This window comes from Bombina bombina, chromosome 9, assembly GCF_027579735.1.
Source record: "Bombina bombina isolate aBomBom1 chromosome 9, aBomBom1.pri, whole genome shotgun sequence".
Taxonomy (NCBI): domain Eukaryota; kingdom Metazoa; phylum Chordata; class Amphibia; order Anura; family Bombinatoridae; genus Bombina; species Bombina bombina.
The window spans coordinates 132,491,523-132,635,701 of NC_069507.1; the positions used below are offsets into that span (position 1 = coordinate 132,491,523).

A 144,179-nucleotide genomic window follows, 5' to 3' on the forward strand; every position below is an offset into this window, starting at 1 on the left:
TTGTAACTTTTTTAATTTAGAATAGGGTAGGGAATTTTTTATTTTGGGGGGCTTTGTTATTTTATTAGGGGGCTTAGAGTAGGTGTAATTAGTTTAAAATTGTTGTAATATTTTTATTATGTTTGTAAATATTTTTTTATTTTCTGTAACTTAGTTCTTTTTTATTTTTTGTACTTTAGCTAGTTTATTTAATTGTATTTATTTGTAGCAATTGTGTTTAATTAATTTATTGATAGTGTAGTGTTAGGTTAATTGTAGGTAATTGTAGGTAGTTTATTTAATTATTTTATTGATAGGGTAGTGTTAGGTTTAATTATATCTTAGGGTAGGATTTATTTTACAGGTAAATTTGTTATTATTTTAACTAGGTAACTATTAAATAGTTCTTAACTATTTAATAGCTATTGTACCTGGTTAAAATAATTACAAAGTTGCCTGTAAAATAAATATTAATCCTAAAATAGCTATAATATAATTATAATTTATATTGTAGCTATATTAGGATTTATTTTACAGGTAAGTATTTAGCTTTAAATAGGAATAAGTTATTTAATAAGAGTTAATTTATTTCGTTAGATAAAAATTATATTTAACTTAGGGGGGTGTTAGTGTTAGGGTTAGACTTAGCTTTAGGGGTTAATCCATTTATTAGAATAGCGGTGAGCTCCGATCGGAAGTTTAGGGGTTAATAATTGAAGTTAGGTGTCGGCGATGTTAGGGAGGGCAGATTAGGGGTTAATACTATTTATGATAGGGTTAGTGAGGCGGATTAGGGGTTAATAACTTTATTATAGTAGCGCTCAGGTCCGCTCAGCAGATTAGGGGTTAATAAGTGTAGGTAGGTGTCGGCGACGTTGTGGGGGGCAGATTAGGGGTTAATAAATATAACATAGGGGTCGGCGATGTTAGGGCAGCAGATTAGGGGTACATAGGGATAATGTAAGTTGCGGCGGTTTACGGAGCGGAAGATTAGGGGTTAATAATAATATGCAGGGGTCAGCGATAGCGGGGGCGGCAGATTAGGGGTTAATATGTGTAAGGGTAGGGGTGTTTAGACTCGGGGTACATGTTAGAGTGTTAGGTGCAGACGTAGGAAGTGTTTCCCCATAGGAATCAATGGGGCTGCGTTAGGAGCTGAACGCTGCTTTTTTGCAGGTGTTAGGTTTTTTTTCAGCTCAAACAGACCCATTGTTTCCTATGGGAGAATCGTGCACGAGCACGTTTTTGAGGCCGGCCGCGTCCGTAAGCAACTCTGGTATCGAGAGTTGCATTTGCGGTAAAAATGCTCTACGCTCCTTTTTTGGAGCCTAACGCAGCATTTGTTTTAACTCTCGATACCAGAGTTAAATTTATGGTGCGGCCAGAAAAAAGCCAGCGGAGCGTTAACAGCCCTTTTACCGCCGAACTCCAAATCTAGGCCTCAGTGTTTCTAAAATCAATGCCTTTCCTGTAATCTATAATTTAAAAAGATTGACATATCTCCTCTTTCATGCTGTTGTTTCGGTTGAGGCTCCGGGACCCTCGTATTAAAAAGGCCTGAGCATAAATAAGTGTCACGGGTGTGTAATCAATTTTTTTTTCTAATTTCACGGTTGCAAATAATGATCTGTGGGTTTCTAAAATCAATGCCTTTACTGTAATCTTTTATTCAAAAGGATGACATATCTCCTCTTTCATGCTGTTGTTTCGGTTGAGGCTCCGGGACCCTCGTATTAAAAAGGCCTGAGCTTAAATAAGTGTCACGGGTGTCTAATCAATGATTTTTTCTAATTTAACGGTTGCAAATCATGATCTGTGGGTTTCTAAAATCAATGCCTTTACTGTAATCTTTTATTCAAAAGGATGACATATCTCCTCTTTCATGCTGTTGTTTCGGTTGAGGCTCCGGGACCCTCGTATTAAAAAGGCCTGAGCATAAATAAGTGTCACAGGTGTGTAATCAATGTTTTTTTCTATTTCACGGTTGCAAATAATGATCTGTGGGTTTCTAAAATCAATGCCTTTACTGTAATCTTTTATTCAAAAGGATGACATATCTCCTCTTTCATGCTGTTGTTTCGGTTCAGGCTCCGGGACCCTCATATTAAAAAGGCCTGAGCATAACTAAGTGTCACGGGTGTGTAATCAATGTTTTTTTCTAATTTCACGGTAGCAAATAATGATCTGTGGGTTTCTAAAATCAATGCCTTTACTGTAATATTTTATTCAAAAGGATGACATATCTCCTCTTTCATGCTGTTGTTTCGGTTAAGGCTCCGGGACCCTCGTATTAAAAAGGCCTGAGCATAAATAAGTGTCACGGGTGTGTAATCAATGTTTTTTTCTAATTTCACGGTTGCAAATAATGATCTGTGGGTTTCCAAAATCAATGCCTTTACTGTAATCTTTTATTCAAAAGGATGACATATCTCCTCTTTCATGCTGTTGTTTCGGTTGAGGCTCCGGGACCCTCGTATTAAAAAGGCCTGAGCATAAATAAGTGTCACGGGTGTGTAATCAATGTTTTTTTCTAATTTCACGGTTGCAAATAATGATCTGTGGGTTTCTAAAACCAATGCCTTTACTGTAATCTTTTATTCAAAAGGACGACATATCTCCTCTTTCATGCTGTTGTTTCGGTTGAGGCTCCGGGACCCTCGTATTAAAAAGGCCTGAGCATAAATAAGTGTCATGGGTGTCTAATCAATGTTTTTTTCTAATTTCACGGTTGCAAATAATGATCTGTGGGTTTCTAAAATCAATGCCTTTCCTGTAATCTTTTATTCAAAAGGATGACATATCTCCTCTTTCATGCTGTTGTTTCGTTTGAGGCTCTGAGACCCTCGTATTAAAAAGGCCTGAGGATAAATAATTGTGTAACGGGTATCTAATGAATTTTTTTTTTATTTCACGGGTCATATAAATGATCTCTGGGATTCTAAAATCAATGCCTTTCCTGTAATCTATTATTCAAAAGGATGACAGTACTACCAAAATACAGCCAATGAAGGGCCTTAGGAAGACTGAGCCATGGTTGGATTGTAGTATTTGGTTAGGCTAATCATGATAGCCATGTAGACCACCACCACCGAGAGTCCTGGAAGTAACAGGGATGATGAGATGAAAGAGCTAAGAATAGTAGAACTTGAAACAACAGAGTTAGCCATGGGTGTTAGTGCAAAACCGCTTGGCTTTTTTTTGGCTTTGGGTGCGTCTATTCATGCAGGCCATATAGAGCTGACAACATTTGGTGTCGTATCAGCTATTAAACTAATAAGAACAGTACTACCAAAATACAGTCAATGAAGGGCCTTAGGAAGACTGAGCCAAGGTTGGATTGTAGTATTTGGTTAGGCTAATAATGATGGCCATGTAGACCACCACCACCGAGAGTCCTGGAAGTAACAGGGATGATGAGATGAAAGAGCTAAGAATAGTAGAACTTGAAACAACAGAGTTAGCCATGGGTGTTAGTGCAAAACCGCTTGGCTTTTTTTTGGCTTTGGGTGCGGCTATTCATGCAGGCCATATAGAGCTGACAACATTCGGTGTCGTATCAGCTATTAAACTAATAAGAACAGTACTACCAAAATACAGCCAATGAAGGGCCTTAGGAAGACTGAGCCAAGGTTGGATTGTAGTATTTGGTTAGGCTAATCATGATGGCCATGTAGACCACCACCACCGAGAGTCCTGGAAGTAACAGGGATGATGAGATGAAAGTGCTAAGAATAGTACTACTTGAAACAACAGAGTTAGCTATGGGTGTTAATCCAAGACAGCTTGGATTTATTTTTGTATTGGGTGCGGCTAATCATGCAGGCCATATAGAGCTGCCACCATTCGGTGTTGTATCAGCTATAAAAATAATAAGAACTGTACTATCAAAATACAGACAATGAAGGGCCTATGAAGACTGAGCAAAGGTTGGATTATAGTATTTTGTTCTGCTAATCATGATGGCCATGTATCCGGCCCGTAACAGGGATGAAAGTGCTAAGAATAGTACTAATTGAAACAACAGAGTTAGCCATGGGTGTTAGTCTAAGACCACTCGGCTTTTTTTGGGGTTTGGGTGCAGCTAATCATGAATGCCAGATAGACCTGCCACCATTTGGTGTTGTAACAGGTATGAAAATGCAAAGAACAGCATTACTTAACACAACCTACTTACCATGGGTCCCAGAGCATATGTTTGGTTGTTATATTTTGTAAGGGTAATCATGCAGGCCATATAGACCTCCACCGATAGGGTGAGTATGAGTAACAGCTATTAAAATGTGAAGGACATTACTAATTAACACAACATAGTTACCATGGGTCGAAGACCAAGAGCAGATGTCTTATTATTATATTTTGTATGGGTAATCATCCAGGCCGTATAGACCTCACCAAATAGGGGGAGTTACAGAGATTAAAGTGCTAAGAATGGTAGTACTTAAAACACAACCTCGTTAAAATAGGTAGCAGACCACATGTCTTATTATTATAATTTTTCAGGGTAATCTGGCAGGCCATATAGAACTCCCCCGATAGGGGGGGGGGACAGGGATTAAAGTGCTAAGAAAAGTACTAATTGACACAAGCTAGTTGGGTCCAAGAAAGCATGTTTGATTATTAGAATTTATTAGGGTAATTATATATCTAACAAATCTATCTATTTCTTTTTGGGCGGAGCCAACTGCAGAGCTAACAAGACGTGTCTTGGTGCAGCTCCCGGGCCCAAGATCCTAATTTAGGGGTCTATTCACATTCTACAGCAACCTTTTTGTACCCAAAATACATGTGGATGGACCTAAGACCTGATATTGACTTTTCATGAACCTTTGGGGACCCGGAGAGTCTGCACCAGTCCGTCGTCACTGCTTTATGCTGCAGAGGTGGGAGATTGAGCCGCCATCTTGGAGACGCACCATTCTGTTTGCAGGCCTCTAGCCGTCTATCTAACTGAGGGACCGCTGCAAGCCTACTTCTCCTCAGGGATTCTAATCCGGCCAGCAATATGGAGTTTTCGCTACTCTTCCTAGAGGAGATGAGGCGCCTATTAGAAAATCACCATACTAGTTTGGCTGACAAACTGTATGCAGCTCCTAGCAGACAGAGTGCCTGTCAGCCCCGACGACAACCCGACCTCGCTGAGCCTATCATATATGGGGTTCATCAGCACACACATACAGATACGGTCGACCCATCTCAAGAAGCCGCAACAAATCAGAACTCCCCCGGCACAGTTCTAAGACCAGTGAAGACACTGGCTTTGCGGCGGCGACCTGTGAAAGGTAAATGCCGGGAGCCTCAGGGGAATTTTTTACCGTTCCACAGCAGTATACTACTGATCGTTAACCTCAGTAACACAAAAACATGGGTGCATTTGCTCAGGACTTTCCCGTATTTATGTACAGCCAAACCTTTCGACTCTCAGCTTCAGTGCTCTCACTTCTCCAGCAGTCCTCCAGCTCCCACTACTAATCGGAAGGGAATCGACTAAATGTTTTCAATCCAGGGGACTCCTTCTATACACCCTGATGGGCACAAATTGAATCATATATTTCATTGTATTTTCAGAGACGTTAAACCCTATGAGGGTCATTATCATTACCTCCAAAGACAATCTGTCATTAGTGAGGAAACAGAAGTCCGGTTGTAAGAGTTTGTTTCTGGGATATTTATTGCTCTTTGGGACATTTTATGGTGGCAGTTTCGCCTAGGGGTAATGTTTATATACAGGCACAAAAGTAAAAGTAAAACTGCTGCACAATTTGCAATACTACTGATACTATGGGATCTCAGCATAATATCTAGAGCTGGTATGTTGATAACTTATGTGCATCTTGTTTCTTGGACTGACTTAAATTAACGCCGCAATTGCTGCTTGTATTATCTTACATTTATACTGTGTTTTTACAATCTCAGTTAAATATTGAAGTTGCTGTTTCCCTCTAACCTACCAAGAAAAGTCTCAGATCAATATCTATGATGTGCTTAGAAATCTATGTTAGCTTCAAGCTTTTTTGTTATATATTTGTGTTTTGATCATAACTTGAAAATGAGGTAATTTCTTATGTGCAGCGGGTACACAGAAACTACATCACCTAAGATAAGAGAGCAAGGATAGTACTCTCAATGTAGTTAATATCACACTCAGACCTAACATTAATACCCTTGTACTATTTCCCATAGGTATAAATCATTGCTTTCTTATATTTCAATTATTAAGGTATTTTATTGAAACATTGAATTCTGTTCTAATGCATATTAGCTAAAGGGGCCTGTTTCATAACTGGATAACTTCCCTGAGATAACGTAGACCAGGTACTAGCACCCTTTTACTATCTACCGTAGTTATAAACCATTGCTATTTTGTATTTTAAATATTTTGGCATTTTGTTGAAACACTGAATTAAGCTCTACTACACATTAGTCTAAGGATGCCTGTCACATAATTAGACAACCTTTTATGGGATAACGATGCATGTGAACTCTAGTGATGGATAAAAACATGGTTACCTCTGTACCTCTGGGTCAATCTATCTTGTCTACATGGTTCAGTTTTGTGTTATAATTGCTTGCTGTTTTGTTTGCGCCTATTGGGATGTTAAAGGAATCCAAACTTAACACTGTTTATATATGCTCCTACAATCTGTTAAGTGGACTTAGATTACTCCCTCTTTAACTATTTGTTTTTTTATATATATTCTTAGAGTCCTGACATAGCCTCTAGTTAGGATACATCACTGCCAGTGGCCGGGGCAGTATGATGTCTACATTATGCAAATATAGGACTCTGTGGAAAGATTTTAGATCTAGCTTTACTCTGCAATGGAAATTAATCTCTTTAAGCAATGTTTTTATATTAAACTAAAGTTTTGGGCATGTTGTGAATACCTTTTGTATGGCTGTTGGGCTGTCATGACAAGTTCATATGTCTCTCATATTAACATTCTCCATGTCCAATTAGATGACATCTAGTGAGCTCCCATCTCCATAAAAAATTAACATTTGTACCTCTTATAGAACTTAGGAAGCCATTTATTCATGGAGTCTAGTCTTATATTTGACATCTATAATGCCTCAATCTTAACACAAAAGGGAAAAATAGATGAATAAATACAATGTTCTCCCATTTCCCCATGTAACTTGAGAATTTAATTTACCACCTCCTCCCCCGCCACATAATGAACCTCCTAGAAGAGGAGGGCTACCTATGCGGCTTTTCTTGCCTATGCCACAACCTTAAATACCCCCCTAGCATGTACTTTAACATATCGCCACAGTTTTGACTCTAACCACTACTTTCTATTCAGCAGGGCTGACTCACATCATTTTTTAGAAGAGTCTCTGATTGTTCCATCATGTTATTCCCATTTGGGAATTGTACTTTCAGTGTGGTCATTACTCCACATGTTCTTTGCCAATCTAATCTAAGCTTCTAGGTCTAAAAGTATCCGTTCAATCTACTCAATTTGCTCCCTCAGAGTTGGTTGCATGTATTAAGAGGCACAAGAGTTGCCTTCAATGTCAAGTGAGGAAACACCTTCTATTTAGACCATGTTAAAAAGAAAAAGAGGTTCCAGACTGTTGCATTGTATCATCTATATTGTGAATTATTCTTAGTTTTGTTTTATGCTATGTTATTTCATATAAATTGTATGATTCCGCAAAACCTCAATAAAAATTATAATAAAAAAAAAAAAAAAAAATCTATCTATTTCTCTTCTATCGATTCTATCTAACTATCAATCTATGTATATCTATCTATCCTATCTATCACTATCAATCTATCTTCTGTCCGGGATGTTTTGAGACAGCCACTTTGGGAATGTTAGTTGATTTAGACCCATTATGGCTTAAAAGCAGACTCTGCATAAACTATGTAATTTTCCATGGGAGTTTTGCCAGGGATCCCCCTCCAGCATGCAACAGTCCAGGTGTTAGTACCCTTGAAACAACTTTTCCATCACTATTGTGGCCAGAAAGAGTCCTTGTAGTTTTTAAAGTTCGCCTGCCTATTGAATTCAATGGCGGTTCACGCGGTTCGCGCGGTTCACGCGTTCGCGAACAATACCGGAAGTTCGAGTCCGCGGTTCGCGAACAGAAAATTTTAGGTTCGCGACATCACTAATCTCATATGACATAGTAAATTGTATTGGGCACTCAACTATTCATTTGTGGATTCACAAGTCGCTGATTCAGTTTTTTTTTTTTTATCCACTTAATTTTGAACACATTTGGATAGCCTTATAACTGAAATCAATACAAATATATAAATATATATACATGTGAGTACTTTGTGTATTTTTTTCCACTATCTTTGGATATGTTGTTGCATATGGGATCTCTTGGATAACAATAAGTTCTACTGTTTAAATCTAATGCACTTTGCGGTTATATAGCTATGATCATCTTAATGTTTTTTGCACATTCAATAAATGCCGACAGCATACGCTATCTGCATTTATCAATGCACTGCACACTGCTTGTGCAATGCCACCCCCTGCAGATTTGCGGCCAATCTGCCGCTAGCAGGGGGTGTCAATCGGTCTGATCGTATAGGATCGGGCGGATTGATGTCCACAGCCACAGAGCAGGCAGACAAGTTATGGAGCAGCAGTCTTTAGACCGCTGCTTCATAACTACTGTTTCCAGCGACCCTGAAGGAGCTTGAATGAGCCATTCAGAGCTTGATAATTCGGCCCCCAAGTGTGTGTTATATAGGTACATATGTATATATATATATATATATATGCGCGTATGTGTGTATATATATATATATATATATATATATATACACACATCATTTTTGTACTATGTTATGACATAATTTATGCCTTATAATTAAATTGACTCATTTCTAGACATGCGCATTCAGAGTTTTAGGATGCCTCCAAATGCGGAAGAAGGTGGCTGGCGCTTACGGCATTCAGCTCTGATGAATTTTTATTAATTTTGATTAATTATTTATAGTTGTAGTTTTAGAAATATGTATATATCAAAGTAATTAGAGAAATTTGTTTGATATTGATTTTAATTATTTAATTCTTTTTTGTTTCTATTACATTGTGAAATGTAACAATTTTTAGCATGTTATGAAATTTTAATATGAATGTTAATTATTTGTGATTTTCGTGTATGTTTGTAATTGCAATATTGTCCATGTAATACGCAGTGAATGGGTTAACTGTTTAAATATATTCAATGTATAAATAGCACTGCCTTATTACGGCAGTAATCAGCTGTTCACTTGCTTAAATCCCTTGATAAAGGCCTATACTAGGGCCGAAACACGTCGACTGAGTATTGGGACTCCCTGTCTACTGTTGATGCTTCCTGTCTTGTCTTTTCTAAGATAAGGATCCAATCAGGAGGAGAGATACGATATTTAAATCCAGACTGAACAGCACACAAGCATCTTGATAAAGGCCCCAGGCTGAAACGCGTAGAGATTGCTGACAGTTACCGGATATACAAGAACCAGAACCCAGCAGGTTGAGAGGCTTCTTCTGAGTTCGAACTGGCTAGGGCAGGTACATTGAGCCATATCCCACGTCTCAGGGACAGACTCTATATGTTTAATCCCTGCCCCAGGACCCAGTAGTCGTTCCAGCCCCAATCACCTTGCTAAGGGCTACATAGACAAGAAGAGAATTGCAACAACATTTCTGGAAAACTTTAAGGACCCGGATCTAAAACCCTGAGAAAAACAGCAAAGGAGAATACAAGGAACCACTTCACAAACAAAAGACCGACCGGTCACCACTTTAATGAAGAACCCAGAATATGGACACTAAATCAAGGTTTTTATAATAAGAAACACTTTTTTAAAATAAGAGACACTCTTCTTTTTCACAACTATTTGCAACTGTGATAACCACCGTAGACCTGGAACATCTATGTTATGAGCACAAATATACACCAAGCAAATATATTGCTAACCTGTATCCGTAACGATATACAAAGGATACCGATAGAAAGATACAATTAAGATCTTATGATACATGTGTACTAGATAAAGTAACCATAAGATTTGTATACAAGCACAAGTCGCTTCTTAGAAATTGTAATTGTTGCCAGAGAATAGCAGCAATTTTTTTATATATATAGGAATTTAATTTATTTTTAATGCTACTGTAATTTTAGCGATGTTTTAAGAAATAGAATCAGATGCCGGCATCCAAATGTTAGATTTTATTGTTTCTCTATTTACGTTAGGACTCTCATCTGTATTAGAATAAAACTTTTTTGTAAATACAATACTCCTCTCTTTGGTTTTTTTATAAAAACACAATACTATAAATATAGTTTACCACATATGTATGATATAAAATCGTAAGATATAAGGTTAGTTTACATTTTTTGAGATATAGGCACTATCTGAGATATAAGAACTATCTGCATAAACTCTGGTCACATGACAACAAAACCACAAAAAACAGATACTCCCATTTAATATACCTAGGCAGCTAGCCTCACAATCGAGAATAAAAATCAGGGATACCCTCATTTCTGTAGTCACTGACTAATCTAAGATCACATACTTTCACTTATTTCACAAGACTCAAGCTGTTTAAGCGCTATCCCAACCCCCCTTCTCTTTCTTCTATATTACATTTAGGTGTCAGTGTTTAGAGGTTACACCACCTTCGGGATCAGCAAGGAGTCTGAGTGTAGAATCTTTGTATCACTTCCCCCTTTCTTCCTAAAATCCCTTGAGAAAGTCTGGCCGGGTTCCAGATGAAACGCGTAGGGTAATAGACTGTAGGAATCCTGAGAGCGAGTTACCTAACATGGACTGTGTAGCTGCTGTCAGCTGGAGGACGCTCGAGTTTCCCTCAGTCAGTGACGTCAGACGCCGAACCGGTAGTCGGCTTTAACATCAGTAACAACTTGCTTCACTGAAGAGAGGAGGTAGAACACAGCCCGTGGTGGAATACAGCGTTGCTAGCTGTTCATATTGGACATTTTAAATTTCACATGTAAGTGCTTATGTGTCACTTTATTTATATTTTGTGATTAAAAGTGTTAACACGCTTTGCGCCTCTCCTCTATGTTTTTTTTAACTAGCCCTGTTTGTGTTGTGGTGATCTGGAAATACCGCTGAAGGAGGCTGCATCAGCTGTTTAACAGACATTACTATCAATCTACGGATTGTGCTGCTATATCCTTACCTCTTGGACTGTATATGGGGTAATGATTACATACATGTTTACATAATTCATCAGTTATTTGTGTGTTATGTTATTTATTAATTAATTTTTTTGGTACCATATGTGTTAATACATGTTATTAGTTATTTTATAATTAGGGTCTTGGCTATTTTAGGAATATTATTGAAATTTAAACAGTGATGTTTTAAAGATATAATAGCGCCAATTTACTTGTTTTGTGTATGCTTCTTTTGTTTTCCTGAATATTGGCTGCTTATATCTTGTAGGTTTTTTATTTTACATATTGAACCTTTATACTCTTGAAACTATTGGGTTATAATACTATTTGTTTTTTATTGTATTCATTCTGAATATGTCTGAAAATAATGAGACTTATTTTGGTACTAATCCTATAAGGGAAAATAGACAAAGAGATTTTAACCTCTTAACAATTGAGGTAGATAATATAACAGCATCTATTGATCCAGATGAATTATTTAAGAAATTAGAGAAACTGCTACAACAAGATACAAGAGATTGGCAGGATCTAATATTATTAGATAATTATATTCTGCATAATGTAGTCCCGAGGGGATTACGTTTATTTAAATATCCCTCATTTGATTTAGAAGAGGTAGAGTATACATCAGAGTGGGAGAGTGCCCTTCATGATTGTTCCATTAAACTTATTAAAATTTTAGCAAAATATCGTGAGTATAAGCTAGGAAAAGTAAAAACTGAAATAGATGAAGTTTTAGCTAAAATCCAACCATTTAAAACAGAAGAAAAGTGGATAACAAGAAATAATAGCATACAATCAAGAATCATGACTTTAAGTGAGGAACTACAACAGAAAAAATATTCAAACTAAATAGAGACTTGACTGATTATAAAGAGGATAAGGTATATACCTTTAAAGATAAAGAAAATAAATTTAATAATAAAAAAAAGTTGCAAACAGAGGCCTAGATTTAGAGTTCGGCGGTAAAAGGGCTGTTAACGCTCCGCGGGTTTTTTTCTGGCCGCACCATAAATTTAACTCTGGTATCGAGAGTTCAAACAAATGCTGCGTTAGGCTCCAAAAAAGGAGCGTAGAGCATTTTTACCGCAAATGCAACTCTCGATACCAGAGTTGCTTACGGACGCGGCCGGCATCAAAAACGTGCTCGTGCACGATTCTCCCATAGGAAACAATGGGGCTGTTTGAGCTGAAAAAAAAACTAACACCTGCAAAAAAGCAGCGTTCAGCTCCTAACGCAGCCCCATTGTTTCCTATGGGGAAACACCTCCTAAGTCTGCACCTAACACCCTAACATGTACCCCGAGTCTAAACACCCCTAACCTTACACTTATTAACTCCTAATCTGCCGCCCCCGCTATCGCTGACCCCTGCATTACACTTTTAACCCCTAATCTGCCGCTCCGTAAACCGCCGCCACCTACGTTATCCCTATGTACCCCTAATCTGCTGCCCTAACATCGCCGACCCCTATGTTATATTTATTAACCCCTAATCTGCCCCCCACAACGTCGCCGACACCTACCTACACTTATTAACCCCTAATCTGCCGAGCGGACCTGAGCGCTACTATAATAAAGTTATTAACCCCTAATCCGCCTCACTAACCCTATCATAAATAGTATTAACCCCTAATCTGCCCTCCCTAACATCGCCGACACCTACCTTCAATTATTAACCCCTAATCTGCCGACCGGAGCTCACCGCTATTCTAATAAATGTATTAACCCCTAAAGCTAAGTCTAACCCTAACACTAACACCCCCCTAAGTTAAATATAATTTTTATCTAACGAAATAAATTAACTCTTATTAAATAAATAATTCCTATTTAAAGCTAAATACTTACCTGTAAAATACATCCTAATATAGCTACAATATAAATTATAATTATATTATAGCTATTTTAGGATTAATATTTATTTTACAGGCAACTTTGTAATTATTTTAACCAGGTACAATAGCTATTAAATAGTTAAGAACTATTTAATAGTTACCTAGTTAAAATAATTACAAATTTACCTGTAAAATAAATCCTAACCTAAGATATAATTAAACCTAACACTACCCTATCAATAAACTAATTAAATAAACTACCTACAATTACCTACAATTAACCTAACACTACACTATCAATAAATTAATTAAACACAATTGCTACAAATAAATAAAATTAAATAAACTATCTAAAGTACAAAAAATAAAAAAGAACTAAGTTACAGAAAATAATAAAATATTTACAAACATAAGAAAAATATTACAACAATTTTAAACTAATTACACCTACTCTAAGCCCCCTAATAAAATAACAAAGCCCCCCAAAATAAAAAATTCCCTACCCTATTCTAAAATACAAATATTACAAGCTCTTTTACCTTACCAGCCCTGAACAGGGCCCTTTGCGGGGCATGCCCCAAGAATTTCAGCTCTTTTGCCTGTAAAAAAAAACATACAATACCCCCCCCCCAACATTACAACCCACCACCCACATACCCCTAATCTAACCCAAACCCCCCTTAAATAAACCTAACACTACCCCCCTGATGATCTTCCTACCTTGTCTTCACCATGCCAGGTTCACCGATCCGTCCTGGCTCCAAGATCTTCATCCAACCCAAGCGGGGGCTAGACATCCACTGAAGAAGTCCAGAAGAGGGTCCAAAGTCTTCCTCCTATCCGGCAAGAAGAGGACATCCGGACCGGCAAACATCTTCTCCAAGCGGCATCTTCTATCTTCTTCCATCCGATGACGACCGGCTCCATCTTGAAGACCTCCAGCGCGGATCCATCCTCTTCTTCCGACGACTAGACGACGAATGACGGTTCCTTTAAGGGACGTCATCCAAGATGGCGTCCCTCGAATTCCGATTGGCTGATAGGATTCTATCAGCCAATCGGAATTAAGGTAGGAATTTTCTGATTGGCTGATGGAATCAGCCAATCAGAATATAGTTCAATCCGATTGGCTGATCCAATCAGCCAATCAGATTGAGCTCGCATTCTATTGGCTGATCGGAACAGCCAATAGAATGCGAGCTCAATCTGATTGGCTGATTGGATCAGCCAATCGGATTGAACTATATTCTGATTGGCTGATTCCATCAGCCAATCAGAAAATTCCTACCTTAATTCCGATTGGCTGATAGAATCCTATCAGCCAATCGGAATTCGAGGGACGCCATCTTGGATGACGTCCCTTAAAGGAACCGTCATTCGTCGTCTAGTCGTCGGAAGAAGAGGATGGATCCGCGCTGGAGGTCTTCAAGATGGAGCCGGTCGTCATCGGATGGAAGAAGATAGAAGATGCCGCTTGGAGAAGATGTTTGCCGGTCCGGATGTCCTCTTCTTGCCGGATAGGAGGAAGACTTTGGACCCTCTTCTGGACTTCTTCAGTGGATGTCTAGCCCCCGCTTGGGTTGGATGAAGATCTTGGAGCCAGGACGGATCGGTGAACCTGGCATGGTGAAGACAAGGTAGGAAGATCATCAGGGGGGTAGTGTTAGGTTTATTTAAGGGGGGTTTGGGTTAGATTAGGGGTATGTGGGTGGTGGGTTGTAATGTTGGGGGGGGGTATTGTATGTTTTTTTTTACAGGCAAAAGAGCTGAAATTCTTGGGGCATGCCCCGCAAAGGGCCCTGTTCAGGGCTGGTAAGGTAAAAGAGCTTGTAATATTTGTATTTTAGAATAGGGTAGGGAATTTTTTATTTTGGGGGGCTTTGTTATTTTATTAGGGGGCTTAGAGTAGGTGTAATTAGTTTAAAATTGTTGTAATATTTTTCTTATGTTTGTAAATATTTTATTATTTTCTGTAACTTAGTTCTTTTTTATTTTTTGTACTTTAGATAGTTTATTTAATTTTATTTATTTGTAGCAATTGTGTTTAATTAATTTATTGATAGTGTAGTGTTAGGTTAATTGTAGGTAATTGTAGGTAGTTTATTTAATTAGTTTATTGATAGGGTAGTGTTAGGTTTAATTATATCTTAGGTTAGGATTTATTTTACAGGTAAATTTGTAATTATTTTAACTAGGTAACTATTAAATAGTTCTTAACTATTTAATAGCTATTGTACCTGGTTAAAATAATTACAAAGTTGCCTGTAAAATAAATATTAATCCTAAAATAGCTATAATATAATTATAATTTATATTGTAGCTATATTAGGATGTATTTTACAGGTAAGTATTTAGCTTTAAATAGGAATTATTTATTTAATAAGAGTTAATTTATTTCGTTAGATAAAAATTATATTTAACTTAGGGGGGTGTTAGTGTTAGGGTTAGACTTAGCTTTAGGGGTTAATACATTTATTAGAATAGCGGTGAGCTCCGGTCGGCAGATTAGGGGTTAATAATTGAAGGTAGGTGTCGCGATGTTAGGGAGGGCAGATTAGGGGTTAATACTATTTATGATAGGGTTAGTGAGGCGGATTAGGGGTTAATAACTTTATTATAGTAGCGCTCAGGTCCGCTCGGCAGATTAGGGGTTAATAAGTGTAGGTAGGTGTCGGCGACGTTGTGGGGGGCAGATTAGGGGTTAATAAATATAACATAGGGGTCGGCGATGTTAGGGCAGCAGATTAGGGGTACATAGGGATAACGTAGGTGGCGGCGATTTGCGGTCGGAAGATTAGGGGTTAATTATTTTAAGTAGCTTGCGGCGACGTTGTGGGGGGCAAGTTAGGGGTTAATAGATATAATACAGGGGTCGGCGGTGTTAGGGGCAGCAGATTAGGGGTACATAAGTATAACGTAGGTGGCGGTCGGCAGATTAGGGGTTAAAAATTTTAATCGAGTGGCGGCGATGTGGGGGGACCTCAGTTTAGGGGTACATAGGTAGTTTATGGGTGTTAGTGTACTTTAGGGTACAGTAGTTAAGAGCTTTATAAACCGGCGTTAGCCAGAAAGCTCTTAACTCCTGCTATTTTCAGGCGGCTGGAATCTTGTCGTTAGAGCTCTAACGCTCACTGCAGAAACGACTCTAAATACCGGCGTTAGGAAGATCCCATTGAAAAGATAGGCTACGCAAATGGCGTAGGGGGATCTGCGGTATGGAAAAGTCGCGGCTGTAAAGTGAGCGTTAGACCCTTTAATCACTGACTCCAAATACCAGCGGGCGCCCAAAACCAGCGTTAGGAGCCTCTAACGCTGGTTTTGACGGCTACCGCCGAACTCTAAATCTAGGCCAGAGAGTATTGAGAATAATTCTCAAAATAGAAATTTAAGCCATCATAATGCTGTTTTTAGTAAAGAAAAATCCTTGGGAAATCATACAAAGGAACAGGTTCCACAGAGAATAACTGATAATGGGTATAAACCAAATGTGCAAAATAATGATACAAGAGGTTATGTAAAGAATGGATATTATCAACAAATGAATAAATCCCAATATTCTTCAGATGTGAGAAAAACTAAGGAAGATAAGGGCCAGAATATGCACTATAGGGATAATAATCCTCATAATAGAGATAATAGATCTAATAGAGGAATAGAATATAATAACCATGATCATCAAAATAGAGTAAATCACAGGCCAGAACAAATAAATAAACAAATAAATTCATGATAAAGAATGGGAGCCCTATGGAGCAAGACCAAAAAGTCATTATGTCAATAGAGATGATTATACTATTAGAGGTGATTTTTTAGGACTGGAAGCCCCCAACGGGCCGTTACAGCCGAAAATTCACCTAGAGCATCAAGATACAATGAAAATAGGAAGGAGCCAGACGTGGGGGAGGAATGTGGAACCCCAAAGACATCAAGACATATGGAGGGATCAGTTACCAGAAAGACCCCGCAAGAGATCCCTAGAACAAGATTTAGAAGAAGAAAAAGAGGAGGACGGAGAGTGCAGGCAGGCAGACAGAAGGCCCAGATTTTAGATCAAACTAAATCAGCTGTTTTTAATCTGTCAGATATGCCTCTGGAGGATAATGATATTAGATTACTAAGTAAAGGGTTAAATGTTGCCCCCAAAAAGGCTCAGAATAAATTTTAGGTCTTCATTGATGTCCAAAAGTTTGTTCTCAAACTTACCCTTAAAAGGTATTATATGAAAAATCCCTGTGATAGGAATAGATATAACCCAGAGTATCTGGAGTTTAATGATCTAGATACACTTAAAACACTATGTAGTTTGGAGAATTCAACTAATGCTCTGGAGGTTAGAACGTTAGCACCTATTGAAATGGAGGAACTTATGAATTTATCAATTTATGAGGAAGAACAACAGATTATTCACTCCAATTTTAAGAAAAAAATCGAGTTTTTATCCGTTAGGAGCACAGGGTGATCAAATACCTGTCTTTTCAAAACTGGTATTAAGGGATGTGGAAAAGGCATTTTCCAAACCTAAGAATATAATTAATAAATATGTGGACAATCTGAATACCCTGGAGAGGAAATCACTTAAGAAATTAATTGATAATAAAGAAATAGTTTCTAGGGGGGCAGATAAAGGTGGTGGGATCGTTATCCAGAATAGGAGGGATTATCTACAAGAGGCATTTCGTTTGTTAAACGATTCTTCTACTTACCTTGTCCTGGAAACCGATCCCACTATGGGTTATGTTAGAGATCTTAAATGTCTTTTACTGAAGGCAAAGGATAGGTTAATAATATCAGATGATGAATACCATTTTCTTTTTAAAAATAATCCAAGACTTTCAGTATTTTATCATTTACCGAAAGTCCATAAGGACCCTCTTGTGCCCCCAGGTAGGCCCATAGTCTCTGGTGTCGATTCTTTATGTGATCACTTATCACAATATGTTGATTTGTACCTACAACCAGTTGTTAAGAAAACTAGGGCCTATCTGGGGGACAGTTCACACGTGATCACCAATTTTGAGGGCACTGAATGGGACCCCGAATTTTGGTGGATCACGTGTGATGTTATGTCTTTATACACTTGTATTCCTCATGATAGAGGTAGTGAAGCAGTAAGGAGTGAATTATTAAGATGGAACATACCGACTATCCATGTTGATTTTATTGTTGAATCAATATTGTTTATATTACAGCATAATTATTTTTTGTTTGAAAAGAAATTTTATAGACAAATAAATGGAACGGCGATGGGGACAACATTTGCCCCATCGTACGCAAATTTATATGTTAATGACTTCGAACTGAAATATATCTGGTTTAATAATCCTTTCCATGATAACATTTTGAGGTTTCATCGATATATAAATGATATAGTTATACTATAGAGAGGCAATGAGGAAAGTATTAATTTATTCATGAATTACATTAATAATAATAATTATAATTTAAAGTTCACTCATACTTGCTCAAAAACTAAGATTGAATTTTTAGATTTAACACTCTATGTAGATGATGATAATAAGGTGGCAGTGACAAACTATAGGAAAAATACAGAAAGAAACAGCTATTTAGAGGCAACCAGTGGACATAAACGCAGCTGGATAGATAATATACCTTATGGCCAATATCTCCGTATGAGGCGTAATTGTACTCATATATCCAAATTTCATGAAGAATCTGCCATTCTAGATTTAAAATTCAAAGAAAAAGGATATAATAGTGATCTGTTAACTAAAGCCAAGGATAGAGCATGTAATGTAAACAGAGAAAGTATTTTAAATAATACTAAGACAGAGTTCCTGAACAATAATTTCAGAAGTGAAAAAGATAATCTAAGGTTTATAATGAAATGAGGGTGCATCTACTATCAAAAAAATTCTGAACAGACATTGGAATGTACTTAAAACAAATCCAATATTGGGATCTAAATTAACAGAAAAACATTTAGTTACTTTTAAAAAAGGGAAAAACCTTAAGAATATGTTAGCTCCTAGCAAACTTAGAAGCCATAAAACCCTGAATATGGGTTCAAATTGGCTGACTATGTCTAAAGGGACTTATGCTTGCAAAAGTAAGAGATGTAATATGTGTGAACATGTGGATAAACATCCTAAATTTAAGAATTATGATGGTACCTTGGAGTTTGAAATTAAATGTAGAGCGACGTGTGACTCTACGTTTGTAGTTTACCTCCTTACCTGTGGGTGTGGCCTATTCTATGTGGGACGCACAAAAAGAAAAATCAAAACAAGAGTTAATGAACATGTATATAATATTAAAATGGCAAAGGAAAAAGTTATTAAACATAGTGTTCCAAATCATTTCAAAGAAGCACATAATTGTGATCCAACCTCTCTGAAAGTTAAAGTAATAGATTGGGTAGCGCCTTCTACACATAATAGATTGCTAGCCCTTAGACAACAAGACACATATTGGATCTACAAAATAGGGAGTTTAGAGCCATAGGGGTTAAATGTAGATTTAGATTTAGCAGCATATATGTAGTTATTAAACCTATTTTATCTAAGAGTTTTCTATAAATTATAGATTTTTTTTATATCTGATGAATTTTTATTAATTTTGATTAATTATTTATAGTTGTAGTTTTAGAAATATGTATATATCAAAGTAATTAGAGAAATTTGTTTGATATTGATTTTAATTATTCAATTCATTTTTGTTTCTATTACATTGTGAAATGTAACAATTTTTAGCATGTTATCAAATTTTAATAAGAATGTTAATTATTTGTGATTTTCGTGTATGTTTGTAATTGCAATATTGTCCATGTAATAAGCAGTGAATGGGTTAACTGTTTAAATATATTCAATGTATAAATAGCACTGCCTTATTATGGCAGTAATCAGCTGTTCACTTGCTAAAATCCCTTGAGAAAGTCTGGCCGGGTTCCAGATGAAACGCGTTACCTAACACGGACTGTGTAGCTGCTGTCAGCTGGAGTACGCTCGAGTTTCCCTCAGTCAGTGACGTCAGACGCCGAACCGGTAGTCGGCTTTAACATCAGTAACAACTTGCTTCACTGAAGAGAGGAGGTAGAACACAGCCCGTGGTGGAATACAGCGTTCCTAGCTGTTCATATTGGACATTTTAAATTTCACATGTAAGTGCTTATGTGTCACTTTATTTATATTTTGTGATTAAAAGTGTTAACACTCTTTGCGCCTCTATGTTTTTTTGAACTAGCCCTTTTTTTTTCTTTGCTTGTAAAAGTGCAACACACTAAGTTATGGATTTCATAGATCTTAGTGAGTTGAACTTTCACAAGAATAAATCCAGCTCCAAGAGCTTCCACCTTCTTTGCATTTGGAGACATCTAAAACCTCTGAATGCACATGTGTATGTATTGTCTGTCACTCAGCATGGTTTTGTTGAAGGCAAACTGACAGCAGTGTGGTTAGTTTTGTTCATAGCTATGTTCAAGGGCATAACCTAAAAAAAAAAAGACAAGTCTTTGACTGATTAATCTAAATTTCAGAAAAAAAATATTAACCTTGTGGCCTCTTGTTATTCATTAACTATAAATAACTACTCATACTTTAAGGACAGTTGGTATGTCGGTTAGAGAAGAGAAGATAGAGAAAATGGAGAGATAGAAAAAGATCTGGTGAAGTGGGTGAATATTTTTTTCAAAATAATTGTGTATATATATATATTTTATTAATTTGATTTTTCTGCATATAGCTTATGCACTAACTTTGGGCATGAGCAATATGATACTTACAGGATATATTTTCTGTGTCCAGGAAATATGAAGAATTAGTGACAAACTCATATAATAGGAAGCTTAGTGATAGGAATGCTAAAAGGTCTATGTAATTTTTTTTTATACATAAAATAACATTTTTCTGCAGGATGCCTTTACTTCTATGCAGTTCAAAGCTGCCCACCTTACACAGAGTGCTCAGCCAGTGTTATCCAGAGTCTCTTAAGGTAAGTGAAAGAATATATATAACATAATAGTATATGATAAGAGCAAACAATATATATATTTCATTGTACTGTAATGCTGAGTTGGCCAGTACTAGTATATGTATGTGTGTTTTCAATTGCACTGTACTGCACTGTAGAAAAGCTAAGTGATCATTACAACAATATTGATACTTAGGGGCATATTTATCATATATATATATAAATATATACAATAGCAAGGGAGAGCACTCTCACTGAGTACATCAACTGCCAGGGTGCTAGTACAATTAAATACAGCTGAACACAAAACTTGCACTCTCTGGTCTTTCCTTGAAAAAATCCTTTACTGTGAAAGTAGTGACGTTTCGGGGATATTTTGTCCCCGAAACCTCACTACTTTCACAGTAAAGGATTTTTTTAAGGATAGACCAGAGAGTGCAAGTTTTGTGTTCAGCTATATAAATATATATATATAGTACCAGGTGGTGAGTCACCATAGTACAAGCTAACAAGTTATTGAGCTGGTGTTCGTTTCTGAGAGAGCGCCTCTCTTTCTCTCTCTCTGTGTGTGTGTGTGTGTGTGTGTGTGTGTGTATACAGGGAGTGCAGAATTATTAGGCAAGTTGTATTTTTGAGGATTAATTTTATTATTGAACAACAACCATGTTCTCAATGAACCCAAAAAACTAATTAATATCAAAGCTGAATATTTTTGGAAGTAGTTTTTAGTTTGTTTTTAGTTTTAGCTATTTTAGGGGGATATCTGTGTGTTCAGGTGACTATTACTGTGCATAATTATTAGGCAACTTAACAAAAAACAAATATATACCCATTTCAATTATTTATTTTTACTAGTGAAACCAATATAACATCTCAACATTCACAAATATACATTTCTGACATTCAAAAACAAAACAAAAACAAATCAGTGACCAATATAGCCACCTTTCTTTGCAAGGACACTCAAAAGCCTGCCATCCATGGATTCTGTCAGTGTTTTGATCTGTTCACCATCAACATTGCGTGCAGCAGCAACCACAGCCTCCCAGACACTGTTCAGAGAGGTGTACTGTTTTCCCTCCTTGTAAATCTCACATTTGATGATGGACCACAGGTTCTCAATGGGGTTCAGATCAGGTGAACAAGGAGGCCATGTCATTAGATTTTCTTCTTTTATACCCTTTCTTGCCAGCCACGCTGTGGAGTACTTGGACGCGTGTGATGGAGCATTGTCCTGCATGAAAATCATGTTTTTCTTGAAGGATGCAGACTTCTTCCTGTACCACTGCTTGAAGAAGGTGTCTTCCAGAAACTGGCAGTAGGACTGGGAGTTGAGCTTGACTCCATCCTCAACCCGAAAAGGCCCCACAAGCTCATCTTTGATGATACCAGCCCAAACCAGTACTCCACCTCCACCTTGCTGGCGTCTGAGTCGGACTGGAGCTCTCTGCCCTTTACCAATCCAGCCACGGGCCCATCCATCTGGCCCATCAAGACTCACTCTCATTTCATCAGTCCATAAAACGTTAGAAAAATCAGTCTTGAGATATTTCTTGGCCCAGTCTTGACTTTTCAGCTTGTGTGTCTTGTTCAGTGGTGGTCTTCTTTCAGCCTTTCTTACCTTGGCCATGTCTCTGAGTATTGCACACCTTGTGCTTTTGGGCACTCCAGTGATGTTGCAGCTCTGAAATATGGCCAAACTGGTGGCAAGTGGCATCTTGTCAGCTGCACGCTTGACTTTTCTCAGTTCATGGGCAGTTATTTTGCGCCTTGGTTTTTCCACACGCTTCTTGCGACCCTGTTGACTATTTTGAATGAAACGCTTGATTGTTCGATGATCACACTTCAGAAGCTTTGCAATTTTAAGAGTGCTGCATCCCTCTGCAAGATATCTCACTATTTTTGACTTTTCTGAGCCTGTCAAGTCCTTCTTTTGACCCATTTTGCCAAAGGAAAGGAAGTTGCCTAATAATTATGCACACCTGATATAGGGTGTTGATGTCATTAGACCACACCCCTTCTCATTACAGAGATGCACATCACCTAATATGCTTAATTGGTAGTAGGCTTTCGAGCCTATACAGCTTGGAGTAAGACAACATGCATAAAGAGGATGATGTGGTCAAAATACTAATTTGCCTAATAATTCTGCACTCCCTGTATATATATATATATATATATATATATATATATATATATATATATATATATATATATATATATATATATATATATATATATATATAAAGAAAAGCAGGTTAACAGTACTAGTTTTCTAACAAAACACATTTTCTTTAACCCTTACTGATACAATAATCTGTGTCTGCTTTTCAGGTATGTGGCACTTTGCATAGTATAATTAATGAGAACCCCTTCAGGCTACAGGTTTTGGTGGATCAGTGGCCAAGTTTCACCTCAGTTATTTGCCGCCCTCGACTAGAAGTGAGTATATGATAACCCAAAGGAATCTATGCCTTTAAATAGAATTCGTCTACGGCGGTGTTTAACAAACATCTCATCCCAAAGTCCCATTCTGTGTGATTTTGTGTTCAGCAAGATGCTTCCTCTCCCACATCTTGGTGTTGAAATAAAATGATGTACATGTAGAAAGAAGGCAGAAGCTGCCGTTGTATAATAATGGGTAGTAGTTTTACCAGATTGTTTTTGTGTAGTTCCCTGGATGAGTTGTCATTCATCTTTGACTGTAAAGAGGCAATATTAAAGGGACATTACTGTCAAAATTGAAATGCACATCGATAAATTACATAATTAACAAAATACATATATTGTCAAAAATTATTCTAATAAAAGTTATCACTTCTTTAGTGTTAGCATTTTTCTCTGCATGTAAAGCATAGCTAGATGTACTCAGTACACCAGCATTTTAAATGTTGCAGCTGCTCAGAGAGCCAGTGAGACTTGTATCATGCCAGCAATTATGTAAATTGTGTCATTACCCGATGATACAAGCACCTTAGGCTCTCTGAGCAAGTTCTGTGCATAACAAACATGCTGGTGCAATCTTAAAACAGCTATTGCTTTTAGTAGCAGCATTTTTGCTAATACATGTACAGTATATACTATATTGTAAAAATGATTCTATTTAAAACTGAAATGCACCCATGTGTCCGGAATGTCCATTTTAAGTATTTTACTCATCTGTATTTTTTTCTCCTTGAATATTTAATTTATCTTTTTGTTGATGTGTTTCTTTCCAGGACATGACAGATCCCACAGACCAATACACCAACACATATTTTCTGTTTAGCAAAGATCAACAAAGACTGAGTGAAATGCTGCAAGACCCACAGACTATAAACTGGAGCCACCAATTACAGATACAGGGTGAGACTGACTAAGCATATATTCTCTGGATATAATGGATTTTTTATATTTTGCATTTTACAGATTGAGGAAAGAAAAATGGTACGCCAGTTACACAGCTAATTTAACACAAAGGGGCCATTTTATCATAGTGCAAGCGGACATGAAACGATGTACCATATCATGTCCGCCGTACATCAATAAATGCTGATAGCATACGCTGTTGGCATTTATCATTGCACAAGCAGTTCTTGTGAACTGCTTGTGCAATGCCGCCCCCTGCAGATTCACGGCCAATCGGCCGCTAGCAGGAGGTTTCAATCAACCCTATCATATTCTATTGGGTTGATTTCTGTCCGCTTCCTCAGAGCATACGGACAAGTTATGGAGCACCGGTCTTTAGACCGCTGCTTCGTAACTGCTGTTTCCGGTGAGCTTTAAGGCTCGCATGGAAATAGGGGCATCAAGCTCCATTCAGAGCTTGATAATTCAGCCCCAAAGAGTTATATTTCTAGAAGCATATATCACTTTACCTCTCATTATAGAAGGATAACATAGTGTAGTCTGTGTGTAGTAGAATAGGTCTAGTTTCCATTGAGCTGGTAAAGCTTGGAAACTGGTGGTAACATTAAAAATCTCTATAGACTTTAAAGGAGATATTTTTTTCCACCAGTTTCTCTAAGTTACCACCATAATAGAAACTAGGCCATAGATGGTAATCTGTTTGAAAACACAGAACGTTATATATATTCTAAAGTCTATACTTATATTTTAACTTTTCACTTATGTCCTATACCTTCATTGTCTATAAAATAGCTCTTATTGGTGGTAACGGAGAGGCCCAAATGACAGAATGGAAGAAGGTGTAATTGACCTCACTTGGAAGGAAGGAGACAGGTCAGGTGGAGGGCAATGGGTTGGGAAGAATATAAAGGTGTTTATAAGCCCCTGTAATGGAAGTAGAAGTCCTTTTTCATCTGGAGCAAGAGGGCAAGGAGAAGTTATCACCTTGCCTAGCCTGTCCAGGGCTTCTGTACTAATTCTTACCAGAGGATGGAGCAGCTACTGTTGGAAGTGATGGAGGTGACAAAGAGGCAGGGAGTGGTGTTGATCCAGAACCAGTTATGTATGGCTGATAGTGCTGGTGCTGAGGTGGTGGGGGAGGCTTCTCCTGCAGGAGAGGGCAATGCCGGAGCCGGGAGGAGGGAATGGCCTGTTAGGAGGTCTAGGCCTCCAGAGAGGCTAAAACCAGATGTGGGAGGCAGCAGGCTCTGGAGGTCTAGCAGAAGGAGCGGTGGCAGTTCCAGCTGGGGGGGGGGTTTCAGGGTGGCAGTGGAGGCTTGGATGTGGCGATGAAGGGAGCAGTGGATGCTTTGTAGCCTAGCAGCGGTGGAGTCATCAGGAAGGACCAGCTGCAGGAGTTGATTGGAGGGGAGAGGAAGGAAGCAGGAGGCAGAGTGTAGGGTCCTGAAGTACACATAAGGTTTGGAGTGGATTAGGGTTGTGGAGGTAGCCTGAGGTGGGGATTTAGGCCTTTTGTAGTAACGTAAGTGAAGCCTAGGTAGGGGGTGAGGGGACTGAGTTTTCGAAGCCTGTGGTGATGGGTCAGCATCCATAAATAGCTGACAGCTGTGGGGCCAAAAGGCTTTGAGGAGCAGACCTGCTGGGGGTGTAAGGTGACAGGGGGACCCTGATAAGGTATGGGGCACTGAATGATCCTTAGGATTGGGGTAATGTGAGAGGGGTTATGTTAGGGTAGAGTTACTTGGGAGTTTTATTTGGCCCTGAGGAGCATTGGGGGTCCCCTTATGATGGTTAGCTGGGTCAATTTGGTGGGTTCAAGGAGTCTAGATGGTGGGCTTGAACTTCTCTCCAAGGGAGAGGGATCTCTTTAGAGGATGGGGTAGGGAGGTTTGTATGTTTTGATTATATGGTTGTTTTTTCACAGAATGGTATCAGTCATGTGATCATGGTTACAGAGCTCTGGAAGGGGATTCAGCATTACTGCAGCCGTTGTCAGAGACACTGCTGTATGTATGTATGCAGGAGCTGAGTGGACTGGTCAGGTAGGAGACATCTCCAAGTTGGCATAGCTTTTGTCTCCTCAGGTGAGTGTGAGGGATGTGGAAGTGGATAGGCAGGCAGAGGCTAGTGGTAGGAGGGACAGGGAGGTATGCAGTTTGGGTAGTGGGTTAGGGGACAGGCATTAACATCCTCGCATTCATCTCAGTCAGTAGAGCCAGGACCTTGGCCCAGCAGGCCTTTGACGAGGAGAGCAGCAACTTCTAGAGACCGACTGAGGTCACTGTCTCTTTTACAGAGGTCCTCCAGGTCTGAAGATCATTAGTCAGTCAGTTAGTGGCAGCAGATGTGGCAAAGGGGTTGTTAGTAGTGAAGGAGTGGTGAGGGCCTCGAGCCTATCTGAGGGACCAAGAACAGTACTTCAGCCTGCAGGTGAGACAGCTGAGTATTCATTGGGAGGTGTGAGTGGTGAGCGTGAGGCTGTGCCGAGGATTTTGAAGATGTAGGTGGCTTCTTTTGAGAAGCAATAATAGAACAAAGAAAAGTCCAGCACACAGGTATGCTTGCAAGTCACAGCTCTTTTGAGAAGCAGAAGGGGCAATCCGTGGCGGTGGCACAGGTTTGGGCTGCATCAGTCATCGGGGGTCATTGACTGTGGCAGGATCTTCTAGTGGGGAGGTGGTGGCTAACGCAGCATCCAGGGTGCCTTGTGGGACAGAGAGTAGTTAAAGGATCCTGGAGGAGGCATTGAGGAGGCCTTATCTTTGTTTGGTGAGGCCATTGGGGATCCATTTAACAGTGGAGGTGAAGGAAAAGATTTGGAAGAGGGAGTTCTTGGAGCTGTTCTCGCTGTTGACTTTGGATCAGACGTTGGAGGTAAAGGAATATGACAAGGAGAAGGGTAAGAAAGGAGAGGAGGAGCGGAAGAAATGTTATCATAATTTGCGGAAGATGTTTGGCAACTGGTTTAAAGCCATTTGTATCACTGCTAGCATGTTGGGGAAGAAATTCCCGGATCAATTTTCATCTCTTTTCTGCTATTTTGACTAATTCTCGGTGGCGTATAGGATGTAAGGTGGGATGGCTTAGTGACGCTATGATGAAAAGTTCAGGTCGAGGATGGCGGTACAGCCTGAAATGTGATGGGATGGCCGCGACATGAGCATCTGACTCAAGCGGCAGGAGGCGGAACTGGGCATAGTACAGCAGTGGCAATCCGGAAGAGCCTTTGCTGTCCAAATATTTCAGAAAGGTAGGCCTGGGGGAAAAGGCAGGAGATCCTGCTGCTCCAGACGTGGACACCAGTGAAGGTCGTAAGGATGGTGCCTTCATTAGAGGAGTACGCCAGTAGGTGGGATTGAAGGGGGAATGCTGAGTTACTGTTGACTGGTTTCTGTTCGGGTTTTTCTGTTCCTTTTCAGGAACAGAGGTTGGGGTGTTTTGGGGGGAATTTTAAATTGTCTATAAGGAGTTTCCATTAGTGGTAAGGGAGAAACTGCACAAGGAAATTTCCTTAGGTCAGATGGCGGATCCATTCAAATCATCGCCTTCTTCCTAATTTGCGGGTATCGACTTTGGGCGGGGGTGCTGAAAAAGGCAGAGGAACAATTTTGGATAATACATAATTTGTCTTATCTGAAGGGTGCTTTGGAAAATGATGGGATTTATCCAGAGTTGGTATCAGTGCAGTACGCTTCCTTTGACAAGGCGGTGGCTTTAGTTAGGAAGGCTGGATGTGGGGCTCTCCTTGCTAAAGTGGACATTGAGTCAGCTTTTCGGTTGTTGCCAGTCCACCCGAAATACCATCATCTCCTGGGTTGCTTTTTTGATGGTTGTTCTATTTCTTGTTCGTATTTTGAAAATTTTTGTTTATTTGTTGAGTGGGTTCGGGGGAGTTCTGGCCAGTCATCTGAGGTGCATTACCTTGATGATTTTTTTACTGTGGGCCCAGCAGGATCCGGGGTGTGCTAGCAGTTGATTGGAGTTTTTGGGAAGTTGCCAGAGATTTTGGCATTCCAGTAGCGGAGGAGAAGACGGAAGGTCTGGCAACTTCCTTGGACTTCTTGGGGATCCAATTGGACTAGGTTTAGATGGAGTGTAGGCTGCCCGAAGGTAAAGTGCAGGACCTGAGGGCAGTAATTTGTGATATTTGGAGCAAATGAAAGGTTACCTTGAGGCAATTACAATAACTACTTGGAAAACTGAATTTTGCATCGCATTATCCCAGTGCGTAGGATCTTTTGTCATTGTTTGTCGCTGGCTACAGAGGGAGTTCCGGGTCCCCATCATCATATTCAGCTATCGAAAGCCTAGTTTTTAGAATGAATTATCGCTACAACTTTTGTAAGGGAAAAAAAACTCTTTATAGTCTTTGGATAAATTAAAAGAGCAATAAATTGTCAGGATAACAGCTGTCTATATCATACACACTTTGGGCCAGATTACAAGTGGGCCATTACGTAACACTCCCGCTTGAGTGTTAGCTGCGCTAGAAGCACATTTTTGCACACGTCTGGTTGTGCTCCTGTTACAAGTTAAAAGTAAACTGTTTTTGCTTGTGCAAACCTGAAGCACGTAAAAAACCGAACTAAGAATATCACACAAACGATAATGTATTCCCCCATAGAAGTCAGTGGAGCAAAAAAAGTGGAACAAAACCCTACTTGTGCACAAACATTATTGCATATTCTCACGTGCGCTAACCCGACATGTCAATATGAATATTTCATGTTCCAATGTCCTACACATAGAATATTTTCATTTATTCATAAATACATATTTCTACATATATCTAATGATGTTTTGCACAAATATATATTTATACCTATAACATATTCCCCAATGTGCAAAACATTAGAATGTGAAATATTTACAGTAAAAACATAGGTAAAACCTTTATTAAATATGAATATTTCATAAATATGATTTGTCATGTTTTCATCAACTTAACTGCAAAGGACTCCAATGCATATATATGTCAATATATGTGTACATTTGTATTTATGTGTTTATATGTGCATGTATGTCTCTAAATACATATGTACACATATATAGGGGCATATGTATCAAGCTCCGAATGGAGATTGATGCCCCGTGTTTCTGGCGAGCCTGCAGGCTCACCAGAAACAGCAGTTATGAAGCAGCGGTCACAAAGACCGCTGCTCCATAACCTGTCCGCCTGCTCTGAGCAGGAGGACAGACATCGCCGGAAATCAACCCGATCGAGTGCGATCGGGTTGATTGACGCCCCCCCTGCTGGTGGCCTATTGGCCGCGAGTCTGCAGGGGGCGGCGTTGCACCAGCAGCTCTTGTGAGCTGCTGGTGCAATGCTGAATACGGCAAGCGTATTGCTCGCCGTATTCAGCAAGGTCTGTCGGACCTGATCCGCACTGTCGGATCAGGTCCGACAGACCTTGATAACTTGAGGCCATAGACTTCTTTAGAGATGTATATGTATGGATCTCAGTGTTAAAGCCCTTTGCGTGCTTTACTGAGACCTCATATCTTTGAGCCCTTATTTTGTGCAATATTTTTTAATAATTTTTATAAGATGGTGTTATGAGTGTAAGATTACTTTTAAATGTATTTTTGATGTGTTTTGTGACACTTTTTTGTTTCGTGAAACAATTAACCAGAGCTCTGAGATCTTGCTATCCTGGCGTGCGTTAACTTCAATTGCGCTCAAGTGTTCACATTTACTTTTATCTTGTAATACGAGGGAAAAACCATACACGTGCAAAGAATCGCAATAAAACCCCTTTTTAATCTCGCACAACAGTTAGAGCGCCACTCGTAATCTAGTCCTTTGTATTAAGCTTACTCTGTCATTTCTGGGTGAAAAATCTATAATGTTTGTAATGTACAATTTGATGCATGGTTAGGACAGTTAAACCCTTCTAATTTTAAGATGTATGCACAGCTTTTTCATAGTATATTAATACCAATGCAAATTTGGCATCCAAAAGATCCTTGTGTGAAGTTTCTGAAATGGCACAATTAAACTTTCATAATCATTCAATTACAGGGTGCCAGCCAGCACTGGAAGAAATTCTTCGTGATTTAAGTGACAAGCATAATACTGGCATAAAGACCACAAGTAACTACCTGTATATGAGAGAGAGCACCCAAAGCACAGATTTAACTAACCAGCTTTCAAAAATGAGGTACAGTACATGCAAAGTATACAGACATCTCTAGGTTTATGACCTTCTTCACTTAAAGGGACACTCAGGTTAAATTAAATTTTCATGATTCAGATACAGCATGTAATTTTAAACAACTTTCCAATTTACTTCCATTAAAAAAATATACAGTCTTTTATATTTACACTTTTTGAGTCACCAGATCCTACTGAGCATGTGCAAGAATTAACAGACTATACGTATATGCATTTGTGATTGGCTAATTGCTATCACATGGTACAAGGGGAGTGGAAATATACATAACTTTGAAATTTGTTATAAAAAAATCTACTACTCATTTGAAGTTCAGACTAAGGGGCCTAGTTATCAACGTGTCTACTTTACCTGCCCTCGGCCGCCCAATACGCCCGCCTAAGCTCGCCTACCATCGCCGCCGCGGACCTGAAAAATTTCGCCTAAGTTATCAAAAACTCTGTCAAAAAGCCACGCACCAAGTACGGGGCGATGAGCAGCGGACTGTGATAGTTATCACTCATCCGATCTCGCTGCTCTTCGGCTTTTTGACAGCTTTATTGCTAGCCTGTCACTAAGCACCCACACCAAACTACACTGTTCTACCCCCTATACCGGCGCCCCCGGAGCCCCCGCAACTAAATAAAGTTATTAACCCCTAAACCGCCGCTCCCGGACACCGCCGCAACTATAATAAATGTATTAACCCCTAAACCGCCGCTCCCGGACACAACCGCCACCTACATTATACCTAGTAACCCCTATCCTGCCCCCCTATACCGCCGCCCTCTATAATAAAGTTATTAACCCCTATCCTGCGGATCCCGGACCTCGCGGCAACTAAATAAATAGTTTAACCGCTAAACCGCCGCTCCCGGACCCCGCCACAACCTATAATAAACTTATTAACCCCTAATCTGCCCCCCCTACACTGTCGCCACCTATAATAAATTTATTAACCCCTATCCTGCCCCCCCTACACCGCCGCCACTGTAATAAAATGATTAACCCCTAAACCTAAGTCTAACACTAACCCTAACACTCCCCTAACTTAAATATTAATTAAATACATCTAAATATTATAACTATTATTAACTAAATTAATCCTATTTAAAACTAAATACTTACCTTTAAAATAAACCCTAATATAGCTACAATATAAATAATAATTATATTGTAGCTATCTTAGGATTTATTTTTATTTTACAGTTAACTTTCAATTTATTTTAACTAGGTACAATAGCTATTAAATAGTTATTAACTATTTAATAGCTACCTAGTTAAAGCAAAGAGAAATTAACCTGTAAAATAAAAACTAACCTAAGTTACAATTACACCTAACACTACACTATATTTTAATAAATTATTCCTATTTAAAACTAAATACTTACCTGTAAAATAAACCCTAAGATAGCTACAATGTAATTAATAATATTTTAGGATTTATATTTATTTTACAGGTAACTTTGTATTTATTTTAGCTAGTTAGAATAGTTATTAAATAGTTATTAACTATTTAATAACTACCTAGCTAAAAGAAATACAAAATGACCTGTAAAATAAATCCTAACCTAAGTTACAATTAAACCTAACACTACACTATCATTAAATTAATTAAATAAATTACCTACAAATAACTACAATTAAATTAAATAAACTAACTAACTAAAGTACAAAAAAAAAAAAAGCTAAGTTACAAAAAATAAAAAAAATAAGTTACAAACATTTAAAAAATATTACAACAATTTTAAGCTACTTACACCTAATCTAAGCCCCCTAATAAAATAACAAAGCCCCCCAAAATAAAAAAAATTCCCTACCCTATTCTAAATTAAAAAGTTACCAGCTCTATTACCTTACCAGCCCTAAAAAGGACCTTTTGCGGGGCATGCCCCAAAGAAAACAGCTCTTTTGCCTGTAAAATAAAAATACAACCCCCCCAACATTAAAACCCACCACCCACATACCCCTAATCTAACCCAAACCCCCCTTAAATAAACCTAACACTACCCCCCTGAAGATCATCCTACCTTGAGCCGTCTTCAGCCAGCCGACCACAGATGGAACCGAAGAGGAGATCCGGAGCGGCAAAAGTCATCATCCAAGGGGCGCTGAAGAAGTCTTCCATCCGATTGAAGTCAACATCCAGGCGGTGCTGAAGAAGTCTTCCATCCGATAGAAGTCTTCATCCAAGCGGCGTCTTCAATCTTCATCCATCCGGAGCGGAGCCATCTTCAGACAAGCTGACGCGGAGCCATCCTCTTCTTCCCAACGACTAACGACGAATGAAGGTTCCTTTAAGGGATGTCATCCAAGATGGTGTCCCTTCAATTCCGATTGGCTGATAGGATTCTATCAGCCAATCGGAATTAAGGTAGGAAAAATCTGATTGGCTGATTGAATCAGCCAATCAGATTGAAGTTCAATCCGATTGGCTGATCCAATCAGCCAATCAGATTGAGCTTGCATTCTATTGGCTGATCGGAACCTTCATTCGTCGTTAGTCATCAGGAAGAAGAGGATGGCTTCTCGTCAGCTCTTCTGAAGATGGCTCTGCTCCGCTTTGAATGGATGAAGATTGAAGACGCCGCATGGATGAAGACTTCTATCGGATGGAAGACCTCTTCAGCGCCGCCTGGATGTTGACTTCAATCGGATGGAAGACTTCTTCAGCGCCCCTTGGATGATGACTTCTGCCGCTCCGGATCTCCTCTTCGGTTCCATCGGTGGTCGTCTGGCTGAAGACGGCTCAAGGTAGAATGATCTTCAGGGGGGTAGTGTTAGGTTTATTTAAGAGGGGGTTGGGTTAGATTAGGGGTATGTGGGTGGTGGGTTTTAATGTTGGGGGGGTTGTATTTTTATTTTACAGGCAAAAGAGCTGTTTTCTTTGGGGCATGCCCCGCAAAAGGCCCTTTTAAGGGCTGGTAAGGTAATAGAGCTGGTAACTTTTTAATGTAGAATAGGGTAGGGAGTTTTTTTTATTTTGGGGGGCTTTGTTATTTTATTAGGAGGCTTAGATTAGGTGTAAGTAGCTTAAAATTGTTGTAATATTTTTTAAATGTTTGTAACATTTTTTTATTTTTTGTAACTTATTTTTTTTTTTGTACTTTAGTTAGTTTATTTAATTTAATTTAATTGTAGTTATTTGCAGGTAATTTATTTAATTAATTTAATGATAGTTTAATGTTAGGTTTAATTTTAACTTAGGTTAGGATTTATTTTACAGCTAATTTTGTATTTCTTTTAGCTAGGTAGTTATTAAATAGTTAATAACTATTTAATAACTATTCTAACTAGCTAAAATAAATACAAAGTTACCTGTAAAATAAATATAAATCCTAAAATAGCTACAATATAATTATTAATTACATTGTAGCCATCTTAGGGTTTATTTTACAGGTAAGTATTTAGTTTTAAATATGAATAATTCATTTAATGATAGTGTAGTGTTAGGTGTAATTGTAACTTAGGTTAGTTTTTATTTTACAGGTAAATTTCTCTTTTTTTTAACTAGGTAGCTATTAAATAGTTAATAACTATTTAATAGCTATTGTACCTAGTTAAAATAAATTGAAATTTGCCTGTAAAATAAAAATAAATCCTAAGATAGCTACAATATAACCCTACTTATGCATCTCAGGCACTTCAACATCATCAGAGCACCTCTTCTCTGCTGAAGGCAAAATAGCTTGCAAAAAGAGAGCCTGTCTCAGCCAGGAGCATGTGGTCATGTTAACATTTTTGCATTTCATTGCAACGTTTCTAAAAGAGTGAATAACAGAATGTTATTAACAGTGATAGTCTATCTCCTTCTAGTTATACTTCTTTGAAACAGTTTGCGGTTTTGTCGCTTAATTATAAAAATTTGTTTTGCTGAGAGAGAGAAACAGGGAGGGAGGGAGGGAGGGGAGAGAGAGAGACAGGGAGGGAGGGGGAGAGAGACAGGGAGGGTGAGAGAGAGAGAGAGAGAGAGAGACTGGGAGCGAGGGGGAGAGAGAGACAGGGAGGAAGTGGGAGAGAGAGAGACAGGGAGGGAAAGAGAGAGAGACAGAGAGAGAGAGGGAGATAGGGAGGGGGAGAGAGAGAGAGAGAGAGAGAGAGAGAGAGGGGAGGAGGAGAGACAGGGAGAGAGGGGGAGAGAGACAGGGAGGGAGGGTGAGGAGAGAGACATGAAGGGAGGGGGAGAGAGACATGGAGCAAGGAGGAGAGAGACAGGGAGGGAGGGGGAAAGGGACAGGGAAGGAGGGGAGAGAGACAGCGAAGGAGGGGGAGAGAGACAGGGAGGGAAACAGGGAGGGAGGGGGAGAGAGACAGGGAGGGAGTGGGAGAGAGACAGAGAGAGAGAGGGAGGGCGAGAGAGAGAGAGAGAGGAAGGGGTAGAGAGAGAGAGGGAGGGGAGAGAGACAGAGAGAGAGGGAGGGGAGAGACAGGGAGGGAGAGAGGGGGAGAGACAGGGAGGGAGACAGGGAGAGAGACAGTGAGGGAAAGAGAGAGAGAGACAAGGAGGGAGGGAGAGAGACAGGGAGGGAGAGTGACAGGGAGGGAAAACTATACATTTTTACAAAAACACTACCAGATGGGCTATATAAATGGACCGTCGACAAAACATTTATGCAAAGAAAAATCTAGTGTACAATGTCCCTTTAAGGAATTGAAAGAGAGAGAACAAGAAAAAGAGAGTAAGAAGGAGAGCGCAAGAAAGAGAGAGAGCAAGAGAGAGAGAGGGAGGGAGGGGGCGAGAGATAGAGAAAGCAAGGGAGAGAGAGACAGAGAGATGGAGAGGGAGAGAGAGAGAGAGAGAGAGAGAGAGGAGGGGAGAGAGACAGAGAGAGAGGGAGGGGGAGTGAGATAGAGAGAGAGGGAGGGGGAGAGAGAGAGAGGGAGGGGGAGTGAGAGAGAGAGAGAGAGAGAGAGAGAGGGGAGAGAGAGAGTGAGTGAACAGAGAGAAGAGAAAGAGAGATAAAGAGGGACAGGGATAGAGGGACAAAGAGAGGGAGAGAGAGAGAGACAGGGAGGGAGAGAGAGACAGGGAAGGAGGGGGAGAGAGACATGGAGCAAGGAGGAGAGAGACAGGGAGGGAGGGGGAGAGAGACAGGGAAGGAGGGGGAGACAGACAGGGAAGGAGGGGGAGAGAGACAGGGAGGGAGGGAGAGGAGAGAGACAGGGAGGGAGGGGGAGAGAGACAGAGAGAGAGAGGGAGGGCGAGAGAGAGAGAGGAAGGGGGAGAGAGAGGGAGGGGAGAGAGACAGAGAGAGAGGGAGGGGAGAGACAGGGAGGGAGAGAGGGGGAGAGACAGGGAGGGAGACAGGGAGAGAGACAGGGAGGGAAAGAGGGAGAGAAACAAGGAGGGAGGGAGAGAGACAGGGAGGGAGAGAGACAGGGAGGGAGAGTGGCAGGGAGGGAAAACTATACATTTTTACAAAAACACTACCAGATGGGCTATATAAATGGACCATCGACAAAACATTTATGCAAAGAAAAAGCTAGTGTACAATGTCCCGTTAATGAATTGAAAGAGAGAGAACAAGAAAAAGAGAGTAAGAAGGAGAGTGCAAGAAAGAGAGAGAGAGCAAGAGAGAGAGATGGAGGGAGGGGGAGAGAGATAGAGAAAGCAAGGGAGAGAGAGACAGAGAGAGGGAGGGGGAGAGAGAGAGAGAGAGAGAGAGAGAGAGAGAGGAGGGGAGAGAGAGGGAGGGGGAATGAGATAGAGAGAGAGGGAGGGGGAGAGAGGGAGAGGGAGAGAGAGTGAGTGAGTGAACAGAGGGAAGAGAAAGAGAGATAAAGAGGGACAGGGATTGAGGGACAAAGAGAGAGAGGGAGAGAGGGACAAGGAGAGAGAGAGACAGGGAGGGAGAGAGAGAGAGAGAGACAGGGAGGGTAAGGGACAAGGAGGGAGAGGGAGGGAGGGAGAGACAGGGAGGGAGGGAGAGACAGGGAGGGAGGGAGGGAGGGAGGGAGAGAGAGAGAGAGAGAGAGAGAGAGAGAGAGAGAGAGACAGGAAGGGAGGGAGAGAGAGAGAGACAGGGAGGGAGGGGGAGAGAGAGAGAGAGACAGGGAGGGAGGGGGAGAGTGAGACAGGGAGGGAGGGCAAGAGTGAGACAGGGAGGGAGGGGGAGAGAGAGACAGGGAGGGAGGGGGAGAGAGAGACAGGGAGAGAGGGGGAGAGAGAAACAGGGGGGAGAGGAGAGAAAGAAACAGGGGAGGGAGGGGCAGAGAGAGAGACAGGGAGCGAGGGGGAGAGAGAGTGAGAGAGACAGTGAAGGAGGGGGAGAGAGAGTGAGAGAGACAGGGAAGGAGGGGGAGAGAGAGACAGGGATGGAGGGTGAGAGGGAGAGAGACAGGGAGGGAGGCCTGTAATCATAATTTATAGAGGCTAATAGCCTTCACTGCACACGTGCACACTGCGGTCGCTTTATTCCATATAATCTAGAGTGTATTTGAGTATATACTGCACACACGTGCACTGAGGTCGCATTATTCAATATAAACTAGAGTCTATTTGAGTATATGCATGACAGTGACAAATGTGACTGCATCATGCTACTGTCATGATACCCACACACCTCACCTTCCCTACCCCACCCCACCGGAATAAAATATTTGAGCAGTCACCGGACTTCATAGAAAAATATAGCCTTTATTATAAAATTCAAAACATAAGTCAGCGGCGCACAATGGATCACTGAGTAGGGCCGTGTGTGCATGCGCGGCATTGTATGCGCATGCGCATTGCAGATTACGGTCCATAGAATCCTGCGACCCATTGTTATCTAATAAATCTCCTTAAACAGATGTTTGGAGGAGGTTGGGCCTCTTGCGCATGCGCATTGAGCGCCAAACCCCTCCAACAGCTGATTACATGTCATCCGAAGTGACGTAGTATACACATTCCTATGGTATACATGTTACTTTAGAACACCGGTACTACTGCTCACTGACACTCAAGGAAGACACTGGTTAATTTGAAGCCCCGCGGTTGTAAAATCAATATCCTGTGAGTAAGGCAGAGCACCCTCCCTGCATCACCACCTACTGTATGCACCCATTTGAGCTCAGACACACACTGGTCTGAGAGTTGATTCCAGCGTAGAGTCAGTGTTGCATGTTTACAATCACGTGCAGCAAAACAGCACAGTGGTATTAATTCAATATTACAGCTGGTGGCCTTAAAAATTTTTAGAACACTGGTCCCGCCCACCTCCAGTCACAAAAAGCCGAGGAAATCATCGGGGAAGCAAAGAGGAAAGAAAAAACAAGTGTACAACCCAATAATAATAATAATAATAAAAAAAGGCAGCCATAATTAAAAATAAAATTTTTACATACTGAATATTTCTAAGTCGTCCGGTAATTTTTCAAAGTCGTCCGGGACAACTGTGTTTTTAAACCCCTGTATATATATAGGAATATCTATTTAAAATACTTAGAACATATTTCTCTACTATTCAACTTCTCCGCCCACTCCGTTCTGCTATCAAAACACACCCATTTGATAGTAATAGAATAATTTAGACTTATCCATAGCTTATTATACAGATTACAGCACCAAGTTCTTATATTATATTGACAATACCAGTCTCTGGGACACATTCTTGGCATATGGTTATTGTTACAAAGTCAAAGAGGCAGCAGCACCACTCAAACGTTAATATTTATTGCAAGTGCAGCAAAACAAAAGCAATGTTTCGGACCAAGCAGTCCTTAGTCATGCATATATGAAAAAAAAAATAATATTTGAGAGAATGGAACCCACCCCTGAGACAATTGGCTGACCCGGAGGTTCTTTTAAAGGTTTATGCACTTTTGGCAGAGTATAAAAAAATGGTATCCTAGGGTGGTCTCTTTTGGTCTCTTTTGAAATAACACCATATCTCATAGCTCGTGAGATGCAATGTTGAATTTCATGTTGTATTTTGAACAGAGAACTATTATCCAGGGGTAAATATACCTCTCTATCAGTCAATTGCTGTTTAATTTCCTGAATGTAATTGTCTCTGTTCAAGATAACAACAGTTCTTGTCTGCTTACTTTAGTAAAATCTTTCTGTTTTTATGTAGATTCAATAGCCCTTCTGTTTTGTGTCGAAAAAGTATTCCTACTAAACCCACTAAAAATATGTTTAAAGTGGCATAATTTCTCAATGTTCTGGGTAACTAATTTAATATATAATATATGGGGTCAGATCTGGTAGGCATAAACACACTTAGGGAGACTGCATTTGTATAGATATATGCATGATTAAGGACAGTTTGGTCTGAAACGTTGCTTTTGTTTTGCTGCACTTGCAATAAATAATAACATTTGAGTGGTGCTTCTGCCTCTTTGACTTTGTGATTATTGAGGACTGTTGGTGTGAAGCCTGGTAGCGAGCACACTGACACTGATGCTGAATTAATCTATTTCATACGGTTATTGTTACAACACAGCATCAAAATAGGCAGCAATATTCCAGTGATTCCAGTAGGATTTAAGTTACATAATTTTATATATATATATATATATATATACAAAAAAATATTTATGTATACCATTTTAATTAGAGCTAAAGCTTCCAAGACAGAACGGTATTGCAATTACAGATCTCTTCAAACCACAGAAAGCGCAATCCTGCGAACTTTGAATTTCATAATTTGCAGTAATTTTTCATATTCAGTGACATCACAGTAAGATTCATCATAGGAAGAGATGTCACATGAAGTAAAGCAATATGCAAAAACAGACTTAAAAATGTTAAATAATAAAAAGAATACCTTTACTTTACAATTTGTACCAGTAAACATAAAACAGTCTGCATCACTAGTCAAAATGTATTAAAGTGTCTAATTTAAAAAAATAATACATGTGCACATATATTTACAAAACTTTTACTGTCATTAATTCTTCCAAAAGACCATAAAAGAGAAGCATTATTGCACTATTGCAGTAAAGTTATTATAAAAAATAAACCATCTCCTAATCAATTATTTTTAACTGTCCAGCTTTTATATATTATTGCTTCCCTATATATTACAGTATTGCAGTGCATAGCTGGTTGCTTAAAGACACACAGAACTGAAGTAACACAAAACTACTTTAGATCCGTTGTCCTAATAATTAGCAGCAACATTTCCTAAGTTATCCTGTACTCCTAATGAAACTCTGAGGGCAGAGGTGCAGGGGAGGAGCTAGGCTTCAGTGTGTCAAATTAGTATAAACAAGAGGAGAGACACAGCAAAAAGATGTTGATCTTACTGTGTGATTATGCACAGCACCGGACTAGGCGAGCTGTTGGGGGCAAATGTTTTTTTTTTTATTATTTAGTCTGACAACAATTTTCATATTTGTGCAGTTTGTGCAGGAAATGATGTATGTTTAAAACTCATGCTAAAATCAATAAGCTGCAGATGATACAGAGTGCTATAATATGGCAATTACTGTCAGACTAAAGGATTCAAATAAAAACGTATATAGGGGGCGCCCTTGATAAAAAAAAATACTATATAACTATGGAGTGATAATTCCAGTGGACAGATAATTGGTGTATTTTAGCTAAGCTCTAGAACAAATATATGTATCTTACAGACTGTATCATGTAGTTGTAATATCACTTTAAATGCAAGTAAAGTGCAAGTAATGTCTGTATATCATATAGTAGTAATATTACTTTAAATACAAACAAAATCTACTACACAGTTAACACAGGTGAACTTAAGTAATTCAAACAATTATAACTATGAACAAAAAATGGCAATAATCATATTAGTGTCCCATATGTAATGTGATAAATTATCACCAAATGATGATTATTTCGGGTGAAGGCAGCTGTCTGTATGAGGATCAAGGCCATGATCCAGGATCAATGATCTGTAGAAAGCAAAAAGGGGACAGAAGTGCCACATGGCCATGTGGCGCTTCGGTCTATTTTTGCTTTAAATGATTCAAAGATGCAAACCATAAATTATCCACAATAGTAGCCAATTCCCCCTCTTTTACAACAAATCAACACAGCTCCTTACCAAGTATCGAGGAGCTGTTTGTAAGTGTAGGTAAACTATTTTCCCATGACTGTATACATTAAACAACATTTTTATTTTTCATCTTTATTACAACGAACAAAAAAACAAAACACGTTGTAGAATCATAAGTTATATAAATAGTGATACCAGTTAGTACAATCACTTCCCAGTCCATCCCCTCTCTCTAATAGGTTAGTTTTCCATTTTTAATAATTATCCATATATAAATATATATCAAATGCATAATTGTTATAAGAAAGCCTATGGAAAAAGAAAATAATAATGAAAAATAAAATAAAAAGGACCCTAACCTCCCTTCTCTCTAAACTCAGCCTACCCTAGTTGGGGATTGGCAAATTAGCTCTATCTGGATTATAAAATGTGCTCCCTGGTATTGGATAAAATCTCCCCAGATCTTGCTAAAGGAGTCACCCCTCTTCATCACTGATCTAAAGTCATAGGTGACTATTATTGCGGAATTTATCAGAAGCTTCTTTGCTTCACTAATTGAGGGAATTCTAGTTTTAGTCCAGTTGCTAAAAATTAATTTTCTGAGAATCAAAATAGCTGTTAAAATAAAATTACTTATTTTTCCCCAGGAGTCATGAGTGTTCAAAAGAAGAATTGTTAATTGTGAGAGAAGATAACTAATTTAAACCAGAATCGGTTCAATTTTGGACAATCCCATAACAGGTGTCCTAAGTCTAGATTGTCCTGAGAACATTTAATACATAGATTTTTTTAAAAAATTTTTTTTAGAATTTTTATTGAGGTTAAAGAGGGAATATAACAGACAAATGGAATTTCAAGCGCTGTACAGAAATACTTAAAAAGAACACAACAGACATTTTGTATTATATAATCATATCTGCTACATCACATTCTTGCTAACCATGCTAAAATTAAACCTTGCATTTTCCATTTTTCAAACCTGCTTAGGAAATCTGCTACCTTATAGTTATGTATTTTGGGTATTATGATAAAATATGTAAATATGAATTGTTGACTTTAGAAGGTAAAGGTTGCGGCATAGGCAAGAAAAGCCGCGTATTTAGCTCTCCTTATCAAGGTGGTTTGTTATCTGTGTGTGTGTGTGTGGGGGGGAGGTGGTAATTAAAAGTCACAGTGTAAGTGAGTGGGAGGGAAAATATTTTATTTTTATATTTTTCATTTTCCTCTTTTCATTACTTTTTTCCTGTTCTTCTCTGTTTTCCCTTTCTCTTTTTCTCTTTTCTTTTTTCTCTTCTTTCCCTTTTTCCCTGTTTTTTGGTGTTGAAACTGAAGCAGCGAAACTGCGAGATGCTAAGCTGGACTCTGTGAATGCATGGTCTGTGTGAGTTACTATTTTGGGTGCGAATGTTAATAGGAGTTGAAAACATTCTGCTTGCAGGAAGCAATATTCTACATTAGATATACTAGGAAATGAAATAAAATACAGAGCGCTGCCTCGGCCGCAGGCAACCCGCCCACTGTCTATAAATCAGCAGCGTTTTGTAAAATGCATTGTGTGGCTTCCTCAATCTAAATATATAAATGGATGGAGATGGGGCTCCAATTGCAATACATATGATAATGCAATAGCAATACAAAAAGTACAAATAAGACTATTCCTATGGATAATCTAGTAATATTGTATTACAGCTACTGTATACCAATTAATTAATTAATTAATTAATTAATTAATTAAGGTGTGTCCAGGTGTGGCTCTTCCCTGATGGATAGTAATAGCCCATTGGGCAGGTCGTACATGTCTCATATGAATAAACCCCATTACTCTCCTATTTAAAACAGAAATAGTCATGGTATAAAGTGTGGTAGTGCCACTACTTCCGTGGGAGCAGTAGCACTGTCATGTGGCATTCGCTGCCATAAAGTAGAGTATCAAGGTATTTATATCTGGATAAGAAATCATAGCCATCCTGTTCACTTAGTGGAATCCCAGCGACTGGGCATGGGGCACTATGCCGTTAAAATGACCGTTAAAAATTGTATATATATCCCAGGGTAAGGTGAACTTAAGGAGTTACTAGGAGTTACTAGGAGGCGTAAGTGAGGATAAATATACAAACTCTACTGCTGAGAGCTCTGAAGGACTAAGCCCATTTGCGAATACACCAACAGGAAACAAATAGACATGGTATTGTTGTCATTATATAGCAACCCAATAGAATTAAGTCAGTGAGTATGGGCAAGACACTATTCTTGTTCTGCAAAATATAAGAACTGGGCATGGGAAGGATGTGCATGCCTATTATGGCTAAGCCACTCCATCTAGATATCTTAATTAACAATTGAGAGTGACGGTATACAGGCAAACAATTAGAGACATGAGGATAACTATATTACAATGCTAGTTTAGGAGCTAGACAGTAGTATGATTAAAAGTATAATAAACATAATGTAACATGGAACTGAGGAATATCAATAAATCATAATTTCCAGCATCCAGTGTACGCCAGCAAAAAATGGTAAAAAGGCGTCTTTAGTACAATTGGCAAGTTCTTATGAATTCAGTTCAAAGGGACTCCCAAATGAATAAACATCCGTAATAGGGTTGTACCACCGAGATCCAAAAGTTAAATATATACATGTGAACAACCACGCTGCTGACCTGCTAGGTGCAGGATAAAATGAAAAAACAGCATTAGAGTCTGAGCGTCTACCATTCTTTATATCTTCTATCGGACCTCTGGATTAGGCATTTTCTCCTTTGAATTATCCAACACCCACTCTCATTCTAACATGTCCCCACAGATATGGCCACTCACCGGCATCCTTCAAAAGGCAGGGTCCAAAGCAGGGGTCTAGTAAGGCCATAGATGTAGCAGCAGTGACTGTCCACAATCCATATCCCCGTGATAGTTTGAGGAACCGTGGAGACAGAGCAATTGGTGATATGGAGGCGCGCAGCTCTACTCGCTCATGTAGTGTAGAATAATTCAGAGCTGTCATATAATCCGCATATAGGGTAGTGAGAGAGTGAGCCGGTATAAGCTGGCATAGTGTTTCGGTCACTGCTTCATGCGTAGAGAGAATCGTTACAGCTGTATTCTTCAGAAGGTGCTTATTTACATGGAGTGCTACAGCCTGTGGAATTATAGGAGGTATCACGCTCTCCCCGGTGGGCTCCAGCCTACAGCCCGCTACGCCAACAGTGTCTGCAAATGCTGTAGTGACCATGCTGTCTGCCTTTTTCCCTATTACATCGACCTCTCTTGTAGGCTCAGCGCGTTCTGCAGAGTTTGGGTGAACGAGGTTAAGCTGCGCCTTTTCTGCAAAGTTGCCAAGCAGCACCCATACCTGTGTATAGAAATCCTCCATATTAAATTGTGCATTCTCGTGGTCCTCCTGTATCAAGTTGTGCCTGTGAGGCCAACAGCCCCTGCTACCTCGTGGTCGCCGCGAGTACCTGTGATCCAAATAAGTGCTGTGTTGAGCATTAAAATTATCGTCTGATCATTCTCTGCTATGATTGCTCATCCCAGGAGAAGTCATGGGTTAGAAACTTTACTAAAATGTAGATTTTATATCTTCAAATCTAAAGAATCCTTAGGAGCTCAAAAGCTGTGCGTCCTACTTATTCTATAGCTGGCTCCACCCCCCCAATACATAGATTTTTAACTTCTCTATTCCACTTGGCCACTCTACATGGTGTGAGGTAGTCTCTGTGTAATAGTCTGAACTGAGTTTCCCTTAGATACATAGAAGGGCATAATGATTGAGTTCTCCTGAGGCTTTTTAGGTGAAGTCCATCCATTGTTTTATTTACCACCTTTTCAACATTTAGTAGGTGTTCTGAATTTGGGTCTGAAATGTCTTGAATTTGCGTCTGGGAGATCTGGTCAACTTATTTAAATATGAAATTCAATAGCTTCTGTTTTTTGGTATTACATTTCACTTTTTTGACAATCAATTTACAAAATACAGTGACTGAAGGATGTTACAAACTTTAAGGGGGATATTTATCAAAGCTTTAACTATGTTGCATTCGCGAGCATCAATACGCTTGCCAAACATCGCCAAACATTGCGGCTGCAAATCTGAATACGATCTCCTTATTTATCAAAAAAGCCGTCAAAAACATGCGCGTCAAGTATGGTACGAAGAGCATCGAACTGGTGTTAATTAACAGTTATCAATGTCACGGCTATTCAAGTTTTTCCCAACTTTATTTATACAATTTCATTACTGTCCACGAACAAGCAAATTTCTCTTTTTCTGAGCAGGACTAATTGTGAATATAACAAGTAGCAACATGTTTGGTGCAAAGTGGAGAGTGAATTATTAGAATTATTTTTAATATTGGATATACATATTTTAGTATGTATATACACACATACACATATATATGTATGTGTGTGTGTTAAGTCAGACATCTTTTGCATATATTTACATGTCCCTAAGTTCCTTTTTTTGTTGTAAACAGTGTTGTCTGTCATATCTCTGTTTTTATTTATACCATTATATGTATATATTATAAATGTTTTATTATTCTGAGCAGGAATACTTGCAAATATAACATGTAATCAGAGTATCATATGTATTAATTTGCAATCTATGGATATTTTAAAGGGATAGGAAAGTAAAAATTTAAGTTGCACTAGTGGGAGATTGCTGCTAATTGGTGCCTGCACCCATTTGTCACTTGTGATTTTCTAAATAGATGTTTTTCAGCTAGCTGCCAGTAGTGCCATGCTGTTCCTTCAGCAAAGGATAACAAGAGAATTGAGCAAATTTTATAATAGAAGGAATTTGTAAAGTTGTTTAAAATTGTATGTTCTATCCAAATCATGAAAGAATATTTTGGGGTTTCCTGTTCCTTTAAGAGCTGGGCCAGGTTTCTCTCTGCACCTGTGTAACCCCTCCTGATTGCAATCTATTTTTAAAAAAACACCCCATTCACTAAAATGGGCTGGCATATAAGTTGACATTTCTTACTGAAAAAGAAATTCAAGAGAAGGAATAATTACACCGAAAATAGCATGCCAGTAAATAGGTGATTTTAATTTCTGCTATATCTGATTCATAACAGTTTAAAGGTAGGTGGGCTATCCCTTTGAGCTATCAGCTCAAGTTTCTATTGAATCAAACATCAATTCGAATTTTAAAATCTTTGTCTAAAATATTACGCTGTGTGTCCTAATGTCAGCATCAATGTTTATCTTTAATACTAATTTCACATATACATACTTTCAAAGTATAATACACAATGTAACAAATGGCACTTACAAGATCTGATCAGTGATCAATGACAGAAGTATTGAGCAATTTGATTAGTTAGTGATAGTTTATAATGTTTATTTGAATCAGATTGGCTGATGTCATAAATCATGTGATTATGCATATTCCAATTTAAAGTGGTGGAAAAATTCACAAGTGTGTGGGTTATTTAGGAGTTTGCATCATAATTGGTGCGAAAAGTGTTGCGTCAAATATGGCGCAAAGTGGAGAGTGGGACCTGTATTACATGGCTTAAACATGGTGCACATAGATTTAAAAAAAAAGGAAGTAAGCTATATTATGTTGTGTATTTAAATTATTTTTATCTCTATATCTATTAGTGCAACAAGTTTGGGGCAAAACTTTGCACCAAATATGTAGAAATAATATTGTCCCCTTGATTTGTAATGAGAGACAAAGTTGTACATAATCCATAAGTATTAATGTATTTTTCATTTTTATCCCTATATCTACTAGTGCACAAAATGTGGAGCAATAATATTGTTTGATTTAGAAAGGGTATACAATTTAAATAAAGTTTCTAATTTACTTTTATTATGTAATATACTTCATTCTCTTGCAGCATCGACCATAAGCTTTCGGTGTTTTCCGACTCCAATTGAGTTCTATGGCATCCGCCACCTGAAGGGTGGCGAATTGAAAAACCAGGTACGCTGAGTCGGAAAAGACTCAAGAGTAACTGTAGAAATTTTGATAACTTCGTGAGAGCTTAAAATAGTGTCGAATAGGAGGGCGAATGAACACGAATCCGCTCGAATCGCATGGGTTTTTAACTCGCATTGATCTGCGTCGGATTGAGATCGCGGGATCGTATGTGATGTCACAAATTATAACATTTACCGAACTTGATGCTTTGATAACTACGGCAGATCAATTTCGTGATAATTACGACACGGAATTCAAGCATATTTTCAGTTGACACTTTGATAAATATGCCTCTAAATGTTTTTGTATATCAAACTAATACATTATACTGAGTTATGGGTGTGGTAAAATAACAAAAGTCTGCTCTGCCTCAAAATGCCTGGGCCTATATCTGTTAGAGATGTGTATTCATTTAGTCACAAATGCACATTTATGACAAAAGTCGGATTATTGTTTTGTTTTAATGAAATATCGAATGAATGCACCAAAGCAAATTAAAGAAAATGAAAAAAATACTCATGAAAATCATCATTATTCATTTGTTTCCGTTAATTATTTGAAGTGGTTAATACTTACCTTAATGCGCTCTGGAGAATATACTAACCCAATCCTCTTATTGCCAAAGCCCCAGCCACTCTAACAGGAGTTTAGGAGGGCCAAAGTTAGTGCAGGTCCTTGGAACCACGAGCATTAAGTCTGCTGTTAGCGTGACTTGGACCACTAACAAAGCAAACAAAGCTCCACAGAAAGAGAAGGAAATGCCTTAAGATTACACAAACTAAGAGTAACTTCAGCCGTCTCTGTTCTGTCAAGGAAAGTCTCATGAAGACTAAATCGATTATTATCAAACACAGAAAAGTAATCCTGGACTGAGGGGACAGAGAGCTTTTTGAAAATATACTTTCCAACCATGCTCCATCATATTCACTGCTTCAGCATAACATCATTTTTAGTGTTAAAATAGCCAGAAAGACACACTGACCTCTCTTGTTAAATTTATGCCCACAATGTTTTTTATATTTATATTAAAAACTTACATGAGGTATTGCTAAATGTAAATATTGAGTCTGTACCAAGATATCGTCCAGAGAAGGAACCTTCAAAACACCTTGAACTCTTATAATGGATAAGAGAGCCCCCAGAACCTTTGCAAAAATGGTGGAGCAACAAACTGAAAATGCTTGTTCATGAAGGCAAATCTTAAAAACTGATGATGATCCCTGTGAATTAGGGGTATAAAGCTAAGCATCCTTCAGATCTATATAGGACATGGACTGTCCTCTTTGAACAAGTGGAAGAATCATCCGAATGGTCTCCATCTTAAAAGAAGAAATTCTGAGAAACTTGTTTAACCCTTTGAGTGCTAGGCACTTTCCCACCTGGGTGCTAATCTGTTTTAAGGGTTTTTTATTTTTTTAAACATTTTTTTAACTTTTTTTTCAGATCCTCAAGACTTACACTTTTGGAAATGTTAGTTGATTACCTTTCCAACGGTGGGTCTTGGGGGTCTGTAGCTGCTTAGATGCCTGAGATACACGCTTATAAGCAGCATGCCCCTTTTTCCTATACTTAACATTGTCATATTTAAATAAAGTTGTGCGGTGATGTCATCATGTCATTTTGCGTGACGTCACATCACTGCACATAACGTGAAGCCCTGCTGATGCCTGTCACTATACAGGCCCGATCGCCGGGGTAGGAGCCCCCAGATCTCCCTCAAGGTGGGAGAGTGATAGCGATGGCGCTGAGCCATCGTTAGCACCTGAATGGGAAACTCTGTGATGGGTCAGAGCCATCGATAGCACTGAAAGGGTTAAAGTTTTCAAGCCCAGAACAGGTCTGTAAGTTCCTTATTTCTTGGGACTATAAAGTGATTGAAATAAAATCCCTTACCTGTTCCAAATCCGAAACTGGAACTATTACTCTCATACATTACAGATCTGAAATCGACTGACAAAAGGCTCCTGACTTTAAAGATTCTTTGGAACATGAGTTAGAAGAAACCTTCCCCTGGAAGACCTTGATCTGAAACTATTCTGTATCCTTGGAAATTAATGTTAAGAACCCATGGATTTTTAACAGAAAGAAACCAAGCAAGAAGGGGTAATCTGCCCCCTACCAAATGATCTGGATCGGGAGCTGCACCTTCATGTAGATTTGATAGAGGAAACAGGCTTATTTAACTGTTAAGACCTGTTCCAATTCAAGGTGTGGCTTCCAAAAACTGGAAGAACCCTGCTTCTGGGAGAAGAGGCAAAGGAGGACTTTTGGTTCTTAGAATAACTAAAGAAATGAAAATGATTAGAAGCTCTTGGATTACCCTTGGACAACTTTAGATATGTGCATGATCGAAAAATTTGTTTTGGTTCGGTTTGGATCGATTCTGAGTTTTTCGAATTTCGTTTAGGATCGATTCGAATTCGGAAAACTTCGAATTAATTCGTTTCGGATTCGTTTCGGATTAATTTGGATTCGAAAAAATTCAGCTGGATTCGGTTCGATTCGGTTCGGTTCGGAAATTCGGAATTTCGGTATGTGTGCTGTGTATTAGACTAGTATTATGTACTGTATATTAGGTGTAACCCATCGCAGAGTGATATAACCTAATATACTGTACAATACTAGTGTAATCCATGGCCATCCGAATTTACCGAATAAATCCGAAACCAATTCGGATTTATTCGGTAAATTCGGCAGTATTTTAATTCGGAAATTTGGTTCGATCCGAATCTCTGAATTTGCCGAATTTACCGAATTTCCGAATCGATCCGAAACGAATTGCACATATCTAGACAACTTATCCTGAGGGAGAAATACTCCTTTCCCCCCCAGTCACTGTAGAAAAAAATCTGCTCAGACCAGACCTAAGTGACACCTTCCCCTTAAAATTAAGAAACAGAAGTCTGGATTTAGAAACCATGTCAGCAGGCCATGATTTCAACACAAGGCCCTCCTAGTCAAGATTGCTTGGAGACATATAGCATTAATAATTTCAACAACAACATCACAAATGGAAGCATTAGCTGTTTCCAGGAGCTTTAATTGATTAGAAAACTCCTCAACAGCAGATTCTTCAGAAGGTTGCTCAGATAAACCCTTACACCAAAGAGTTGAAGCTGCAGCTACGCAAGCAAGAAAACCTGCCTTTTGAAAAGCCTTTCTATGAAATGACTCCAAAGTCCATAGGGTCTTTAAAAGAAATACTATCTTTAAGAGAAATAGTAATAAATTTAGTTAAAGTAGAAATAGCCCATCCATTTTAGTAATAGTTTCCCAAAGCTGGAATTTAGAGGCAGGCAAATGAAACACCCTTTTAAATCTATAAGCAGGATTAAAAGTTATACAAGACTTAGACCATTCTTTAGAAATTATCTTAGATATAGCATTAAGACCTGGAAACAACTGCAGAGTGGTTAAAAATCTAATCCAGCTGCTTAATAAAGTTATCCTTCTAAACTTTAGAATCCTGAACTCCTAAAGTACATAAAACTTCTCTTCAAAGAAAATGAAAGTGTTCTGTCAGCAATGGTTTTGTTTACCGTTGTTGTGTAATTCTTTTGGCATCGCTATTTCATCGCCACTGTCGCCTCTTTTTTCCATCACTACTGCATTGTTGCGGTCGCGTCATTTTTGGGTGTCACTTTTGCATCGTCACGGTTGTGTCATTTTTGGCTTTAAATATTGGAGCTTCCATATCCTCCTTGCCCGAGTATAGTATTCTGTTTATCTATTGGGAGCACTTTATCTTTGACTTTGATATCTGGCTTTGAATTTGGACAGGACTTTGACCTTCAGTGGGTTTCTCTCTACCTTACCTCAGTTTCTGGGTATTTCAGACTTTGACACTAACCCGAGTAGTGTGACATTATACTCAGGCCATAAAATGGACCCAGATGAGGTAGCGAGGGCTGTTTTTCCATCAAGGACAAATGTTGGGATCTCAAGCTGTTCAACTGCAAAACTTAGACTCCAAGCTTGAAGCCATTACTGCCATGCTGGCTTCTTTGGGAGCCAGAACCCCTTCTACTACTGACACCAGTTCTGGTACCATGGCTATTACACCCTCAGAACCTAGATCCTCTTCATCTTCATTGGCTATCCCAAAGATTTCTCTTCCGGAGAAGTTTGATAGTACTACTACTGAATGTAGAGGATTCCTCAATCAGTGCAGACTACATTTTTGCAACGACCCTGTTACTTTCCAATCTTCTCAAACAAAAATAACATTCATCATTTCTCTACTTAAGGGCAAAGCATTAGCTTGGGTTTCTCCTTTCTTGGAAAAAAATGCAGAGATTCCAAATAATGCAGACACCTTAATTTCCCCCCTTACCTCAGTTTTTGATATACCTGGTCGTGCCACAGCAGCAGAGCCTTCCTTACTGGATCTGTCTTCAAGGAGCTCAATATTTTACCAAATTAGATCTATGCGAGGCTTAAAACTTAGTGCGCATTCACAAGGGTGATAAATGGAAGACTGCCTTCAACACAAGGGTCAGCATCATGAGTATTTAGTGATGCCCTTTGGGCTTTGTAATACCCCAGTGGTCTTCTCTAAATCTCTTACTGAACATCGACAAAATGTAAAAGTTCTCCTAGTTGCAATTTTCGTATCACCCTTTTAGAGAGGATACCAATCTTAGGAGGTTCAAATAGATTTCAGAAACTATGCCAAAGGAGACTTACTGGATCTATAAAATGGGTTCACTATTCCCGGATGGTTTAAATGAGAATATAGTTATGTCTCCATTCTAATTATGATCAAACCATATATGTTATCATTAGATTGTGAGATATTTTGCTTTGAGGGTCCCATAGGTTGCCTCTTTATCATACACATAACATCTCTTACCCCTTTAGAGGGATCTGAAAATGTTTAATATACATTTTGTGCACTATTTTTAATTAGGAAGGATACTATACTCATAAAGTCACTTACAGAGTTTAATGAAGCACATAAATTAAGTGCACCATTTATAGTTAGGAAGGACATAATATTTATAGAGTCACTCATAGATTTTTATAAAGCACATATCTTCATATCATAAGATTTAGTGTAAGTTGGACATACACAATGTTATCATGGTGGTTATTATTATGATTTAGACATATACTGATTTGTTATGTTTATTGTTATGAGTAGGTTGGTTTAGTTATAGACGTCCATTAGTTCTATATTTTCACACATTATGGATTTTTAGATGTTAATCTATTATGTATGTCTTTTTTTATTTTTTTAAGATATACAATCATTATTATACAACTATTATTTATGTTAGTACATTACATAGATTATACCAAATTAGGAATTACACCTCATCAACATTTAGTCTTATTAATTATGAATATATAGTTATTAAAGGGACAGTCAACACCAGAATTTTAGTTGTTTAAAAATATAGACAATCCCTTTATTACCCATTCCCCAGTTTTGCATAACAACACAGTTATAATAATACACAGTTTACCTCTGTAATTACCTTGTATGTATGCCTCTGCATGTATGCCTCTGCAAACTGCCCACTTAATTCAGTTCTTGTGACAGACTTGCATTTATAGCCAACCAGTGCTGACTCCTAGGTAACTTCACGTGTGTGCGCTAAATGTTATCTATATGACACACATGAACTAATGCCCTCTAGTGGTGAAAAGCTGTCAAAATGCATTCAGATTAGAGGCGGCCTTTAAGGGCTAGGACAATAGCATATGAGCCTACCTAGGCTTAGCTTTCAACTAATTTAGTGATTATGCAATTATTTTATGGTCCTTTAACAACTTCCCCATTTTCTGTTTCTGAGCATACACTTCAACAAAATATACCAATAGAAAAAAGCAAAATTGGTGATTAAAAGTAAGTTGGAAAGTTGTTTAAAATTGCATGCCCTATTTGAATCATGAAAGTTTATTTTGGACTTGACTGTCCAATTAAATTTAGATTTGTTTAAATTAAAATACACACTTTTAATGTTATTAAAATATATGTTAATTTATATATTCATTTAAATACGATATTATTCCTTATCTCCCTAGATTATTTTTTGAGACACATCTTCTTATCAATTGGTTTACTGTACATAACCACTATTTATGTTAGTTTATCACAAAGATTATACACCAAATTATGATTAATACACCACTTATTTGTATAATTACATTAGTGTTGACATTTAGTTATTAACATGATTTATTCTTTAGTTGTATTAACATATGGATATATAAAAATACACTATTTTAGGATATTGGTATATTCACATTTACTCATATACTTATGGACACTTAGTCACTATGTTATATTAACTTAGAACTAAAAAATAGATACACAATATAGAATCTTAACAAGAGGTGGCGCTGTTGCATTTGCATTTACACTGGAACGTGACGTCATCTTATATTGCTAGGAACAAACTTCATACCGGCCAGTTTATAACAACTATAAAAGCCAAGTCAATCATAGAACCTATTTGAATAATTAAATATGGGACATTAACATGGGTAAGGTTACTACAAGATCAGTATATCATCGCAGATTGTAACTCACATACACTCATTGTGGGTACGGTGATTGCAACATTAGTTTATTTCGGTATATATGGATTGACAGACTGTGGGATGCTTCAAAGAAAATGGACAGAAATGTAATTTTGTAACAAATAAAATTTCAATCTGAGATCGATGGTAATACTCATATGGATACAATTTACAAAACTATAGATGGTTAAAATTAAGCTATGTAATATCGCTAAGTATCCAATGGAGCTAGGTGCTATCTCAATTGTTTTTGAATGATCTTTTATATTTATTTGCATTGTTTAAATATATCTTAGATGCATATGTTGGGATTGTTAAATATGAGATACAAAAGCTACTGGCATAGAGTGTTATACACAAAGAGTTAAGAGGGGTGTGTTCAGATGACCTTGCTTGATTGGTCATAATTTTCTTTATTATGTAGATGTGAGGAAAGTTACAAGATGCTTTTAAATCCCTTGCTGGAGTCCATCTGATTATCACACTCCCTCACCAATTGCCTTATTCGCCGAAGGAAGCGAGCAGTCTCGGCTGAATACAGGGCTTCCATATCCACACATCCCCTCAATCGTTAGTGTTGATTGGAGCCGCCATAGGAAGGTGTTCGAGTCTGCTTGTCCCAGATTGGCGGAATGTTTCCACATGACCTGTCGGCGGATACTGCTGTTTGAGTCTGTCGGGCGACTAAGAGGTCCCGACTTGCGATATTTGGCATCAATAAGTGCCTCTTCTCTTGTGAGTAGTTTATCGTCCGTTTGTTTGAGCTTTATCATCTGATGATATTACTCTATGTGGCGCCTTCTTATTCCTTCCTACAGGACTTACCTCTGACATCTCTATCTGGGGAGAGCTGCCTTTCATTTGATCATTTTTGGATTTACTGCTGCCATCTTCAGCGCACCTCCATTGGGTTAAAATATCCCTATTTATTCCATCATTTAGGAGCAGATTATGCCCGAGAAAACAGCCAGGACGGCTGAGAAACGCATAGCGTATCTGTTTTAAGAGCTGTATACTGATTTTAGCTCTACTTAATTTTAAGTGTTTTAATAAATTGTGTTTTATTATAAATACTGTCTGGTTCTCAGATCTACGATCCTGATCATTGGCCTAGCAGGTGAGCTGGGAGTAGCTGACTCCACACCTGGTATCAGTGAGCTGGGACACTGAGAGATCCCAGCAGGCTCTAATAAGCACATTTGGTGCTGCACCTTTTGTGAGTATAATCGCTTCACTCTTATATATATATAAATATATATATATATATATATTGCATCCACATTGGTAAATTATTTTGCACCAGGAGGCGCCTTCTTTGTTTTTATATTGCTTCAGATGCTAGTTTGGATTATTTAAGAAGAGCAGCTGCAAAGGACAGAAACAGAGGTTTTAACATTGGGATTTTATTTCACCTTGGATCAAGCAGGACCTCTTGCTTGGACTGTGCGCCCCCTACAGAAACCTAGTGGTAACACTTTGAGAGACCCAAATCCTGAGTTACAGTTTGTTCTAGAATTCGATGCATCTGACCTGGGGGCAGGCACAGTACTGTCACAGATATATCCTGCTACTTCAAAATTCCATCCAGTGGCCTTCTTTTCAAAATGCTTTTCTACAGCTGATGAATTATGATGTGGAAAATAAGGAGCTTCTAGTTATGAAATTGGCTCTTACTGAATGGAGGCACTGGTTGGAGGGTACTGAAATACTGATACTCATCCTTACCGACCACAAAAACCTGACCTATTTGGAATCCGCTCAACGGCTTGATGCCAGACAAGCTTGCTGGGCTCTCTTTTTCTCTCACTTCAATTTTGTACTCTCCTATATTCCAGGGACAAAAAACAAGAAAGCCGATGCCTTGTCCCATTAATTTTGTAAAACTGCAACACTTTTCCAGGAGACACCTGAACAGATTCTACTTCCTACCTGTTTCGTCTCCCAGCTAACTGCCACCTTATTAAATAAATTAAATAATGCTCAGAAGACTAGTGCCATGAACACTAACCACCCGTCTAACACCCTTTATGTTCCTCATTGGGCTCATGATAGTAAAATATCCAGTCACCCTGGCGTGGACCAGACTTACAAATTACTCCGCCAACATGTCTGGTGGCCTTCTATGGACAAGGATACCAGAGATTACGTAAAAGCTTGTGTAAATTATGCTACTAACAAGACTCCTCGTTCCCTACCATCGGGCATTTTGCAACCTCTACCTATACCCAAGCAACCTTGGACTCATCTCTCCATGGATTTTGTGGTAGATCTTCCTCTTTCCAACAACCATACTGTAATTTGGGTAGTAGTAGACAGCTTTTCCAAACAAGCACATGGCACATCTGATTTTGTCAGCCCTCTCACAAATTAGGACCCTGATACATAGGTCCTTATTGTGTTCTCAAATGGATAAACTCAGTTTAATACAAGCTGGCCTTACCTCGTAATCTGCAAATCTCTCCTGTTTTTCATGTACCACTCCTAAAAACTATTTGCAATAACATGTTCTCTTGTCCTAAATGGCTTCCTCCTCAAGTCCTGATACAAGGTGAACCGGAGTTTAAAATCTTGAAGATTCTGGACTCACTAGACATAAAGGCCGCCATTTGCAGTACCTAGTGCACTGGAAGGGATATTCTGTGGCTGGCAGATCCTGGGTTCCTGCTAGACATGTCCATGACCCTGCCTTGACAGCCCATGGCTCTCATAAACTGGCCTAGGATCCCTGAGGTACCCTTTGATGGCGGGGGTACTTTCAGAAACCATTTTGTTTACCTTTGTTGCATAATTTTTTGGCATCGCTATTATGTTGTCGTGGTCACGTCTTTTTTCTGTCGCTACTTCGTCATCACATTTGTGTCATTTGTGGGCATCGCTTTTGTGTCGTCATGGTTGCGTCATTTTTGCCGTGGCTTTAAATATCAGAGTTTCCATATCCTCCTTGCCCAAGTATATTATTCTGTTTATCTATTGGGAGTGCTTTAACTTTGAACTTGATACCTGGCTTTGAATTTGGATAGGACTTTGACCTTGGCTCTTCTTCCTCCTTTGGTACCTTACAAGATCGGACTGATACCTGGCTTTGAATTCAAATTCAACTTTGACCTTGGCTCTTCTACTTTCCTAGTACCTCAGCTTCTGTTCCTGGTAATTATGTTCATCCTGCAGTCTGAGAAGCTCTGAACTCCAGGTACCATTTTACTTTCTACTGTACTCTGCTGATCCAGTCTCTGCCAGGACTTGTCCAGAGCCTTCTGTGAGTTTCTCTCTTCCCCTACCTCAGTCTTGGAGTATTTCTGACTTTTATACTAACCCGAGTAGTGTGACAAGTTCAATTTAAAACAAAAAAGAGTAAGATTCAAATTCTGATCAGAGACTAACTCATGATCATCTGAAAAATCTTCAGCCTCAGAGGATAAATCAGAAGAAGCAGAACCTGGAATGTTCAGCTTAACAGATTTAGACTTAAATCAGAATAGCTAGTTAAAGGGATTATCAGAGACCGATTACTTGGAGGGGGCATGACTGCCAACATCTCAGATAAAGTAGATGGTAGAAAATCTTTAAATCCTTGAGCAAACTCTGAAGAACTCCCCTGTGTAGTACAAACAGATGGAGGACAGATACATTTAGAAGCAAGACCACATTAGTCTGATCAAAATGCATAAGATGATCCATATGTGATTTGCAAAGCTGAGCAGGGGGAATATAACAACCAGCTTGCAAAACATACACTTACTATAAGTAGGGAAGTGTTCAGAGGATCTAGCTTCTGAGGTTTTAATATTAACAGAAGAGGGGGCAGAATCAATATGCTCCTTAAAGAATAATAGAATAATCAGGCAGTTAATGAAACAAATCAAAATACAGATAATGATTTAAACATTAGATTTCAAACAAGATAAATAAAAGTAATGTTACAGCAAATTAAAGCAGATCTTGGATGAGGCTAAAGCAGGCTTTAGTAGCATTAGTAATCCAGAGAGCATCGGAAAAGAGCTAACCCAATGACAGACATATAATGCTATGCACGTGAAAAACAAAGAGGCTAAAAATCTCAGCACCTACATGTTATTAATATGCAAAATAAATAACATGCTAAATTACACCAAGGCGTAATAAAATTACGTAAGTATCAAGCTGGAGCATGGAAACACAACGCACGCAAAAAGTAGATATGTTAAAAAACTATGGCCTAGATTTGGAGTTTTGTCAGTAACGAGCCGAAAAACTAACGCCTGCGTTTTACTGGCCACACCATAAAAATAACTCTGGTATCGAGAGTCCACATAAAGGCTGCGTTAGGCTCCAAAAAAGGAGCGTAGAGAATTTTTAACGCAGCTTCAACTCTCGATACCAGAGTTGCTTACGGACGCGGCCAGCCTCAAAAACGTGCTCGTGCACGATTCCCCCATAGGAAACAATGGGGCTGTTTGAGCTGAAAAAAAAACTAACACCTGCAAAAAAGCCGCGTTCAGCTCCTAATGCAGCCCCATTGTTTGCTATGCGGTAACCCTTCCTACGTCTGCACTTAACACTCTAACATGTACCCCGAGTCTAAACACCCCTAACCTTACACTTATTAACCCCTAATCTGCCGCCCCCGCTATAGCTGACCCCTGCATATTATTATTAACCCCTAATCTGCCGCTCCGTAAACCGCCGCTACTTACATTATCCCTATGTACCCCTAATCTGCTGCCCTAACACCGCCGACCCCTGTATTATATTTATTAACCCCTAATCTGCCCCCCACAACGTCGCCTCCACCTGCCTACACTTATTAACCCCTAATCTGCCGAGCGGACCTGAGCGCTACTATAATAAAGTTATTAACCCCTAATCCGCCTCACTAACCCTATCATAAATAGTATTAACCCCTAATCTGCCCTCCCTAACATCGCCGACACCTAACTTCAATTATTAACCCCTAATCTGCCGACCGGAGCTCACCGCTATTCTAATAAATGGATTAACCCCTAAAGCTAAGTCTAACCCTAATACTAACACCCCCCTAAGTTAAATATAATTTAAATCTAACGAAATAAATTAACTCTTATTAAATAAATTATTCCTATTTAAAGATAAATACTTACCTGTAAAATAAACCCTAATATAGCTACAATATAAATTATATTTATATTATAGCTATTTTAGGATTAAAATTTATTTTACAGGTAACTTTGTATTTATTTTAACCAGGTACAATAGCTATTAAATAGTTAAGAACTATTTAATAGCTACCTAGTTAAAATAATTACAAAATTACCTGTAAAATAAATCCTAACCTAAGTTACAAATAAACCTAACACTAGACTATCAATAAATTAATTAAATAAACTACCTACAATTAACCTAACACTACACTATCAATAAATTAATTAAATACAATTGCTACAAATAAATACAATTAAATAAACTAGCTAAAGTACAAAAAAAAAAATAACTAAGTTACAAAAAATAAAAAAATATTTACAAACATTAGAAAAATATTACAACAATTTTAAACTAATTACACCTACTCTAAGCCCCCTAATAAAATAACAAAGACCCCCCAAAATAAGAAAATGCCCTACCCTATTCTAAATTACTACAGTTCAAAGCTCTTTTACCTTACCAGCCCTGAACAGGGCCCTTTGCGGGGCATGCCCCAAAGAATTCAGCTCTTTTGCCTGTAAAAAAAAACATACAATACCCCCCCCCAACTTTACAACCCACCACCAACATACCCCTAATCTAACCCAAACCCCCCTTAAATAAACCTAACACTAAGCCCCTGAAGATCTTCCTACCTTATCTTCACCCTGCCAGGTTCACCGATCCGTCCTGAAGAGCTCCTCCGATGTCCTGATCCAAGCCCAAGCGGGGGGCTGAAGAGGTCCATGATCCGGCTGAAGTCTTCATCCAAGCGGGAGCTGAAGAGGTCCATGATCCGGATGAAGTCTTCATCCAAGCGGGAGCTGAAGAGGTCCATGATCCGGATGAAGTCTTCTATCAACGGCATCTTCAATCTTCTTTCTTCCGGATCCATCTTGCAGACCTCCGACGCGGAACATCCTCTTCTCCCGACGCCTACTAGCTGAATGACGGTTCCTTTAAGGGACGTCATCCAAGATGGCGTCCCTCGAATTCCGATTGGCTGATAGGATTCTATCAGCCAATCGGAATTAAGGTAGGAATATTCTGATTGGCTGATGGAATCAGCCAATCAGAATCAAGTTCAATCCGATTGGCTGATCCAATCAGCCAATCAGATTGAGCTCGCATTCTATTGGCTGTTCCGATCAGCCAATAGAATGCAAGCTCAATCTGATTGGCTGATTGGATCAGCCAATCGGATTGAACTTGATTCTGATTGGCTGATTCCATCAGCCAATCAGAATATTCCTACCTAAATTCCGATTGGCTGATAGAATCCTATCAGCCAATCGGAATTCGAGGGACGCCATCTTGGATGACGTCCCTTAAAGGAACCGTCATTCTGCAGTTGGACGTCGCCGGAAGAAGATGGGTCCGCGGTGGAGGTCTTCAGGATGGAGCCCGTCGTCATCGGATGAAGATAGAAGATGCCGCTTGGATCAAGATGGTTGCCGGTCCGGATCGCCTCTTCTTCCCGGATAGGATGAAGACTTTGGAGCCTCTTCTGGACCTCTTCAGGCACCGGATGATGGATCGCCAACCCCCGCTTGGGTTGGATGAAGATTTTGGAGCCAGGACAGATCGGTGATACCTGGTGAGGTGAAGACAAGGTAGGATAATCTTCAGGGGCTTAGTGTTAGTTTTATTTAAGGGGGGTTTGGGTTAGATTAGGGGTATGTGGGTGGTGGGTTGTAATGTTGGGGGGGGGTATTGTATGTTTTTTTTTTACAGGCAAAAGAGCTGAACTTCTTGGGGCATGCCCCGCAAAGGGCCCTGTTCAGGGCTGGAAAGGTAAAAGAGCTTTTAACTTTAGTGATTTAGAATAGGGTAGGGCATTTTTTATTTTGGGGGGCTTTGTTGTTTTATTAGGGGGCTTAGAGTAGGTTTAATTAGTTTAAAATTGTTGTAATATTTTTCTTATGTTTGTAGATATCTTTTTTATTTTTTGTAACTTAGTTCTTTTTTATTTTTTGTACTTTAGCAAGTTTATTTAATAGTATTTATTTGTAGGAATTGTATTTAATTAATTTATTGATAGTGTAGTGTTAGGTTAATTGTAGGTAATTGTAGGTAGTTTATTTAATTAATTTATTGATAGTATAGTGTTAGTTTTAATTGTAACTTAGGTTAGGATTTCTTTTACAGGTAAATTTGTAATTATTTTAACTATTGTAGCTATTAAATAGTTCTTAACTATTTAATAGCTATTGTACCTGGTTAAAATAAATACAAAGTTACCTGTAAAATAAATATAAATCCTAAAATAGCTATAATATAAATATAATTTATATTGTAGCTATATTAGGATTTATTTTACAGGTAAGTATTTATCTTTAAATAGGAATAATTTATTTAATAAGAGTTAATTTATTTCGTTAGATTTAAATTATATTTAACTTAGGGGGGTGTTAGTATTAGGGTTAGACTTAGCTTTAGGGGTTAATCCATTTATTAGAATAGCGGTGAGCTCCGGTCGGCAGATTAGGGGTTAATAATTGAAGTTAGGTGTCGGCGATGTTAGGGAGGGCAGATTAGGGGTTAATACTATTTATTATAGGGTTAGTGAGGCGGATTAGGGGTTAATAACTTTATTATAGTAGCGCTCAGGTCCGCTCGGCAGATTAGGGGTTAATAAGTGTAGGCAGGTGGAGGCAACGTTGTGGGGGGCAGATTAGGGGTTAATAAATATAATACAGGGGTCGGCGGTGTTAGGGGCAGCAGATTAGGGGTACATAAGGATAACGTAGGTGGCGGTCGGCAGATTAGGGGTTAAAAAAATTTAATCGAGTGGCGGCGATGTGGGGGGACCTCGGTTTAGGGGTACATAGGTAGTTTATGGGTGTTAGTGTACTTTAGAGCACAGTAGTTAAGAGCTTTATAAACCGGCGTTAGCCCAGAAAGCTCTTAACTACTGACTTTTTTCCTGCGGCTGGAGTTTTGTCGTTAGATGTCTAACGCTCACTTCAGAAATGACTCTAAATACCGGAGTTAGGAAGATCCCATTGAAAAGATAGGATACGCAATTGACGTAAGGGGATCTGCGGTATGGAAAAGTCGCGGCTAAAAAGTGAGCGTTAGACCCTATTTTGAGTGACTCTAAATACCGGCGGTAGCCTAAAACCAGCGTTAGGAGCCTCTAACGCTGGTTTTCACGGCTACCGCCAAACTCCAAATCTAGGTCTAAGCAAACAAACAAACTGACACTTGAAAAATTGACAAGCTCAAACAAACCGACAAGTGAAAAAAAAAAACTTAACGCACCTTAAGGCCTACAAAGGGTGAAAATAAAGTACTTTTAAACCCATGCCTAAAATGCCTGACATAATTGTCCCCAGGTTATGATATACCCATATAATTGAGAACTTACTAATAGCCTGTATGTTAAACAGGTGCCAACAACAACCCCCACACTTACCTGTTAGGCACCCATATTACTGGACTTACCATAAGCAGAAAAAAACTGCTTCCAGTAGATAGCCAATCCAGTGCTGTACACGTGACAGCAGGGGAACTCTTTCTGTGCATCCTCTTAGTAGTGAGGAGTATAATTCCCAGGAGTAATGGATCGTGGACTCTAACCACCTTTATGAAAGAAATGTGTTGAGAAATAAGAAAAAAACATAAAGCATGCAAATTATTTAAAGAAAAGAGTAGAATTTATTAAAATTACAGTTAAACATTTTGTTTATGTCACTATCAAGAGGCAAAACCAAACTCTTACCAAAAAATAAATTCTTACCAGAAATTAATAAGTAAATTATTGACAAATATAAATTCCAATCTATCTCCCTATTCATACCTCAGAAAAAAAAAGAATCAAGTTTGTATATCCAAAAGGCTTTAAGCCTCTTTAAAAATAAATCTCTATCTCTTCCACATCAGGTGGAACATATTCCTTAAATCTAAGTTGAGAAACAGAACATATAGCGGCACAAAATGGTGGGCCACAGGTGCTTCCAGTGGCGGCTGGTGAATTATGAAGATGGAGGTACACTTGGCCCCGCCCCTGACGACACCCCTTTAAAAAGCCACGCCCCTCAGATGGCTCTCTCTACAAATACACACGGAGAGGGAGAGAGAGAGAAAGAGAGAGAGAGGGAGAGAGAGAGAGAGAAAAAAAGAGAGGGAGAGAGAGAGAAAAAGAGAGGGAGAGAGAAAAAGATAGGGAGAGAAAGAGAAAGAGAGGGAGAAAGAGAAAGAGAGGGTGAGAGAGAGAAAGAGAGCGAGTGAGAGAGAGGGAGAGAGAGAGAAAGAGAGAGAGAGAGAGAGAGAGAGAGAGAGAGAGAGAGAGAAAGAGAGGGAGAGAGAGAGAAAGAGAGGGAGAGAAAGAGAGAGAGAGAGAGAGAGAGAGAGAGAGAGAAAGAGAGAGAGAAAGAGAGTGAAAGAGATATAAAGAAAGAGAGAGAGAGAGAAAGAGAGAGAAAAAGAGAGAGAGATGGTACATACAGTAGAATGGACATGTTAGCACATCATGCAGACATGGTACATATATGGTACATACAGTAGCATGGATATGTTAGCACATCATGCAGACATGGTACATATATGGTACATACAGTAGAATGGATATGTTAGCACATCATGCAGGCATGATAACGTATGATGCACTCAAATGAACTGTTATTCAGACCGGTACATATTACTAACCTTGTAATAAAACGCACACTTGTGAATACAATATGTAATTGGTGGGGGACAATATGAGCACAGAGACAATGAGTTACTGTTACAGTACATTACAGGGTGTTGTATTGAGACACAGTGACAGGCAGGGCCTCCACTATAAATTTGGGACTAAACTTGGGACAGGGACCGCCCCCCCTCCCCCAATGCCATGGTAGACCACTTGGAAAATACCACTTGTATCACAAAGCAGGGAACAAGAACAGTTTGTTAAAAAAAAATGCCCTCCTTACTCCCAATGTGAAACTCTTCTTTTAAGTTTATTTTTTTCTATTAGCTAGCTGGTTTTGCTCTTTGGAACAGAAGCACTTGCAGGTATATGAATTCTCCTTACATTATCACTTTTTGTACACACACACAAAGTCTCCTTATGTTATCTGTGTCTGAGAGAACAACTGAAAATGAATATTTGAGCTTTACCATTCAGTATAGGTGAAGATACAACGGGCAAAAGCAGCCATTTCAAAGGACAATAATAAATATGTTTATTTGTAATATACTCCAGCAGGTAAAATAGGTATTTTACCTGATGGACAGGCTGATAAGATGATCTCTCTCACTGTGTTACTGGTGGGCAATGGCATTACAAAACTTAAAAACAACATGTTTTTTTTCTTGGTATTTTAAAATACCCACAATTTTACAATTTGACTAAAAAAAATGAGTAATGTCTTTTTAAGATATGAAAGAAAACTCAATAATGCCCATAATTCATCATACATAAGTAAAATATTCATAATTTTTGGTACAGATTTATGGAATATCACTGACTTTAACCAGTAGCAGTATTAATTGTTATGCAACTGATGGTTAAATCCTAAAGACATTTCATATTTTTACTTGTGTTTAATGTATATTAATAAAAAAAAAAAAAATTAACCTGTGTGCAGATTTATAAAGGGTCTTAATGGCTTTAACCAGCAGTTGCATAACATTTAATACAGCTAGTGATTAAAGTCACTAAGACACTTTTAAAATTGTGTGTAAGCCTATATTTTATCAGCACTTTAACTGTCAACTCATACTCATTTATGGCATTGGGGTCAGAGGGTTAAGGGCAGCCAGCCATTGCTATTGTTTTCACTTATTTTTTAGCATATTAAAGACCCTCTTCCTTCCGAGTCTCATTTAGCAGGAGTGAGCAGTCTGCATAGCTGACCTGATCAGCAAGAAGATAAACAGACAAAGTTATAGCCGGGAGAAGCCCTGCACAGAACTTTTTGTGTCTGACACAGGGAAGGCTCAGCTGGCAGCATAGCAGATCAAAGGAGGTGTCACACACCACTACAAACCTTATTTAAACTTAGCAAAGCAGGCACAGACAGTGGATCTAACCTGGTGGCAACCTTAGCTGCTTCAGCTGTGACAGGAGCGCTCTTCCTCCTCACTCACTGTTTTGCTTGTAGTCCTGGTGGGAACTCCTCCCTCCCACTCTGATTTGAAGGAGACATTTGCTGCACAGCATTGTGGAACTTGTAGTTTACAGTGCCTGCCGTGCAGCATGTAAAGAACCCTTACTGACAAAATTTTCTATGCAGCTGGATGCTGCAAATAATGGTGGTATGTGGGGGGCCCGGTCGGGCACCTGACAAGCTTGGGGCCCCTGAATCACTCTGGGGTTCTAAGTGTAGCGCGGGAGGAGCCTTATCAAGCCACAGCATCATCACATGACTGTAGTGATGACCGTTAGCACCACCTCTCTGCTCACTCACACTGTCTATCGCACAGGCTGAACTGTGCGATTAAGACAGTATAGGGATGGGTTGGGAGGTGGAGCAGGTTGCAGGCAAATCTAGTGAGAGCATTATAATGACAGGCATCAGGCTAACCGCATGTGTGGTTAAATAAAAAAAAATTACAAACATTTTTTATTTTTTTTTAAAAAGACTTTGGCTTTCATTTTTTTGGGGCTATAAATTACATATCATTTTTCCAATAGGGGGATATTGGAAAAATTATATTTTATTCAAAGTTTTTTTTCCCCTTCATTTGGGCTGGGGGTTCACGTGCGGCTGTGAACATATGGAGGAGCCTCCACTGGGTGCTTCTCTATCCTTTCTCTTATAGATGATTTATGCTGGACTATTCTATCCCTCACCATTTGTGCAGTTTCTACTATATAGATAATCCCCCATGGGCATTTTATGAGGTACACTACATAGCTGGTATTGCATCTAAAGAAACCTTGGATACCAAATCTTTGACACATAGATGGGTGCAAAAAAAGATCACCCTTAATCATATTACAATTTGAGCAGTTCAAACAGGGATATCATCCACAATTCTAGTAGTAATATACCCTATCTTACTAGACTTTAAACTCCCTACATCTGCTCTTACCAACTTATCCCTAATACCCACAGATCTTTTATGTACCTTAAGTGGAGGTTTCTGAAAGGGACAAACACTGGGGGGACACTCTGAGAATATTACAATACTTTTAAAAATATTATATACCTTAGGATATAACTGATTATTTTTAGTTACAAAAGCAACTCTATTACTTTCTTTCCCTCTTATCGTGTCTCAAGACGTGATGTCTTGTGGACTTTTTCAATCACTTCCTGTATCTCAATTTCTGTATAGCCCCCCTCAATAAACTGCTGACCCATTTTTTGAAGGCGTTCAAGAACCAATTCCTCATCCTGTACTATTCTTCACACTCTTAATAAATGACGGAATTGGAGAGATTTTAGTTGAGGCTCTAGATAGGAACTTGTGTAGTGAAGCAAGCTATTCTTAAAAATGTCAGTTTTTAAGACACCATTCTCTTTATAGACCCTAGTGTTTAAAATTTACTATAGTAGTCTAACTCCATTTAAATCCTGTAGAAAATCATAAGGGGATCCAATGTCACCCCTCTATATGCCAAAGATATAATCTATATAGTGACAATGTGGGATTCATGAAAATGTTGTCATAGGTAGGAGCAACGCTGGATCCTATAGCTGTACCCTGCTTCTGCAAATAATAAAGCTGTCCTGAAACAAAAAGTAATTAGAGAAAAATCTCTAATAACTCCAAAATTAATTCTCGAAGCAAATACATTACTAATGGGCCCTACTATCCCACTTGTTTGAGTGATACAAGTTTAGAGACTTACAACATCAACAGAGTACAAAATACACTCTTTAGATACCATAGCAAATAACACAATTTTTGTAGAAAATCACTAGTGCCCCTGACATAAGACATAGATTGCTTTACATATGGTCTTAATATTTTGTGCAGAAATATTGATATGTTAGAAAGATGGAATTGGTGTTTGCCGCAATGGGCCTACATACATTATATTTACATTTTGAAGATTGTTTCAATTTCTTAAAGGGATACCATTTTTTTATTTAATGATTCAGATAGAGCATGCAATTTTAAGCAACTTTGTAATTTACTCCTACTATCAATTTTTCTTTGTTCTCTTGCTATCTTTATTTATAAAGCAGGAATTTAAAGCTTAGGAGCCAACCCAATTTAGGTTCAGCATCCTGGATAGCGCTTGCTTATTGGTGGCTACATTTAGCAAACCAATAAGCAAGCATAACCCAGGTTCTCAACCAAAAATGGGCTGACTCTTAAGCTTCACATTTCTACTTTTTAAATAGAGATAGCAAAAGAACAAAGAAAAATGTATACTAGGAGTAAATTAGAAAGTTGCTTAAAAGTGCATGCTCTATCTGAATCATTAAAGAGAAAAATTGGTTTAGTGTCCCTTTAATGTCCTTAAAAAATTATTATCTTTACACTACAAAAAAGGGTTTGGAGGTGTGTGTGTGTGTTGGGGGGGTTGGGACCACTAGACTACAGAAAATCAAAATCAAAAATAAAAAAGGGGTTTATAGGTACTGGCAGCTGTCTAAGATGGCTGCAATAGTTAGAGGGGGGAGAGTTACAGATGGTTAGAGAGTGGTTTGGGGGGGGGGGGGCAGGGAGGTTGGAGGGTTAGGGGGGATCCTACCCTGGAGAAAAAAAAAACAAACATTTCATTAGAGAAAAAAAAAGTTTTAAATTTTTCATTAGAAGACTTGTCTGCTAGTACTTAAGATGGGGGGACCAGTGGGAGGAGGGGAGGGAAGAGAGCTGTTTAGGAGGGATCAGGGGGTGGGAAATGTCAGATGGGAGGGTAATCTCTACACTAAAGCTAAAATTAACCTGACATGATACCTAATTAACCCCTTCACTGCCGGGAATAAAAAAAGTGTAGTGAGCAGCTGCATTTAATGGCCTTCTAATTACCGAAAAGCATTGGAAAAGCAATATATGGCTGCTATTTTTTAACAAAAGGGATCCCAGAGATGTGTTTATAACCATTTGTGCCATTACACAAGCAGTATGTAAATAAATTCAGTGAGAAATGCAAAGTTTGTGAAAAAAATAACAATTTGTATTATTTGATCACATTTGACGGTGAAATGGTGACCTGAAATATACCAAAATGGGTCTAAATAAATACCTTGGGTTGTCTACTTACAATAAAATACAAGCGGAATATCGAAAGAAGTTCAGCGCTACAAACACGTAGGATATGAATACAATGTTACTATGTCAAATATAATGAATGTCTCTCAGGTGTGATAGACAATTGTCCTATCTTTCCCACTGGTTCTACGTAAACTGATTTAGGACAAAGTCAGGTAGATATAAAAGTACAAAATTGTAGTGCAATGAATTGGTGATAATAAGTAGAAGTCAATGGCAACAATTGCAACAATGGTGCTGGGGGATAAGTAGTATACCCTTACCAGAGGGTACCTCAATCTTATGAGGTAATGTCAGCGCGTCTGTTTTAATTCTCTCCGGTCTGTCTTGGATTTTCCTCCTGTGTGTGAAGAGATCCAGGTCTTTACATTCGTGCCGACTTGTGTATGGTGCTTTCAATCTGGGAACTTCCTTGTCTTTTATATCACTGGCTTGGTGTCTCCTCGTAGTATGGTGGTTCAGTCTGGATCTTGGCTCTCACCGTATTTAATGGGATATAGCAAAGAAAAAGAAAGAGCACATAGCGTGATACTGTATAAATAAAAATTTATTACATTCAAGACAGGGATAAGAAATGCACTCACATTAAACAACCTCAATCCTTATGAGGTAAGTAAGAACGTGTAAATATATTTTTATACACCTTACACAGGTGTTGCTGTGGACCGGTATTTCTATGTGTTCGTGATGTTGCTGTGTAAACACCAATGGTACACTCTTTTTAAATTGGGTCTTTATAAGTTCCAAAAATGTACCTGTGCCAGGTATCTGTAAAGTTCACTTGGTGGTGGTTTACACTTCACTCTGTGAGGACTGTACTGTATTAGCACGGGTAACTGGAAGTGTTAACCAGAAATAATAATAAAAGGTATCAGTGCCTGCTATGGTCAGTTGGTTAAGGCAGCTGTTCCGTCAGGACCTTTCTGGAAAAGCAATATATAGGTAGGCAGGTCAGTGTTTGCCACTTCGATAGCCTAATCTGTGGCTTGGTGAGTATCGCAAAAATTGTATAGTGCTGAATATTTGCGTGTATAGGGTTTGCGTGTATAGGTAAGTGTAAAATGCAAGGTATTAGAACTCCAAATGGTGGTGTATATATTGTAGAGATACAGCACTCAAAAACTTGCAGCTAGTAACGGTCAAGTGGACGAGCCGTATAGGTATCGTCAGGGACCGCTGTGAGTCACTGTGCAGATGTCAGCCGCTTCGGAAAAAGAACAAAGCCACACTCAAAAAATGTAATCCTTACGCGTTTCGAAGCGTGGAAAATGCTTCTTCGTCAGAGGAAGTTTGTGGCTTGTTTGCAGAAGTGGCTGTAATTTAAAGGGCTTTGAGTGGGCGTCTTAGTTCCGTTGCACGTTATACGTCATAGCGTTTGCGGCTGCAGTTTGACAGAGACTCACGTGTTGCCTTGGAAACGATTTTTGTATGTATGAATTCCTTCTATGTTCGAACTTAGTTGGGAAATAGAAGTGTATTTTTCAACTGGGTTAAAAAAAGGGGAAGAAATTATTTCCTCGAAATGTATGTACCCTAAGACTTATAAATAAAACCGGAAATATAATAAAACCTTCTAAAAACGCTTGTTGTATATGTTACTGATAGGGACTGACTCCTGTTTTTTCAAACAAGTATGAGTGATACATGTAACCATATTCATGATTCTTTTGGGTTACATAGTGATTTATTAAAATTAAATTCTAGTGGCCGGCTGCCCAATTAGTGTTGGAGCCTGTATAAAAATGTATTTCCTTTTTTCGCTTGCGAGTGCCTTTGCTGAAGGAGTTGGAGGAATGTTCTATTGTTTCTATATGAACAGATTATAGTTTATAACTAAACAAATGTGAATTAGTATGTGTAGCGCTTGAATAAGGGGGGGTAAGGGAATTTTAGGACCTATAAGGAGTGTATGATATATTATGTTATACTAAGCTCCCTTAGTGGCTCTAAAATCAAATCCAATGACTACATCAATTGTATGGTTGGAAATAAATACATACTGTCTAATGGACCGGTAAAAGATTACGATCTGGATGTGACCCCTTGCTGGATATGGACAGCCAAAAAATACTACTAGTGAGAAGTATGTTCATTGTGGGTTGAGAGAGAACTGATTTTAAGTGTGGGAATATTACTGGTTACAGAAAAGCTGCTAGATCTATATCTTCATTCATGCCCCTTGGGGTCATGGTGCCCATATAATGTATCCAGTATGATTCTCTTTGTCTCAACTTTTGAAATCTATCCCCTCCTCTATCTGGGGCCAGAACATGTTCAAGGATAGTGCCTTTTAGAAGTGCAGGGTTTTGTTGATGGAAATGCTTGAAATGTCTGGATAGGCTATGATCTTTATAACCTTCTTCGATGTTTTTCAGATGTTCCAATAAACGAGTTTTGTAAGTCCTTTTTGTGCGTCCGATATATTGAAGTTTACATGGGCATTCCAATAGATATACCACATAACTGGTTTTACAGTTAGTGAGTCTGTTGATATTGCATTTCTTGTGTGGAAATGTATGAGACTGTACCATTTTGGTGGTTTTTTTTGGGTCATATGCGTGTTCACATCCCTTGCAATTCAGGCGGTTACATTTGTAAAAACCTTTGCTTTTTACTGTTAGCCAATTTTCTCCAGACTTCTTTTTAATTTGGGTGGGGGCCAGCATTTGTTTAAAATTTAGATTTTTTTCTAAAGATTATTTTTGGTGCTGGGCCTATGGCATTTTTCAAAAGTTTGTCCTGCTGTAATATTGGCCAAAACTTTCTTAGGATCTTTTTAATTTCTGGAGCCGCTTCATTGTATGTTGTGATCAACGAGATCTTTTGTGGTTTATTAATGTTGTTTTTTGTTTGGCCTTGTAATAAGTTTTTTCTTTCTGTCTCACTTTTTTTCGGGAGTTCTCAATCAATTTTTTTGGATATTTCTTTTCAATAAACTTGGTTTTCAGCATGTCTGATTCTGTGTTGTAATCTTGAATTTTGGAGCAGTTCCTTCGCACTCTCTGGAACTGTCCGAACGGAATGTTATTTATCGATGGTCGGTAATGACCACTGTCGGCTCTGAGATAGCCGTTACAGTCTGTTTCTTTGGTGTATAATTTTGTTAAGATCTCTTCATTTTCGTGGAATAACACTAGATCTAGATATAAATGTATGCTTTTTCCCATTCCCCCATGTAGAGGTTTGCATAGCTGGGGGCCATAGTGGTCCCCATGGCTGTCCCACTGATTTGTAAAAAGAATCTACCATCAAAAAGAAAATAGTTTTTTTCTAGGACAAACCTGATGCTATCCAGAATGAACTGTTGATGTATATCTGTCAGGGATGTCTCTTTTAATACTTGTGACATGGTCTGTATTCCCAGGTTATGCGGAATACAAGTATATAGGGATGACACATCTAGTGTCATCCATTTCTATGTATTTTTCCATTCTCTTTGTCCCAATTTCGTGATTAGGTCCGTGGAGTCTCTTATGTACGAAGTTAATTTTGGAACCAGAGGTAGATTCTTTTTACAAATCAGTGGGACAGCCATGGGGACCACTATGGCCCCCAGCTATGCAAACCTCTACATGGGGGAATGGGAAAAAGCATACATTTATACCAACAACCCTTTCCAGCACAATGTGATATGGTGGGGAAGGTACATTGATGACATCGTGGTCATATGGGAAGGAGACGAAAAAACAAGTAGTGAATTCATCAAGTATCTCAACACAAATATTTATAATCTGAAATTTACATCTAAAATTTCAGATACAAGTATAGAATATCTAGATCTAGTGTTATTCCACGAAAATGAAGAGATCTTAACAAAATTATACACCAAAGAAACCGACTGTAACGGCTATCTCAGAGCCGACAGTGGTCATTACCGACCATGGATAAATAACATTCCGTTCGGACAGTTCCAGAGAGTGCGAAGGAACTGCTCCAAAATTCAAGATTACAACACAGAATCAGACATGCTGAAAACCAAGTTTATTGAAAAGAAATATCCAAAAAAATTGATTGAGAACTCCCGAAAAAAAGTGAGACAGTTAGAAAGAAAAAACTTATTACAAGGCCAAACAAAAAACAACATTAATAAACCACAAAAGATCTCGTTGATCACAACATACAATGAAGCGGCTCCAGAAATTAAAAAGATCCTAAGAAAGTTTTGGCCAATATTACAGCAGGACAAACTTTTGAAAAATGCCATAGGCCCAGCACCAAAAATAATCTTTAGAAAAAATCTAAATTTTAAACAAATGCTGGCCCCCACCCAAATTAAAAAGAAGTCTGGAGAAAATTGGCTAACAGTAAAAAGCAAAGGTTTTTACAAATGTAACCGCCTGAATTGCAAGGGATGTGAACACGCATATCACCCAAAAAAACCCACCAAAATGGTACAGTCTCATACATTTCCACACAAGAAATGCAATATCAACAGACTCACTAACTGTAAAACCAGTTATGTGGTATATCTATTGGAATGCCCGTGTAAACTTCAATATATCGGACGCACAAAAAGGACTTACAAAACTCGTTTATTGGAACATCTGAAAAACATCGAAGAAGGTTATAAAGATCATAGCCTATCCAGACATTTCAAGCATTTCCATCAACAAAACCCTGCACTTCTAAAAGGCACTATCCTTGAACATGTTCTGGCCCCAGATAGAGGAGGGGATAGATTTCAAAAGTTGAGACAAAGAGAATCATACTGGATACATTATATGGGCACCATGACCCCAAGGGGCATGAATGAAGATATAGATCTAGCAGCTTTTCTGTAACCAGTAATATTCCCACACTTAAAATCAGTTCTCTCTCAACCCACAATGAACATACTTCTCACTAGTAGTATTTTTTGGCTGTCCATATCCAGCAAGGGGTCACATCCAGATCGTAATCTTTTACCGGTCCATTAGACAGTATGTATTTATTTCCAACCATACAATTGATGTAGTCATTGGATTTGATTTTAGAGCCACTAAGGGAGCTTAGTATAACATAATATATCATACACTCCTTATAGGTCCTAAAATTCCCTTACCCCCCCTTATTCAAGCGCTACACATACTAATTCACATTTGTTTAGTTATAAACTATAATCTGTTCATATAGAAACAATAGAACATTCCTCCAACTCCTTCAGCAAAGGCACTCGCAAGCGAAAAAAGGAAATACATTTTTATACAGGCTCCAACACTAATTGGGCAGCCGGCCACTAGAATTTAATTTTAATAAATCACTATGTAACCCAAAAGAATCATGAATATGGTTACATGTATCACTCATACTTGTTTGAAAAAACAGGAGTCAGTCCCTATCAGTAACATATACAACAAGCGTTTTTAGAAGGTTTTATTATATTTCCGGTTTTACTTATAAGTCTTAGGGTACATACATTTCGAGGAAATAATTTCTTCACCTTTTTTTAACCCAGTTGAAAAATACACTTCTATTTCCCAACTAAGTTCGAACATAGAAGGAATTCATACATACAAAAATTGTTTCCAAGGCAACACGTGAGTCTCTGTCAAACTGCAGCCGCAAACGCTATGACGTATAACGTGCAACGGAACTAAGACGCCCACTCAAAGCCCTTTAAATTACAGCCACTTCTGCAAACAAGCCACAAACTTCCTCTGACGAAGAAGCATTTTCCACGCTTCGAAACGCGTAAGGATTACATTTTTTGAGTGTGGCTTTGTTCTTTTTCCGAAGCGGCTGACATCTGCACAGTGACTCACAGCGGTCCCTGACGATACCTATACGGCTCGTCCACTTGACCGTTACTAGCTGCATGTTTTTGAGTGCTGTATCTCTACAATATATACACCACCATTTGGAGTTCTAATACCTTGCATTTTACGCTTACCTATACACGCAAACATTCAGCACTATACAACTTATGCGATACTCACCAAGCCACAGATTAGGCTATCGAAGTGGCAAACACTGACCTGCCTACCTATATATTGCTTTTCCAGAAAGGTCCTGACGGAACAGCTGCCTTAACCAACTGACCATAGCAGGCACTGATACCTTTTATTATTATTTCTGGTTAACACTTCCAGTTACCCGTGCTAATACAGTACAGTCCTCACAGAGTGAAGTGTAAACCACCACCAAGTGAACTTTACGAATACCTGGCACAGGTACATTTTTGGAACCTATAAAGACACCATTTAAAAAGAGTGTACCATTGGTGTTTACACAGCAACATCACGAACACATAGAAATACCGGTCCACAGCAACACCTGTGTAAGGTGTATAAAAATATATTTACACGTTCTTACTTACCTCATACGGATTGAGGTTGTTTAATGTGAGTGCATTTCTTATCCCTGTCTTGAATGTAATACATTTTTATTTATACAGTATCACGCTATGTGCTCTTTCTTTTTCTTTGCTATATCCCATTAAATACGGTGAGAGCCAAGATCCAGACTGAACCACCATACTACGAGGAGACACCAAGCCAGTGATATAAAAGACAAGGAAGTTCCCAGATTGAAAGCACCATACACAAGTCGGCACGAATGTAAAGACCTGGATCTCTTCACACACAGGAGGAAAATCCAAGACAGACCGGAGAGAATTAAAACAGACGCGCTGACATTACCTCATAAGATTGAGGTACCCTCTGGTAAGGGTATACTACTTATCCCCCAGCACCATTGTTGCAATTGTTGCCATTGACTTCTACTTATTATCACCAATTCATTGCACTACAATATTTGTACTTTTATATCTACCTGACTTTGTCCTAAATCAGTTTACGTAGAACCAGTGGGAAAGATAGGACAATTGTCTATCACACCTGAGAGACATTCATTATATTTGACATAGTAACATTGTATTCATATCCTACGTGTTTGTAGCGCTGAACTTCTTTCGATATTTCGCTTGTATTTTATTTTTTCTGTCAGTGTCAGGGGTACACTGAATCGTACATGTTCAAGCAGCTCAATACTTACACCCATTAAGCTTACAGGGAACATATACATCCCACCTGTATATACCTCACAGATAGGTGCAGAAATCTATATACACTTTCTTAGTAAAAACATAACCTATCTTTTGGTGGAACAACTGAGCACTGATCATTCCTTTATATTTCTTGTCTACTTACAATATCTATAGTTTTGACAGGTAAATAAATAAAACAAGGCTCCATTTCTGTTTAAATGGAGTGATAGCAAAAATGCTGAAAATTCTCCGGTATTGCCAGCTTCTTTATTGTAAATCAAGTAGGATCTGTAAAGGTTGAACTCGACGGACTTCTGTCTTCTTCCAACCTCATCAACTATTTTGCTATGAATATGATTACACATTTTATAACTCCCTATTGCCCCACATGTCCTGGATGCAAATATAATTTTAAATTTAATGTTTTTTTTAGCCCTAAGCTAATAGGACCTTTTGAGTGCTATGACTGTTGACAAAAAGGCAATTATCATTTGAGCCATGAGGTTCCTGCTGCTTAACCCTTTGAGTGCTAAGTACTTTCCCACCTGGGGCCCGATCCAATATGCAGCATCGCCCGCAAAAGCCGGCGACGCCAGATTTTGCGCGATTTTGGTATTACATATACGGCGTAGCATACAAGTTACGGCAGTATATTTCACCCGTCGCTCGCAATTTTTACTCCGATAGGCCAACATGGGACCGCGTCGTAAGTCGGTATCCAATATCCAGCGCCTTTTATGGCAAAAATGGAGAAATCTTACTCCATTTTCACCTCGCCATAAAATGCAGCCGTAGCAGGCCTTGCTCTGAGTATGGGAGCACCGTAACTAACACCTAACGCATACGCAATGTCTATCTACCTGTCAACCGCAATCCCCCACCGCAATAACTAATAAACTGTATTAACCCCTAAACCGCCATAGCCCACATAGCCTATTAAATGTATTAACCCCTAATCTGCCGCTGCCAACGTCGCCGTAGAATAGTTATTAAATAGTTATTAACTATTTTATAACTACCTAGCTAAAATAAAGACAAATTTACCTGTAAAATATAACCTAACCTAAGTTACAATAACACCTAACCCTACACTATCATTAAATTAATTAAATTAATTAACTACAATTATCTAAAATTAAATACAATTAAATAAAATAAACTATAGTACAAAAAACCCCCTAAATTACAGAAAATAAAAAAAAAATACAAGAAGTTTAAACTAATTACACCTAATCTAAGCCTCCTAATAAAATAAAAAGCCCCCCAAAATAATAAAATTCCCTACCCTATACTAAATGACAAATAGCCCTTAAAATAGCTTTTGTGGGGCATTGCCCCAAAGTAATCTGCTCTTTTACCTGTAAAAAAAGAACTACAACCCCCCCAACATTAAAACCCACCACCCACACACATCCTTCCTGGCCGACGGACTAACGGCGAATGAAGGTTCCTTTAAATGACGTCATCCAAGATGGCGTCCCTTGAATTCCGATTGGCTGATAGGATTCTATCAGCCAATCGGAATTAAGGTAGGAAAAATCCTATTGGCTGATCAGCCAATCGGATTGACCTCGCATTCTATTGGCTGTTACAATCAGCCAATAGAATGCGAGCTCAATCCTTTTGGCTGATTGGATCAGCCAATCAGATTGAACTTCAATCCGATTAGCTGATTGCATCAGCCAATAGGATTTTTCTTACCTTAATTCCGATTGGCTGATAGAATCCTATCAGCCAATCGGAATTCAAGGGATGCCATCTTGGATGACGTCATTTAAAGGAACCTTCATTCTTCATTAGTCTGTCGACCAGGAAGGATGCTTCGCGTCGGATGTCTTCAAGATGGACCCGCTCCGCTCCGGATGGAAGAAGAAAGAAGATGCCGCTTGGATGAAGACTTCTGCACGGATGGAGGACCACTTGTGCCCGGATCGGATGAAGACTTCTGCCCGGCTGGGTGAAGATGGCTCAAGGTAGGGTGATCTTCAATGGGGTAGTGTTAGTTTTTTTTAAGGGGAGATTGGGTGGGTTTTAGAGTAAGGTTGGGTGTGGGTGGTGGGTTTTAATGTTGGGGGGGTTGTATTTCTTTTTTTACAGGTAAAAGAGCTGATTACTTTGGGGCAATGGCCATCAAAAAGCCCTTTTAAGGGCTATTTGTAATTTAGTATAGGGTAGGGAATTTTATTATTTTGGGGGGCTTTTTTATTTTATTGGGGGGCTTAGATTAGGTGTAATTAGTTTAAACTTCTTGTATATTTTTATTATTTTCTGTAATTTAGTGTTTGTTTTTTTTGTACTATAGCTTATTTTATCTAATTGTATTTAATTTAAGATAATTGTAGTTAATTAATTGAATTAATTTAATGATAGTGTAGTGTTAGGTGTTATTGTAACTTAGGTTAGGTTTTATTTTACAGGTAAATTTGTAATTATTTTAACTAGGTAGCTATTAAATAGTTATTAACTATTTAATAGCTATTGTACCTAGTTAAAATAAATACAAAGTTGCATGTAAAATAAAAATAAATCCTAAAATAGCTACAATGTAATTATTAATTATATTGTAGCTATCTTAGGGTTTATTTTATAGGTAAGTATTTAGTTTTAAATAGGAATAATTTAGTTAATAATAGTAATATTATTTAGATTTATTTAAATAATATTTAAGTTAGGGGGGTGTTAGGGTTAGGGTTAGACTTAGGTTTAGGGGTTAATAACTTTATTATAGTGGCGGCGACGTTGGCGGCAGCAGATTAGGGGTTAATACATTTAATAGCCAATGTGGGCTATGGCGGTTTAGGGGTTAATACTTAGGCTTATTGCGTTGTGGGGGGTTGTCGGTCTAGGGGTTAATACATTTATTATTAGTAGTGAGAGGGGGGATTGCGGATATAGAGGTTTTACGTGTCGGCTATTTTTGGGAGTCAGGTTAGACTGTTATGGGAGATTTGATATTTCCTTTAGTTTTCTTAGGCGCCCGCAGTTTCTAAAGTGCCGTAAGTCACTAGCGACTCCAGAAATTTGTAGTTACGCTCATTTCTGGACATTGCTAGTTTATCAGACTTACGGCACTTTAGGAACTGCCAGCGGGGTATGTGTAATACCCCGATGTGCGAGGTGAAATTACGGGCGGTGCAGGTTCCCACGCTTGCGCTGAAACCTACGCCATATATCGGATCGCGCCTCTGGGTGCTAAACTTTTTTACGTTTTTTTTTTTTTTTTTAAAAACAATTTTTTAAACTTTTTTTTCCTCAGATCCCCAAAACTTAAACTGTTGGAAAGGTTAGGCGATTACCTTTCCAATGGTGGGTCTTGGGGGTCTGTAGCTGCTTAGATGCCTGAGATACAGGAGCCTATATATCAAGCTCCAAATGGAGCTTGATGCCCCGTGTTTCTGGCGAGCTTGCAGGCTCGCCAGAAACAGCAGTTATGAAGCAGCGGTCACAAAGACCGCTGCTCCATAACCTGTCCGCCTGCTCTGAGCAGGCGGACAGACATCGCCGGAATTCAACCCGATCGAGTACGATTGGGTTGATTGACACCCCCTACTGGTGGCTGATTGGCCGCGAGTCTGCAGGGGGCGGCGTTGCACCAGCAGCTCTTGTGAGCTGCTGGTGCAATGCTGAATATGGGGAGCGTATTGCTCTCCGTATTCAGCAAGGTCTGGCGGACCGCACTGTCGGATCAGGTCCGCCAGACTTCTAAGTAGCATGCCCCCTGCTCCTATACTTTACACTGTTAAGTATAAATAAAGTTGCACGTGACGTCACCATGCATAACGTGAACCCCCGGGGTAGGAGCGGTTGGGAACCCCCAGATCTCCCTCAAGGTGGGAGAGTGCTAGCGACAGCTCTGACCCGTCGTTAGCACCAGAGTGGGAAGCACTGCAATGGGTCAGAGCCATCGCTAACACTTAAGGGGTTAATCTACTCTATAATATGGAAAGTATAGTAAAAAAGGACATTCCGGCTTTAGACTATCATATAAAATAAAACTAAATACTATGTAGGGTTATCGACTTTTCTCTATTGTCTGTTTCTATTTTATGTATAACTATTATTTTATATTCTGTCTCTGTTTCCTTCACAGTGCCAATGAACTGCAGCTGTCTTCCCTGTCCCCAGAAGAAGCACCAGCTGTTAATGCAGAGTGGGCATTTGGGGGTAATGAACTAAGTCTGCGTTATGTGGAGCGCTGTATCCAGACATTTCCCAATGTCTGTTTACGAAAAAGAGGTGTGGGCCCTCCTCTTGCTTGGGCATTAAGTGAGCAGTCTACAGAACACCGGATGGGTTATACACATCAGGATTACCGCAATCAAGGATTGCTTAGAATAATGATAATTAGGCTTACTAGGAAAATTCTTAGCAAAGGAGGTCCACTGTACTGCCATGTGGCAGCTGACAACAAAACAAGCCAAGCTGCCATGCTGAAGGCAGGATTTAATTACTGTGGCAGCTGGGTGCAATGGAATTTTCATCCAATTTAGCCTAATGTATTGTGCACCACTTGTATTTAAAATGCCAGATAAATTATTTGCAAGGTGTTTTTGTTCATAACAAAAAAGTGCTTGACCTGGGATGAAAACTTAAAGCAGGGCCACATAGCCACTTAAAGGGACATAAACCCCCAAAATAATTTCATGTTGCTACTGATATTTCAAAGTAAGGTGAGTTAAAGCCCACAAAAAAATCATAGGATAAAGATAAATCCATAATTAAAGGGACTGGCAGGTCCACATTTAAACATGCATGATTCAGCTAGATTACGTAGGTATAATTCTATTTTAAAATTGACAGACTGGGGACACTGGGTTGTGGTGGTGCCGACCTTTGGTGGTGTGGGAGGGTCAGGAGAGAGGTGGATGTTATAATACTGCAGAAAAGGGTTTAATGGAGGGAGGGATTCACTACATTACGGAAAATATTTGTTTTTAGAGGGAAGAGGGGGGCCCTACTAAATGATTGTTTGGAGGGGGGTAGTAGGAAGGGTGAGGGGGGCCACTACACAACAGAATTTATTTTTTATTAAATAAAATTAAATTAGTTAAGAATATATAAATGCTGCCAGTACCTAAGATGGTGTACACTAGTTAAAGGGGGGAGGGTTAGAGAGCTGTTTGGGAGGGATCAGGTAGGATGGATGATAAGGAATGATTCTATACTGCAGAAAAAAACATAATTTATGCTTACCTGATAAATTTATTTCTCTTGTAGTGTATCCAGTCCACGGATCATCCATTACTTATGGGATATATTCTCCTTCCCAACAGGAAGTTGCAAGAGTCCACCCACAGCAAAGCTGCTATATAGCTCCTCCCCTAACTGCCATTACCAGTCATTCGACCGAAAACATGCAGAGAAAGGAAAACCATAGGGTGCAGTGGTGACTGTAGTTTAATGGAAAAATTACCTGCCTTAAAGTGACAGGGCGGGCCGTGGACTGGATACACTACAAGAGAAATAAATTTATCAGGTAAGCATAAATTATGTTTTCTCTTGTTAAGTGTATCCAGTCCACGGATCATCCATTACTTATGGGATACCAATACCAAAGCTAAAGTACACGGATGATGGGAGGGACAAGGCAGGTACTTAAACGGAAGTTACCACTGCCTGTAAAAAACCCTTTCTCCCAAAAATAGCCTCCGAAGAAGCAAGGTATCAAATTTGTTAAATTTGAAAAAGTATGAAACGCAGACCAAGACTCCGTCTTGTAATCTGTTCAACAGAAGCCACATTTAAAAAAGGCCCAAGTGAAAACCACAGCTCTAGTAGAATGAGCTGTAATCCCTTCAGGAGGCTGCTGTCCAGCAGTCTCATAAGCTAAATGAATTATGCTTTTTAACCAAAAAGACAGAGAGGTTGCTGAAGTCCTTTGACCTCTCCTCTGTCCAGAATAGACAACAAACAAGGTGAATGTTTGATGAAAATCTGTAGTAGCTTGTAAGTAAAACTTTAAAACACGAACCACGTCCAAATTGTGTAATAGACGTTCCTTCTTTGAAGAAGGATTAGGATACAAGAATGGAACAACAATCTCTTGAGTGATATTCTTGTTAGATACCACCTTAGGTAAAAACCCAGGTTGGTACACAGGACTACCTTATCCGTACGGAGAACCAGATAAGGAGAATCACATTGCAACGCAGATAACTCGGAGACTCTATGAGCCGAGGAAATAGCTACCAAAAAGGAACTTTCCAAGATAGAAGTTTGATATCTATGGAATGAAAAGGTTCAAATGGAACTCCTTGAAGAACCTTAAGAACCAGCTTTAAGCTCCATGGCGGAGCAACATTTTTAACCACAGGCTTGGTTCTAACCAAAGCCTGACCAAATGCCTGAACGTCTAGAATACCTGCCAGACGCTTGTGCAAAAGAATCGACAGAGTAGAAATCTGTCCTTTTAAAGAACTAGCTGACAACCCTTTTCTCAAAATCATCTTGGAGAAAAGATAATATCCTGGGAATCCAGACTTTACTCCATGAGTAACCCTTGGATTCATAACAAAAAGATATCGGAGAAGCCATGCTTTGATAACATCAAGCGTTCTGTCTCCAGGCAGTCCATCTCAGATTAGTTATATTTAGATGGTTGAAAAGACCCTGAGGTAGAGGGTCCTGTCTCAGAAGCAGAGACCGTGGTGGAAAGGATGACATGTCCACCAGATCTGCATACCAGGTCCTGCGTGGCCACGCAGGCGCTGTCAAAAGCACCAAAGCACTCTCCTGCTTGATCTTGTGCAAACCCCTCCGGAGGGAATTCCCACTCCCCCGGATAAAAAGTCTGACGACTTAGAAAATCTGCCTCCCAGTTCTCAACACCTGGGATAGGGATAGCTTTTAGACAGGAGTGAGTCTCTGTCCAGTGAATTATTTTAAGACTTCTAACATTGCTAGGGAACTTCTGTTCCCCCTTGATGGTTGATGTAAGCCACAGTCGTGATATTGTCCGACTGAAATATGATGTACCTCAGAGTTGCTAACTGAGGCCAAGTCTGAAGAGCATGGAATATCGCTCCCAGTTCCAGAATATTCATTAGAAGGAGGGTCTCCTCCTGAGTCCACTATCCCTGAGCCTTCAGGGAGTTCCAGACTGTATCCCAACCTAAAAGGCTGGCATCTGTTGTAACAATTGTCCCATCTGACCTGCGGAAGGTCATACCCTTGGACAGATGGACCTGAGATAGTCACCAGAGAAGAGAATCTCTGGTTTCTTGGTCCGGATTTAACAGAAGAACAAATCTGTGTAATCCCCGTTCCTCTGGCTGAGCATGCATAGTTGCAGTGGTCTGAAATGTAGGCGTGCAAACGGTACTATGTCCCTTGCCGCTACCATTAAGCCGATTACATTCATGTACTGAGCCACCAAAGGGCGCGGATGGAATGAAGAACATGGCAGAAATTTAGAAACTTTGACAACCTGGACTCCGTCAGGTAAATTTTAATTTCTACAAAATCTATCAGAATCCCTAGGAGGGAAACCCTTGATATTGGGGATAGAGAACTCTTTCCTTGTTCACTTTCCACCCATGCGATCTCAGAAATGCCAGTACTACGTCCGTATGAGACTTGGCAACTTGGATGTTTGACGCCTGTATCAGGATGTCGTCTAAATAAGGGGCCACTTCTATGCCCCGCGGCCTAAGGACTGCCAAAGTGACCCCAGAACCTCCATAAAGATTCTAGGGGCTGTAGTTAACCCAAAGGAAAGAGCTACAAACTGGTAATGCCTGTCTAGAAAGGCAAACCTGAAAAACCGATGGTGATCTTTATGCATCGTAATGTGAGGATAAGCATCCTTCAAATCCATTGTAGTCCTCTATTGACTCTCCTGGATCATAGTTAAGATGGTACGAATAGTTTCCATCTTAAATGATAGAATTCTAAAGAATTTGTTTAAGATCTTTTAGATCCAAAATAGGTCTGAAGGTTTCCTTTCCTTGGGAACCACAAACCGATTTGAGGAAAACTGTGTCCCTGTTCCTCTATTGGAACTGAATGGGTCACGTACACAATGCAAGAATGTCTCTTTCTTTATCTGGTTTGCAGATAAATGTGAAAGGCAAAAACTCCCCTTTTTTGGGGGGGAAAGCTTTGAAATCCAGAAGATATCTCTGGGGTATAATTTCCAATGCCCAGGGATCCTGGGCATCTCTTGCCCACGCCTGGGCAAAGAATGAAGTCTGCCCCCTATAGGATCCGTTACCAGATAGGGGTCCATTCCTCATGCTGTTTTAGAGGCAGCAGCAGGCTCCTTGACCTGCTTATCTTTGTTCCAGGTCCGGTTGTCTCCAGACCGCCTTGGACTGAGCAAAAGTTCCCTCTTATTTTGCCTTAGAGGAAGTTGATGCCACACCTGCCTTGAATTTTCGAAAGGCACGAAAATTAGGCCTTTTTTGTCCCTTGATTTGGACCTGTCCTGAGGAAGGGCATGATCTTTTCCTCCAGTGATATAAGTAATAATCTCCTTCAAACTAGGCCTGAATAGGGTCTGCCCCTTGAAGGGAAGTTAAGTAGCTTATTTATTAAAGTCACGACAGCTGACCATGATATAAGCCATAGCGCTCTGCGCGCCAGTATAGTAAAAAACAGAATTCTTAGCCGTTAGTCTAGTCAAAGGAACAAAGGCATCAGAAAACAAAGGAATTGGCTAGCTTAAGTGCTCTAAGCTTGTCAAATATATTCATCCAATGGAGCCTGTAAAGCCTCATCAAGAGACTCAAATAGAACGCCGCAGCAGCAGTGACAGGAGCAATGCGTGCAAGGGGCTGCAGGATAAAACCTTGTTGAATAAACATTTTTTATCCATTGGATCTAAAAAAGCACAACAGTCCTCGCCAGAGGTAGTGGTACGCTTAGCTAGAGTAGAAACTCTTCTCTCCACCTTAGGAACTGTCTGCCATAAGTCCCGTGTGGTGGCAACTATTAGAAAACATTCTTCTAAAAAATAGGAGGGGAAGAGAACGGCACACCTGGTCTATCCCATTCCTTATGAAAAATTTTAGTAAACCTCTTTAGGTATTGGAAAAACATAAGTACACACCGGCACTGCATATTATTTATCCAGTCTACACAATTTCTCTGGCACTGCGATTGTACACATTCATTCAGAGCAGCTAAAGCCTCCCTGAGCAACAAGTGGAGGTTCTCAAGCATAAATTTTAAATGTAGAAATATCAGAATCAGGTTAAATCATCTTCCCTGAGTCACAAATATCACCCACAGACTAAGCATATTGTGAGGTAGTATCAGACATGGTTCTTAAAGCGTCTGTATGCTCTGTATCTACCCCCAGAGCTGTTTTGCTTTCCTTTAATTTCAGGTAGTCTGACTAATACTGCTGCCAGTGTATTATACACAACCTTTGCAATGTCTTGTAAAATAAACGCTATGGGCGCCATTGATATACTTGGCGCCATTTGAGCGTGAGTCCCTGGAGCGGGAGTCAAAGGGTCTGACACGTGGGGAGAGTTAGTCGGCATAACTTCCCCCTCGACAGAATCCTCTGGTAAAATAAACGCTATGGGTGCCCTTGATGTACTTGGCGCCATTTGAGCGTGAGTCCCTAAAGCGGGAGTCAAAGGGTCTGACACGTGGGGAGAGTTAGTCGGCATAACTTCCCCCTCGACAGAATCCTCTGGTGATAATGTTTTTAAATACAAAAAATTATCTTTATTGTTTAACATGAAATCAGTACATCTGGTACACATTCTAAAATGGGGTTCCACCATGGCTTTAAACATAATAAACACAGAGCCTCCTCTATGTTAGACATGTTAGAACTAATAAAGAGACTAGTAAGCTTGGAAAACACTTTAAATCAAGTTAACAAGCAAATATAACAAACGTTACTGTGCCTTTAAGAGAAACAAATTTTGTCAAAATTTGAAAAACAGTGAAAAAAGGCAGTAAATCAAACGAAATTTTTACAGTACATGCAATAAGTTAACAGAGCATTGCACCCACTTGCAAATGGATGATTAACCCCTTAATGCAAAAAACAGATAAAAAAAAAACGACATTTTTTTAAATAGACACAACAAAACTGCCACAGCTGAGCTGTGGATTACCTTCCCTATAACTGTTTTTATGCAAAATTTAAGCCAGCCATGTGGAAAAATTAGGCCCCAATAAGTTTTATCACCAAACATATGTTAAAAAACGATTAAACATGCCAGCAAACGTTTTAAAACACATTCTTATAAGAGTATGTATGTCTATTAATAAGCCTGATCCAGTCGCTATCACTGCATTTAAGGCTTTACTTACATTACTTCGGTATCAGCAGTATTTTCTTAGTCAATTCCATTCCTTAGAAAAATATATTACTGCACATACCTTAGCATATATCTCTATCAATCAGCCTGGTACCAGTCGCTTTCACTGCATTTAAAGGCTGTACTTACATTACTTCGGTATCAGCAGTATTTTCTTAGTCAATTCCATTCCTTAGAAAAATATTTTACTGCACATACCTTATTTGCAGGAAAACCTGCACGCCATTCCCCCTCTGAAGTACCTTACTCCTCAGAATGTGTGAGAACAGCAACTGGATCTTAGTTACGTCTGCTAAGATCATAGAAAAAACGCAGGCAGATTCTTCTTCCAAATACTGCCTGAGATAAACAGCACACTCCGGTGCCATTTAAAAATAACAAACTTTTGATTGAAGAAATAAACTAAGTATAAAAAACCACAGACTCTCACGACCTCCTATCTATGTTGAGACTTGCAAGAGAATGACTGGTAATGGCAGTTAGGGGAGGAGCTATATAGCAGCTTTGCTGTGGGTGGACTCTTGCAACTTCCTGTTGGGAAGGAGAATATATCCCATTAGTAATGGATGATCCGTGGACTGGATACACTTAACAAGAGAAAATAGAATTAATTAAAAAATAAATCGCCCTAAAACTTCATATTAGCAGATGGTGGTGGCCACTGGGGTTGAGGGAGGGAAGAGAGCTGTTTGTGAGGGATCAGATAGGGATTAGGGGGTAGGAGGTATCAGGTGAGAGAGTAATCTCTGCACTACAGCTAAACCTTACAAGCTACCTTATTAACCCCTTCACTGTCTGGAATGTCAGAAGTGTGGTGCACTGCTGCAATTTGCAGCCTTACAATTACCAAAAAGCAATGGCAAAGCCATGCATGTCTACTATTTCTGAACAAAGGGGATCCCAGAGGAGCTTTTACAACCATTTGTGTCATGATTGCACAAGCAGTATGTAAATAATTTTAGTGAGAACCCCAAAGTTTGTGAAAGAGTTAACACATTTTTAATATGATTGCATTATGCAGCAAAATTGTGCTAAAAATATACCAAAATGGGCCTAGATCAATACCTTTGATGGTGTGGGAGTTTCAGTAGGGCGGTGGGTGAATGGCCCATTGCTGCAGGGGGCGGAAGCAGACAGGAGGGGTAGGGACCAGGCCGGATTGCTATACTGCAGATAAGGGTTTAATAGAGGGAGGGATCCACTACACTACAGAAAATATTTGTTATTAGAGGGAAGAGGGGGGCCTTACTAAATGATTGCTTGAAGGGGAAGGTGGGGAGGGTTAGGGGGTTCACTACACTACAGTTTTAATTTTTAATAAATAAAATAAAAATATTTAAAAATATATAAAAACACTGTACTGCTATTTCTGATCAAAGGGAATCCCAGAGGAGCTTTTACAACCATTTGTGTTATGACTGCATACACGGCATGTAAATAATTTCAGTAAGAACCCTATAGTTTTAAAAGAGTTAGCACATTTTTTAATATGATCGCATTATGTGGCAAAATGGTGTCAAGAAATATACCAAAATGGGCCTAGATCAATACCTTGGGTTGTCTACTAAAAATATATATATATATATATATATATATATATAGTTTTGGTAGGCAGGCCCCCGTCCCCTGCACTTTAGGGGGCCCCTCCCAGAAGGGCTGTAATCATAATAACTTAATAATAATATGTAGTTATAACACTTATTTTTAACATTATTATCTTTGTGTGGTTATGTTTTCCATATTTTAGTTTCCTTATCTGAGCAGGGGTGCTCTATATTGCAGGCTAGTCGCAAGTCGCACACTTTTCAGGTCTCTTCCCACCTCCCTTCCTGCCCTTACACTTCACACTTGCTCTGCTGAGGTTACATGGAGCAGGAGTTTGCCCCAGAATAGTGCCTGAGAAGCGGAGGTTGAGACAAGTCCTGTAGCACAGGGGAAGGCAACATTAGCTGCTTTAGAAATGGATAACTCTGGGCCTCTATCTATGGAGATAATCAGGGCTATTCGGACAATAACAATTTCTACCATTTTCCTGTGCATGTCATAGATAATTGAATGAGGTTATAATGACCCGGTTCACCAGCTTCTTTCTGGCTCTTCTGGCTGTTCTAATCTATGCAGTCTCTGGTTTCTTTCAAGTACATATCCTGCCCCTCTCTCCCTTCTCTCTCTCCCAGCCCGGTGCCACTTGACGACAGACTTATCAAGTAAAAAGCAATGAGCCAAGACAAGGAGGACAGGGTGATTGCTACAAAGCAAGGTCCATACTGTTTATTTAGTTAAAGAAATTCCATTTCTTTGATGCATGCTGCAGTGCTGGACAAGAGCTCCCAGCAACCCTCCCTACTGGTCAGCGTTCACTGCAGTTCCTGGCTTTTTTTTTAATGCCTTTATCCTAGCAATTATGTTTCTTCCATTTCTCCACTCCTTTTTTCACTGTCACTATCTCCTATTTCCTTCTCTCTCTCTTCTTCACCCCCTCTCTCTGCCTCTTTCAAATTACATTTTCTGTCTCTTATTAAACTTTATTTTCAATCTTTAATATTTTAAAAACTCAGTGAGTGCTAACACTACTAGAATAATTATGCTTTGACTTTGTAAATGTGTATATATATATATATATATATATATATATATATATATATATATATATATATATATATATATATATATATATATATATATACACAAGAAAACAATGTAGATAACCACCAATATTCAATGTCCCTGCTTCTGTTGTTAGCTGTTCCTGTGAATAAGCTGTAAATGCAAATAACTAGTGCACTGTATTAGTGACCGGTACAGATTAAACACCCCCTCTCTTAGTCCATCACTCAAGTTACTTGATGTCCCAAGTCGTCCCAAGAGTCTCATATACAAAGAGTGTCGAGTATACAAGAAAAGAGATACGATGCCGTGTCAATTTCAAAGCACCTGGGTGGGAGTGAGCATCTATCAATCAGACGCAGTAACAGAAAAGACTGCAGCTTATAGCTGCAGAAACTCACCACCTCTTCTCGTGTTGTCTCTCTTGTGGATGTTTCCTCTGTACGGGATCCTCACTTGCTCTGTGGTAGGGGGGCCACAGCTCCGGTCCCTCTCTCTATACCCCTTCTCTCCGTCAGCCGCCGCGCGGTGTGGATACCTCAGCTGAAAGATCCGGATCGGGGGGGGGGGGGGGTCAGTCTGCCCGCCAATCACCTGTCTTCTTCCTATGACAGTGTGTGCAAGCTTGCTTCCGTGAACAGCCGGGGAGCCCAATCAGCTCAGCGAGTCCTGGTAATTGTAGAAATCCAAAAAACGAAACTTTCTCGCTGGCTGATATATAAAAACAATAGCTTTATTGATTCCAATGGTTAAAATGAGAATGACCAGGAAGGTCTACAGCAGTGGGATAAAAACACACTCAGCAGTGAGCATTGAATGCTGATATGTTTCGGCCCAGGGGCCGTAATCGTAGCTAATCAATGCTCCTGCTGTGAAATTATTTAAGAACAGTGCTCTCTTGTTATTGGACACAAATGGACCAATCTGATAGCTTATAGCAGGGGTGTGTTTTAATGTAGCTTAGTCGGGCTTAACCCATTAAACACCCTATGTGGGTGTGTTGCTAAACTTATCCAGTTAGAAAATATCTAATATTATTCACTTGTGCCTATATCTGAAGAGATGTGTAATTTGTATATGGCATATAATACATTATTGAATATTTAATATCCTTAAGGAAATGATCCTCTATACTAAGGTTAATAGTAGTTAATTAACTTTGAGGATTCTAAGCCTCACATCGCCTCTGGGATAGATATATTCTATCTTTATAAATTAGGGCATGAGTTTTGTCACTGATGTTCTGTATGGATATAGAGGTTTACAGTCATAGTGGAAAAGCAGTGTCTCTAAAGATGATAGCTTTAATGTATAGCTACACTAAGTTAAATTGACTATCAAAAGAACATTGAATATAATTTAAATACACTTTGTAGCAAAGCTGAATGGCCTGTATCATAATATAAAGTTGTCTCTTGATGCAGAAATGTGGTATGTTATTATATAGTATATTTGGATACGGATGAGATCTATCTACACTATTAATCCTCTTGGTTTATTCTACAAGTGATAAATAATCATATATATATAGGAGTAAAATTCTTCATAGTGAATATATAAGTAAAGCTGTAAATATACCTTATTGTCCTTATCTATATATATATATATATGTGTATAGATACGTATCAGTGTTGTGTCATATACATACTTAAGTGACACTAAGTGTTAATTTCCATCTCCATCTAAAAAGAAATGTTATACTAGGCTGTGAGTCAAGGGTTACCTCAGGGTGGACCTTAAAGGTATAGTGGGGAGAAAATGTTCTGGATCTTCTATTTCCAATGATTTATGAGATCATATTCTGAATTTAATCCAGATGGAACTCTAGTTTTGAGTTTGAAGATCCAGAACATTTCTATTTTGTTCAAAATTTTATCTTTATCTCCTCCTCTAGGTGGCGTGGTAATTTGTTCGATAATTTGCCATCTAAAGGTCTCTAACCTTTTTTGGTGTTTATTTTGAAAATGTCTAACTAAAGGTGTGCTTGCTTCCCCTTTAGTGATGGTGGATAAGTGATTCCTCATCCTTGTGTTGGCATCATTTGTAATCAATCCTACATACTGTAGGTTACATTGGATACAGGTAATTACATATATGATATATGAAGAAGTACAATTGACACATTTGTCAATTTTGAAATTGTCACCTGTTACAGATGAAGTGAAAGTATCTGAAAAAATTCCATACTCACAAGGTCTGCATTTAGTTTTCCCACATCTGTACATTCCTTTGTGTTCTAGCCAAGAACAGGCGCTTGGTAGAATGTCTTTGGGGAGCTCTGATGGTGACAATTCATTCCCCAAGGTTTTGCATCTCCTGTAGGAGCAACGCAGCCCCTTTTGACATTTGTCTAATTTAGGATCAGCTGCCAATAATCTGAAATGTTTTTTGACAATGTTACAGATGGCTGTATAGTCCGTACTGTAATCTGTCACAAAAGTGACTTTCGGGGACTCCCCTTCTTGTACAGGGCCGCCCAATTGTCAGCGGCATAGGTTCCCTGTTTGAACACCTGTCCCAATGGGTCGATGCAATACTGAAGCCATTTGTTGTATCTCTAATGAGCTATTTAAGAGATACAAAACATGTGATCAAACTTATGGAAGATGTACCTTGGGAAAGGGAGAAAAATGTGTGGGTGACAGTTGACGTTGTTGCTCTCTACTCCTCAATTCCCCATGAAGAGGGTTTAAAAGCGATTAAATTCTTTCTTACTAAATACTCGAACTACAGCAATGAGTTTAGAGACTATGTACTGAGAGCAGTGAGGTTCATGTTAGCCCACAATTATTTTAAATTTGAGGGGCGGTTCTATCTTCAGAGATGTGGGACAGCCATGGGGGCAAAGTTTGCCCCCTCCTATGCCAACCTCTTCATGGGTTGGTGGGAGCTGTCCCACATCTATGGAGATGAGAACCCCTCTAGAGACAGTATACTCCTCTATAAGAGGTTCATTGATGACTTGGTCATCATATGGCAAGGCACAAATCAAGAACTCCAAGGATTCCTACAGAGTTTAAACAACAACTCTATAGGCCTGAGTTTCACATGGGAAATTGACTCAGAGCAAATTAATTTCCTGGATTTGACTCTTGGTATTGGAGAATCAGGTAATATTGTCTGTGACATCTACCGAAAACCTATCACCAAAAACTCACTACTGCATGCCACAAGCTGCCACCCCAAACATGTACCCTTCGCAGTAGTGAAGGGACAAATGATAAGGGTTAAGAGAAACTGTACATCAGATACAGCTTGTGAAGTACAGAGCAAGGCATTGAGTACACGCTTAAAACAGAGAGGATACCCCACACATATAAAAAGAGCACAGAAAGAAGTAGCACTGATTCCTACAAACAAACTCCTTACAGACAAGACTAAAAACTTTGACAAAGAAGGGGAGTCCCTGAAAGTCACTTTTGTGACAGATTACAGTACGGACTATACAGCCATCTGTAACATTGTCAAAAAACATTTCAGATTATTGGCAGCTGATCCTAAATTAGACAAATGTGTCGAAAAGGGGCTGCGTTGCTCCTACAGGAGATGCAAAACCTTGGGGAATGAATTGTCACCATCAGAGCTCCCCAAAGACATTCTACCAAGCGCCTGTTCTTGGTAGAACACAAAGAAATGTACAGATGTGGGAAAACTAAATGCAGACCTTGTGAGTATGGTATTTTTTCAGATACTTTCACTTCATCTGTAACAGGTGACAATTTCAAAATTGACATATGTGTCAATTGTACTTCTTCATATATCATATATGTAATTACCTGTATCCAATGTAACCTACAGTATGTAGGATTGACTATAAATGATGCCAACACAAGGATGAGGAATCACTTATCCACCATCACTAAAGGGGAAGCAAGCACACCTTTAGTTAGACATTTTCAAAATAAACACCAAAAAAGGTTAGAGACCTTTAGATGGCAAATTATCGAACAAATTACCACGCCACCTAGAGGAGGAGATAAAGATAACATTTTGAACAAAAGAGAAATGTTCTGGATCTTCAAACTCAAAACTAGAGTTCCAACTGGATTACATTCAGAATATGATCTCATAAATCATTGGAAATAGAAGATCCAGAACATGTTCTCCCCACTATACCTTTAAGGTCCACCCTGAGGTAACACTTGACTCACAGCCTAGTATACCATTTCTTTTTAGATGGAGATGGAAATTAACACTTAATGTCACTTAAGTATGTATATGACACAACACTGATACGTATCTATACACATATATATATAGATAAGGACAATAAGGTATATTTACAGCTTTACTTATATATTCACTATGAAGAATTTTACTCCTATATATATATGATTATTTATCACTCGTAGAATAAACCAAGAGGATTAATAGTGTAGATAGATCTCATCCGTATCCAAATATACTATATAATAACATACCACATTTCTGCATCAAGAGACAACTTTATATTATGATACAGGCCATTCAGCTTTGCTACAAAGTGTATTTAAATTATATTCAATGTTCTTTTGATAGTCAATTTAACTTAGTGTAGCTATACATTAAAGCTATCATCTTTAGAGACACTGCTTTTCCACTATGACTGTAAACCTCTATATCCATACAGAACATCAGTGACAAAACTCATGCCCTAATTTATAAAGATAGAATATATCTATCCCAGAGGCGATGTGAGGCTTAGAATCCTCAAAGTTAATTAACTACTATTAACCTTAGTATAGAGGATCATTTCCTTAAGGATATTAAATATTCAATAATGTATTATATGCCATATACAAATTACACATCTCTTCAGATATAGGTACAAGTGAATAATATTAGATATTTTCTAACTGGATAAGTTTAGCAACACACCCACATAGGGTGTTTAATGGGTTAAGCCTGACTAAGCTACATTAAAACACACCCCTGCTATAAGCTATCAGATTGGTCCATTTGTGTCCAATAACAAGAGAGCACTGTTCTTAAATAATTTCACAGCAGGAGCATTGATCAGCTACGATTACGGCCCCTGGGCCGAAACATGTCAGCATTCAATGCTCACTGCTGAGTGTGTTTTTATCCCACTGCTGTAGACCTTCCTGGTCATTCTCATTTTAACCATTGGAATCAATAAAGCTATTGTTTTTATATATCAGCCAGCGAGAAAGTTTCGTTTTTTGGATTTCTATATATATATATATATCTGAGGTCTGATATGGGTATGTGGTTATGAGGCTGCAGGACAAGGTGTCTGACTAGAGGTTGTATGTGGCTATAGGGCTGGCAGTTGAGATGTAGGATCATGACATCTTTTTTGGTAGCAAATACAAAATGTGAATATTGCATTATGTAGGCCACTGGATCATGCTTCCCCCCTGGGCCAAAAGTGGCCAGTCCTCTGTAAGCACAGGCTTATTCCTAGTTTGAAGGTAATAAACTTAATAATAAGATAATTGCCCGAGCTGTAAAATGATGGATATGTGACAATATGGTTCACCTGAGTAGCCTGGGCAAGGTTAACCAAATTGTCTTGATATAGCCTGAAGCGAGTATTACTGTACAATAGAATGATAAGTGATTAACAACTTAGGCATATGTATTGAATCACTATAGCAAGGTATGTTATGAGTTTCAAGATTTTGTATAAAGAGCTCAAGTTAAGTAGTAAGCAACATGTGAAACAATGCAAGATGATGACAACTATAAAACTTTTGCAAACGTAACTGAGAAAATAGAACCCCAAAAGCTGGTAAAGCAGTCTCGTAATAATTGGGTAAAGCAGACCTGAATACTTGAAGATGGAGGGGTAGCCTCCGTAAGTTACCGAAGGAGCTGCAGGCAAGAAAAGATCCAGTTAGCTGTGTGGATGCTGATAGACGCCGCAGCAGCAGCTGATGATGTCAGAGATAGCCTGAGACAACAGGCAAAAGCCGTGTCCTGTAAGGAAAACTCACAATGGATGTTAGGACGGCTTGACACAGAGGTGATTGACCTGGTTAGTCTGTAGACAAGGTCAGAGGGTTCAAGGTTCTGTAGATGCAGGTACAAAGCTAGATCAAAGGCTAAACATGACTGAAGCTTCAATAATCCAGCAACGGACTGAGGTAGGAGGAGTACTTAAGTAGAGAGGAGGCTTGAATGGGAAGGTTCCTTACATCCTCTGTCTTTGTTTTATTGCCTACACAGCATTGCTAACATGTGAGCAACACAAGCTGCTCCAAAACAAACAAAACCTGTTTGCTTACAAGATTACAAGTAGAGCGATATCTTAACGTGCGCCCATGAAGGGGCAAATTTGCCCTTTTTTTACGGGAGCACATTAAATAATCAGCCATTACAAGTGGCTGGTTAATGTTTCCGTGAGCTTGCAGTTTTGCTTTGCGCTAAGCTCAACTAAACATAGGTCAGACCTCTAGTTAATGGGAAAAAAAGACAGTACAGTAGCATAATATAAATATATGACCATTTTTATTTTAGTTTTTAAAAACTGCATGAAGCAGTTATAAGGGGTTAAAGTGAGAAAGACTAAAGACTGCCCACCACAAGAGACCACACATTTATAGGTAAACTTTTGCCACCAACCAGTAACAACACTATCAAACACAACTCCCGCTTAACATTTGCTAGGAACAAATCCAAACCCACATCTGTGAGATGAACCTCATCATATCTGTACAGGCTTTTGTCACCGGCCGAGATGTTTGAGTGCTACACTAAAAAACCTCCTAACTCCCTAAAGGCCTTACCTATCTCCTGGTTCACCTTTTTCCAAACCCCAAATGCTGCCTTGTGACATAACATGTCTTCAATGCAGTCTCGGAATCATCTGGGACCATCCTACCTTCACACCAGGCAACCCCGCATGCATCCACCTAAAATCCGCTAACATCATCTTTATCAAATCTAGAGTTGGTAAGGATACCAAATAGTTTCCCCCAACATGAAAGACAATAAAATAAGGCCTTCCCCATCTACGGTAAGCTTCTTGGAGCAAAGCAAGAAACTCAAGCCAGCATAAAACCCTACGCCCCCATCATCTGATTCCTGACCGTGAAAGGTGGAAACCAAGCTGGCTACCATCCAGGACTACCAGCACTCCTATGGAGGCCCAGTGAATGAAAGAATGGCCCATGATCCAGACTTTTTGGGGACTCAACGCCACCTGCAAAACAATAGTTAATTCTGAACCTAACAATCAAAACTAATGTAAAACAACCAGAAGGCCATGAAGAAACCTTGCTACATATTTTGTGCCGCTCAGAGGCCTAACATAAGTTTTGTACGTTTGCAATCTCCCTTGCCTCATGCTATGAATCCTATCCATCGATCATCCTACCTCTGCTGCGCTAGTCACTGCTCCTAACCTAAAAGAGTGTGGTGCTATGCACAAACTATCCACACCAGCCTTGCCGGACGCCAAAGCTAGCACCCTACAAAACTGGAACTTAGTTACAAAAGACCCATCCCCATGAACCAGATAGGGGCCTCATACCCCAGGGAACTGGACCCTGTATAGTGTCAATCTTGCAACTGGACAGACCCTTGAACCTGCTATACAAGGCAGCAATACTCCCTTCCCCTCCTAAGCTGTCTTTGATCGGGGAAGAAATAGCAAGACCGCCTCCACAGTCACTTTCATATGGTTGCACTGGACAGCAGCAGTTTGAAGTTGGCCTACAGGGTGCCACCAATTTGCCTATAAGCAAAGCACCATGAAACGCTAGTGCAAAAGCTGCTTTAAACAACATAACCTCACAGTCACTATGACACACTAACTCCAATGCCTGGATCAAAGCCTCTAAACGTGCAACAGTAATAGGCTCCCTGACATCACTGAGGCATACTTCCCTATGCCCCCAGCCCCTTAACAGTCTGCCTAACCAGGAAAATTCCAGAATAATACCTCATTTGAAACAGTTTGCTCAAAAAGGACAAAGCGGCTAGCTTCCCTTGCACTGCATTCTTCTTTACCCCTTTGCTCTGAAGGCACACTAGCCACTCCAACAGTGTTACCTGGTCAGCCCCAAGCACAATACCATTTTGGACTTGCAGAAACAATTCCATGGACTGCCATGAGCCGAAGCACCGGGAGCTACCTTCCTAAACTCATCCCACCTACAACTAGATAGAGCGTCCACCATGACATTTCTAACCCCTGGAAAATGCTTCGCTTAAATAAAATGTTAAACTGCAGGCAGCAAAGGACTAAATGACACAGCAAGCAAACTACAAGCACCGAGGATGTGCTTGTACAAAACCCTCACAAAAGCAAAAGATAATTAACATAATTAAATGTCCAAACACTTTATTGAAATCATAAATTAATTTTCAGATGATCATATTTCAATTATGTAGAATTTCATAGTTTAAAGGGTGATTTTACCTATATTTGTCATATAATGTATAAACGTTTTTTTTTAATTAAGAGGGGTATAAAACCCATTTTTTTTTTCTTTCATAATTCAGATATAGGGGCATATTTATCATGCTCCGTATGGAGCTTGATGCCCCGTGTTTCTGGCTAGTCTTCAGGCTCGCCGGAAACACAAGTTATGAAGCAGCGGTCTAAAGACCGCTGCTCCATAACCTGTCTGCCTGCTCTGAGGCGGCGGGCAGAAATCGACAGAAATCAACCCGATGGAATACGATCGGGTTGATTGACACCCCCTGCTAGCGGCTGATTGGCCGCAAATCTGCAGGGGGCGGTATTACACCAGCAGTTCACAAGAACTGCTGGTGCAATGATAAATGCCGACAGCGTATGCTGTTGGCATTTATCGATGTGCAGCGGACATGATCCGCAATATCAGATCATGTCCACTCGCACAATGATAATTCGGCCCCATAGCATGCAATTTTGAGCATTTTTCTAATTTACTCCTATTATCAAATGTATTCGTTCCCTTGGTATCTTTATTTGAGAAGCAGGAATGTAAGCTTAAGAGACGACCCATTTTTGTTTGAGAATCTGGGTTGCACTTGCTTACTGGTTTGCTAAAAATGTAGCCACCAATCACAAGCACTAGCCAGGGTGCTGAACCCAAATATGGGCCGGCTCCTTATCTTATATTCCTACCTTTTCAAAAAAAGATACCAAGAGAACAAAGAAAAATTGATAATAGGAGTAAATTAGAAAGTTGCTTAAAATTGCATGCTCTATCCGAATCATGAAAGAAAAAAATGTGGGTTTACTATCCCTTTAAAGTGATAGTAAACTTTACTTTTTTATAATCAGGTCTGGAATGGAAACAATATTTTAGATGAATTTAATTAATCAGTTGTTACTTTTTAATCTAGCCCTGCCATTCTAATACGCCGCACTCCGGCGGCCCACTTCAAAAGTAATTTTTTTAGTGAGCTAATGGTTTGATAAAGACATTGGCCTCTATTTATCAAAGTCTGGCGGACCTGATCCGACAGTGCGGATCAGGTCCGCCAGACCTTGCTGAATACGGAGAGCAATACGCTCTCCGTATTCAGCATTGCACCAGCAGCTCACAAGAGCTGCTGGTGCAACGCCACCCCCTGCAGAATCGTGGAAAATCGGCCGCCAGCAGGGGGTTGTCAATCAACCCAATCGTACTCGATCGGGTTGAATTGCGGCGATGTCTGTCCGCCTGCTCAGAGCAGGCGGACAGGTTATGGAGCAGCAGTCTTTAGACCGCTGCTTCATAACTAGTGTTTCTGGCGAGCCTGCAGGCTCACCAGAAACACGGGGCCTCAAGCTCTATCCGGAGCTTGATAGATATGCCCCAAAATCTAAAGGGAGGTAGGGTAGAGACTTTAATAGAGTTACTACAAACAAGACAGGGATTTCAGCACAACGTTTTTATTTATAGTAGATAAATTTGAAAATCTCATCATAGAGATAATTAAACATAGTGCTCTTCAAATTGTGCATACACATAGCAGGCAGGGTATTTGTAAGTCCATAAAAGACAGATGAACCAAAGCAGTACTCAGAAGCGAATGTGTATTGCAAACCTACAAAGCAATAATCAAAAATAGTAATTGCAAATAAGCACACATTTCACCAATTTTAAATTAACAGAACAACACCTCCACTAGAGGATGGTTGCGCACTAAGCGCAAAATCAGCCATCATAGTGATCCATGAGGATCTATGTCTGTTAATAACACTATTAGGTCTCTAAGATACCAATTATCAACAGAATGCAAATCAATCAATTGCAGACAAATGTATTCAATTGTGCACAAAATGATTAGTACAAGGGTGACCTAATGGTCAGGTATGGTAACACAGACTAAGAGATTGTGTACAACTCCTATTTCAGCGGGCACCACTATCTCTAGTATAGTATCCGGTGTCATGAAATATAATTGGGTGTAGGATCTATGTACACATTCCCAAAGCAAGTCTTATTTTGCCATAACGATATTAGTGACATTAATAGTGCATGGTGCAAAGTCATAAACTGCAGCAAATGGTGGAGATACAGTGGGGCAAAAAAGTATTTAGTCAGCCACCAATTGTGCAAGTTCTCCCACTTAAGAAGATGAGAGAGGCCTGTAATTTTCATCATAGGTATACCTCAACTATGAGAGACAAAATGTAGAAACAAATCCAGACAATCACATTGTCTGATTTGGAAAGAATTTATTTGCATATTATGGTGGAAAATAAGTATTTGGTCAATATCAAAAGTTCATCTCAATACTTTGTTATATATCCTTTGTTGGCAATGACAAAGATCAAACGTTTTCTGTAAGTCTTCACAAGGTTGTCACACACTGTTGCTAGTATGTTGGCCCATTCCTGCATGCAGATCTCCTCTAGAGCAGTGATGTTTTGGGGCTGTCGCTGGGCAACACGGACTTTCAACTCCCTCCAAAGGTTTTCTATGGGGTTGAGATCTGGAGACTGGCTAGGCCACTCCAGGACCTTGAAATGCTTCTTATGAAGCCACTCCTTCATTGCCCAGGCGGTGTGTTTGGGATCATTGTCATGCTGAAAGACCCAGCCACGTTTCATCTTCAATGCCCTTGCTGATGGAAGGAGGTTTGCACTCAAAATCTCACGATACTTGGCCCCATTCATTCTTTCATGTACACGGATCAGTCGTCCTGTTCCCTTTGCAGAGAAACAGCCCCAAAGCATGATGTTGCCACCCCCATGCTTCACAGTAGGTATGGTGTTCTTTGGTTGCAACTCGGCATTCTCTCTCCTCCAAACACGACGAGTTGTGTTTCTACCAAACAGTTCTACTTTGGTTTCATCTGACCATATGACATGCTCCCAATCCACTTCTGGATCATCCAAATGCTCTCTAGCATACTTCAGACGGGCCCGGACATGTACTGGCTTAAGCAGGGGGACACACGTCTGGCACTGCAGGATCTGAGTCCCTGGTGGCGTAGTGTGTTACTGATGGTAGCCTTTGTTACGTTGGTCCCAGCTCTCTGCAGGTCATTCACTAGGTCCCCCCGTGTGGTTCTGGGATGTTTGCTCACCGTTCTTGTGATCATTTGAACCCATGGGGTGAGATCTTGCGTGGAGCCCCAGATCGAGGGAGATTATCAGTGGTCTTGTATGTCTTCCATTTTCTAAATATTGCTCCCACAGTTAATTTCTTCACACCAAGCTGCTTGCCTATTGCAGATTCAAATGTATTTAGGGAGAAGTTTTGAACCTTTATTATTAGAGGCTTAAAGAATTATCTGCCTAAGTGTTTTGTCTCTTAACTTTGATTTTTTACTTGAAGTAATTTGATTTAAGATTTATACCTGAACACTTAAGGAGCAGTGCGTAAGCATATGATAAACTTTATTTACAAAGATGAACTGTACCTGCTGTGTAAGCAAGTCAGTACAAAAAAAAGGAATGCTTTTATACACTGTAATTCAATTATATAAATTAGTTCGGTTGATTACTGGAACTTGGAGCAAAAAAATACCAGAACTTAAAATATAACCTTTATTAATTAAATTTAAAAAGACAGCATTAAGTATGTGTATGCTACCCTTGAAAGTGTTAAAAACACTCTCTCTGTTGGTTATTCAATCTTCAGCCTTTACAATGCTAAGTATATGGAGCACTTAGTAGTAATGTTATGAGACCCAGATTGTATTATAGGTATGTATGTATCTGTTGATCTACTGTGGGTCTATGTGGCCTTATAGCTGGCCAATCTATTAGATTACCACTAAGGAATATTAGTACGTTATATACCTATTATAATTTAGCTCTGTGGTCTCTTATTGTGAGTTTGCTTTTTGGCACTTCAACAGGAGTGTATATCACAGCTCTTGATTTTTAGTATCTGCTGCGTAAGTGTTGGTTCTCGTCTAATGTATCTTTACAGGAAACCTGAACACAGCAAGGGAGTACTAGTAATATATATATATATATATATATATATGTCACTCTAGGTATTGTAGATTATTTAATTATGAGTTACTTCAGTGCAGGGCTAATGCTTTATTATTATGTTGACTTATAACTCTGACTTGTATAAACCTAATTATGGGTCATTGTACGTCTACAACTACAGGAGGGGTTCCCAGGCTTATGCTGGTTTTGATTTAAGATAGTCTGCACTTGTAAATACTACACGTAGTTGTGTCTAGTAATTGTCATTAAGCATCATAATGAATAATGAAATTTCACAAACTCTCAGTATCTGTATCAAATAGATACTTAAGTTAAATTCTACTGATACCAACTTTATACAGTGTGAACATTTATATTTTATCGCATTTCCTATGCTTAAATGATGCTGCAATGTTACAAAGTTTCAGCTTGTGATAGCTGACATAATATATCAAGTATTGTAACGTGTATATTGGTGCAGGATATCAGGTAAGTTCTAATACGTTTATGCTCTATACCACTCAGTGATGGTTAATTTAGCTGTTTATACTATATACCCCTTATATCTCGATTATAGTTAGCCCTGTATTTTTCACCCTATAAGCTATAAAGTAAGCTCTATGCTTATGCTAGTATGCTAAACAGCTTATCTAAATTATGTATGATAGTATCAGGTATTACTACAAAAGTTTTAACTAGAATCTTTGTACCACTAGTTACGGTTAGCCCAGCGTTACCCGGATTATACTATAGAGACGCCAACAGTTTTCAGTTTTTTGGCGCTAAGATAAATACCAATTACAGCTGCTTATACCTGTGAAGAACCAAAAACCGCTATGTGCTAATTTAAAGAAAATTGTTTTTAAGCTAAAGTTTCCTACATTATTTTTACAACAAGAGAGGCAATTAAAAAAAGAGGACCCCGTGTGGTTCTGGGATGTTTGCTCACCGTTCTTGTGATCATTTGAACCCATGGGGTGATCTTGCGTGGAGCCCCAGATCGAGGGAGATTATCAGTGGTCTTGTATGTCTTCCATTTTCTAAATATTGCTCCCACAGTTAATTTCTTCACACCAAGCTGCTTGCCTATTGCAGATTCAGTCTTCCCAGCCTGGTGCAGGTCTACAATTTTGTTTCTGGTGTCCTTTGACAGCTCTTTGGTCTTCACCATAGTGGAGTTTCGAGTGTGACTGTTTGAGGTTGTGGACAGGTGTCTTTTATACTGATAACAAGTTCAAACAGGTGCCATTAAAACAGGTAATGAGTGGAGGACAGAGGAGCCTCTTAAAGAAGAAGATAAAGGTCTGTGAGAGCCAGAAATCTTGCTTGTTTGTAGGTGACCAAATACTTATTTTCCACCATAATATGCAAATAAATTCTTTCAAAATCAGACAATGTGATTGTCTGGATTTGTTTCCACATTTTGTCTCTCATAGTTGAGGTATACCTATGATGAAAATTACAGGCCTCTCTCATTTTCTTAAGTGGGGGAACTTGCACAATTGGTGGCTGACTAAATACTTTTTTGCCCCACTGTAAATAGTTCATTAACCCATAGTCAGGAGCATAAGCGGACATGGTGGGAATACAGTCCTGATAGTATTTCACATATACAAGTTAGTTTCTCCATATAATGTCACCATGACCTGAACGAACAGTGTCCATAAGCAAGAATTATGAGCTGGATTACTTATGCCAACAAATACAAACGTTCAGGCGGCTTATCTCCTCCGTGATGCCGAGTAGGGCTCCAAAGTTTTGTTTAGTAAACAAACACGGCCATTGACGACAGGAATTTAGCCAATCGGAATCCACCTTAGTTGCTACAAGGTTAGGAGTGCTGTAACCATCTGTAAGGTCTGCAACAACACGTCTTGTTCCAAGTTCATCACTGCCGACACGCGTTTCACCCCCCACGTGACCACAACGTCATTGGGGTTTCCTCAGGGCAAATGGTTGTTTGATTGAACCTCAGTTTGTTATTTTACTGGGCATGGTACGATATGATTGGATGTCGCTTTTAAATTTACAGCCAATAGAAAGGACTGCCTTTGTTCATGCCCCCCTCTTAAGGACAGGTGAAATATTTAGTGAACAACAAATCAATACTTCAATAAACTGATGCCGATAACACCTAGCATAAAGTGAAAAGTATAAAGCAAAAACAAACAAAAAATTAATGTAAAAAGAAAACATGTTTTTTTTTTAAAATCATGTATAAACATCAAAGCATATGGTTCAAGTGTCTTAAAAACGTATTTTATTACTGCAAAGTCAATATTATTAGAGAAATTAAACTCAATTTAAACCTTATATTTAAAAAGACCTTTTTGTGAACTGAATAGACATGGCCCCTCAGTGCGGGCCATATAGAATGTTCACATATAGTTGCATCAGCTATCTAGGCTGAATAGCAAGTTAAAGGAACGCTGCAAATTCAAACTTTTCGTTTAAACCTTTTGGAGTAACAGTTTGAAGCTTGTACATCCATTCTGTCTCTTTTTTGAGGAGTATATTATCAATATCCCCTCCTCTCCCAAAGAGAGAGCAAGCTTCAATACCTGTTACTTTAAGTCCAGTTAGGGTACATTTGTGGTGAGTTGCAAAATGCAAAGCCACTCCACTTTTAATTTCTCCTTCTTTTGCTGCTTTTATATCATCCCTATGTTCAGACACCCTGTCCTTTAGCATATGTCTTGTTTTACCTACATAGAAGACAGGGCAGCTGCAGGAAAGTAGATATATGACATTTTCAGTTTTGCAGTAAATAAACTGCTTTATAGGATAAGACACAAGCCCAGTCTAAAAGGTTTTTGTACGGACAATGAATTTACTTAAAACACAGTGTCCGCGTTGAAAACAACCTTTGACTTTTCTGTGTTCCTCCAGCCAATCTTATGTGTTGGGACTCTTTACAAATGACTTTTAACAAGTTTATCTTTGAGATTAGGGGCTCTCATAGCCACTAGGGATGGCTTGTCCACCACTATTTTCCCAATTCCTTCATCAGCCTGTAAGAATTGCCACTTCTCAGTAAGGATTCCACAAATCCTCTCCCAATGGCAATTGTATTGGGTAACAAAGCGTACTTTCTGATCTTTGGCTTTAGCCTTGGTCTTATACAGCAGGTCATCTCTATTCTCTCTCCTAGCTCTATTCATAGCATATCTTAGATTCCTTTTAGAATAGCCTCTACTTTCGAACCTATTAAACATTTCTATAGCATGTTTATTGAATTTCCTCATACTGGAACAGTTTCACCTTAAGCGGAGAAACTGTCCAACTGGTATTCCGCGTATCGAGGATTTGTGATGATGACTAAAAGCTTCCAGAATGCTATTTGTGGCTGTATCCTTACAATATATTTCAGTTGCTAATTTTTTCCCTCCCTTTTTAATTTTGACGTCGAGGAAAGTTAATTCACTTTCATCAAAGTCAAACGTCAAGAGAATATTGAACGAGTTTGTATTCAGCACTTTAACAAACTTCTTCAATGATTCCTCAGTTCCCCTCCATAGGAGGAAAACGTCATCCATATAGCGTAACCAGATCAAGACATGCTTCTCTATCCAGTCCTGAAGGTCACCAAAAACCACAGAGTTTTCCCATAGACCTAGATGGAGGCAAGCATACGATGGAGCACATGTTGCCCCCATCGCTGTTCCTCTAATCTGTCTTTAAAACTTCTGATCAAATGTGAAGACATTGTTTATTAAAACAAATTGCAAAAAATCAAGCACAAACACAGTGTGTTTTCTATACATAGGACCTCTACTTTCCAGAAAATACCTGGCTGCTTTTAAACCTATATCATCAGGTATCGATGAATAGAGTCCCTCTACATCTAAAGATACAAGTAGAGTGTTTTGTTCTACCTCTAGACCATCAAGTTTCCTTAGTAGGTCACTTGTGTCCTTTACATAGGAGGTTAGGGTCAATAGAAAAGGTTTTAGACATTGATCCACATAGTTCCCCATATTCTCTGTAATGCTCCCTATCCCTGATGTTATAGGTCGTCCAGGGGGGTCCCTTAAGTTTTTATGTAGTTTAGGGATGCAATAGAATACAGGGACTCTGGGGAACTTTGTGTAGAGGTAGCCACATTCCTTTTTATTGATGACTCCTTCCTTTCTTGCATCATTAAGCAGATGCAAGATGTCAGCTTGTATTAGGGTTATGGGGTTATGTGGTAACGGGAGGTATTGATCCTTATTTTTCAACTGTCTCTTTACTTCATTCACATAGTTAATTTCATCCATGACCACCAAGTTTCCCCCCTTATCCGCCTGCTTTATGATAATGTCTGATTTATTCATAAGATTCATATTTTAAGTTATCTTGAGTAATCTTATCGAATGAAATCTTATTGATTTCTTTCTCAACTTCCTTAACAAACAGCTGCACCGCAGGAACAAGGGCAAGGGGGGGGGCATATATTCAGAGTTTCTTTTTAAACCTTAATTAACTTTAGTGTTGAAGGAATTTAGATCTTCCTGTGCTTCCTGTGAATTTAGATCTTCCTGTTTAAACGAGAGGGAAGTGGAATACCTGGACCCTGTTCATCCTAGGGTCCCGGTGTTCTACTTCCTTCCGAAAATACACAAAAATCTCACCCAACCACCAGGGAGACCGATCATTTCGGGCATAGGGGCATTATCTTCCAATCTCTCACAATATGTGGACACTTTCCTGAAAAAATACGTAAGGAATTTGGACTCATATCTGAGGGATTCGACTCAGGTCCTTAATATTTTGGAACAATTTGATTGGGAGGATGACCTAATCTTAGTGACTGGAGACATCACTTCTTTATACACAGTAATTGACCATGATAAAGGGGTCATGGAGATTAAGAAATATTTGGACAAAGACTCAGAGATGAGACAGAACAAAGAGAGTTCTTATTAAAGAGTATCTCCTTCATATTGAAGAATAATTACTTTATGTATAATAATAAATTTTACCTACAAATAGAAGGTACGGCTATGGGCACGAGGTTCGCACCAAGTTACGCCAACCTATTTGTTGGCAGTTGGGAGGAGTCCTTCTTCCGGTTGGGTGACTATGGTGCGGACCTCATGCTCTATAGGCGCTACATAGATGACGTCTTGATAATATGGAGGGGGTCAGAACCTAATTTACAGAAATTATTCTCTGATATGAACTCTAACGACAAAGGTCTAAAATTTACTTTTAATCACAGTAAAGATAAGGTAGTATTTTTGGATTTAGAGATTATGGCCATCAATAAAAATCTAGAAACAAAAACACACTTTAAAGAGGTTAACTCCAATAGCTTTATTCATGCTAATAGCTGTCATCTCCAACAATGGAAAGACAACATTCCTGTGGGTCAAAGCCTGAGAATTAGAAAAAACTGCTCCAGACTCTCTGATTTTGAATATCAAATAGAGTCCCTAATTGAAAAATTTAGAGATAGAGGTTATAATGATGAGGTTGTCAATAAGGCTGTGATAAGGGCAAGAAATACTGACAGAAAAAGTCTCCTCTCATATAAACATAAAACCCCTAAAAATAATCAAGATATAATTGATGTTCCGTTTATAATGGAATACAATGTAGATCATGGCATTATGAGAAGGATTCTAAATAAGCACTGGGCAATATTAAAAGCAGACCCCATATTGGGGGATTCACTCCCTTGTAAACCTAGACTTATTTTCAAAAAGACAAAGCATTTTAAATCAATTCTGGCACCTAGTTCTCGTGAGATAAATCAGAAACCATGTCTTACACAAAAAAATCTACAAGGAGGAAAAATATCAGGTTTCTTCCCTTGCTATTCATGCAAGGCATGCAAACATAGTGATAAAAGAAATGTAATAAATATCCCAAAATCAGGAGAAGAGATTGCTATTAAAGATTGTATTAGATGCACTATGAAGTGGGTAATTTATATCCTCAAAATTACTTGTAATTTACTATATTTTGGGGAAACCAAGCGAATGATCAGAGATAGGATAAGGGAGCACCTATTATGCATTGAGAAGGGAGTTGAGGACACCAACTTGTATAAACACTTCAAATCCATACATAATGGTAACACTAAATATTTAAAGTATTGGGGAATACTACAGGTCAAGCAGAATTGGAGGGGGGGAATATAGAAAAATTTCTGAAAATTAAAGAGGCAGAATTGATCTATAGACACAATACCCTATTCCCTGCCGGTTTGAATTCAGAACTGGATATCTCTCCATTTCTATTGGATTGATGTTAGCTATCTGCATTCTGTTAATTATATAGCATCTCACCTTATTATATTATATATATATTACGTGAATCCTTGTCCCAAATTAGAGCCCTATGGTCCTTTTAGTGACAATTTCTAATTGATGTTCATTAATACATTAATGTTAATTTTAGTTTAGTATAATTTGTTTTAAAAGGTTTTTTATATGAAAAGGTTTTTAAGAATACATTGTAAATTTTTTAGATATTTATCTATAAGAGTTACTCTAGTAAAGAACAAAAATAAGATTTGTTTATATGTATGGGTTGCCTAGGAAATATAAAGGTTTGCCAATATCACCTTAAAAACTAATACCACCTCCAGTAAAAAATGTCTGGTGAATTTGAACCAATGAGGAGCAAGCTACACCTTTAAATAAAGGTACACCTGTTGCAAATAATTCATCTTGACAAAGCCCTGTAGAGGGAGAAACGCGTTGATGTGCTGCAACTGTTATTGACTACTATCTGCATGTAGCTGGAGCTACTACATATGTAATCGAGGAGTGTGCAAATTGCTAACACAGTTAGCCGACTCTATCACCTCTGCTATTACATTTTTTTGGAGAATCCCGTATACTAAGTTCACTAACAGTTCTATATTCTCTGTATCCTGCGTGCCGTCTGGCACTAAGAGCAGATACTACTTTCTGGAAGATTGCTATATTATAGCTGAAAGATTCAACTATTACCGCTATTAGCTGATCCATAATCTGAACCAATCAGGAGGCCCGCTTTGGACAGCGCCCATACAAGTGACGTCATCACGTAAACGGCCGTAATCCATTCACAAAGGATACCGAGTGTACACAGTTTGGGATAAGCCCTTGTTTGCTAGCAAACCAACATTTGTTTGGACTATCCCATTGTCATATTGGACTGGTTTGAATAACGATTTACAAGTACTATCACGGACTCGTTTTTGCAATATACTTAGTTAGTTTAAATGGTGGCAACCTAATCTTTTAATTATGGAGACGTCCGTTTTTTATAGTAATATTATTTATTGTGAAGTTCACTAATAAATTTGTGTTAATTTTATATAAGTAATTAGCATTTGTCTTTATTGATATTATACATCCTATATTATTGATATTTAGTTTATTTTTATTTTTTATTCTATGCATATCCTCTCATATCTAGACTCTCAAATTGTCTTTTTAGTTACTTAATCCTTGTTTATCATCACCTTTAGCTGTAGCGCTCCTGCTATCTTTTTCTGTTTGTTTGAATACTACCTATATGAGGGACTCATAGGTGTGCTCAGGAGCTTGGTGATATCACCCTGCGCTCACTGGTTTAACCCTTTTGCCGTTTGTATTTCTTGGTATAAGTAATCCAGCTCATATTTCTTGTTTATGGACACTGTTCGTTCAGGTCATGGTGAAATTATATGGAGAAACTAACTTGTATATGTGAAATACTATCAGGACTGTATTCACACCATGGCCGCTTATGCTCCTGACTAAGGGTTAATTAACTATTTATCTCCACCACTTGCTGCAGTTTATAACTTCGCAACATGCACTATTAATGTCACTAATATCGTTATGGCACAGTAAGACTTGATTTGGGAATGTGTACATAGATCCTACACACAATTATATTTCATGACACCGGATACTATACTAGAGATAGTGGTGCCCGCTGAAATAGGAGTTGTACACAATCTCTTAGTCTGGGTTACCATACCTGACCATTAGGTCACCCTTGTACTAATAATTTTGTGTACAATTGAATACATTTGTCTGCAATTGATTGATTTGCATTCTGTTGATAATTGGTATCTTAGAGACCTAATAGTGTTATTAACAGACATAGATCCTCATGGATCACTATGATGGCTGATTTTGCACTTAGTGCGCGACCATCCTCTAGTGGAGGTGTTGTTCTGTTAATTTAAAATTGGTGAAATGTGTGCTTATTTGCAATTACCATTTTTGATTATTCCTATGTAGGTTTGCAATACACATTCGCTTCTGAGTACTGCTTTGGTTCATCTGTCTTTTATGGACTTACAAATACCCTGCCTGCTATGTGTATGCACGATTTGAAGAGCACTATGTTTAATTATCTCTATGATGAGATTTTCTAATTTATCTACTATAAATAAAAATGTTGTGCTGAAATCGCAGTCTTGTTTGTAGTAACTCTATTAAAGTCTCTACCCTACCTCCCTTTAGACTTTGGGGTCTATCAAAGGTCTTGCGGACGTGATCCGACAGTGCAGATCAGGTCCGCAAGACCTCGCTGAATGTGGAGAGCAATATGCTCTCCGCATTTAACATTGCACCAACAGCTCACAAGAGCTGCTGGTGCAACGCCGCCCCTGCAGACTCGTGGCCAATGGGCCGCAAGCAGGGGGGTGTCAATCAACCCGATTGTACTCGATCGGGTTGATTTCGGGCGATTCCTGTCCGCCTCATCAGAGCAGGCGGACAGGGTTATGAAGCAGCGGTCTTTAGACCGCTGCTTCATAACTGCTGTTTCTGGCGAGTCTTCAGACTCGCCAGAAACACGGGCCCGCAAGCTCCGTTCGGAGCTTGATAAATGGGCCCCATAGTCTTTATGTAACTTTAAGGGTCTGCACTACTGTCCTTAATATAAGGTTTTTAAAACCTGAGTTGAATTTTTATATTCATGTTTTCCTTAAATATTATTTAAGTAATTGGGCCTGTCTCCCTTTTTGATCTTCATATATTTAAGCTAACAGTTTGAACTGTTCTCCAATCAGTGCTCTAGCCATATGGCACTTTTGTTGTAGCTAGAGTGGCAAGGCTAGATTAAAAAGTAATTTACAGTACTTCTTTATTACAATTGATGAGTTAAACCCCATATAAAATATAGTTTCCATTTCAGATCTAATTATGAAAAGCGGAAAGTTTTCTAACTAACTAACTAACTAACTAACTAACTAACTAACTAACTAACTAACTAACTAACTAACTAACAGAAAGTGAATGATCATGTACAGAGTCCTGGGAACTAACATGCATTTGTCAATATGAACAATAAATGCCAGAGAAAAACATTGGTTTATTCAGAATGGGAATAAAATTTCTTCAAACAAAAAGAGCTCTGCAATACATTTTGAAACATTCTCTTTTATAAATTAGTGGTATGTCCCTTTAAAAGGAACATCTAAATTAGATTTTTATGCATTCAATTAAATTGGGTACATTTTATATTTATAGATGTGTGTTTGGTTCTATGTGAATTGATCCAATACGTAAGTTATAGCAGAATGTTTATCCAGTGTGCTGGAAAGGTAAGTCCAACTCTCTTCCGTTCTCTAGTATCCGTTCTAATCCAAGACTGTTCGGCTTATACATGCAGATAAATGGAAGCTTCTGGACGCAGCTTAAGGGATTCCAGAAATTGCCACCTATCAGGAAATACAACATTATTGTCAGTCACTGGTCAGCTTTTCTGAATCTTTATTATTCCACATGAGGAGGGCACCTCTCACATGTTGTCTCGTGCACTGTGTATGACAGTTCAGTTGCTCTGCAGTGTTATAGATCCCTCAAGATGCCAGACAGGCATACAGGTGGTACTCAAATCAATATTATCATGCATATTGAAAATAAACAAATATTTAAAGGGACAGCAAAGTAATGATTATTCTTTCATGGTTTAGACTAGTCCTAAAGCCCGTTCACACGGGCCATTTTTTGCAGTACAACGGTCCCACCCCTTGCTCTCTCTCTCCCCTCTCTTTTGTGCTCTCTCCCCATCTCTTTTGCGCTCTCTCCCCCTCTCTTTTGCGCTCTCTCCCCCTCTCTTTTGCGCTCTCTCCCCCTGTCTTTTGTGCTCTCTCCCCATCTCTTTTGCGCTCTCTCCCCCTCTCTTTTGTGCTCTCTCCCCCTCTCTTTTGCTCTCTCTCTCTCTCACGCTCTCTTTTGCGCTCTCTCTGGCTCCACCTCTCTTTTGCTCTCTCTCTCCCCCCTCTCTTTTGCTCTCTCTCCCCCTCTCTTTTGCGCTCTCTTCTACCCCTCTCTTTTACGCTCTCTCTCTCCCCCTCTCTTTGCGCTCTCTCTCTCCCCCCCTCTTTTGCGCTCTCTCTCTCTCCCCCCTCTTTTAGCACTCTCTCTCCCCCTCTCTTTTACGCTCTCTCTCTCCCCCCTATCTTTTGCGCTCTCTCTCCCCCTCTCTTTTGCACTCTCTCTCTCTCCCCCCCTCTCTTTTGCTCTGTCTCTCTCTCCTTTTTATTTGCTCTCTCTCCATCCCTCTCTTTTGCTCTCTCTCTCCATCCCTGTCTTTTGCACTCTCTCTCCATCCCTGTCTTTTGCTCTCTCTCCCCCATCTCTTTTGCTCTCTCTCTCCCCTCTCTTTTGCTCTCTCTCTCCATCCCTCTCTTTTGCTCTCTCTCTCTATCTCTCTCTCCCTCTCTATTGCTCTCTCTCCCCCTCTCTTTTGTTCTCTCTCCCCTCTCTTTTTCTCTCTCTCCCCCTCTCTATTGCTCTCTCTGCCCCCTCTCTTTTTCTCTCACTTCCCTCTATTTTGCTCTTTCCCCTCTCTTTTGCTCCCTCTCCCCCTCTCCTCTGCTCTTCCTCCTCTCTTTAGCTCTTTCCTATATCTTTTTGTCTCTCCCCCTCTTTTTCTATTTCTCTCCCACCGACCGCGCCCAACCACGCCCCACCACACCCGCCTACGCTCCCGCCACTCCCGACCACGCTCCTGTCCAGCCACAACCATGCTCCCATCCGGCCACGCTCACTTTCGCAGCAAACATGTCAAGGCCAGGTGTGTTTGTCCTCGTGCTGTCTTTACTGCGCATGACAGCTTCGGACAAACACACTTTTATATTATAGGATGGAGCATTCAATTTCAAATAACTTTCCAATTTATTTCTATTATATTTGCTTTGATTTTTTGGTGTTTTTTTTAAACAGTAAACCTAAGGGGGCTTATGATCAAAAATGCACTACTTGGAGTTTGCTGGTGATTGAAGGCTGCACACATATGCTTCTTGTCATTTGCTCAATACATGTGTTCAGCTACCTCCCAGTAGTGCATTTCTGCTCCTGAGACTACTCTTCAACAAAGGATACCAACAGAATGACATAAATGCAATTTTAAATAACTTTTCAGTTTACTTCTATCTAAATCACAAAAGGTTAATTTTGACTTTACTTCCCCTTTAAACATGTCTATAATATTGTTTTACAAAACATGTTTTTCATGATTCATATACAGAGTATAATAAAAAATAACTTCTATTATCATCTTTACTTTATTCTCTTCGTATCCTTAGTTGTAGACACTAGTTTGGTACGAAACACATTCTGAATCTTCAGGGAACATTTACATAATTTTTCTGTAAACAAATTTAAATGTTCCTTTGCTACATTATTTGAAAAAGTTCACCTGTAGCCTTATACTTACCTCTAGCACCCTAATCATGACCCTCTTTCAAAGGCTCCGGGCCACATTAATAGGAGGCTTAACGCGGCAGAGCCTGCACTAGGGAACCTTCTCCAGCTTGCTAGAGGTAAGTACTTAAAGGGACAGTCTAGTCCAAAACAAACTTTCATTATTCAGATAGGGCATGCCATTTTAAACAATTTTCTAATTTACTTCTATCACCAATTTTGCTTTGTTCTTTTGGTATTCTTAGTTGAAAGCTAAATCTAGGAGGTTCATAAGCTAGTTTCTAAGCCCTTGAAGGCTGCCTTTTAGCTCAGGGCATTTTGACAGTTTTTCACCACTCAAGGGTGTTAGTTCATGAGTTTCATATAGATAACACTGTGCTCACGCACATGAAATTCCCAGGAGCCAGCACTGATTGGCTACAATGCAAGTCTGTCAAAACAACTGAAATAAGGGGCAGTTTGCAGAGGCTTAGAAACAAGATAATCACAGAGGTAAAACGTGTATTTTTATAACTGTGTTGGTTATGCAACACTAGAGAATGGGTAATAAAGGGATTATCTATCTTTTAAAACAATAAATATTCTGGTGTAGACTGTCCCTTTAACCCTTAAACCTAATGTAAAGGAAACAAACTAATACTAATGAATTTTGTCAGTATTTCTTTGTTTTCTTTCAATTAGTTGCTGTATTTGTTCGGATATGTATTTCATGAAAACAAAACAAACATCTGTGTTTTCGTTACAAATTCACATTAGTAACAAAAGGAATGCAAAAGCCTACTTATTTGATATAACATACAAAGCAGGGCAGCTGCACTCTAAATGTAGAGGTAAGCTTTCCTTCGTGGGTCAGATTTCGAGTGGAGCGCAAATGTTTGCACACAAGCGATAAGGGGTTTATCGTGGGTGTTTGTGCTCAGTGGGTTTACCGCTGGTATAGCGAGTTGAAAGTAAAGGTGATCGCTTGAGCGCAATTGTGATTTTACGCTAGAATGATTGCTGAGTCCTTAGAGCTCTGGTTAACTTTTGCGAAACAAAACACATAAACAATACATTACAAAGTACAGCTACACTGATAACACCATCTAATAAAGATTATTCCAAAAAATATTGCACAAAAAATTATAAGGACTCAAATATATGAGGTCTCAGGTGTTTGAAAGCAAAGCAGGTAAAGGACTTTAACATAGACATATACATGTCTAAATATGTATATGAATGTATATAAATAAACTTTATATGTGTGTATATGTATTTATATGTGTGTATATGTATTTATATGTGTGTATATGTATTTATATGTGTGTATATATGTATTTATATGTGTATATATGTATTTATATGTGTTTATATGTGTATATATGTATTTATATATGTATTTATAGACATATATACAGCATATATACATATACATAGAAATGTACATATATATATATATATATATATATATATATATATATATATATACATATATATATATGTGCATTGGAGCCCTTTGCAGTTAAGAAGAGGAAAATATGCAAAAACATATTTATGCAATACTCATTTTTAATAAAGGTTTTCAAACTATGGGGCCGAAAGCTCCGAAAGCCCCAGTTTCCGCGGGAGCCTTCAGACTCACCGGAAACAGCAGTTATGAAGCAGTGATCTTAAGACCGCTGCTCCATAACTGGTCCGCTGCCTCTGAGGCTGCGGTCTGCAATCCGCCCGGTCCTATATGATCGGGCTGATTGACACCCCCGAATATGCAGGGGGCGGCATTGTGCAAGCAAGTCTGATGAACTGCTTGTGCAATGTTAAATGCCGACAGCTGTCTGCATTTAACATTGCACAAGCATTTCTGGTGAAATGCTTGTGCAATTGCGCCCCCTGTACAATAGCGGCCAATCGGCCGCTAGCAGGGGGTGTCAATCATCCCGATTTCATCTCAGAGATGGTGGAGAAGTTAAGGAGCAGCGGTCACTTCTTAACTTCTGTTTCTGCCGAGCCAGAAACATCCGGGGTAGATTGCAGCATCCGCTGCTTAATAAATCTACCCCATAGGCTCAGGAAAGTGCATGAGCACTATAAGGCAGCAGGAGTTATACACTTTTGAACACTAGATGGCAGCAGTTTTTGCACAGTATACAAATTGTTAAAAGCATTGTTGCAAAACTGCTGCCATATAGTGGGCCATATAGTGCATGCTCATGAGCCTACCTTACGTGCTTTTCAACAAAGGATATGAGAGCAAAGTAAACTTGACAACAGAATAAATGGTGGTTGCTTTTTTCTTGTTAGTTTGTTTTTAATTGTAATTTCTTGCTGAATCAAAGAAAAAAATGGGTTCCATGTACCTTTAGGTAGAAGATATTACATTTTAATATAAATGAATACATCAGTACTTCCTATTAGTGCACTTTGGCTGATAAAAACAACTCCAACAGCTCTAATGATGGAGAGGGTCATGCTGCTGCTATCCTGCTAAAAATGCTGGTTTATTTAGAACAGGAACATCATCCACTTATCAAGAAAGAGAAAACTGCAATACCTTTTGATTACAATGTGTAAGTGTAAAAGGCTAATATGTATGATGACTGATCTGTGGATTCTGTGGATTAGCTGTTACCTCCAAAGCCGATGCCAAGACAAAAATTGCCACCTAGTAACCCACTGAAGCCATTGAACTTTGGTAACTGCAGAAAGTTGATTGGTGATCCATCAACCCAGGAATTTGAACCCTGAGGAGGAAAATATCATATGAGAAAAAACAATCACTTGCAAAGAAAGCAGAATACTTAGTGCCACCTATGTGTGGCACACAGTGTCACTCCTTAGGCTAACAGTTAGATAATCTCTTTGTCAATATAACAACATTTTTCAAGAGTACACAAAGTAAATCATGCCAAGAGTAGATAACTTTATCCCTGAGCAATCAACTCTTAGATCGGAAATCACTACAAATTATTCCCATGGCAGGTAGTGTACTAGGAACTCAAAAAAGCAAATTGATAGAAAAAATATAAAATCTTTCCATACAATTAGCCAGCAATCCACAACATTTTTTTATAAGGTTAGATTTAACCCCTTAAAGTGATGTTTAAATCTCCCCTTTATAAAATCAGATCCGGAATGGTAATGATATTTTAGATGGAGTTGAATTCATCAGTTGTAACAAAGATGCGCTATAACTTACTTTTTAATATAGATATGGAATTCAAATACCCGTGCTCCGCCACCAAAAAGTCAATTTTTCAGTGAGCTAACAGTTTGAACTGTTCTCTAATCAGCGCTCTCCCCATATGGCACTTTTGCTGTAGCTAGATTGGACAACAATTCAAACCTTTGGCTCACATAAAATTTGACTTTTGAAGTGGGTGGCGGATTGCAGGGTAATACTTTTTAATATAGATAGAAAATTCTAAGTTATAGCACATCTTTATTACAACTGATGATTTAAACTTCATCTAAAATATCATTAACATTCCGGATCTGATTTTAAAAAGGGGAAAGTATATCATCACTTTAACGATAGCCGACATAGGGCTAAGATTACAAGTAGAGCAAAGCAAATTAGGTAACAGAAGTAAATTAGAAATATATTTTTCATTTGTATAGTGTACATGGTAAACAGCAGCACAAGTCAAGAGTCTGTATTTAAAAATGGATTGAAAATCAGAACGTAAAATGCATTAGGTTTGACACTATGCAGCCATCTTGCAGTTTAGGCTCAAAATGAGACAGTAAAAAACAAAAACAATAGGCATAGTTTAAACGTTCACAAAATTCTGATTTCTGATTTCTTAACGGATTGACAATCTATTTTTCTCATACTCCTATGTAAGCTCACCCTTGAAAAACATGTTTAGAGAAAAACAAACAAAGAAAATATGCATACACCCTTAATATCCACAGGAATTTTAACTATTGTGGGTCAGATTACAAGTGGAGCGCTATTTAGCCCTTTCGCAAGAGCACTAATTGTTCTGCTATATGCAGAACACTGGAATGTGAAATATTTACATAAATACGCACACACACTTAAACTTAAATATGAATAATGCATAAATATGCTTTAACATGTTTTCATCTACTTAACTTCTATATATGTCTACATATGAATTATGTGTTTATATGTGTATATATGTCTGTAAATACATATGTATACACACACACATATATATATATATATATATATATATATATATATATATAAATATGGGAAAAATAGGGAGATTGTGTTAGCACTATAAAACCTAGTGTCCTATAGTTTGCTGACACAGTTCCTTATTATATATACATATATGTGTATATATATATATATATATATATATATATACACATATATATATATATACATACATACAACTACAGATACATATATACATACACACACTCACTACACGGTTACTATTTCTGATGATATCACGTGCATCTGGAGAATAAACCTAAGAGTGATTTTAATAATTCTTTTCCATTTTTATTTTATTTTGTATTTCGTGTATAATAAAAGTTACGTTTTAAACCACACATCCCCCAAGTATTTCAATTTGTCTGTCCTGTCCCCTTGATAAGCATCTATGATCTAGATGCACATGGTGCAATATTAATTAGTATTTGAACATTTAACCCCCTGAGTGCTGTTGCTGTAGTCTTTTTGAGGAATAGGTTTTCTCAGCCTTTCCTTAACCCTTCCTGCAATTTGTATTCACTACATAGCACCGTATCCAATTCACTAAATTACAAATAAGTGAATATTACTAGGATAGCAAGGGTTAAAGTCACGTGTAGTGCCATTGTTTTTCTTCTCTTTTTTTCTTAAGTTTTATTAGGTAGTTTGCGATGTTGGGGTTGGCGGATTTAGGGGTTAATACTTTAATTATTAGTTGCGATGTGGGTTTGATGGCGGATATAGGGGTTAATACTTTAATTATTAGTTGCGATGTGGGTTTGATGGCGGATATAGGGGTTAATACTTTAATTATTAGTTGCGATGTGGGTTTGATGGTGTATATAGGGGTTAATATACTTTATTAGTTATTGCAGTGGAGGTTGGCGGTTGACAAGTAGATAGATATTGCGCATGCGTTAGGTGTTAGTTTATATTTTCAGGGAGTTACGGTGCTCACATACTCAGCGCAAGGCTTGCTGCAGCTGCCTTTGTGTGGCGAGGTGAAAATGGAGTAAAATTTCTCCATTTTCGCCACGTAAGTCCTTGCGTTGAATTTGTGATACCGATTTGCAACGCGGTCCCATGTTAGCTTATGGGAGTAAAAATTGCGGGTGACGGGTGAAATATACGTGCTGCATTTATATGCAACTCTGTATATTGGATACCAAAACCGCGTAAAAAACGGCTTTTGCGGGCGATGCCGCATATGTAATGGAGCCCAATGTGTGTAAGCAAAGTCTGATATTCAGTTTAATATCACTGAAGTTAAAGGGACACTGAACCCAAATTATTTCTTTCATGAATCAGATAGGGCATGACATTTTATGCGACTTTCTAATTTACTCCTATTATCAATTTTTCTTTGTTCTCTTGCTATCTTTATTTTAAAAGCAGGAATGTAAATCTTAGCAGCCAGCCCATTTTAGGTTCAGCACCATGGATAGCGCTTACTTATTGGAGGCTTACATTTACCCATCAATAAGCAAGCATAACCCAGGTTCTCAACCAAAAATGGGCCTATGCATCACATTCCTGCTTTTTAAATAAAGATAGAAAGAGAACGAAGAAAAATTGATAATAGGAGTAAATTAGAAAGTTGCTTAAAATTGCCTGCTCTATCTGAATCATGAAAGAAAAAAAATTGGGTTTAGTGTCCCTTTAATTGTACAGGGTTCCGCTTTCGCCCGTCTCATGCTAAACAGCACATACCTGTCTCCAGAATTGTGATGCACAAGGTTTACTTGGCATTCTTACCAAAGCTTCAACAGGATAGCTGTACTCACAGGTGTCCTCATCCAAAACAGCTTACCCGCGTCGGGTTGAACACTTCCTAAGGTAAGAGACAGCTGATTGCCTGAAGGACCCTTTTGTCTTGAGGCCGTCCTTAGCTGCCTGCACGCTTTTATAGATCCGATCTCCCAGGTAGATGCGACCCCTCTTGTGTCGCTTTTCTCCTCCTGAGATTGGTATCGGTTATAAATGTTCATTACTTGTGCTGCAAAAATGAGGTTTCAACCATAATTTCTTTCTTTCCTTGATAATCGATACAGCTACTCAGGTGTCAAGTAGCATGTAAATCTTTGCCAATCTGTGAAACGACAGCCTGGATGGCTTATGAACTTTTGCTTTGTCAAATAGATGCTGGGCAGCACTGTTTTGCTACCCCACATCTATATGACAAAGCAAAAGTCTAAAGACCGCTGCTCCATAACTTGTCCGCCTGCTCTGAGGTCGCAGACAGAAATCAACCCGATCGAATACGATCGGGTTGATTGACACCCCCTGCTAGCGGCCGATTGACCGCGAGTCTGCAGGGGGCGGCATTGCACCATCAGTTTACAAGAACTGCTGGTGCAATGATAAATGCTGACTGCGTATGCTGTCGGCATTTATTGATGTGCGGCGGACATGATACGCTACATTGTATCATGTCTGCTTGCACATTAATAAATTTACCCTTATGTCTTTATTTTGCTGGTCAGCTAATTGTGCAGGAAATTTTGTATGTGTTGTATGGATATGTTCATATAAATTCCACACATAATGCATCTTTCTAAATAAATAAATTTGATTATAAAAGAGTGCTGAATACCCTCTCTTTTATAGGATTTTCCAAAGTCCTATAATGTTTTCCTTTTTCTACTTTTGATTATGTATATATATATATATATATATATATATTATTATTATTTTGGAGTTTACCAATTATTTTAAAGGTGATCACTTAGCTTTGTTAGGGTGTTTTCAATAATAACTAAACAGGTATAAGGTTGTATGAGGCTGCTGTCTTCTATAAGACTGTATCCTTCAGTGCCACACTTGGAGGATGTCTTAAGAAAATGTTCATGGTGAAAGGAGATCAAAGACTGTGCTCATAAGGAAAGAGGGGGTGGGTAAAGGAAGAAAGGGGAGATAAGGGAGAGAGACAGTAAGACTTATAGGGCTAGATTTATTAAAGCTGAGGCGTACAGGGGCGCGTATACGCGACCCTGTACGCCTCAGCTCACCTGTGGCGGGGCGAAATTACCCGCAGGTATTCGCCATTGCACACGAACGCAATTTTGCGCTCACGTGCAATCCCGCCCCCTGTCCGCGCCCAGCCAATCACGCGCGGGCAGGAGCTGTCAATCTCCTCGGTCTGACTAGACAGAGGAGATTGAATTTCGCCACATTAGAGGTGGCGAAGAGGTTAGGGAAGCGGCAGTCTGGTGACCGCTGCTTGATAAATGACGGCGAGCAAGTTCTTGTGAGAACTTGCAGCCGTAGGGCTTTAATAAATCTAGCCCATAGTGTAGTATGTTCAACACTTCAATAATGCTATTAAGCTATATATTGAAAACTGCTCACCTGGTTTAACCTCAATAGTATGAGCTATATGACTCACATGGGTTGGATCTTATCCCCACTGTGGTAAAGTTGCAATTCTTTCAGAAACTTCCTGTAGGTTTACAGGTGAGGAGACTCATAAAAAGAAGTTTGGCTCCTGTATTTGCCTGTATGCCAGAGCTCATTTGCTCTGTACACCTTGTTCTTCTGTGACAGTGCTCCAGATTTCTTTCTGATCACTTGCACCAGGAAGAGAGCTGAGTTATGAAATTTAAAGCAAGTGAGTTGACAAGCTACCCATGAGGGGAAAAGGGCATAACAAAAGCTTTTGGGTAGCTTGTCAGCTCACTTGCTACAGGAAGTTTCTGAAAGAATTGCAACTTTACCAAAGTGGGGATTATATCCTACCCGTATATCCACATCAGACTTTATATTCAGATCCCTAGCCTTGCAACCACCTTACTGTCAGACACATGCCTACATAACACCAAAGACAAGACCCTTGACACTGAAGCACCAAACTCACATCATATCTCAGATCAGACCCACCCTTGCACACACACTGACAGAGCCAGGTACTCGCCCACCCTTGTACACACAGCCAGGCACTTGCCCACCCTTGCACACACACACAGCCAGGCACTTGCCCACCCCTGCAGACACACAGTCAGACACTTGCCCACCCTTGCACACACTGCCAGACACTGGTCACCCTTGTACACACACAGCCAGGCACTTGCCCACCCTTGTGCACACACTGCCAGGCACTCGCCCACCCTCGCACACACACTGCCAAGCACTCACCCACCCTTGCACACACACAGCCAGGCACTTGCCCACCCTTGCACACACACACAGCCAGGCACTTGCCCACCCTTGCAGACACACAGTCAGACACTTGCCCACCCTTGCACACACTGCCAGGCACTGGTCACCTTTGTACACACACAGCCAGGCACTTGCCCACCCTTGTGCACACACTGCCAGGCACTTGCCCACCCTTGCACACACACTGCCAAGCACTCACCCACCCTTGCACACACACTGCCAGGCACTCGCCCACCCTTGCACAAACACTGCCAGGCACTCGCCCATCCTTGCTCACACATTGCCAAGCACCCACCCACCCTTGCACACACACTGCCAGGCACTCACCCACCCTTGCACACACACTGTCCGGCACTGGCCACCCTTGCCCACATACTGCCAGGTACTCGACCACCCTTGCACACACACTGCCAGGCACTCACCCACCTTCGCACACACACTGCCAGGCACTGGCCACCCTTGCCCACATACTGCCAGGCAATCACCCACCCTTGCACACACACTGCCAGGCACTCGCCCACCCTTGCACACACACTGCCAGGCACTCGCTCACCCTTGTGCACACACTGCCAGGCACTCGCCCACCCTTGCACACACAGTGCCAGGTATTTGTTCACCCTTGCACACACACGGTTTATGTTTTGGTAAAAAAGAAATCTCATATCATAGAATTAGAGTGAAGAAAGACAGTAGAATGACAAACAAAATAAACCCTTATAATTTTAAGATTTAAGAGAATTTGTTTATTTGCATTCAGAGTGAAGGCAATTCAGAGCCACATGCTCACTTTCTGTAGGTGCCCTATGGTTATGCAACTTGAATTCACAAACACTATAGTCCCCTCTCGCACAGCCTGTACACCTAAATTTTTTGTTTTTTTTATATTTTATCATAGCATGACATGAGTACAATTACTTAATACCAGTAATCAGTACCAAAGCATAAACTACATGAAGGAATTAGGAAAGGTATGCAAACATGGCAGTATGGTTGCTTTACACATTTTTCAAATATCTATTTTTTCCTGAACTAGAAAGACACCATAGATCTTATAGAATAAATTTCTACTTTAAAAGGCAACACCTTATTTTTTTTAAGGTTCTTAGTCATAATGATGATTGCACGTATCCTTCAGGCAATAACATTGTCACAAGCTCAGAGTTTCTTTTTATACACAGAAAAGCAAAAGACAGTGAAGCAGACTTTCTGATATCATTGGGTGCATTTAGAAAATATTTATTATATACCACTACAAGGATACTTTGGTATGTTAATTTTGGATACAAAATATGGTGCGGTCTTTGAATTTGGTTTCAGTGAATTGACCACATTAACAAAATAAGGAAAATGTAGTTCCAAACTGCCCAATAGTTTCATTTTAAATAAAGATATTTTAAAGGGACATGAAACCCAATTTTTTTTCTTTCATGACTCAGAAAGAGCATGTGATTTAAAACAATTTTCCAACAAACTTCTATTATTTAATTTGCTTCCTTCTCTTGTTATCCTTTGTTGTAAAGTTTATCTAGGTAAGCTCAGGAGCAGCAAAGAACCTAGGTTCTAGTTGCTGATTGGTGGCTGCATATATACAGATTGTCATTGGCTCCCCCATGTGCTCAGTTAAAAACCAGTAGTGCATTGCTGCTCCTTCAACAAAGCATACCAAGAGAGTGAGGCCATTTTATACTTCATGACTGAAAGTCCCCTTTATTTGTTGCACTGGTAAATCCTAGCATTTTAAAAACTATCACTTTAACACATTGAGTCATTACCAGATGATACAAGCACCTTAGGCTCTCTGTGCAAGTGTTGTGCATGGAGCATAGTTAAAGGGACACTGAACCCAATTTTTTTCTTTCATGATTCAGACAGAGCATGCTGCAATTTTAAGCAACTTTCTAATTTACTCCTATTATCAATTTTTCTTCGTTCTCTTGCTATCTTTATTTGAAAAAGAAGGTATCTAAGCTTTTTTATTGGTTCAGACCTCCGGACAGCAGTTTTTTTTATTGTTGGATGAATTTATCTACCAATCAGCAAGGACAACCCAGGTTGTTCACCAAAAATGGGCCAGCATCTAAACTTAAATTCTTGCATTTCAAATAAAGATACCAAGAGAATGAAGAAAAATTGATAATAGGAGTAAATTAGAAAGTTGCTTAAAATGTCATGCTCTATCTGAATCACGAAAGAAAAAAATTGGGTTCAGTGTCCCTTTAAATACACTTTTAAAACAGCTATATCTTTCTATTCAAAACTGAAATGCATCCATGTGGATCCCAATTTTGACTGGAATTCCCCATTAAGGCTAATGTTTATTTTCAAAGTTAGTGTAATGTGAAATCCTAATCTATTTGACTTGATAATGATTTAGGACGTTCTAGGGATTTAACACGTTTAAAATGTTTGATGATTAACTCATTTTAAATTAAATCGAAAGGGCAATTATGGAGGAAAAATTAAATGCTCTATTTTGTTCGAGCATTTCATTTATAACTGGTGACCATTCAGCTCTATGTGTTTAACCTCCACAATGGGTTAAACACTCTACTGGTCCTGAGCGGAAACAACCAGTAACACAATCAGCAGCAGTAAACAAACAACCCAGCTGCACAATTGGTTCACCGGAAGTTTATGCTTGGGACCAACAACAGTTTTCTGTAGCTCCTAAGTTGTACTTTAACTACGTGTTTAACCTTTTGCAGGAATGAAACATATTGAGTTGCAGGATCGCTAGTGATACAAATAAATGTTCTAACAAGGTGTAATTTTTCTACTTTAGTGGTCCTTAAACTTACGATAGTTGTGAAACTTACTTCGAGAGCACTACAGTAGCAAATTAGGTTTAATGTTGATTTTATCAGTGTGATCGAAGAGTAATGATATTTTGATCATGATTTGATTTTGGAAGTTATGTGAATGAGTCTAAAATTAGATGTTAAAGGGACATGAAAGTAAAATTTTTATTTACATGATTCATACTTAGCATGCAATTTTAGGAGATTTTTCAATTTTCTTCTATTATCAAATTAATTAGTAGCTACACATGTGCCTCTTGTCATTTGCTCACTAAATGTGTTCAGCTAGCTCCCCGTAGTACATTGCTACTCTGGCTATAACTTTAATATTTGCAAAGGGGTTAAATAAATAGTTAAAGGGACATGAAACCTACATTTTCTCTTTCACGATTTAGAAAGAACATGCAATTTTAACAATTTATTTCTATTATCTAATTTGCTTCAGTCTCTTGATATCCTTTGTTGAAAATAGGCACAGTAGCTGCTGATTGGTGGCTACACATAGATGCCTCATGTGATTGGCTCATACATGTGCATTGCTATTTCTTAAACAAATGATATTTAAAAAAATGAAGAAAATTAGATAATAGAAGTAATTTGGAATGTTGTTTAAAATTGTCTTCTCTTTGAATCATGAAATAAATATTTTGGGTTTCATGTCCCTTTCAATAAACACAGGGAATATTACTAAAATATATAACAGAGCATTTTCTTTGCATACTTTTATGACCCTTTAATATATCAGAGTTTAAAAAATGAATAAATTCACAACTTGTATGGCATACGTGTTGGATCCCTAGGTGTCCACAATTTTACTGGACAGTCCAGTATTTTGACTGTCTATCCTTTAAAATTGAAGGGATAGTAAAGTCCAAATTAAACTTTCATGATTCAGATAGGGCATGTAATTTTAAACAACGTTCTAATTTACTTTTATCATCAATTTTGCTTTTTTCTCATCGTATTCTTTGTTGAAAGCTACACCTAGGTAGGCTCAAATGCTAATTTCTAAGCCCTTGAAGGCCGCCTCTTATCTGAATGCATTTGACAGTTTTTCACAGCTAGGGGGCATTAGTTCATGTGTTTCATATAAATACCATGCAGTTAGATTACAAGTTGTGCATTCCTGTTTTAACTTTAATTTCAGCATTAAATAGCAACGCAGCCATTACAAGTCTTGTCGGTATAGCCTTTTAACCTGTAACGCAACGTCAGTTCCGCACTTAAAAAAATTATGTTTTTGCATGGGACTTCCATAGCGCTGCCATTATGGGTTTTGCGGTGAGGCTAAAAAGCTTGCGTTACACCCTATAACGACACGATCCGTACCACAATCTGAGAGCAGTAGTTATGAGTTTTACGCAACAAAACTGTTACATAAAACTCATAACTAAAGTGTTACAAAGTACACTTAACACCCATAAACTACCTATTAACCCCTAAACCGAGGCCCTCCCACATCGCAAACACTAAAGTAAATTTATTAACCCCTAATCTGCCATTCCCGACATCGCCACCACTAATAAAATTTATTAACCCCTATTACGCCGCTCCCCGACATCGCCGCCACTAAATAACGTTATTAACCCCTAAACCTCTGGCCTCCCACATCACTACCACTAAATAAACCTATTAACCCCTAAACCGCCAGTCCCATACATCGCAACAACCTAAATTAAACTATTAACCCCTAAACCTAACCCTAAACCTAGCCCTAACCCTAACACCCCCTAACTTTAACATAATTAAAATAGAGCTAAATTAAAGTTACAATTATTAACTAAATAATACCTATTTAAAACTAACTACATACTTACCTGTGAAATAAAACCTAAGATAGCTACAATATAGCCTAATAGTTATATTGTAGCTTGCTTAGGTTTTATTTTTATTTCACATGTAAGTTTGTATTTATTTTAACTAGGTAGACTAGTTAGTAAATAGTTAGTAACTATTTACTAACTACCTAGTTAAAATAAATACAAACTTACCTCTGAAATAAAACCTAAGCTGCCTTACACTAAAACCTACCATTACAAAAAATAAAAACCACTAAAATTACAAAAAATAAAAATAAGAAATGACATTATCCAAAGCAATAAAAATTATTCCTATTCTAATACCCTGTTTAAAAAAAACACCCCAAAATAAAAAACCCTAATCTATAATAAATTACCAAGGGCCCTTAAAAGGGCCTTTTGTAGGCCCAAAAAAGGGTCTTTTGTAGGGCATTGCCCTAAAGAAATCAGCTCTTTTTCTACAAAAGAAAAACAAACAACCCCTAATAGTATACAACCCCTCACCACCCAAACCCACAAAATAAAAATAAAGTAAAACCTAATCTACCCAATGTCCTTAAAAGGGCATTCAGCTCTTTTGCTGCCCATTAAAAATAAAAAAATGCCTATTCTAAAAATAAAAAAACACCCCAAAACGAAAAAAAAAAACATTACACAAAATAACAAATTATTAAAAATAATAAAAAATATTCCTATTCTAATACCCATTTAAAAAAAAAAAAACACCCCAAAATAAAAAACCTAATCTATATTAAACTACCAATAGCCCTTAAAAGGGCATTTTGTAGGGCATTGCCCTAAAGAAATCAGCTCTTTTGCTCACAAATAAATACAAAGACCCACTAACATTACAAACCCCCTCCCCCAACCCACAAAATAAAAAAAACTATCTTAAAAACCTACCCATTGCCCTGAAAAGGGCATTTGTATGGGCATTGCCCTTAAAAGGGCATTTGTATGGGCATTGCCCTGAAAAGGGCATTTGTGTGGGCATTGCCCTTAAAAGGGCGTTCAGCTCTTTTTCTTGCCCTTAAAAGGGCATTCAGCTCTTTTAAGAGTGCCCTCCCTAATCTAAAAAAAAACCCACCCCAAAAAAACCTTTAAAAAAATTTCTAACCCCTCTTTAGGTACTTACAATTGTTGAAGTCCCGCTTGAACGATCTTCATCCCGGCGGCTCCATCTTCATCCAGGCGGCATCTTTATCCATCACGGGACCGGCATCTTCTTAATCCCTGCAAAGGCGGAGCAGTGATGCACGGAGACGGAAGTCCAGGCCGAAGTCTGGGAGGAGGTCCAGGCGGAGGTGCATCGATCCGACGTGGAGGTCCTCTTCATGCGATCGTCTGCCACACACTGAGGATTGAAATGCAAGGTACCCCTTTTATACTGGGGGTACCATTGCATTCCTATTAGCTGAAAACATTGAATCAGCCAATAGGAATTAGGGCTGCTAAAATCCTATTGGCTGTTCAAATCAGCCAATAGGATTTAAGCAGCTCTCATTCTATTGGCTGATTCGATGAATGAAGATGGAGGCGCCTGGATGAAGATGCAGTCGCCGGGATGAAAATCGTTCAAGCGGGACTTCAACAACTATGAGTACCTAAAGAGGGGTTAGAGTTAAGGTTTTTTTTAAGGTTTTTTGGGGTGGGTTTGTTTTTAGATTAGAGTGGGCACTCTTAAAAGAGCTGAATACCCTTTTAAGGTTTTTAAATAGCCATTTTTTATTTTTAATGGGCAGCAAAAGAGCTGAATGCCATTTTAAGGGCAATGCCCATACAAATGCCCTTTTCAGGGCAATAGGTAGATTAGGTTTTACTTTATTTTTATTTTGTGGGTTTGGGGGTGGGGGTTTGTATACTGTTAGGGGGTGTATGTTTTTCTTTTGTAGAAAAAGAGCTGATTTCTTTAGGGCAATGCCCTTGATAGTTTATTATAGATTAGGGTTTTTTATTTTGGATTTTTTTTTTAAACAGGGTATTAGAATAGGAATAATTTTTATTGTTTTGGATAATTTCGTTTGTTAATTTTTGTAATGGTAGTTTTTTTTAATTTTTTTTGTAATTTTAGTGTTTTTATTTTTTGTAATGTAAGTTTTTAGTGTAAAGCAGCTTATGTTTAATTTCACAGGGAAGTTTGTGTTTATTTTAACTAGGTAGTTAGTAAATAGTTAATAAACAAAAGAATGTTGGAAAGTTCAAGGTAAACCCCGGTCACAAAAACATGCACAACTAGAAAAAATTGCAAATATCGCTAAGCAAACAGTTGCTTTAAACAGGCTGTCAGTTTTAGGGTGAGTGATTACTTTGGCAAATTTCTCAGAAACAAAAATTCTTGGCCACATTTGTTCATTATGAATTAAAGGGACACTGAACCCACATTTTTTTCTTTCGTGATTCAGATAGAGCATGCAATTTTAAGCAACTTTTTAATTTATTCCTTTTATCCATTTTTCTTCGTTCTCTTGCTATCTTTATTTAAAAAAAGAAGGCATCTAAGCTATTTTTTGGTTCAGGCCCTGGACAGCACTTGTTTATTGGTCGGTTAAATTAATCCATCAATCAGCAAGGACTACCCAGGTTGTTTACCAAAAATGGTCCAGCATCTAAACTTACATTCTTGCTTTTCAAATAAAGATACCAAGAGAATGAAGAAATTTTGATATTAGGAGTAAATAAGAAAGTTGCTTAAAATTGCATGCTCTATCTGAATCACGAAAGAAAAAAAATTGGATTCAGTGTCCCTTTAATGCTACATTTTCAACTTTTATTTTAGCAAAACTGGCCAGGTTTTCATTATATCTGAACCAGTGCATAGGCGAAGTAATAAGCTGATTGATGAAAGTTGGTAAGTAACCATGGTGTTACTGATCAGCTGATTTCACTTTTGCACTGGTTCAGCTATAAACAAAATCTGGCCTTATTTAATTAGCATCATTCATCAGATATGCTTTGTTGAAGAAATAGCAATACACATGGGTGAGCCAATCACATGAGGCATGTATATGCAGCCACCAATCATAAGCTACTGAGCCTATTTAGGTATGCTTTTCAACAAAAGATATCAAGAGAATGAAGCAAATTAGATAATAGAAGTAAACAGGAAAGTTGTTTAAAATTGCATGCTCTTTCTAAATCACAAAAGAAAAACAAACAAACAACTTTCATGTCCCTTTAACCCCCTAGTGACCAGACCGATTTTCAATTTTCTTACCGTTAAGGACCAGGGCTGTTTTTAAATTTTGGCCGTGTTTGTGTTTAGCTGTAATTTTCCTCTTACTCATTTACTGTAACCACACATATTATATACCATTTTTCTCGCCATTAAATGGACTTTCTAAAGATACCATTATTTTCATCATATCTTATAAATTACTATAAAAAATTGAAAAAAACACACTTTTTCTAACTTTGACCCCCAAAATCTGTTACACATCTACAACCACCAAAAAACACCCATCCTAAATAGTTTTTAAATTTTGTCCTGAGTTTAGAAATACCCAATGTTTACATTGTCTTTGCTTTTTTTTGCAAGTTATAGGGCAATAAATACAAGTAGCACTTTGCTATTTCCAAACCATTTTTTTTTTTTTTTCAAAATTAGCGATAGTTACATTGTAACACTGATATCTGTCAGGAATCCCTGAATATCCCTTAACATGTATATATATTTTTTTAGAAGCCAACAATAAATATTGATCTAGGCCTATTTTGGTATATTTCATGCCACCATTTCACCGTGAAATGCGATCAAATAAAAAAAAATATTAACTTTTTCACAAACTTTAGGTTTCTCACTGAAATTATTTACAAACAGCTTGCACAATTATAGCACAAATGGGTGTAAATGCTTCTCTGGGATCCCCTTTGTTCAGAAATAGCAGACATATGTGGCTTTGGCGTTGCTTTTTGGTAATTAGAAGGCCGCTAAATGCCGCTGCGCACCACACTTGTATTATGCCCAGCAGTGAAGGTGTTAATTAGGTAGCTTGTAGGGTTAATTTTAGCTTTAGTGTAGAGATCAACCTCCCACCTGACACATCCCACCGCCTGATCCCTCCCTTGACCCCCTCAAACAGCTCTCCCCCTTAGCCCCCAACCTCCCTGACCCCCCCAACAGCTCTCTAAACCCCCCTCTATCTATTTGCCGCCATCTTGGATACTGGCTGCCAGTACCCAGTTTGCTAAATTTTAGACTTTTTTGTGCTAATCCAATTTTTTTCTGTAGTGTAGCTGCCCCCCCTCAATACCCTCCCCCCTCCCCTTCCAGATCCCTTTCCTAACAGTTATTCCTACCTCTCTCTCCCTCCTTCTCCCTTTACCTCCTTCCTTTAAAGGTGTGTAGAGCGCCCCCCCGTGCACGCAGATGATGACAGTAGTTGAAGGTAAACTGCTGTTCATAGAGCACTTACTCTGGTGAGCTAAGAAAATATGAGGTAAATTAATCTGACATAATTTATTACAGCATTCAGTTACAACAATTATTTTATCTAATTTACTTTGTACTCTTGATAGCCTTTGTTGGAAAACATACCTAGGTGGACTCAAGAGTGTGCATGCGTCTTGAGCAATATGCTGCAACAATATTTGTAACAATGATATACATAGTTGAAAGCACTGCTGCCCTATATTACTCCACAATGTATAACATTGTTAAAGACATTGTTACAAACACTGCTGTCATATATAGTGCTTAGGACACCTTCATGTTCCTGAGCCTATCTAAGTATGCTCATCAATTAAGGATAGCAAGAGAATAAAACCAATTTGATAAGAGACCTAATGGGAAAGTTGGTTGAAATTGCATAGTCTTTCTGAATCATAAGTTTAATTTTCAGTTTCATTTCCCTTTAATCTTGAAAACAGTGAAGCTCATGTTAGTTATTATGGGTTGTTGCTTTAGACATAGGTTACCCTTTCACTGCTTCTCCCGGTCCAGAACGTCTCCCTTTGTGAGTTTTGAGATTGAGCAAGCACCATTAGGAAACGATTGTGTTCCTCATTCAGGATACTGGTTAGATGAGCACGTTTAAAAAGAGACTGGCAGTGTTTCTGTAAGAAATAAGAATGATATATTTTAGATAAGATAAAAAGCCGGATAGTATAACAAAAAAGGGAATAATGGGAAAGTTGGAGAAGTCAGTAGACGATTAATTCAGAAACAACAATTATATTGAACATTGCTTCTTAATCTCAGGGTCTGGAGTACTCAATATAAAGAGTATTAGAGTGGTGTGTTAACTTTAATACAAAAAAGAAGAAAGTATCCCGGATATCCAAAAATATAAAAAATAGCAGCTTTACTGAAATATCTTAATAAACAGTCATGGTAGCACACAGACAAAAAAGGGTTTTACGCGTTTCGGCATTAGCCGTACTCATAAACCGTTAACTTTAATACATCACTTCAACTACCACAGTAGTGCTTCACTACAGGGATGTATTTCAAGTATACATGGTTAGGCACACCATTGAAAAATAAAAATGTATGCTTACCTGATAAATTAATTTTTTTCATGATGGTGAGAGTCCATGTGTCATTATGTGTGGGAATTCCCCTTGTTACCACTAGCAGGAGACAAAAGACACCCCAACACACCAGAGCTTTTAAATCCCTCCCACTTCCCATGATCCCCAGTCATACATTTAGCCAAGTAGATGAGTAAATGTCCAAATCATGCATAAGTTCGAAAGAAAAGCTTGTAAAAACCAAATTAAGGTTCCAAAGAGGAGAAATTGGTTTAAATATTGGATATAGCGTGACTAAGCTTGGACAAAGCACTGGTGAGATGATTCTTAGCATATTTCCTGTAGTATGAAACAGAAAAAGATTTTTCCCACAGATGTTTTAGTGTCTTGGACACCTAAAGTATATAAAACCTCTTTAAGCAAAGAACTAAAATATTCAATCTTAAACATGAAAGAGGTGTCTTGATCACTGAAAGACTCCTGATAATAATAGAAACCTCACCTTCAGAAAACAACCTGAGGTATCAGTCTGAAAACATCCTAAGGTGATCTGATCTCTAAAATGCAGAAAAACCAGAAAATGTAACATTAAGATGGCTTTTAGACGCTTGCAATAGCGTTGATAAAAATTGAGCTGGCAGCGCACACAAAATAGTTAAATAAAATAGTCTATATAAAGAAAATTCACATAGCCCAGGGCATGCGCTCTCACCCGCACAAAAGTTAGGCTGTATCACAGTGTGTATAAATTCAATCCAAAGTGTGCTAACAACAGAGGCCAATGTGCGCTATTAATGCAGGTACTACTAAATATGCCAACTCACACTGTCAAAAGCATGCACAAAAGGGAGCCTTTACTGAGCCCACCTTAAAGGCTGATGTGCGCAACCATGGCATGCACTAACCAGGTCGACACATGCTTACATGATGAGCATTAAAGCACTGACTATGCTAACTTAGTGGGAACTACAGGGGACGAAAAGCACTATCCCACCACACAAAACATAGCCTGATATGTGCTAACAATATTCATACCTCAGAGCAGGGGGTCGATTTATGAAGCAGCGGATGCTGCTTCCTACCCACTCCGGTTCAGTTCCACCTGAAACGGAAGTTAAGAAGCAGCAGTCCTAAGACCGCTGCTCCTTAATTCTCCCGCCACCTCTGAAGTCGAATCGGGTTGATTGACACCCCCTGCTAGCGGCCGATTGGACACGAATTTGCAGGGGGCAGCATTGCACCAGCAGTTCACAAGAACTGCTGGTGCAATGATAAATTTATCGATGTGCCGCGGACAAGATACGCTACATCGTATCATGTCCATGTGCACAATAATAAATTGACCCCCAACTGGCTATATTTACAAGTGCACCACATAGTCCAGTACGCTAAACTGAAAAGAGAAAAACATAAAGTGCAGAAAAAGTAAAAAACACAAAGTATTCCATTTTAAAAACATTCTCCCATTGTACAAAAAACTAGTATGTAACATAGTCATATACCACAATTCAGTTAGTCTGGTGTATATATATGTCCCCAGCTATGATGAACCTCAACATTTATGTATGCATGAAATGGTTGCACTTACCTCAGATGCGCCCACTCTATTGTGCTTAATAGATGCAGAAATGACTGCTTTCAGTAGAGAACCCTTCCAGTGCTGTGAATGTCACAGCAGAGGATCTATATGTGGAGTATATCAAAGGCCCAACAAGAGGATGCTAAGGGCCTGGTCCCTGCGACACCTGTCACAGGCTTGTGACTAACTAGTCACTGGGTGTGATTTGTGTCACTGCTCAAAACTCCAAACTCCCCTCTGTCTGAAGCAGCAGCTCTCTGAGAGGTATAATGGTCCTCAAATCAGTCTGAAGACCCCGCTAAATGAAGAATCTTGGGTACCTTAATTATTCACCTTTGTCCAGTGGAGGGAAAGAAAAGGCTGGAATACCAAAGAGGTGAGAGGGATTAAATATTCTTAGAGCTTTGTGAATTCTTACCTCCTCCTAGTGGCCAAGAGTTCTCAAGAGTAATGCTCATGGACTCTATCGCCACCTTATGAAAGAAATAGTGATTTTTCCACTTTTCAAAAAGATGATAAAGGTAAAGAGATAAATTAGATTGGTGCAGGAGCATACTTGTATCTGTTCCTAATTGCCCACAGCAAAGGGGGATAAACATACTGAATGGTTGAATAACTGGACTAATCTAAAAAAGCAAATTGTCAGGCTTCCTCTAGCCTCCAAAATAAAACACAAAATCCTGCTCCTAACATTCAAGGCCCTCAATAACACCACTCTAACATATCGATGGTCTTGTCTCAAGATACTCTCTCTCCCATCTCTTTCACTCTGTTTATGACTACCTTCTCTCCTCCTCTCTTGTTGCCTCCTCACATCTACAATACTTTTCCTGAATGGCCCTAAACCTTTAGAACTCTTTGCCTTGTTCCACAAGACTCTCTCCTAGTTATCAAAGTCTAGTGCTCCTTAAAAACTCTACTGTTCAGGGATACATACAGTGCCCATTAACCTTTTCTTATCTCTGTTCCTCTCTACTTTTAATAACCCTCTTGAACCTTCATAACCCTAGACCCGGCATCAGCAATCTTGACTCTCCAGATGTTTTAGAACTAAATTTCCCATGATGCTTAATTGTCTTTAAGCTGCCTAAGCATCATTTAAAATGTAGTTCTAAAACATCTGGAGAGCCAAGGTTGCTGACCCCTGCCCTAGACCATCTTCATGTAAGATTTACTTCTTTTATCTAATTTGCTTTGTTTTCTTGGTATCCTTTGTTTAAAAACGTATCTAGGTAGGCTCAGGAGCTGGGCGCTTGCTGCTGATTGGTGGCTGCACATATATGCTTCTTGTCATTGGCTTACTAATGTTTTCAGTTAGCTTCCTTCAAGAAAGGATACTAAGAGAAATGAGCAAAATTGATAATATAAGTAAATTGGAAATTTGTTTACAAATGTAGGCTCTATCTGAATCCCATGCCCCTGTTTATTAATATATGAACTGACAATGATCCCTTACAGGGAACTTGTCCGTCTAAGCTCATGGTGAGTGAGCAAGAGGAGGAGTTGTTATCTCTGGGAGTATCAATCTATTATTATTGAACTTTACACAAAGAGGCTGCAGTTGCAGACTTCCATGAACAACCATACACTGCACTGCCCTTTAGGCTGCATCTGCAGCTACATAAATTGAGCCCCAAATCTAAACTTGTAATAACAACAACAACAACAAAAACTCACCATTGCGGTCCACAAAGATGTTTATTCTATTATTACTAGCTGGAATGTGACCAGGGGCAGAACTACCATTAGTACAGCAGGTGTAGTGGCACCGGAGCCCAAATACTGGGGGGCCCAAAGCAGCCAGCTAGACATAGGCATGCACAGAATGTGTACAATCCTAATTGATGGGTGCCTTTTATTAGTGTAGGTTGCAGGTCCATATATCTATCTATCTATCTATCTATCTATCTATCTACTCAAAATCATTATACAGAGCAGTATGTATATTATTACAATTGCTTACTAGGGAGTAACCTTTGGGGGCCCAAATAATTTTGCACCAGAGCCCTCTGTTGTATAGGTCTGTACTAAATGTGACTGACTTTATATGTGACCTCTCTGACATTTTATCATGCCTTTCTTACTGTGTCACATCGAGTTAAACATATTTATAGCTAAATGAATCAGCACCCACCAGCTCAGCAAGTTCCATCTCCACAATGTTGTATGCTGCTGAATCACCTTTGAACATATTTTCAAACCTCACATTAACCATCTTATAAAACCTGTAATCTTTAACTAAGTAACACTGACAAAATCTATTTTCCTTTGCCAATAACCTTGCACTATATTTTTAGATCCATCCGTCCATCCATCTATCGTGCTGGAAGGATATTTTTGGTTTGACCTTTTGTTATTATTTTAGTTTAAAAAAAAATACATTTTAAAATGATTTTTACATCCCTTAATCCCAAATATTTTAAAAGTCCTGATCATTTATCAGCTACATAACTTGGCATGAGATGATAGAATTTTAAGTATTGTTTGTTTTGTAGCGATTACACCAGGGGTGCCCACACTTTTTTGTGTTGGGATCTACTTTTCAAATGACCAGCTCAATGAGATCTACCCACTAAAAATAGTCTGGCTCCTACATTCCTGCTTTTTCATATAAAGATAATAAAAGAATGAAGAAAAATTGATAATAGGAGTAAATTATAAAGTTGTTTAATATTGCATATTCTATATCTGAATCATGAAAAAAAGTGTGTTTCATATCCCTTTAAGGTTGCATGATTTAGCAACACATGGATGTGCAAAAACATAAAGATACAACCGATTATCCTGACGACAAAAGTAGCACTGACTTTAATTTGGGTTAACAGGAGCAACCCTTTGTGCCATGTTACAAAACACTGCACTGGCTTGGCCGGATATGACCCAGTGAGGCTTACACAAATAAATTTCAATAGCGCGCCATGTATACCATTTCTTACCGGGTCAACACGTTCCATTTGCCAGACGTCAATCAGACTTGTTCCTTTTCCTTAGCATAGCACAGCAGCCTCTGACTTTACTTTTTCCATTTATTGACGCTTACCCTCCTAACTATACTATACTGCCATATTCATTGGGAGAGTACTCACTCAACCATGCTTTTTATAAGTCAATTGTGTTGTCATTCAAAAATTGGTGGAAATCAATGTCCCTCAAGATCCAATCCTGTAGCACTTTTCGTGTCCGACCATCAGATTGTTTAATGACCTTCACACACTGCGGTAGCAACCTTACTCCACTCCCGCCCCAGTGTTGAGATTGCATAACTTGACCACATCATTTTGATAAAATCGGCTGCGATCTACCAGCAGCACCTTTGGGATCTACTGGTAGATCCCGATCTACCTATTGGGCACCCCTGGGTTACACTATTCATAAAAGAATTTCCTACAATGCAGAATATTAAATTAGATACATAGCTAAAAGTTAAGTTTACATTTCACATAGTAAAATATCAATCTTACATTGAAAACATTTCACAGAAGGAATTCACCTCTTTTCATACATAATTAACAGTGGTTTGAAAGTCATTTAATGTAGTGTTTTGTGTTAATAACTAATGAAAAAATGATCATTCTTTCTCAATAAGAAAACAACCTACCACGTCTTTATTCTCATTTGATTTCCTAAGCTTTGAACAAGAGACTTGTGAGTATTACATATCTGCTGCCTATACTAGTTTGTAATGATACATGGTAAACTTGTGCAGCACTGAATAATTAGTTTAGGACTAATCATTCGGAACGAATATTCTGAAAAATACGTTTTTTAGAATATTTGTGTGCTGCACTATTTGGTTAGTTTAAAATAAATCAAATAATGAATATTTGATAACATTTACATTAATTTTTGTTCTCTCTACTCTGGTCACTTTGATACTTGATACCTTCTCTTTTAGTGCGGGAGGGGGGGCGTGGCTAATCTAAACGCTCTTCACAGAGTCTAAGCCCTAATTCTCCTAATAGCACAGCCCTGGAATCTGTAAAGAAGTTCTCCTGTGCTTAAGGAGAAGGGATCCGCAATTTTAATAATCCTATAGCGTGCTGGGGAGCTGGACTAATAGGAGTATTAGCGCAGTCCTGAAGTCTATGAAGAAGAAGAGGAATAGCGCGGCTCCCCAGCATGCTACAGGTAAGTAATACACCTAAATTAAAAAATAACAATTATACTTATAAGTTCTATTCTTTATTCTTCAAATTAGTTTATTCATTCAGATATTAGTTTCAAAAAAACAAAAACGAATATCTGCATATCCCTATCAATTTACTATATAAAACATTTCACAGAAGAAAACATTTATTTGGAATTTAAATCTTTTCATACATAATTTAAAGGGGCGTGAAAGTCAGTAGTATATTTTTCCAATATAAAAAATAAATAAATTGTCATATTTAAAATGCTCTCAGATGTCAGTCTGTATGTTTATCTACATGCTGCTATTACATACTTGCTTGATTGACAGGGAAGCTAGGGCAAATAGTGGTGCAGATCTTAGCAAGAAAAAAAATGATAAAGCTGCTTTTTTAACTCTGGAAACTGCATCACATTAGAATGCTGCATACTATTGTGCTGCAGTTTCAAACACCTACGATTAATGGCTAGATTACAAATGGAGCACTAAAAGTTACTAGCAAGCGGAAAGGGGTTTATCTCAGATAATTTGCTCGTATTACAAGTTGAAAGTAAATGTAATCGCTTGGGTGCAATTGAAGTTAATGCACGTCAGGATTGTGTAATCTCAGAGCTGTTTTGCGAAACAAAAAAAGTGTCAGAAAACATATCAAAAATACATTGCACAGTACAGTTACATTCATAATAACACCCTTTAATAAAAAAAATATTAAAAAAAAATATTGCATAAAAAAGTAATAAGTGCTCAAATATAAGATGTCTCAGGTGTAATAAAAAAAGGCAGGCAAAGGACTTTAACATTGAGATATATACATATACATGTCTAAAACTGTGTGTGTGTGTGTGTATATATATATATATATGTGTAGATGTATTTATGTATTTATATGTGTATTTACAGACTTATATACACATAAATACATATGTACATACATACAAAGGCCTCTATTTATCAAAGTCTGGCAGACCTGATCCGACAGTGCGGATCAGGTCCGCCAGACCTCGCTGAATACGGAAAGAAATACGCTCTCCGTATTCAGCATTGCAACAGCAGCTCACAAGAGCTGCTGGTGCAACGCCGCCCCCTGCAGAATCGCGGCCAATTGGCCGCCAGCAGGGAGGTGTCAATCAACCCGATCGTACTCGATCAGGTTGAATTGCGGCGATGTCTGTCCGCCTGCTCAGAGCAGGCGGACAGGTTATGGAGCAGCGGTCTTTAGAACGCTGCTTCATAATTGGTGTTTCTGATGAGCCTGCAGGCTCGCCTGAAACACGGGGCCTCAAGCTCTATCCGGTGCTTGATAGATATGCCCCAAAATATACTGTATATAGGTTAAGTAGATGAAAACATGAAAAATCATATTTATGCAATATTTAATTTTAATAAAGTGTTATACTGTTTATTGACTGTAAATATTTTTCATTCCAATGTTCTGCACATAGTAGAATATGTTCTTTGTATTTTTAAATCAATATTTCTATATGCATCTGTATATATCTATACCTAAATATAATTATCTATATATACATAGATATAGATATATATTGTGCAAAATACTATCAGATACATATATAAATATGTATTTATGAATAAATAGAACATATTCTGCTATGTGAAGAACTTTGGAATGTGAAATATTTATATTTTCATGTCAGGTTAATGCAATGGAGAATATGGGATCATGTATGAGCGTGAGTAGGGTGTGACTTCTATGGGGTAGATCCCGAGGGGGGCAACTGCCCCTCAACAGCCAGAACCTGAACTGACCTGAATTGTTAGGTTCCTTGTTAACCAACGCAGAAATAACATCAGTTCTGGTTATTTTTCTCAGGGGGAACTTTGACAGCGCATACGATTAGCCTGGAGTTAAGGGTGTGTGTCTGTTCTTTGATAGTTTGGAGCTACCCACCCACTAGGATTTTGCCACGCTCAACATGCTGCCCTTTTTCTTGCTCTTCCTGGCAGGCGCCTCCTCTCCACATCCCACCGCCTCAATGGCCAAGTCTGTCATCATGTCTACCCTACTGGCCCTCTGGGAGTGCGAGCAGAGCTGGAGCAGATATGCCTCACCACACCCAGGGCCAGCTAACTCTCTCCTATCTCTGTGCATCTGCCTTAAGGAGCCGGGTAGCAGGGCTGTGAGAAATGATTTATACAACACACTGTGCCGCCCTACTTCATGCTGGGTGAGTGAGAGAATGGAGGTTCTGATAGGTTTTTGAGATGTTGTACAGCCATATTTTCTCATTTTAAAGTCTACTTATCTAACAGCACTTGTCTACTTATCTAACATTTTAAAGTCTACTTATCTATCGTCACTGGGCACTAGAGGAAGTAACTGCTGGGTTGGCAATGCCCATGGGCACCCCTATTTTTAGTAAAAATGTATGAGGACATTTAATGTATTCTCTGTTTTGAGGCATAACTACGCATAACCTCTACAAAATTCAAAAGCTCATAAAAACATTTCACCAAATAGTCTCTATTGGAGTTACAGTGTATGCCAGTAATTTGTCAGGTAATTATGCTAATTTATTACACAAATTAAAGGGATAGTGTACACCAGAATTTTTATTGTTTGAAAAGATGGATAATCCTTTTATTACTCATTCCCCAGTTTTGCATAACCCACACAGTTATATTAATATATATTTTTTTACTTCTGTGATTAACTTATATCTAAGCCTCTGCAGACTGCCCGCTTATTTAAGTTCTTTTGACAGACTTGCATTTTAGCCAATCAGTGTTGACTCCTAGGTAACTCCACAGGCATAAGCACAATGTTATCTATATGGTGCCCATGAACTAACGCCCTCTAGCTGTGAAAAACTGTCAAAATGCATTCAGATAAAAGACGGCCTTCATGGGCTAAGAAATTAGCATATGAGCCTCCTATGTTTAGCTTTCAACTAAGAATGCCAAGAGAACAAAGCAAAATTCATGATAAAAGCAAATGGGAAAGTTGTTTCAAATTACATGCCCTATCTGAATCATGAAAGTTTATTTTTGACTAGACTGTCCCTTTAACATATTCAATGTCAATAAAAGCTAACTAATTTTTAATAAAGTATACTTCATTTACAAATGAGTTATAAGGTCACTTTGACAAATTAGGAAATATTTTTGGACAGAAGATTGGCAGCACCTCACTGTCATGGCTATGGACCAATAAACAAAAATATATCACCCAAGCTTATGCACACATACACACACATACTCATAGACGCATACCACATGCACACATACTCAGACATACACATGCATGCACACACATACTCATAGACACAAACCACATGCACGCATACTCAGACATACACATGCATGCACACACATACTCATAGACATACACATGCATGCACACACATACTCATAGACATACACATGCATGCACACACATACTCATAGACAGACATACACATGCATGCACACACATACTCATAGACATACCACATGCACCCATACTCAGACATACACATGCATGCACACAAATACTCAGAGACATACACATGTATGCACACACATACTCATAGACAGACATACACATGCATGCACACACATACTCATAGACATACCACATGCACCCATACTCAGACATACACATGCATGCACACAAATACTCAGAGACATACACATGTATGCACACACATACTCATAGACACCCATACATACACATTTGAGAAGGGGTAAGGGAAATGAGCTTGATGATTTCACCCGCGACTAAATAATACTACTAGTATTTTATGTGGTTATTCTGAATGGGTGGATCTATGGAAACCATAAATGGGTGTATCTCTGCTCTAAAGTGTCCCTGGAAGTTTTTTTTTTTTCAAATATTGGCAACTATACTCATACAAATCGTGCTTTTCTTTTTTCATGTTGTCTAATGTATGGATTTTACCCTAATTTATGGTGTATTGTTACTAGGATCCTGTAAGCTCTTAAAGAAAAGGGTTTGCAAAACACCTCCAGGAACATTTTATTCCCTGGCAAGAACCCATGCATACATATTCATACGCAAAATGCTCCTGCAAAACAAATTTTCAAAACATAATTCTGCATTTCATAGTGCCTCTACCACATATGGTTAGCATACTATTCCTCCAGGAATATGCTGTGCATCCCTACATTATTATTTATATGAACCTTGTAACATTCTGAGACCCATAAAATACAATATAAACAATATTCAACAATTAGCTTACTCGACAGTCATACTACACTCTTTTTTGTTTGCATTGCATGATAACAAATCTTTTTAACCATCTGTGGTAATCAAGAGGTTAAATTTGATCTGAAACATGCATGCATTCCTGTTTAAAGGACAGTCTACACTAAATTGTTATTGTTTAAAAAATAGATAACGCCTTTATTACCCATTCCCCAGCTTTGAACAACCAACATTGCTAGATTAATATACTTTATAACATTTAAACCTCTGAAATTCCCCTGTTTCAAAGGCTCTATAACAGGAGGCTTTTTGACAACAGGAGATTGCTAGTTCATGTGGGCCATATAGATAACAATGTGTTCACGCCCGAGGAGTTATTTAAGATTTAGCACAACACAGTACTAAATGCAAGCCAATAGATAATAAATAAAAGGTCATGTGATTAGGGGGCTGTCAGAAGATGCTTAGATACAAGGTAATCACAGAGGTAAAAAGTATATTAACATAACTGTGTTGGTTATGTTAAACTGGGGAACGGATAATAAAAGGATTATCTATCTTTTAATAAATATGGATTATAATTTCACTACTTAATACAATACATGTAATAAGTATTGCTGGAGGAAGTTGGAGTGTGAAGTAATATCTATTATATAACAAAGATGATAGGGCGCTTTGCAAAAATATAATCTGCCAAATTGCCCCTCCCGATATTGGGCTCTGGATCCACCCCTGTGCGTGCTATATTCTAAGGCTTTTTATGCTCGTTGGGTTAGCTCGTGAGCAAAAACAGTTTACTTTCAACTTGTAATATGAGCACTACCCGACGTGCTCAAAAAGCTTACTTCTAGCTGAGTTAACGCTCGAGCAGGAGCGTTAAATACCTATCCACTTGTAAGTTTATCCCCATAAGTATCTATTGCCTTTTGAACTGAAAACTGTTCTATGGCAGCATTATTCACCTCTGCATCCTTCCAGTTGAGTTTCTGTGGCACGTAGATATGACAGTGACCGAGGTGAGAGATCCATCCATCCTTACAGGGGCCCTGGCAGAAGTATTCAGCTTTTATCTCCTCCTTGACAAAAATCTCTTCATGGTGCCCCCCATGTTCATGATGAGAATCCACCCCAATATTAAGGAAGGGAAGAGGAAATTTAGGTCTTGATTCAGGTCTGCCTCCAAATATCAGCCCTATAATAAACAAACATTCTTTATAATCAATTGGAATAACTTACTGTACCAGTATGTTGGCACCACAAAGTTAGCAATCAATCAATCAATCAATCAATTAAATAATCAACCAATAATAAATATAAAAAAAGGGTTAACTAACTATCCTATATTATTCAAAAACAGGTTACATGCTCTATATATATAATAGTATGTAGTTAAATACACCTAGAACAGAATACTAATAAAAAGCGCTAAAATGTTGTACATTTGTTATTTATTTTCTTGTTATTTAACTCTTAAAATCATGCTTTTGTACACTGCCCAAGAGGCAGGAGTGCTTCATACAAGATTTAGAAACCTTACCCTGCAACATTCTACACAGTGATTGCGTGGTGAGTGCAGGAGTGTATTTATATTTGTCTATGATTGGCCACAGCAATATAGAAAACATGCACAACAGACTTTAGATGGGTATGTACCTGGACTGCAAAACACTTAAAATGTTGTCAATAAAGTGTCATTTTTTATTGTAGATATTTTAGAGCACAGTGCTTAATTGCTCATACAGATTAACCTTCCTCAGACAAAAGTGAAATGTGCAATAGTGCAGTGCAATATATAACACACAAACAAGTCCGGCCCCTCAGAAGGAAACACTTAAAGGGACAGAAAACCACAAAATTCTCTTTCATGATTTGGATAAAACATACAATTTTAAATAACTTTCTATTTTACTTTTATTAAAAAGTTTGCTTCATTCTCTTGTTATCATCCTTTCCTAAAGGAACAGCTTTGCACTACTGGCAGCTAGCTGAACACATTTAGTTAGCCAATCACAAAAGACAAACGTGGCATGCACCAATCAGCAGCTAGCTCCCACTAGTGCAGAATATATTTCTATTCTTTTTCAACAAGGGATACCAAGAGAACAAAGCACATTTGAAAATAGTGCATTTATAAGTGTCTTAAACTTACATGCTATATCTAAATCATGCAAGTTTAATTTTGACTTTACTGTAACGTTAACAACCAGGTGCTAAGTGTTAATTGACAATGTTCAAATGTCTAATTAATATGTGTCTCTCCAAATCAAAATATAACATTCTATACAATAGCAAAGCGTTATCAAAATAAATCTGTGTTCTTATTAAAACAAATCTGTTCTTTTACTGAAATAAAAGTACACAATTTTAGGCATCCAGAAAAATAAGGATCATAATCATACAACAGAAAAAAATTATGACAAAATATGAAACAAACTAAATAAAAAAATGGCATTTCTTACCTAGAGACACCTTGAAAGACAGGAAGAGCAATAGGATTTGCATATACCAAAAGCTAATCATATTGAGAACACTGTGTAAAGAGAATGAAAATTGTGGCATTAGAAATCCATAATAATGTTCACAAGAAGATAGAAGTTAAGAGAGTAAAATACCTACTAAGATATCTTGTACTACTGCACTCCAGTGAGCTGTGGGCAGCAATCTTTTATCTCTGTAAACTTGGCTCTGGAGCCAGGAAACTGTCCTTCCCATGGTTTACTATGTTTGCTACTATAAAACTGAGAGTGTCAATGCATGCACACACCCTCAGCACAAATACAACTTTGTGATTCCTCACCCTTTACCTGGATTAGACATAAGTCTATGATCACTATTTATTTATTGTCATTCTTTCACTAGTAAATGTAATATGACATGATGAATAAACAATGATAAGTGTGCCCCTATGCTAAATGCTAGACATGTGCGTTTCATTCCAAATCGAAATTCGGCCAAATTCGCCAAATTCGGAGATTCGAATTGATTTGAATTTCCAAATTACCCTAGCTATGAAACTAAACTAATCCGAATGCATTTGTAACAAATAAATCCGAATTAGTTTGGATTTATTTATTACATTCGAATGGCCATGGACTAATCATAATTCAGTATAAAAATTTAATTTAGTGAGATTTAATGAGATATAACAGTGAAATAATGTTGTTTGTGTAACTTGGAAGCATCTGAATCAACATAACACTTACCGAACTTCCGAATTTATGAGTCAAATCCATAACGAATACATCCGAATACATCTGAATTTATTCGAATCCGAATGAAAATACATTCAAATGTATGCAATTTAATCGATCCGAAACGAAATTAGAAAAATCCGAATCGGTCCGAAACCAATTTTTCCACTGTGCACATGTCTAAAAAAAGACAATGCAATATAACTAACGTCAGAACTTCAAATGAGTAGTAGATTTTTTCTGACAAACTTCAAAGTTCTGTCTATTTCCACTCCTCATGTAGCCATCAACCAATTACAAATGCATATACGTTAGGGATGGGCGAATGTGGAAATTTCCGAATTCAAATGTTAGAACAAATGTTATTACCGAAATTCGAATTATAAATCTGAATGTTGATAAGAACGAATATTCTTAAAAATTCTTTAATCGAATGCTATTTACAGTTTTCGAATGTCACTTTCTAATTCGAATGTTTATAATTATATCGAATGTCTACATTGGAAATTTTGAATTTAACATTCTATTTAACAAATACTAATCAGAAGTTCAATAGTTCATGTGGTAGGGAGGGAATCTAGTAAATTGATACATAATAGATACAAATATATCCTTTCGAATGTTTCTATATAGACTATTGCATAATTCGAATATTACATTTAAAGAAAGCATTAGAAATACTATTACAAATATAAATTAGAATTTTCGAAATTAATATTTTCAAATGTAATCGTAAAATTCGAAACCAAACATTCGAAAATGGAATGTTAGAATGTTATGTAAACATTCGAAATTCGATTCGAACGAACAAATGTGTTAAAATTCGTTTTATTTTTCGAATGTTGCAAAACATTCGCCCATCCCTAATATACGTATATTCTGTGAATTCTTACACATGTTCAGTAGGATCTGGTGACTCAAAAAGTGTAAATATAAAAAGAATGTGCACATTTTGTTAATGGAAGTACATTGGGAAGTTGTTTAAAATTGCATGCTCTATCTGAATTATGAAAGTTTAATTGTGACATGAGTGTCCCTTTAATACAATGAAACCTATCATCAGAACTTTATTTTAAGGATGTGCATAAGTTTGCACTAATTAAATAAAGTTAATACAATAAATCTCTTACCTTATTGCAGCAAATTCTCTATCCTCACTCACATCTGCAATAGTTTGTCCAACTGAGCTGCGCTCCTTTTGACTAATAGACAGGGACAAGATACCAGGCTCTCCCAAGCATTATCAAACCAACTCTGGAGTGAATCTCAAAGCTTCTGGAAAAGAAATAAAATTCTATACTGTGGTCTGGTCTGATTCTAATCGTAGCTTGAAAGAACTGAGTTTGTCTGAAAACCTTAGTAGCATTAACATAATGGGGGATATTTATCAAAGGTCTGGCGGACCTGATCCGATAGTGCGGATCAGGTCCGCCAGACCTCGCTGAATGCGGAGAGCAATACGCTCGCCGTATTCAGCATTGCACCAGCAGCTCTTGTGAACTGCTGGTGCAACGCCGCCCCCTGCAGATTCGCGGCCAATCGGCCACCAGCAGGGGGGTGTCAATCGACCCGATCGTACTCGATCGGGTTGAATTGCAGTGATGTCTGTCCGCCTGCTCAGAGCAGGCAGACAGGTTATGGAGCAGCGGTCTTTAGATCGCTGCTTCATAACTGCTGTTTCTGGCGAGCCTGCAGGCTCGCCAGAAACACGGGCCCTCAAGCTCAATCTGGAACTTGATTAATGGGCCCCAATATCTCAATGCTCTAACAAGATTTTAAAATTGCAAAGATTTTCCAGAAGCATTCTTAGGATCAGGACAAAAAAAGGGATTAAC

The 144,179-nt window shown here is 38.7% G+C and overlaps 2 protein-coding genes across 3 annotated transcripts; one reads left to right on the forward strand and one right to left on the reverse strand.

Annotated features, from left to right (window-relative positions):
- The first annotated feature begins 19,967 nt into the window (after positions 1-19,967).
- Positions 19,968-78,620, forward strand: LOC128640071 (glycine N-acyltransferase). Of its 2 annotated transcripts, none has more exons than XM_053692395.1 (6): positions 19,968-20,093; positions 20,845-20,923; positions 23,237-23,344; positions 24,121-24,247; positions 30,273-30,411; positions 78,164-78,620. In XM_053692395.1, coding segments are annotated over exons 1-6 (855 nt in total). In that variant the 5' UTR covers positions 19,968-20,091; the 3' UTR covers positions 78,564-78,620. The 2 variants fall into 2 exon arrangements, with proteins under 2 accessions (XP_053548370.1, XP_053548371.1); XM_053692396.1 differs by lacking the exon at positions 19,968-20,093 and adding an exon at positions 20,528-20,602.
- Positions 78,621-108,547: 29,927 nt separating this feature from the next.
- LOC128640072 (lectin) lies at positions 108,548-141,808 on the reverse strand. The gene is made up of 6 exons (XM_053692397.1): positions 141,766-141,808; positions 141,613-141,683; positions 140,116-140,345; positions 128,723-128,860; positions 113,515-113,626; positions 108,548-108,916 (listed from the first exon to the last, which is right to left on the reverse strand). The coding sequence occupies exons 2-6, from the start codon at positions 141,671-141,673 to the stop codon at positions 108,780-108,782; spliced, it is 678 nt and encodes a 225-aa protein (XP_053548372.1). The 5' UTR covers positions 141,674-141,683; positions 141,766-141,808; the 3' UTR covers positions 108,548-108,779.
- Positions 141,809-144,179: the final 2,371 nt, after the last annotated feature.

What these genes read in the sequence shown, in the direction of transcription:
- LOC128640071 (XM_053692395.1), top strand. An exon ending in GTTATCCAGAGTCTCTTAAG is followed by an intron (nt 20,924 to 23,236) that starts GTAAGTGAAAGA and finishes TCTGCTTTTCAG; the next exon opens with GTATGTGGCACTTTGCATAG. An exon ending in CCACCAATTACAGATACAGG is followed by an intron (nt 24,248 to 30,272) that starts GTGAGACTGACT and finishes ATTCAATTACAG; the next exon opens with GGTGCCAGCCAGCACTGGAA.
- LOC128640072 (XM_053692397.1), bottom strand. Translation starts at nt 141,673, where the DNA reads ATGATTAGCTTTTGGTATATGCAAATCCTATTGCTCTTCCTGTCTTTC. An exon ending in GTCTTTCAAGGTGTCTCTAG is followed by an intron (nt 140,346 to 141,612) that starts GTAAGAAATGCC and finishes TGTTTATTATAG; the next exon opens with GGCTGATATTTGGAGGCAGA. An exon ending in TCAACTGGAAGGATGCAGAG is followed by an intron (nt 128,861 to 140,115) that starts GTGAATAATGCT and finishes TATTTCTTACAG; the next exon opens with AAACACTGCCAGTCTCTTTT.